Source organism: Chiloscyllium punctatum, chromosome 14 (genome assembly GCF_047496795.1).
Source record: "Chiloscyllium punctatum isolate Juve2018m chromosome 14, sChiPun1.3, whole genome shotgun sequence".
NCBI classification, from domain to species: domain Eukaryota; kingdom Metazoa; phylum Chordata; class Chondrichthyes; order Orectolobiformes; family Hemiscylliidae; genus Chiloscyllium; species Chiloscyllium punctatum.
Window position 1 is genome coordinate 1,533,524 of NC_092752.1, and position 113,745 is coordinate 1,647,268.

The 113,745-nt window shown below is 42.9% G+C and overlaps 1 protein-coding gene across 7 annotated transcripts; it reads right to left on the reverse strand.

Annotated features, from left to right (window-relative positions):
• Positions 1-17,035: 17,035 nt before the first annotated feature.
• bdh2 (3-hydroxybutyrate dehydrogenase, type 2) lies at positions 17,036-112,085 on the reverse strand. Of its 7 annotated transcripts, XM_072583720.1 has the most exons (12): positions 111,965-112,076; positions 111,609-111,858; positions 102,464-102,543; positions 101,733-101,811; positions 59,061-59,157; positions 52,489-52,597; positions 31,326-31,386; positions 29,369-29,482; positions 28,092-28,150; positions 21,860-21,952; positions 21,150-21,223; positions 17,036-18,639 (listed from the first exon to the last, which is right to left on the reverse strand). In XM_072583720.1, exons 2-11 carry the CDS (start codon positions 111,625-111,627, stop codon positions 21,170-21,172), a joined length of 765 nt encoding a protein of 254 aa, XP_072439821.1. In that variant the 5' UTR covers positions 111,628-111,858; positions 111,965-112,076; the 3' UTR covers positions 17,036-18,639; positions 21,150-21,169. The 7 variants fall into 7 exon arrangements, with proteins under 7 accessions (XP_072439821.1, XP_072439825.1, XP_072439822.1 ...); XM_072583724.1 differs by having other exon boundaries at positions 17,036-21,223; positions 111,678-111,858; XM_072583721.1 differs by having other exon boundaries at positions 17,036-21,223; positions 102,464-102,539; positions 111,613-111,858.
• Positions 112,086-113,745: the final 1,660 nt, after the last annotated feature.

The window sequence follows — 113,745 nt, forward strand, 5'->3', positions numbered from 1 at the left end:
AAGGCCTAACTGAGAGTACAGCAAGAGATAATAAGGCATAATGAGTCATAGCATCCTTTAGTATTTATTTGCTAACAGCTAAGTAGGAAGGGTAGTTAAGAACAGCTGGATACTGTAAACAAGGAGAAAGTGAGACTGGAGATGAGAGTCCAAATGTTTGATGTTGGTCAGGCAGTAGCTGAGGATCAGGTAAGTTGACATTCTAAGCTTAAGCTCTTCTTCATTCCAGTCACCATTTACCTTTTGACACTTTAACTGATCACCACATCTCCATTAGCAAGTCTAAGCACTTGTAACTATTGTACGTGATCAGTTAGTGCTAGTTGAGCGGTATTTGCCATTTTCATGTAATTTGCCTCTGTTTGTGAACACATTGCAGAAATAGATCAGGTTTGAACTAGGATTTAAACATGAATGGTGCAAGACGGATTTGCCCAACTCTAACTGAGGAGGAGGCAATTCAACCCCAGCAGTCTGCTTCACTATTTTACAATCATGGCTGATCTCAACTCCACTTTCCTGCCAGTTTGTCATAACCCTTTCCATGTTGCCAATTACAAATCTGTCTATTTCCTCCTCCAAATTATTCAATGTCCCTGCACCCACTGCTTTCTGGGGAAGTCAATTCTACAGTTCCCTGAGAGAAATAATTTCTCCTCATTTGTTTGAACTCTGCCACCTCTTATTCTAAGATTATGATATTTCATTATAGAGGAACTATCCTTTCTACGTTTACTTTGTCAATCCCTTTAGTATCTTGTATACCTCAACTAGATCTTTTTACATTCTTCTAAGCTCCAGAGAGTATAAGTACAAATTGAACAAATGGCTGTGGTTTTGGTGTTTAGACACATAACTCTCCCAAAGTTATTTCTATTTCTCCTACTCCTGATCTGCCACCTAATGTTAGCTTTGTTATGGAACTGGTTTTAATATTCATTCAAGAACACCAAATTGGCATGTAGGGCAATGGGGACTTGATAATGAAACATCAGTGGAGGAAAGGTTTAACTCTATCTCCAAACATTTAAATCATGGAGCAGCGTAACTTTAAAACCTCTGGTACATGGTTTCTGTGGTCATGAGTTTTACACTTTTCATTTAACGACAACTTGAGCTTTCTGAAGGAGGAGAGAGCAGGTAAGAGGGGAACAAGGAAAAGAACAACTGAGCACAAAAATTAATTGTAAGACTGTGGAATATGTAATGTAATGAATCAGTCTCTGTTTTTAACATAACTTACCCTACAGGAACTTGAATATTATAGAGTCCTACGGCATGGAGACAGGCCCTTTGGCCCAAACCAGTCAATACCAATCAAAATGTCTGTCCACACTCACCCTATTTCCCTGCACTTGGCCCATATCCTTCTAATCCTTTCCTGTCCATGTATTTGTCCAAAAGCCTATGAAGTGGTGTTAATGTACCAGCCTCAATACTTGTGCTGGCAGCTCATTCCATTGTATACCATTCTCTGTGTAAAATAGTTGCCCCTCAGGTTCCCTTTTATTCTTTCCCCTCTCACCTTAAGCAGATGCCCTCTAGTTCTCAATTCTCCAGCATTGGAAAAAAGACTGCATTCATCCGATCCATGCCTCTCATGACCTTATAGAAGGGTATAAGATTCCCCCTCAGTGTCCTATGATCTAAAAAAGAAAGTCCTAGCTTGTCCAACTTCTCCCTATAAACTCAGACTGTCATGTCATAGAGATGTTCAGCACGGAGACAGACCCTTCGGTCCAACTTGTCCATGCCACCCAGATAACCCAACCTGATCTAGTCCCAACTGCAAGCACCCAGCCCAAATCCCTCCAAACCCTTCCTATTCATATACCCATCTAGATGCCTTTTAAATGTTGCAATTGTACCAGCCTCCACCATTTCCTCTGGCAGCTCATGCCACACACGCACCATGCTCTGCGTGAAAAAGTTGCCCCTTAGGTCTCTTTTATATCTTTCCCCTCTCATCCTAAACCCTATGCCCTCTAGTTCTGGACTCGCCCTTCGCAGGGAAAAGACCTTCTCTAGTTACCCTATCCATGCCCCTCACAATTTTATAACCCTCTATAAGGTCACCCCTCAGCCTCCAACGCTCCAGGAAAAGCAGTCCCAGCCTGTTCAGCCTCTCCCTGTAGCTCAAATCCTCTAACCCTGGCAACATCCTTGTAAATCTTTTCTGGTCAGCCTTCCTGGTCATTTCATCAAAGAACTCCCAACAAATTTGTGAGGCATGATCTCTCATGCACAAAGCCATGTTGACTATTCCTAATCAAAACCTGTCTTTCCAAATGCATGTATATCTTACATCAGAATCTTCTCAAGTAACTTACCCACCACAGATGTTAGCCCAACTGGTCTATAGTTCTCAGGCTTTTCTTTGCAGCCCTTCTTTAACAAGGGCACAAATTTGCACTACTCTCCAGACTTCCAGGACCTCACCCAGAGCTAATAATGATGCAAAAATGTCAGCCAGGACCCTGGCAATTTCTTCTCTAGCCTCCTGCAGTGTTCTTCGATATATCTGGTCAGAACCAGGAGATATATCCACCGTCAGTCATTCCAATACATCCAAAACCTCTTCTACTGTGATATGGACTTTCCCCAAGATATCACCACTAACTTCCCCAAGTTCCCACGTCTTCCTCCATGGTAAACACAGAGGAAAAATATTCATTAAGGACCTCACCCATCTCCTGCAGTTCTACACATACATGTGCATTTTGGACCTTGAGGAGCCCTATTCCTCTCTAGTTCCTTTAATATATTTAAAGTACCTCTTTGGACTCACCCTAATCTTCTCAGCCAAGGCTATCTCGTTCCCCCTTTTCGCCCTTCTTCAGTAAACTCCTGTATCCCCCGTATAACTCCAGGAATTCCCTTGATCCCAGCTGCCTGTACCTGAGCCATGCCTCCTTTTATCTGGTCAAAGCCTCAATATCTCTTGTCATCCAGGGTTCCTTATTCCATTCAACCTTGCTTTTCAACCTCACAGGAACATATAGACCTTGAACTCTAGCTATCTCACATTGAAAGGGGTCCCTTTGCCTGCAAACAAACTACTCCAACCCCTCCAAGCTCCTGTCTAATTCCATTAAAATTCACCTTGCTCCAATTTAGAACTTGTTTGTCCGTCTTCTTAACTATTTAAAATTAATAGAACTATGGTCACTGGTCCCAAAGTGCTCCCCCACTGTCAACTCCGTTACCTGTCCTGCCCTATTTCCCAAGAGTAGATCGAGTTTTGTCCCGTCCCAAGTAGGACCCTCTATACATTGCTTGAGGAAACGTTCCTGTATGCACTTAACAAATGTTCATTTGAGAATTTCAATGATTCATCAGACTTTGAGTGAAGGCCTTTCTCCTTCTCTGCATTCTGATTTGAAAGAGTTCATTCTTGGGATGTTAACATCTCTGGTCAGGTCTGCATTTATTGTCTATCCCTAATTGACCTGTGGGCAGTTAAAAATAAGCCACATTGCTGTGGGTCTGGAGTCACATGTTGGCCAGACCAGGTAAGGATGGCAGTTTCCTTCCCTAAAGGACACTAAATGGCTTCCACCTCATTCTGAGACTCCCTAGCTTTCAGATAGTCTCCCAGCATCTGCACTGGGAGATGTAAGACCTTTATCCACTACTTAACAGTTTTACTGGTTGGATTTTTACTATTGATGCAAGTATGTCAAAATGGGAAATTTCTTGACTTGCCAGATGACTTTTGTTTTAAGCTTCCCCATTACATTTGCTCTGGCAATGCAGGGGTGGAGCATAGTCACTTACCCCAGAAGCATATTGTAGAGAGCCATGGAGGTGGACACGCGCCAAGATGGATGGTTAGAAAACACACCTCAGTTTTGTGGAACTGAGCCTAACAATCCCCATGTCCCTTCCTTTTCCTCAATGCACCCTATTGTTCCTAGAACATGCAGATAGTAGAAAATTACAGCACAGTACAGCCCCTTTGGCCCTCGATGTTGTGCCAACCTGTGAAACCAATCTGAAGCCCATCTAACCTACACCACTCCATTATTGTCCGTATGTCCATCCAATGACCATATAAATGCCCTTAAAGCTGGTGAGTGTACTACTGTTGCAGCCAGTGCATTCCACGTCCCTACTACTCTCTGAGTAAAGAAACTACCTCAGACATCTGTCCTATATCTGTCACCCCTCAGCTTAAAGCTATGTCCCCTCGTGCTAGCCATCACCATCTGAGGATAAAGGTTCTCACTGTCCACTCTATCTAACCCTCTGATTATCGTATATATCTCAATTAAGTCATCTCTCAACCTTCTTCTCTTGAACGAAAACAGCCTCAAGTCCCTCAGCCTTTCCTCGTAAGACCTTACCAGGCAACATCCTAGTAAATCTCCTCTGAACCTTTTCCAAAGCTTCCACATCCTTCCTATAATATGGTGACCAGAACTGTACACAATACTCCAAGTGCGGCCATACCAGAGTTTTGTACAACTGCAGCATGACCTCTGGCTCTGAAACGCAATCCCTCTACCAATAAAAGCTAACACACAGTATACCTTCTTACAACCATATCAACCTGGATGGCAAGTTTCAGGGATCTATGTACATGGACTTTGAGCTCTCTCTGCTCATCTACAAGAATCTTACCATTAGTTCAATACTCTGCGTTCCTGTTACTCCTTCCAAAGTGAATCGCCTCATACTTTTCTGCATTAAACTACATTTTCCACTTCTCAGCCCAGCTCTGCAGCTTATCTATTCCCTCTGTAACCTACAGCATCCTTCAGCACTATTCACAACTCTACCGACCTTAGTGTCATCTGCAAATTTACTAACCCATCCTTGTATGCTCATCTCCAGATCATTTATAAAAATGACAAACAGCAGTGGCGCCAAAATAGATCCTTATGACACATCACTGGTAACTGAGCTCCAGAATGAACATTTCCCATCAATCATCACCCTCTGTCTTGTTTCAGCCAGCCAATCTCTGATCCAAACCGCTAAATCACCTTCAATCCCGAAACTCCTTATTTTTTGCAATAGCCTATGTGGGGAACCTTATCAAACGCCTTACTGAAATGCATATACACCACATCCACCGCTTTACCCTCATCCACCTGTTTGGTCACATTCTCAAAGAACTCATTAAGGTTTGTGAGGCATGACCTACCCTTCACAAAACAGTGCTGACTATCCCTAATCAACTTATTCCTCTCTATGTGATTATAAATCCTATCTCTTATAACCTATCCATCACTTTACCTACAACCGAAGTAAGGCTCACTGGTCTATAATTACCAGGGTTGTCTCTAATCCCCTCCTTGAACGAGGGAGCAACCCTGCGTATCTTCCAGTCTTCCAGCATTATTCTTGTAGACAATGATGATATAAAGATCAAAGCCAAAGGCTCCGCAATCTCCTTCCTGGCTTCCCAGAGAATACTAGGATAGATCCTATCTGGGCCAGGGGACTTATCTATTTTCACACTTTTCAGAATTGCTAACACCTACTCCTTGCGAACCTCAATCCTATCTTAATTCCTGATGGAGGGCTTTTGCCCAAAATGTTGATTCCCGTGCTCCTTGGCTGCTGCCTGATCTGCTGTGTTTTTCCAGCATCATACTCCCGACTCTAATCTCCAGCATTTGCAGTCTTCACTTTCACTCAATCCCATCTAGTCTAGTAGCCTGCATCTCAGTATTCTCCTTGACAACATTGTCTTTTTCTAGTGTGAATACTGATGAAAAGTATTCATTTAACACTTCCCCTATCTCCTCTGACTCCACGCACAACTTCCCACTACTATGCTTGATTGGCCCTAATCTTACTCTCGTCGTTCTTATATTCCTGGTATAACTATAGAAAGGCTTAGAGTTTTCCTTGATCCTATCTGCCAACGACGTATCATGTCCCCTCCTGGCTCTTCTTAGCTCTCTCTTTAGTTCTTTCCTGAATAACTTGTAACTCTAACTGAGCTTTCACGTCTCATCCTTACATAAGTCTTCTTCTTCCTCTTGACAAGCGATTCAATTTCTTTAGTAAACCACGGCTCCATCACTCGACCACATCCTCTCTGCCTGACAGGTACATACTTATCGAGGACACACAGTAGCTGTTCCTTTAATAAGCTCCACATTTCTATTGTGCCCGTCCCCTGCCCATCCTTCCCCATCCTGTACATCATGAATCTTGCCTAATCGCATCATAATTGCCTTTCCCACAGCTGTAACTGTTACCCTGCGGTATACACCTATCCCTTTCATCATTAAAGTAAACATAACCGAATTGTGTTCACTATCACTAAAGTGCTCATCTACCTCCAAATCTAACAAATCAAATTCCTGTGCCTTTTCTGTAACCATCTACTGCATAGCCATCATGGGAAAATCTCAGGAACAGTGTGGAGATTGGGCTGGCAGAGGTATAAAACTTCTTACAGTCTAATACCCTTCTCCCACAAGATACAGGGATAAACAAATCCATGAAAACTCATTGAAAAAGATAATTTAAAATCTTTCAATTCTAAAAAGAAACAATTCAGTAAGCACATTAAATACAACTAATACATTTCACATCAAAATGTGAAAGCAGCATTCCCCTTGGTGTGGAGTGTTTTGAAGCTTTTGATACAAGCCAACAATTGATACTTATCGCCTTGGAAATATCAGCAATGAACTCTACTGAAACTGAGGAAATAGATTATAACTTTTAACAAAATTAATCTCCAGATGTCTAGCAGTCCAACTTTGACCATCAACTTCAGACTGTATATTAATTTTTTTTAAACAACTGGTGATGTAAAGAACTTCAGGGCATGACACTTGTACAGACTTTATCCACCTTTCATATGTATTTATGTTTAATCCATGAATTTGTGTCCTTCATGCTGGGTCAACAGTGAAATGGTCTGTTTGAACACAGCACTCTAAGGATTCTGGGTAACCCAAGATGGAGGATCCAAAAAATTGTGTCAGTAAGAGCTGCAACATTTTTGTGATTTTTTTTCAGCATAGGAGCTGATTTCCTCAAGTTCTAGGAGCAGTAATTGCTGTTTTATAAGCTGTTGCATTGTTTTGGAATTTTCGGGAAAAAAGATCAAAACAACAGCACTTTAAAAAGTAAGACAGACAAAGGGCAGTGACCATATGGGTAGTGATTTATATGGTGAAAGAAACATACACTGCTGTCTGACCCAGCAGTAATCTGCACAGCTGCTGCCTTTACTGTCTGGTTTCAAGTATATCTGGACATCGGAGTTTGTTCTAAGAAAAATAAACAAAATTCACCGTTGACCTTTGAGAAATGTGTGTGAGTGAACTATCAGTGGGGGAGCATCTAGTGGCTTTTTAAAGTATAACCTTACTTTTGGATGTAGGTTTGCTCGCTGAGCTGAAAGGTTCATTTTCAGACGTTTCGTTACCTTACTAGGTACTGGACCTCATGCAAAGCAATGCTGAAAATTTCTATTTATATGTTTGGGTTTCTTTGGGTTGGTGATGTCATTTCCTTTGGTGATGTTATTTCTTGTGATGAAGTCACTTCCTGTTTCTTTTCTCAGGGGGTGGTTTTTGGGGGTCTAACTCGATGTGTTTGTTGATAGAGTTCCAGTTGGAATGTCATGCTTATAGGAATTTTTTTGTGTATCTTTGTGTAGATAAATTAATGGGACAAATCATTGTGAATGATTATGATGTGGCTGGCATTACAGAGACATGGTTGCAGGGGGTTCAGGACTGGCAGATTAATATCCAAGGATTTACAATTTATCGAAAAGACAGGGAGGTGGGCAGAGGGGGCGTGGCTGACCTGTTAGTTAAGAATGAAATTAAATCTATGGCACTGAATGACATAGGGTCAGATGGTATGGAGTGTGTGTGTGTGGAGTTGAGGAACCACAAAGGCAATAAAACCATAATGGGAGTTATCTACAGACTTACTAACAGTGGGCAGGACCAGGGGCGCAAGATGTACTGGGAAAGAGATGTTTCATGTCAGAAAGGCAAGGTCATGGTGATCGTGGGGGACTTCAATATGCAGGTGTACTGGGTGAATAACGTTGCCAGTGGATCCAAAGTAAGGGAATTCATGGAATGCTAATAGGATGGCTTTTTGGAGCAGCTTATGATGGAGCCACAAGGGAGGGGCTATTCTGGACTTAGTGCTATGTAAGGACCCAAACTTTATAAAAGATCTTAAAGTAAGGGAACACTTAGGAGACAGCGATCATAATATGGTAGGGTTCAGTCTGCAGTTTGAAAGAGAGAAGGCAAAATCGGATGCAATGGTGTTGCAGTTAAATAAAAGTAATTACAGGGGCATGAGAGAGGAACTGATAAAAATCAACTGGAAGCAGAGCCAGGTGGGGAAGACAGTAGAGCAACAATGGCAGGAGTTTCTGGGTGTAATTGTGAACACAATGCAGAGGCTCATCCCAAAGAAAAGAAAGATTATCCAGAGAGGGGCATTAGACAGCCATGGCTGAGTAAGGAAGTCAGGAAATGTATCAAAGAAAAAGATTCAGCCGATAAAGTGGCCAAGAGCACTGGGAAATCAGAAGATTGGGAAGGCTACAAAAACAAACAGAGGATAACAAAGAGAGAAATAAGGAAGGAGAGAGTCAAATATGAACGTAGGCTAGCCAGTAACATTAGAAAGGATAGTAAAAGTTTCTTTCAATACATAAGAAACAAACAAGGGGCAAAAGTAGACATTGGGCCACTCCAAAATGATGCAGGAAGGCTAGTGATGGGAGATAAGGAAATAGCTGAAGAACTTAATAAATACTTTGTGTCAGTCTTCACAGTGGAAGACATGAGTCATAGCCCAACAATTAAGGAGAGTGGGGGGCAGAGAGATTGATAAATTCTTGATCTCACAAGAAATTAAGGGATACAGGGAGAGTGTGGCTAAGTGGAGTTGAAATGCCCATCAGACGTGATTGAAAGGCGGAGTGGACTTGATGGGCCGAATGGCCTTAGTTCTACCCCTATGTTTTATGGTCTTATTGTCTTTAAACAGATTGATGAAGGTAGAGCAGTAGATGTGATGTACATGGATATTAGCAAGGCATCTGATAAGGTTCCCCATGGTTGGCTCATTCAGAAAGTAAGAAGAAATTTGACTGTCTAGAATTGGCTGGCCCATTGAAGACAGGGGGTGGTGGTAGATGGAAAGTATTCAACCTGGAGCTCGGTGACCAGTGGTGTTCCCCAGGGATCAGTTCTGGGACCTCTGCTCTTTGTGATTTTTTATAAATAACTTGGATGAGGAAGTACAAGGGTGGGTCAGTAAGTTTGTCGATGACAAAACGATTGGTGGAGTTGTGGATAGTGTGGAGGGCTGGAGGGCTGTTGTAGGTTGCAACAAAACTCTAACAGGATGCAGAACTGAGGTGAACACAGTACAGCAGGTCATTGTAAACATTGGAAATAATGATTTAGGAAGTGAAAAGGATGAGATTCTGATGAGAGAATATAGGAAGTTAGACAGGAATTTAAAAAGGAAGTCCTCAAGAGTTGTGATATCTGGATTACCTCCCGGCGTTGCGAGCTCTTGAAGATAGGAATACCAGGATACAACAGATGAATGCGGGTTGAGGAGCTGGTGCAGGGGAGAAGGATTCACATTTTTGATCATTGGAATTTCTTCTGGGGTAGAAGTGACCTGTACAAGAAGGATGGATTGCACCTGAGTTGGAAGGGGTCTAATATACTGGCAGGGAGATTTGCTGAGCTGCTCAGGAGGATTTAAACTAGTAAGGAGTGGGGTGGGAGTGGGACCCAGAGAGATAGTGAGGAAAGAGATCAATCTAAGACTGGTACAGTTGGGAAAAGGAACAAGTTAGTCAGGGCAGGTAGGGACAAAGCAGAGAACAAGGTAGGACTGATAAATTAAACTGCATTAATTTCAATGCAAGAGGCCTAACAGGGAAGGCAGATGAACTCAGGGAATGTTTAGGAACATGGGACTGGGATATCATTGCAATTACAGAAACATGGCTCAGGGATGGACAGGACTGGCAGCTTAATGTTCCAGGGTATAGAGGCTATAGTAAGAATCGAAAGAGGAGCAAGAGAGGAGGGGGTGTTTTTGATTAAGGACAACATTATGACTGTACTGAGGGAGGATATTCCTGGGAATATGTCCAAGGAAGTTATTTGGGTGGAACTGAAAAATAAGAAAGGGATAATCACCTTATTGGGATTATATTATAGACCCCCTAATAGTCACCATGAAATTGAGAAACAATTGTAAGGAAATCTCAGTTATCTGTTAGAATATAAGGGTGGTTATGGTCGTGGATTTTAACTTTCCAAACATAGACTGGAACTGCCATAGTCTTAAGGGTTTAGATGAAGAGGAATTTGTTAAGTGTATACAAGAAAATTTTCTGATTCAATATATGGATGTACATACTAGAGAAGGTGCAAAACTTGACCTACTCTTGGGAAATAAGGCAGGGCAGGTGACTGAGGTGTCAGTGGGGGAGCACTTTGGGGCCAGCGACCATAATTCTATTAGATTTTAAATAGATATGGAAAAGGATAGACCGGATCTAAAAGTTAAAGTTCTAAACTGGAGGAATTTTGATGGTGTTAGGAAAGAACTCTCAACAGTTGATTGGGGACAGATGTTCACAGGTAAAGGGATGGCTGGAAAATGGGAAGCCTTCAGAAATGAGATAATGAGAATCCAGAGAAAGTATATTCTGTCAGGGTGAAAGGGAAAGGCTGGTAGATGTAGGAAATGCTGGATGGCTAAAGAAATTAAGGGTTTAGTTGAGAAAAAGGAGGAAGCTTATGTCAGGTATAGACAGGATAGATCGAGTGATTCTAGTATAAGGGCAGTAGGAGTATACTTAAGAGGGAAATCAGGAGGGCAAAAAGGGGATATGAGATATATTGGGCAAATCGGGTTAAGGAGAATCCAAAGCGTTTTTACAAATACATTAAGGACAACAGGATAAGCAGGGTGCAAGTAGGGTCCCTTAAAGATTAGCAAGGCAGCCTATGCTTGGAGCCGCAGAAAATGGGAGAGATACAAAATGAATATTTTGCATGAGTGTTTACTGTGGAGAAGGATATGGAAGACAGAAAAAATGGGGAAATAAATACTGACTTCTTGAAAAATGTCCATATTACAGAAAGGGAGGTGTTGGACATCTTAAAACACATAAAAGTGGATAAATCCCCAGGACCTGATCAGGTGTACCCAAGAACTCTATGGGAAGCTAGAGAAGTGATTGCTGGGCCTCTTGCTGAGATATTTGTATCATCGATAGTCACAGGTGAGATGCTGGAAGACTGGAGGTTGGCAAACGTGGTGCCACTGTTTAAGAAGGGTGGTAAGGACAAGCCAGGGAACTATACACCAGTGAGCCTGACTTCAGTGGTGGGCAAGTTGTTGGAGGGAATCCTGAGGGACAGGATGTACATGTATTTGGAAAGGCAAGAACTGATTAGGGATAGTCAACATGGTGTATATGGGAAATCATATCTCATAAACTTAACTGAGTTTTTTTGAAGAAGTAATGAATAGGATTGATGAGGGCAGAGCAGTGAATGTGATCAAAATGGACTTCAATAAGGCGTTCGACAAGGTTCCCCATGAGAGACTAGTTAGCAAGCTTAGATCTCATGGAATAAAGGGAGAAATACCCATTTGGATACAGAACTGGCTCAAGGGTAGAAGACAGAGGGTGATGGTTGAGCGTTGCTTTTCAGACTGGAGGCCTGTGACCAGTGGAGTGCCACAAGGATAGGTGCTAGGTCCACTATTTTTCATCATTTACATAAATGATTTGGATGTGAACATAAGAGGTACAGTTAGTAAGTTTTGAGATGACACCATTGGAGGTGTAGTGGATAGCGAAGAAGGTTACCTTAGTGTAAAATGGGATCTTGACCAGATGGGCCAATGAGCCAAGGAGTGGCAGATGGAGTTTAATTTAGATAAATGTGAAGTGCTGCATTTTGGAAAGGCAAATGAGGGCAGAATTAATACACTTAAAGTCCTGGGCAATGCTACTGAACAAAGAGATCTTCAAGTGCAGGTTCATATCTCCTTGAAAGTGAAGTCTCAGGTAGATAGGATAGTGAAGAAGATGTTTGGTATGTTTTCCTTTATTGGTCAGAGTATTGAGTACAGGAGTTGGGAGGTCATCTTGCGGCTGTACAGGACATTAGGCCACTTTTGGAACACTGTGTACAATTCTGGTCTCCTTCCTATCGGAAGGATGTTGTGAAACTTGAAAGGGTTCAGAAAAGATATTGCCAGCGTTGGAGGGTTTGAGCTATAGGGAGAGGCTGATTACTGTTTCCCTGGATACTGAGGGGTGGAGGCTGAGGGGTGACCTTACAGAAGTTCATAAAACCATGAGGAGCGTGGGTAGGGTAAATAGTCAAAGTATTTTCCCTGGGATGAGGAGTGCAGAACTGAGGGCATAGATTTAGGGTCAGAGGGGAAAAATTTAAAAGGGATCTGAGGGGCAACGTTTTTACGCAGAGCATGGTGTGTGTATGGAATGAGCTGCCAGAGGAAGTGGTGGAGCCTGGTACAATGACAACATTTAAAAGGCATCTGGATGGGTATATGAATAGGAAGGGTTTAGAGGAAAATGGGCCGGGTGCTGGCAAATACGACTAGATTTATTTCGGATATCTGGTCGGTGTGGATGAGTTGGGCTGAAGGGCCTGTTTCTGTGCTGTACATCTCTGTGACTAATTCCAAAAGCTGTATTAAGGTATATTTCCAGCCTGTGATTCATACCCTGCTCCCTTCTGGCTGTCAGCAAAAATGGGCTCAATAAAACCATAGAACGGCCACTCAGTCCATTTTGTCTACTCTGCCATTAAATGAGATCATGTCTGAACTGATAATTCTCAACTCCACTTTCCTGCCTTTTCCCATAAAACCTACATTTTGTTACTGATTAAAAATCTGTCTCTCTCAGCCTTTAATATACTTAATGACCCAGCCTCGGCAGCTGTCTGCAGTAAAGAATTCCACAGAGTCACTACCGTCTGAGAGGAGAAGGTCCTCCTCATCTTTATCTTAACTTGGCAATCCCTTACTTTGGAATCATGCCCTCTGGTCCAAGGGAAACATAGAAACTGGCAGCAAGCCTAGACCATACAGCCATTTAATACAACCAGGCCTGGACCATACAGTCATTTAATACACTCATGGCTGATCTCATCTTGATCTCAACTCCATTTTCCTGCCTGTTTTCCATAATCTAGTACTCATTTAAAATCTGTCTATCCCCTCCTGAAATGTGTTTAGTGTCCCAGTGTCTACCATACCACAGATTCATGACTATCTATCACTTCTGTTTTAAATCTTCCATCTGTTGTGGTTCTGTTCGCCGAGCTGGGAATTTGTGTTGCAGACGTTTTGTCCCCTGTCTAGGTGACATCCTCAGTGCTTGGGAGCCTCCTGTGAAGCGCTTCTGTGATGTTTCCTCCGGCATTTATAGTGATGTGTATCTGCCGCTTCTGGTTGTCAGTTCCAGCTGTCCGCTGTAGTGGCCGGTATATTGGGTCCAGGTTGATGTGCTTATTGATTGAATCTGTGGATGAGTGCCATGTCTCGAGGAATTCCCTGGCTGTTCTCTGTTTGGCTTGTCCTATAATAGTAGTGCTGTCCCAGTCGAACTCATGTTGCTTGTCATCTGCGTGTGTGGCTACTAAGGATAGCTGGTCGTGTCGTTTCGTGGCTAGTTGGTGTTCATGGATGCGGATCGTTAGCTGTCTTCCTGTTTGTCCTATGTAGTGTTTTGTGCAGTCCTTGCATGGGACTTTATACACTACGTTGGTTTTGCTCATGCTGGATATTGGGCCCTTTGTCCTGGTGAGTTGTTGTCTGAGAGTGGCTGTTGGTTTGTGTGCTGTTATGAGTCCTAGTGGTCGCAGTAGTCTGGCTGTCAGTTCAGATACACAGCATCAACAAAACCAATGTAGTGTACAAAATCCCATGCAAGGACTGCACAAAACACTACATAACGATCCGCATCCATGAACACCAACTAGCCACGAAACGACATGACCAGCTATCCTTAGTAGCCACACACGCCGATGACAAGCAACATGAGTTTGACTGGGACAACACTACTATTATAGGGCAAGGAGAATCGATGTTTCGGGCATGAGCCCTTCCCGAAACGTTGATTCTCCTGCTGCTTGAATGCTGCCTGACTTGCTAAGCTTTTCAAGCAACACATTTTCAGCTCTGATCTCCAGCATCTGCAGCCCTCACTTTCTCCTATTACAGGACAAGCCAAACAGAGAACAGCCAGGGAATTCCTAGAGGCATGGCACTGATCCACAGATTCAATCAATAAGCACATCAACCTGGACCTAATATACCGGCCACTGCAGCGGACAGCTGGAACTGACAACCGGAAGCGGCAGAGACAAATCACTATAAATGCCGGAGGAAAGATCACAGAAGCGCTTCACAGGAGGCTCCCAAACACTGAGGATGTCACCTAGACAGGGGACGAAATGTCTGCAACACTTTTATCTTAGCCTGCTTGGCACACCCTCCTCATTCCTGAAGAAGGGCTTATGCCCGAAACGTCGATTCTCCTTCTCCTTTGATGCTGCCTGACCTGCTGCGCTTTTCCAGCAACACATTTTTAAGCATCCTCTCAGGGTTCAATATTGACTTGAACTACTTTCTTCCGATTTATCCATTTGAATCAGAGTCCTGGCGAATCACACAACTAAAGCTATAAATAAGGCTTTATACTAAATAGTGGGGGGTTGGAGTAGGTTCGGTTACATGGAGCTGTAAGCAGCAGGTAGGAGTGCAGGTTAGTGATGACTGAATGTTACACCAAAATGAAACGAAGGGACAGGTGTGTGAACCAAGAAATCGGTACAAGAAATTGTACAAGGATACAGAAAATTGATAACAGGTTAAACTTAAATGTTTTGTTTCAGAATGGAATAAAATTAACGAGCTAACAGTGCAAATAGTGACCAATAGGTATGATTTGTGTACACTTCAGGTTAAGACAAAACTTTGATCAAGAGGGAAATCAGGATTTACAGGGCAAGGGCAGGAAAGTGGACATGAGGAACATCAGACCAGCCATGATCCCATTGAATGGTGGAGCAGGCTCATGAAGACAAACCTGTTTTGTTCCGATTTTGTTTTTTGTCCATGTTTGATCCAAGGCTGTAATGAGGTCTGGAGCTGAGTGGTCCTGGGCATCACTGAGCTGTTGCTGAGAAGATGCTGCTTGACAGCACGGTAGATGATACCTTCCATTACTTTACTGATGATCGAGAGTAGACTAAGAGGGTGGTAATTAGTCAGGTTGGATTTGTCCTGCTTTTTTGTGTGGAGGACTTACCTGGGCAATTTTCCACATTGTTGGGTAGAAGCCAGTGCTGCAATTGTAAATGGAACAGCTTGTCTTGGGGAGTGGCAACTTCTGGAGCAGAAATCATCAGTACTATTGCAAGAATGTTGTCAGGGTCCACAGCCTTTGCAGTATCCAGTGTCTCCAACAGTTTTTGATATTATATGGAGTGAATCAAATTGGCTGAAAACTGTAGCTGTGATGCTGGGGACCAGTGGAGGAGGACAAGATGGATCATCCACTCGGTATTTCTGTCTGAAGGTTACTGTGAAAGCGTCAGCCTTATCTTTTGCACTGATGTGCTGGGCTCTTCCATCATTACGGATGGAGATATTTGTGGAGCCTCCTCCAATGAGTTGTTTAATTGTCCACCACCATTCATGATTGGATGTGGCAGGACTGCAGGGCTTAGATCTGATCTGCTCGTTGTGGGATCGCTTAGCTCTATCACTTGGTGCTTATGCTGTTTGGTGGCTTCACCAGGTTGATACCCCATCATCAGGTATGCTTGTTCTGCTCCTGGCGAGCCCTCCTGTACTCTTCATTGAGCCAGGGTTGATCCCCTAGCTTGATAGTAAAGGGTGAGTAGGTGTTTCTGCTATTGACATTTCCAATGCCTAGGTCCATTCAGTTTAATTTCTTTGATACTTCATAGAGATTGATACATGGTGCTTGCTAGGCCCTTTCAGAGTTTAGACTCAAGCATGTTGTTGTTGGTCTGGTGTCACTTGTAGGACAGACTAGGTAACGATGGAAGATTTCCTCCCTGAAACACATGAGTGAACCAGATTGGGATGTAGGCATCACTGAAGAGCCATTTATCACCCATCCCTAAATGCCCACAGGGCAGTTAAGAGTCAACCATATTGCTGTGGGTCTGGAGTCACCTAAAGGCCAGAACAATAAGTCAGTGGATTTCCTTCCCCGAAGGGCATTAGTGAACCAGATGGGTTTCCATGATCATCAGTGGATCTTTAATTCTAGGTATTTTATTGAATTCAAATTTCACCATCTGTCCATGTCCCCAGAACATTAATTGAGTTTCTGAATTAATAGTGCCATTGGACCATCCTTCCCCCTATACAAAATAGATTTCATTCATTTTTATATCTTTTGAAATGCTAAATGGATGAAAATTTGTGTATACCTGCCTTATACTCAAGATATCTCAGAACCATATTGTTTGAAAAATAAATCTGAGATTGAGAGTATTCTGAATCCAGCAGAATGGCCAGTATATTACCAGTCTCTAACTATGTGACTGGTAAAACTGATTGTACTGGTAGTGGAGAAAAAACCTAATCATTTTGATAGATAATTAGTTTGTTATATATACATATGCATTCATATTTTTAAAAATAAATTCAAATACTAACTTTTAACCTGAACAATACATTTCTTTTTGGATAGACATTAATATGTAATGAGCAGACATTGCTATCTGCAGGAATAAACAAAGATATAACATCGCTGAGATGTGAATCAAGAGCTGGCCTGACTCTGGGAGCATAAGGAAGAAACTAAATGGAGGCCTGAACTTGAGGCCTGTCACTTACTTGACAGAGATGACTGGATTTGGGAAGCAGCAGTGGGCCGGAGCAGAATCAGGGTGTTATATAGAAAGAGGGATCTTGTAGTCAGAATTCAAGAAGCTTGAAGAGAAATTAACAAGCTGGAACACAAACGTAGAAGCAGTTTGCTTTTATTTACTCACTCTCTTCCATAATTTGCTCACACGCAGAAACAATTTCCACACATCTAATTTATCAAATCACTTTGTAATTTTAAAAGATTCATCAGTTTTCCTCTTGCCCTTTTCTTCTCCAGAAGTAAGTCCCAATTTGCTCAAATTATTTCAGTCACTGACATATTGCCAAGATGTTTACTTATATTTTACACAAAATTGCAAAAAGACACATCAACACCCAGCAGCTATGGTTAACATTCAACAAATGACCAAAAGTAAAACAGTTGCAGCTCCTGAATATGGGAACATACATTAAGGGAGATTGGTGGAAAATGCAGCACAATGGAAGATTTACGATTGTTTAGAACCAATCAGGATCAGTGGGAAAGTGTTGCATCTTGATAGGACTACATCAACATTTACAAAGGATGGTTAACTAACGCGGTGATAAAGACTTTAGGTAAAAAAATGGGGAAGGGGGCACTGGAATAAAGCATTAGGAAGGAGGTGTACAGAAGGTTGGAGGGGAGAACAGCAATAGAATAAGGTAGAAGGGATCAGCCAAAGGCAGGGGAGATCAAAATTGGGCAGCATGTATGTGTAGACATGGGGAATACAGTAACTAAAGATGCATCTTGTCACATGGGATTACAAACAGAGACCTAACTTAAACAGAAATCCCCTAACTATAATATATGCTGAAACGATATGGAAAGTAAAAGAGGAGGTTTGACAGTTTCAAACAAAGGTACAGTTGCTGTGCGAAAAATGACAATGCATCTGAGGGGTCAAAGATAGGATACATTGCTTTGAATTAGGAAACAATAGATGAGCTCTTATATTGCTGGTGTATACTACAGACCTACCAAAAGTGGGAAGTTAATCACAGAACTGCTCATCGCCTCTGCACTAGCTCCCTAGAGCTATGGAAAACCTTGAACCTGCCTCTTCCACAGTCTCAGCACCCATTCTAATTCCTAGCCACTCACTGTGTGAACAACTTGTTGCTTCACTTCCTTTGCCAATTACCTTTCAATCTGGTGCCTTTTGCTCCTGACTGATGCACAACTGGAAGCAGGTTCTTTATATTTACTCTATTCAGGTCTCTCCAACATATTGTCCCTCCCCCTTCACCAAGAAAAACTGTCTTAATGTTTCCAATACATCTTTGTAACTGATGTTCCTCAGTCTGAGAATGATGGTCATGGATCTTTCTATGTCCTTTCTAACATGCTTCCCAAAGTGTGGAACCTAGAAATGGACTGGAGAGGATTAGGTCACAGAAAGATGTAAAAACTTTACAGTAATGATATTCAGGGCTCCAATTATCAGAATATAGATTGAGAAACTGAGCAGAGTTTATTAGTACTGATTTGGCAGTTCAATTTAATAGTTTCCCAGGGTTAGAGTAGGTTCTTTAATTTTCTAACCTCTCTTGGCTCCGTTATACCAGAATCTTCCAAATTCTCCAACTTTGATGAGCTTTTTTGGTGAAATCCATATTCAGGGGAACTGCACATTGGAATTCTCAGTTTCCCAGCCAGTTTCGTTCGGGCTTTAGCTAGGTCAGGTTTTCTGCATGGTCCCTGTGTATAAATCCAGTCTATGAAGCAAAAATGACTATGGTCATTGGAATCTCTGAGCCACAGAGATTAAAGTGAAACAGAAAAAAGGCAAACTTACAATAAACATCAAAGAAGCAGGGTGAAAATGGAAAAGGAAATGACAGTCAAAGCGGATGAAGAGAATAGGTCAACAAATAATACCAAAGATAATTTAAAACTGTTTTATAAACATATAAATGTTTAGCTATAGGAAGCTTAGGGAAAGGCTGAACAGGCTGGGGCTGTTTTCCTTGGAACGTTGGAGGCTGAGGGGTGACCTTATAGAGGTTTATAAAATCATTAGGGGCATGGATAGGATAAATAGACAAGGTCTTTTCCTTGGGGTCAGGGAGTCCAGAACTAGAGGCCAGAGGTTTAGGGTGAGAGGGGAAAGATATAAAAGGGACCTAAGGGGCTACTTTTCATGTAGAGGGTGGTGCGTGTATGGCATGAGCTGCCAGAGGAAGTGGTGGAGGCTGGTACAATTTCAACATTTAAAAAGGCATCTGGATGGGTATAGGAATAGGAAGGGTTTAGAGGGATATGGGCTAAGTGCTGGCAAATGGGACTAGATTGGGTTGGGATATCTGGTCAGCATGGACGAGATGGACCGAAGGATCCGTTTCCGCGCTGTACATCTCTATGACTCTAAATAGTGGAAAGGATTATCAAAGGATGGGTCTAGTTAATTAGAGATGAAAAGGAAATAGTCTTGTGTGAAGAGTTAAATGATATAATATTTTCATTCACTAAAGAAGGGAATAGGTGTTTGACAGAATTAAGTATTGCTGAGAAAGGCACTTTTGGTAAAAGCTTTTCATGTTGCAATCATCAGGACAATTCAGAAAGAAATACCAAAAAAGGGGAAAACAAACATACTGTGTGAGAAGAGAGTGCTGATTGATTGGTAAATGCATTGCATGGAGAATGCACTAATTAATAACTGACAGTTAACTGCCAAGCTTTGTTTACATTTTAAACCAGGAAGGTTTCCTCTGATTGGTTTCTTTCTTGAGCAATGCTTTAACCAGTCACGTATTTTGTTGAGTATAAACAGGTGCAGTACATGGATGTGTTCTTTCTGTCTGTAAAGAGTAGGGTCCTGTGGTATTGATAGATATAGCTTCCAACATGTGTAGGTATGTCACACTGCCAACCTAACTAACAACCGATGTGCCTTTGATCAAATATGTCTTTTTAAGCAATATTACAGAAGGGGGTACTACCAAGGTCACAATACAAACCATCTGGTCTGGATGGAATGCATTCTTGGTTTTTTAAGGAATGTATAAGTGGAAACTGCGGAGGTTGTTGGCACAGTTTACAATCTGCCTTTAAAGTGTGAATTCCGGCTCAGTTAACAGCACTTTAAAGGTTCAACTTCCACTTTAAGATTGGAGCACAAAAAGCAAAGCTGTCAGCTCAGTGTAGTCCTGAAGGTGTGCTGTACGGTGTGGAGGTCAGCCCTTTGGGTAGGATACCAAACTGAGGCTCAGCTTGCTATCTCGGCTGGATTAATAAGATCTCATTATACTATTTGGAAAAAAACAGAGGGGGAATCTCCAAGGTGTCATGCTCAATAATTATCTGTCAAAAATCACAAAAAGATTCAATGGTTGTATTTACCCAGTCAATATCACATTGCTGTTTGCAGAATCTTGCTGTGAGCAAGTTGGTTGGTATATGTCCCACATTACACCAGCGACTACACTTCATTTAAGAAGTACTTAACTGGTTGGAACAAGCAATGTCCAGTGGTGAGGAAAGGTACTATATAAACGTAATTTTTTTTTGCTGAGGGGTGCATTTAGATCAATTCTAGACACCACAAGATATCAAGGCCTTAGAAATAGTATAAAGGGAATTGAATAGAATGCTTTCGGAGTAAACATTTTCAGTTATGTGGAAAACCAGGAGAAACCGGGGCTGCTGTCCTTAAAGCAGAGAAGGTTAAGGGAAGACTTGTTACAAAACAGTGAGGTAAATAAGTCTCGATCATCAGGACCTACAGTCTAAGGGCACTGGTAATGAATCAGAGACAAGATGAGAAACAAATATGTTTTATGCAGCAAGTTAGGATCTGAAATGAATTCTCCAAGAGGGTGATAGAAGTGGCTTCAACAACAATAACTTTGATAACTATTTGAAGGGAGGTGGGGGGAGGACAGGGGAGTGGCACCAACTGGATTGCTGTTTCAGAGCCAGCACAAACACATGGGCTGAATGGCCTCCTTCAGTGCTGTATTATTCCCAATTGGCTGTTTTTATAAATGCAAGTTTCCAATGCCACAATCTGATTTGGAAATTTCATCAGGGAGATATACTTTTGGCAAGAAGTAGACAATTGGTTAAGGTCCTATATGGGGAGTCATGTTGAAACAAAAAATCAATATCAAATTTACAGAACTGAAAATTACATTATCCATTCATAATTGAAAGAATACCACATCCGGTCTACGTCATCACCAAACACAATCTAGTTTTGATGATAGATCATTGCATTATTCACCATTCATGGCAATACAACGTTCATAAGCTCCATCCTCCATCGATGATAAATTCTTTTCCAGTCACATAGGCCGACTGCAAAGACAAATAAACAAAATTGTCTTATAATTTGGAACTGACATTCACCACCAGTCTTTAATCTGAGTGCAACCTAAATGCTGGACTTGCTTCTGACTCTATGTGACACTAAGATATTATTTAGTCCTAAGAATAATTCTGTTTGCATTGCTTTTATCAAGAGACCTCTAGCATGGGGTCCAGATACCAATCGAACACTCAAAGCTTAGGCTAATTGGTCCTTTCCATTGATCTGTTTGAATGTGTGGATTAAAGTTTTTGATAGGGCTCTTCCTAGTCCCTCATTGATTGGTAAATCCTAAAGATACAGTCATACTGACAACTCCTGGTTGTGTGCAAATGTCCGTGTGCGTTTGTCCTGGATGTCACAAAGTCTAAATGATTGCTGAATTCTGCTCTGAAGTTAATCATCTTAAACTAGAAATCTCTGGGTGGAATTTTCCACCAGGATAGCACCCAGAGATCTTGGGTCTTCCAGCCTAAGATTTTCTGAACTTTGGAATATGGAATTTTCACATTTATTCCAAAGGGACATTACAGCCACCATACTCATTCCAGAATCTACATTTTCAGGGTATGTTATACATCTGTACATGAACAGAACAATTTTTAAGTCACTGGTTTACTACATACTTCATCAGATGCCAGATATACACAAAGGTGAGCCACCTCCTCAGCAGTGGCCATTCGACCAGTCTTCTGCCTTCCCAGGAAATCTTTCAAAGCCTGAGTAGAAGGAAATAGCCAGTGTTAAACATACAACATTACATAAAAACCATAAAGAAATCTTGCTATCACAGTCTTGCTAAAGTCTCTAGATAGATTTTCTCAACATAGGAACAGATTTAGTGGCAATGAATATTCAAAGCTGATCAACAGTAAGAACCATGATCAGACTTTAATATATATTTAAAAACTTACTATAGGGCAAGAAAATATTGCCACAGAGATAGCTGAAGAGATTACTCATCTTTAAAGTGAAAATTAGATAAATCAAACATTGGAAGATATAGGACTATGGTAAGATCAGACAGTGTCCTCGTCTTCTCCAGTGGTCCCAACATTACAGAAACCTGTCTTCAGCCAATGTGATTCACTCCACGTGGCATCAAGAAATGGTTGGAGGCACTGGATACTACAAAGCCTGGCAATGACTTGTGCTCCAGAACTTGCCACTCCCCTTGCCAAGCTGTTCCAATACTGTTACAACACTGGCATCTACCTGACAATGTGGTTCAGCTATGTCTGTACACAAATTCAATCCAACCAATTACTGCCCCATCAGTCTACTCTCAATTGCCAGTGAAATGATGCAAAGTGTCATCAACAGTGTTATCAAGCAGCACCTGCTCAGCAATTAACTGCTCATTACTCCCCTGTAAGCACTGAGCCTGGTACTGAACTTGAGGTCTTGGTTATATGGTGATAATTCTGGATCAAAACTTCCAAGGCCAGGCTAATGCTCTAGGTACATGGATTCAAATCCCATTACAGCAGCTGGTGAATTTAAAATCAATTCATAAATCAAAATTAAGATCTTGTTCAGTGGTGATCATGAAAATCCACCTAGTTTATGAATGTCCATATACTTCCTGTCTCCTCAGCCAATGAATTAGGAGCTGAGGTAGGGCATTATGCCTGTCTGTGTGGTCCACCAGTCAATAAAATCATGGCTGACCTGTTTGTATTTCTACTTAAACCCAATAACCTTGATCACTATGCCTAATAAGAATCTATCCGTCTTTATCTTTCAGTTATTCAAGATCCCCACACTTCCACACCTTCTGAGGCAGAGAGTTCTGAAGTCACACATCCTTTGAGAGAAGAAGTTTCCCCGCATCTCTGTCATACACGGGTGACACCTAATTTTAAAGGTTTTTGTTGGGGTTGGGGGGAGTTGGTTTCCAGTCCAGTTCTGAAGGATGGTCACTGGATGCAAAATGTTGATACTGTTTCTCTCTTTACACAGACCTACTGAGTTTTTCCACCAATTTCTCTTGTTTATTAGTGATGAAGTAAACCTCCCCTGAGCCCCCTCCAATGCATTTACACCATTCTTTCGATAAAGAGATCAAAAACTGCACACAGTATTTGCGATGTGGTGCCACCAATGCCCTATGTAACTAAAACATAACATCTTTACTTTTGTGTTCAGTTGATTATGTAATAAAGTATAGCATCCATTAACCTTCTCGATTACATTCTGTATCAAAACACCTAAATCTTCTGCACTTTGAAATTCTGCAGTTGTTCTTTAAGTAAATATTTGCTTTCTCACTTTTCCTAATAAAGTGAACATCATCATGTTTTCCTTGCCCACTCACTCAACCTATCTGTATGAAGTTCTCAACTTCCTTTTGTCTTCTTTACAATATACTTTCCAACCCACTGACATATTAGCTGTGAATTTTGTCACCATGCTTTCACTCCCCTCATTTAAGAAACTGATTTAAATTGTAGAAACCTGAGGCCCAGCCCAAACACCCAACTAAATGATAGTGGGGAATTCAGTGATGGTAACACCATTGAATATCAAAGGGTGGTGATCAGATTGTCTCCTATTGGAGATAGCCATAGCCTGGCATTTGTGTGGCACAAATGTCACTTGCCATTTGTCAGCCCAAGCCTGGATATTATCCAGAACGTATTGTATTTGAATATGGACTGCTTCAGAATCTGAGGAGTCACAAACGGTGCTGAACATTGTGGAATCATCGGTGAACATCCGAACTTCTAACCTTATGATGGAGGGAAGGCCGTTGTTGAAGCAGCTGAAGATGGTTGAGCCTTGGACACTACCCTGAGGGACTCCTGCAGAGATGTCTTCAAGTTGAGATGACTGACCTCCAACAACCACAACCAGATTCCTATGCACCAGATATGACTCCAAACATCACAGTGTTTGTCCCTGATTCTCATTGACTCTAGTTTTGCCAGGGCTCCTTGATGCCACACTCGGTCAAATGCAGCCTTAATGTCAAGGGCTGTCCCTCTCCCCCTCCCTCTGGAATTCAGCTCTTTTGTCTATGTTTGACCCAAGGCTGTAATGAGGTCTGGAACTGAGTGGCCCTGGGGGAACCCAAACTGGGCATCACTGAGCAGTTGCTGCTTGATAGCACTGTTGATGACATCGTCCATTACTTTATTGATGATCAAGAGTAGACTAATAGAGGAGTAATTGGCTGGATTGGATTTGTCCTGCTTTTTACGCCCTCCAAGCCTGAGCCGATCCAAATGTACTGTCTAAACCTGTCAGTCAATTCCTAAGCATCTGTATTCCTCTGTTTCCCACCTACTCATGCATTTGTCCAGGCGCATCTTAAATGAATCTACCGTGCCTGCCTCTACCACCTCTGCTGGCAACGCGTTCCAAATGCCCACCACCCTCTGGGTGAAGTACTTGCCGCATGTATCCCCCTTAAACGTTCCACCTCTCACCTTGAAAACGTGACCTCTCGTTATTGAATCCTTCACCCTATACCCTTCATGATTTTGTAAACCTCAATCAGGTCCCCCCTCAATCTCCTTTGTTCTAATGAAAATAAACCTAACCAACTCAACCTCTCTTCATAGCTAGCACCTGCCATACCAGGCAACATCCTCGTAAACCTTCTCTGCAACCTCTCCAAAGCATCCACATCCTTTTGGTAATGTGGCGCCCAGAACTGTACACAGTATTCTTTCTTTATAGATATTTTAATTGAAAATTTAACATTTTTACAAGTTTACAAAAATAAAAAAAATCCCAAGTATGAACATTGATATACAATTAAATTTTAAATAAATAATAACCAAAATTTAACAAAAGAAAAATACCGAGAGAAAAATAACCAAAACTGAACTAACTACTAATCTAAGCTACAACTAACCAGAGTGTATAATTAAGTCTCTTACATTATTCAAATAAAAGAAAGAAAAAAAAATGACGGATAACACAGAAATTGGGTAGTGAGCTACATGCTCGGAATGTATTAACATCAAATCATAACAAAACCCGTATTCGTGTGGGATTCCTCTCCAAGGGGCCCTGGACCAGCCAGGTTTGTAATCTCAATTAAATAAAAGCCCTTGTTAGGATAGCCGAAATATCTGTATTTATGTAATTCAAGAAGGGCTGCCATATTTTATGGAATAATGTGGTCTTTTGGTGCACCATATTTGTAAGTCAAGGGGAATACATTCCATAATTAATCTGTGCCAATTTGAAAGTCCAGGGGGCCCTCAGCCACCCAGTTCACCAAAATATTTTTCCTTGCACAGAAACAGAGAATAGAAAATAATCTCTTCCCGTACATGTCCAGGGAGGGAAAGTTCAAAAAGCCCAAAAGGAGAGATACAGGGTCCACTTTAATTTCCGTTCCTAAAATTTCTGTCAGGGTACTTGCTACTTTAGTCCAATATCTACGGATCTAATGACAGGTCCATAGACAACATACAAGAGTGCCCACCTCTATTTTACATTTGGGACACATTGGAGATGCTCCTGCCTTAAATTTTGCCAATCGATCCGGTGCTATATGGGCCCTATGAAGTATCTTCAATTTTATGGCCCGAGTTCTGTTGCAGATGGTGATTCTTCTGGCGTTTTCCCAAATGTCATTCCACGTTTCTATAGAGATTTCTAGTCCCAAATCCTGATCCCATGTTTTAAGCAGATTGTCCATATCTCCCAATACTTCATCATGTAGTGAATGATAAATAGTACTGACGGAAGATACCCCCATTGGCCATAGAACTCTACATTCTCTGTCTGATTTATAAAGACTATCTAGTAACGTAGTCTTCTTCTGTATATAGTCTCGAATTTGGAAGTATCGAAAGAGGTCTCCAATGGGTAATCCGAATTTCTGACGCAGCTGTTCAAAAGACATCAGGACCCCATCTTTAAACAGATCCCCTAGACATGAGATACCCCTGGATCTCCAGAGTTTAAAAGTGGCATCTGTAAACCCCAGTTGGAATCCCCATGCTCCCACTATCGGTGCATAGGGGGATGTTTTATGTGAGTTGCCCCCATTTTGCTGCATTATATTCCAAGCTTTAATTGTGTTTAGTATTATAGGGTTTTTACAGTTATCTGTAATGATTTTCCTCTTGTCTGAAAAGAAAATGTTAATAAGTGGGCATTTTACTTCAGAAGCCTCGATGTCCAGCCAGATTGATTGCAGGTCAGACAAGACCCAATCGGCTATGTAACTTAATTGGGGAACTTAACTTAAAACCTGGGAAGTCCAATCTTCCCCTTGCCTGTGGAAGCTGTAGCTTCTTCAGCTTAATGAGGGGCCGTCTATGATTCTAGATAAAGGAACCTAACCAGCCATATAATTTATGTAGAGCCATCCTCGGCAGCATCACCGGAAGCATTCTCATAGGATATAGGAGACGGGGCAGAACATTCATTTTAATTAGGACTATTCTACCCAACCAGGAAATTGGAAGGTCTCCCCATCGCTGGAGGTCCTGCCTTATCCTTTCCAGTAAAGGCACAAAATTAGCCTTGTATAACTGACCAAATACTGGGGTAATAAAAATACCTAAATATAAGAAGCCCTCCAGGGACCAACGAAAGGGAAAAAGGGATCCGTCCACTAAGTGGGGTGTCATAGCAAGGCCACCCATTGGCATAGCCTCCGATTTTGAGAAATTAATTTTAAAGCCTGAGAATGTGCTAAATGTATTAATAACTTGGATTAAGCGAGGTATGGACATCAGGGGATTATTGAGGAATAGGAGAACATCATCTGCATACAGGGTAATTTTATGTTTACCTGTACCAATCCTCGGGGCCGTTATATTAGGATCAGCCTGTATAGCTTCTGCTAATGGCTCAGTTATTAGCGTAAATAGCAATGGCGAGAGAGGACATCCCTGACGGCAGCCCCTACCCACACTGAAGCTATCGGAGCCTAATCCATTGGTGTACACAGTATTCTAAATGTGGCCGAACCAACATCCTGTACAATTTTAACATGACTTGCTAGCTCTTATACTCAGTACCCCGTCCAATGAAGGCAAGCATACTATATGCCTTCTTGACTACTCTATCCACCTGTGCAGCAACCTTCAGGGTACAATGAACCTGCATTCCCAGATCTCCCTGCCCATCAACTTCTCCCAAGGCTCTTCCGTTCATTGTATAATTCGTTCTAGAATTAGTCTCGCCTAAATGCATCACCTCACATTTGTCTGGATTGAAAACCATCTGCCACTTTGCCCCCCCCAACTCTCCAGTCTATCTATATTCTCCTGTATTCTCTGACAGACCCTTATGTTTTCTGCTACTCCACCAATCTTCACGTCATCTGCAAACTTGCTGATCATACCAACAGTGCCCTCATCCAGATCATTTATGTATATTACAAACAACAGTGGCCCCAACACTCACCCCTGTGGAACACCACTGGTCACCCTTCTCCATGTGAGAAACTCCCTTCAACTACTACTCTCTGTCTCCTGTTGCTCAACCAGTTCTTTATCCACCTAGCTAGAATACCCTGCACACCATGTGACTTCACTTTCTCCATTAGTCTACCATGGGGAACCTTATCAAACGCCTTACTAAAGTCTGTGTATATGACATCAACAGCCCTTCCTTCATCTAACAACTTGGTCACTTCCTTGAAGAATTCTATTAAGTTGGTAAGGCACGATCTCCCCCGCACAAAACCTTTCTTATGCCTTCTATCACACGTGTTTATTAGTAAGCCAATGTTCACCATTTATTCTCTCACACTACTTCTGCAATCTTAATCTGTCAAAGGCTAAACCACCATTTAAAGCATCATGAATTGAAAATAGAGCTATCAAATTAGAGGTCACTAAAGGTGGAGGTGCGGTATAGTGGGAATAGCTCCTGTACATCTACCTGTTGAGGATTTGGCCTGGCTTGGATTCTGTCTCTCAGGGATGGCGTGTCCACAGTACCTTGGAAATAAAACAACATAAAATGTTGTGCAAAATCACCATGTGCTTGTAACATTTAATTTTGTAATAAGAAATACCTTGTGTAAGTGCTGAAAATGAAGCCTGTATTGACAGCTGGTAAACAGCATACCACTTAATAGAACTGCATAATTTACAAAGGGACAGGCCAGCAAGCCAACTGCCCTCCATTAGTCTTTATGTTCCACAGGAACCCTCCTCCCCTCAGCACCATACACACCTCACCCCATCCCATCAATATCTCTTTCTTCTCCTTTCTCCATTATACATTTGCGCATTTGCCTTTCAGAAATTAAATATATTACAATTATGGTACTGATTTACTTTTCCTGTCACTTTTAAAAATTATTTAAAAAGATTTGTCAAGCATGAGCAATAAAAACACACGTTTTATCATCTGGGCTGACTACTCTTTAGTATATTTTCAGTTCCTATATTTTTCAATCTTTAAATAACAATTCCATTATCATTTCTATTTCTGATTAAGTTAACTGTAGTTCCTGGGGCTTGTCCTTTTTTTAAATGGATCTTGGAATCACTCTATTACACGAGTGAGTGTGTGGGGTGGAATCAAAAGCAATTTCAGCCACTCATCTATGCACTTTCAACCACTTCCTCAAATCCTACTCCCTTCATCAAACTGAAGTTGCCTTCCTTTATTCTCATCCTGGCTCCTGCCAGGTCCTTCTCCGCCCTTGTGAAACGCTGTATTTTTCTACATTACAGATGCTTGAAAACATAGAAAATGTAGTGTAGGGAGGCAACCTGCATAGCTCCTTAAATCTAAAAAAATAATTTGGTTACTGTTAAGTTGCTTTCATGTATTCAAAGACATAAGGATTGATCGGTAACACAGGGTGACCTTGTATCCGTAGAATTGTTTTCCACGGTTTCACTCACTTGTGGTTTACCATGGCTGGAACATATAAAAGGGAATGTTCTGGAACCAGTGACTGGTTCCAGAGGAGGCTGCTGGGAAGATACATTTCCCATTTAAATCAATGGGTTCGGTCCTATCTGTAGTGTTGGCCTTCCGCAGTGGGTCCTGGAACATAACCCCCCACGGGTACAGGGGATTACTGTGTTGTACAAATGTGAGGGATAGGAATGTTATAATTATATCATGTGATACATGAAGGCAGGCAAGCTTTTACAACCAGGAGACATTTGACAGAATGCTAAAAAAAGCTTCATGATTACCTGGGCATACACAGTTGCATACGATGCCTTGTTCAATGAAGTCTGCAGCAACAGACTTGGTCAATCCAATTACAGCTGCCTTGGATGAGCTGTATGCACATCTGTTTACAACACCTGGACAAAATACACAAAGAGGTTTAACAAAATTTTTCTCTCAAAAAATCCACGTGACATTTTGTAGAGTTTAACCAATGAACATTAACTTTTGTCTATTCCTGGGACACGGCTAGGGAGCAGTGATCACAATGTGATCAAGTTTTATATTCAGTTTGAGGGAGAGAAGTGGGATTGAACCTCTATTTTAAAATTTAATTAAGGTCAATAGTGAGGACATGAAAGCAGACCTGACTAAAGTGGATTGTCAAACTAGGTTAAAGGGTAAATTAATAGAGATATAGTGGCAGATAATAAAGGGGCAATTACAGGGTACACAGACCAACTGTGGTTAACTAAAATAGTAAAGGTCATATAATTGTGATAGTTGGCACATCAGAAAATTGGTTAGAATGTAAAAAATAAAGCAAAGAACGAGTTTTTAAAAATCAGTAAGAAGGATACAAGAGAAAACTAGACAGAAATTTTAAAAATAGTTGGTGTTTCATGAAGTATTTAAAATAGAACTTTTAACAATGTGAGCCTCCAGTTTGGGATACAGACTGACTCTAACCTCACATCTTTAATTCTTTGTCTGAGCTGAGATGTCACTTTTTTATAAAACCTTAGGTTATCTCGGGACTGTGACTCAAAAGGATTTCAGGGATTTACATATTAATCAATCGAAACCTGCACCCTCATTCAAAGTGATTAAAGACTTGTTTGTTCAATACACCACAGTGGTGGATGACAATTTGACCTTTTACTTAAAATTCTGTGTCTGATGATCCTGCCCGACTCGCTATCTGACAAAGGAATAGTGCCCTGAAAGCTCGTACTGCCAAATAACCCTGTTGGACTATAACCTGGTGTCATGTGATTTTTGTCCACCCCAGTCTAACACCAGCACTTCCACATCATATATTGAAAAACATAACCTAGGCAGATTCACCAAAGTACGTCTATATTGAAAGATCCCTCAACCAATACTGGACATTCCAATATAAACAAACAGATATTGTTGGAGAAACTCAGCAAGTCTGGCAGCATTTACAGACAGAAAAACAAACTTAACATTTCATCTTGAAGCAACTCTGTTTTCTCTCCGTAAATGCTGTCAGACCTGCTGTGTTTCTTCAGCAATTTCTTTTTTGGTTTGTTTCAGATACCCAGGATCTTTATGAATATTCCAATGTGTCATGGCGGGGGTCTGAATTAAACATGAGAGATCGAAGGTGGAGAAACATCAGAGGACAATTATATGGCTTCTAAAGGCTGACAGAACAAGTCAGAATTACAAAAGTGGAGAGTTTTGGAGGACTGTAGATTACAGAGATAGGGAATGGGAGGAAGCATTAAGATATTTAAACACAGGAATTAGAATGTTAACTCTAAGTCAGTGGTTCCCAAACCTTCTCCCCGCTGTGACCTCAGTTTGAGGCTTAAAACCGGTTATGATTCTTCAGTGAGAGAGCAATGGGGAAGGGGAAGGAGGGGAAAGATGGGGTTCCCCCAATCACTACTGCCTTGGAGCCTGTGATATCAGATATCACCCCAGTTAAGGCTGTAACCCCCACTTTGGGAAACTCCGCCCGACAGGACTAGGACCCAATGTAGGTCAGCAATTGCAGTGAGACGGGTGACCTGGACTTGGTTGTAATCAGCTGAGGGGCAACAAAAAACTGAACTATTAATTGTGACAGTATTGCATGACAAAAAGCATCCAAATCAAAAGGTGAACATTAAAGTGATGCATTTGGAAAAAAAATCTTGAAGACAGAACTTCTCCAAAAGGCAGACTGTTCTGCATTCTGATCAGGTTTTGTCAACATGAGAGATCTAGTGATCGTGCTAAATCATTTACCTTTGATACTGGATGCCACTGAGCTCATGTTGATGATATGGCCAGATTTCTGAGTAAGCATCTGCATTTAAATAGAAAATCAATGACAGAAACACATTAATATGCTGATTCAAATAATAATTGGAACAGAGAGGGCCAGCAATTTATTTTATTTACTCATGGGATAGGAGTGTCACTGTCTGGACCAGCGTTTGTTGTCCTGTCCCTAGTTGCTCCTTGAGAAGGTGGGGGTGAGCTGCCTTCTTGAACAGCTGCAGTCCATGTGCTGTAGGTAGACCCACAATGCCCTGAGGGAGGGAATTCCAGGATTCTGACCCAGTGATACTGAAGGAACGTTGATATATTTCTAAGCCAGGATGATAAGTGGCTTAGGGGGAGCTTGCAGGGGGTGGTGTTCCCACGTATCTGCTGCCTTTGTCCATCTAGATGGAAGTGTTTATGTGTTTGGAAGTTGCTGTCTAACAATCTTTGAATTTTTGTGCTTCATCTTGTGGATAGTACACACCGCTGCTACTGAGTGTTGGTGATGGAGGGAGGGGAGGTTTGTGGATGTGGTGCCAATCAAGTGGCTGCTTTGTCCTGGATGGTGTCAAGCTTCTTGAGTGTTATTGGAGCTGCACCCATCCAGGCAAGTGGGGAGTATTCCATCACATTCTTGAGTTGTGTTTTGTGTTATGAACCAGACCAAACCATCTCAAAATATAATTATGAAGATAGCCTAGACCTTAACTTTTCTTACTTTAAAAGGCACGTGCAAGGCATTTCATTCCAGATGCAATTTCATTGCAATTTCAAACCACCAGTTTTGAAGCAAAACCCACTTTAAACATAAACTATCATTAAAATACAACAAAGGAAAGATTTGGAACAACAACTCTATCGGAAAACTTAATAAAATCTAGATTACTTAAATAATAAACAGTAATTGTTCCAATATAGCTAAAAATGCCAGATTCTACTCCAACAGGTTTACTTGGAAGTACAAGCTTTTGGAGAGTTGCTCCTTTGTCAGTTAGCAAAGGACAAAGGAACAGCGCTCTGAAAGCTTGTAATTCCAAATAAACCTGTCGGATTATAACCTGGTGTTGTGTGATTTTTAACTTTGTCCACTTCAGTCCAACACTGGCACTTCCACATCATGGTTCCAATATAGAACCATCCCATAAACTCACCCTTGGTAAAGGCAAATTCAGTAAGATAGATTGTCTCACATGCAATTGTTCAATCCAAGAAGAAAAAACATTAAGAGAGAACTCTGAGAGACAGTGTAACAGGGAGAGATTCTGCAGCTTCTAAACCCAGCTTCAAGGTGCCTGCAACAGCTGCCACTTAAAAAACTAAAACTAAAAACCCTGGTTCTGTAAGAGCTTAACCACACCCATTCAGGCTACTTCTATTGTTCAAACCTTTTTTTAAAAAACCCAAGGCCTCAAAAGCTGTTTACATTATTGGCTTTGGAGCAGACTGCTTGTCACATGTGTTTCAACTTTTTTCTCAAAAAAAAAGATAGAATACACCTCTTAAAGCCATAGTACCATCACACTTGAAGATGGTGGACAGGCTTTGGGGAGTGAGGAGGTGAGTTACTTGTTGCAGTATTCTTAGCTCTTGATCTGCTGTTGTAGTCACTGTATTTATATGGCTAATCTAGTTTAGTTTCTGGTCAATGGTCACCCCAAGAATGTTGATTCAGTGATGGTAATACCATTGAACATCAAGGGGCAGTGCTTAGATTGATTCTATTGGAGATGGTCATTGCCTGGTACTTGTGTAGCACAAACCACGTTAGGGAACTGGAGCTGGATGAACTTTGGATCATTCGGGAGGCGGAGGGGGTTATTGAGAGGAGTTATAGGGAAGTAGTCACACCTCAGGTACAAGAAGAAAGTAGATGGATTACAGTCAGGGGACGGAAAAGGAACTGTGTGGCCATTCCCCACAACGAGTATACTGTTTTGGATACTGTTGGGGTGGGGGGACTTAACAGAAGTAAACCATGGAGTATAGGTCTCTGGCACAGTCTTTCCTTGTTGCTCAGAAGACAAGGGGGAAGAGGAACAAAGCATTAGTCATTGGGAGTCCATAGTTAGGGGGACAGATAGGAGGTTCTATGGGAATGAGACAGACTCACAGTTGGTGTGTTGCCTCCCAAGTATCAGGGTTCATGATGTCTCGGATCATGTTTTCGGGATTCTTAAGGGGAAGGGGGAGCAGCCCAAGTCATGGTCCACATAGGCACTAACGACATAAGTAGGAAACAGGATGGTGATATAAGGCAGAAATTCAGGGAGCTAGGGTGAAAGCTTAGTGCTAGAAGAAACAGAGTTATCATCTCTGGTTTGTTACCCATGCAGTGTGAGGCGAGGAATAGGGAGGCAGAGGTGTTGAACTTGTAGCTACAGGGATAATGCAAAAGGGAAAGCTTTGGATACATGGATAATTGGAGCACATTCTGGGATAGTGGGTGGGACCTCTACAAACAGGATGGTCTACACCTGAAGCAGAGGGATACCAAAATCCTGGGGGGGGAGTTTGCTAATGCTAATTGGAAGGGTTTAAACTAATTCAGCAGGGGGAATGGGAATCTAAATTGTAGTTCCAATGTCAAGGAAGTTGAGAGTAGGGAGGTCAGAAATACAGTTTCAAGGTCACAAGAGTGCAATGGCAAGCAGGAAGGTGGTTTGAAGTGTGTCTACTTTAACACCAGGAGCATCGGGAATAAGGTGGGTGAACTCGCAGCATGGGTTGGTACCATAATTTCAGAGATAATTTCAGAGACATGGGTAGAGCAGGGACAGGAATGGTTGTTGCAGGATCTGGGATTTAGATGTTTCAGTAAGAACAGAGAAGCTGGTAAAAGAGGAGGTATGGCGTTGTTAGTCAAGGACAGTATTACAGTAGCAGAAAGGATGTTTGAGGACTCGTGTACTGAGGTAGTATGGGCTGAGGTTAGATGGGTCAGTTTTTGTCCAATGTGTGCAGGATGGTTTCCTGACACAGTATGTAGACAAACCAACAAGGGGGCAAGACCACATTGGATTTGGTACTGAGTAATGAACCAGACCAGGTGTTAGATTTGGAGGACTTTGATAATAGTGACCACAATTTGGTTATGTTTACTTTAGCGATGGAAAGGGATAGGTATATATTGCAGGGCAATGATGATACGATTAGGCAAGATTTAGGATGTAGAGGATGGCGGAGGAAACTGCAGGGGAATGGGCACAATTGAAAGGTGGAGCTTATTTAAGGAACAGCGACTGCGTGTCCTTGATAAGTATATACCTGTCAGGCAGGGAGGAAGTGTTCGCGCAAGAGAACCATGGTTTACTAAAGAAGTTGAATCTCTTGTCAAGAGGAAGAAGGCGGCTTATGTGAGGATGAGACATGGAAGCTCAGTTAGGGCACTTAAGAGTTATAAGTTAGCCAGGAAAGAACTAAAGAGAGAGCTCAGGAGAGCCAGGAGGGACATGAGAAGTCATTGGTGGGCAGGATCAAGGAAAACCCTAAAGCTTTCTATAGGTATATCAGGAATAAAAGAAGGATGAGAGTAAAATTAGGGCCAATCAAGGATAGTAGTGGGAAGTTGTGCATGGAGTCAGAGGAGATAGGAGAAGCACTAAATGAATACTTTTCATCAGTACTCACACTAGAAAAAGACAATGCTGTCGAGGACAATACTGAGATATAAGCTACTAGACTAGATGGGATTGATTAAATTAGATTAGATTAGATTACTTACAGTGTGGAAACAGGACCTTCGGCCCAACAAGTCCACACCGACCCGCCACCCACCCATTCTCCTACATTTACCCCTTTACCTAATACTACGGGCAATTTAGCATGGCCAATTCACCTGACCTGACCAGCACATCTTTGGACTGTGGGAGGAAACCGGAGCACCCGGAGGAAACCCACGCAGACACGGGGAGAATGTGCAAACTCCACACAGTCAGTCGCCTGAGTCGGGAATTGAACCCGGGTCCCTGGCGCTGTGAGGCAGCAGTGCTAACTACTGTGCCACCGTGCAAAGAGGAGGTGTTAGCAATTCTGGAAAGTGTGAAAATAGCTAAGTCCCCTGGGCTGGATGGGATTTGTCCTGGGATTCTCTGGGACAGCAGGGATGAGATTGCAGAACCTGTGGCTTCAATCTTTATGTCATCATTGTCTACAGGAATAGTGCCAGAAGACTGGAGGATAGCAAATGTTGTTCCCTTGTTCAAGAAGGGGAGTAGAGACAACCCTGGGAATTATAGATCAGTGAGCCTAAAAGTGTTGAATAGGTTATAAGAGATAGAATTTATAATCATCTAGAGAGGAATAAGTTGATTAGGATAGTCAACATGGTTTTGTGAAGGGTAGGTCGTGCCTCACAAACCTTATTGTGCTCTTTGAGATGGTGACCAAACAGGTGGATGAGGGTAAAGCAGTTGGTGTGGTGTATGTGGATTTCAGTAAGGTGTTTGATAAGGTTCCCCACTATAGGCTATTGCACTAAATATGGAGGCATGGGATTGAGGGTGATTTAACAGAGAGTGGTGGTTGATGGGAAATGTTCATCCTCGAGTTCAGTTAGAAGTAGTGTACCGCAAGGATCTGTTTTGGGGCCACTGCTGTTTGTGGTTTTTAAAAATAACCTGGATGTGGGTGTAGAAGGATGGTTTAGGAAATTTGTGGATGGCACGAAGGTCGGTGGAGTTGTGGATAGTGCTGAAGGATGTTGCAGGTGACACAGGGACATGGATAAGCTGCAGAGCTGGGCTGAGAGGTGGGAAATGGCATTTAATGTGGACAAGTGTGAGGTGATTCACTTTGGAAGGAGCAACAGGAATGCAGAGTACTGGGCTAATGGTAAGATTCTTGGTAGTATAGATGAGCAGAGAGATCTTGGTGTCCACGTACACAGATCCTTGAAAGTTGCCACCCAGGTTGATGGGGTTGTTAAGAAGGCATATGATGTGTTAGCTTTTATTAGTAGAGGGGTTGAGTTTCAGAGCCACGAGGTCATGCTGCAGCTGTACAAAACTCTGGTGCGGCCGCACTTGGGAGTATTGTGTCCAGTTCTGGTCATCGCATTATCAGAAGGATGTGGAAGCTCTGGAAAGGGTTCAGAGGAGATTTACTAGGATGTTGCCTGTTATGGAGAGAAGGTCTTATGAAGAAAGGCTGAAGGACTTGAGGCTGTTTTCGTTAGAGAGAGGAAGGTTGAGAGGTGACTTAATAGAGACATACAAGATAATCAGATGATTAGACAGGGTGGACAGTGAGAGCCTTTTTCCTCAGATGGCGATGGCTATCACGAGGGGACATAGCTTTAAATTGAGGGCTGATAGATATAGGACAGATGTCAGAGGTAGGTTCTTTACTCAGAGACTAGTAGGGGCATGGAATGCCCTGCCTGCAACAGTAGTAGACTCACCAACTTTAAGGGCATTTAAATGGTCATTGGATAAACATATGGATGAAAATGGAATAGTGCAAGTTGAATGGGCTTCAGATTGGTTCCACAGGTCAGCGCAAAATCGAGGGCTGAAAGGCCTGTACTGCGCTGTAATGTTCTATCTATCTATCTATCAGTCTGCACTGACCCACTGTAGTGCATCCCACCCTATCTCCATAATCCGACATCTACAAAAGTTAACCCTCACAGCTTACACTGTGTTAACATGGCAAGTTAACATGGTTAATCCAGCTAACCTGCAGATCTTCAGACCATAGGAGTAAATTTGAATATCATGAAGACTTCGATCAGATCACCCTTTAACCTTCTAAATTCTAGACAAAAAATAATCTGTACCCATAACTTCATGGCTTAAGTCCAGGTCTGATTCTTGTAAAGCTGCACTGCATTCCCTCCAAGGCCAATCTATCCTCCTGAGGTGTGGTGTATGGATCTGCTCACAGTCCTCCCAGGGTGTTGTACAGCTGCAGTATAACATCTGTATCCTTGTGCTCCAGTCCTTCAGATACTAAAGCTAGGATTTCATTTGCTTTCATGAATATTTTCTGCACCTGGTTGCGGCATTTTAAGGAACTGTGCACCTGAAACCTTAAGTCTCTTTGGACATCCATTGGATTTAACTTCAGACCTCGAGAAAGTACCTTGATCTATCCTTTTTCACTCCAAAATGGATAATCTCACTTTCTTACATTATACTTCATGGTTTTACCCATTTATTTAGTCTAGCTATATCCCTTTGGAATTTAATGCTATTATCCACACTGTCTACAATGTCACCTAACTTGTTGGTCACCAACAAATTTGGATGTATGACTTCCTCTGCCATTAATCAAGTTGTTAATAAATAACGTGATTAATTGAGGCCATAACACAGATCCTTGTGGGATACCACTGGCCACTTACTGTCAATTTCAGTTCCTACCCATTATCTCTACTTTCTATAACCAGCCACTCAGCCAATTTCCCATGTCAGTAATGTGCCCTAGTCTCTATATAGGATGTTATCAAATGCTTTCTAGAAGTGCATGTAAAAAATATCCAGAGATATTGTTATGACACAGTGGGGAACCTTTCCGTTAATTAAATTATAACACCCAGTGATAAAGATATGAGCCCTCTTTCTCTTAACTGCTTATTATCTGCCTCCAACTCTATAACAATATACTGTTCCAATAAAACACTTATTAAAATTATATCAACTTAATTTCAAACTCATACAGCGGCTGCCGTCGTTGGTGTCTCTCTTCTTCCGGCTGAACATCTCCCTGGACTGTCATCTTTCCATTTCTGCAAATATTTTTTATATGAAAAGGTACCCTTGACTGAGAGCATTTGGGTCTGTCTCAATGACAGTTACTTGATTTAAAGTGCTGTATGGCTAAGCTATTCATGACTTCCTTAAATAGCATAGCAATAAATTTGACCCTTGGTCTGACTGAATCTCTCTGGGTAGCTACTAACTCCTCCACCACCCTTTTTGCCTTGAATACTCCGTAATGGAATTGCCTCGGGAAATCTGGTATCGACACATCAAACATGGTTAACAGGCACTGGTTCCCCTTTCTAGTTTCAGGGAGGGGACCTACACAATCAATTATAACCCGTGTGAAAGATTCATCAAATGTGGGAATTGCCAACAAAGGTGCTGGTTTTATTTCTGCCTGTGGCTTCCCTACCATTTGGCATATATGACATGTACGGCAAAGGTTAACCACATCCTTTTGCATTCCAGGGCATTATAAATGCTTTTGTACCTTAGCTTGAGTCTTCCTTACACCTCAGTGACCTCCAACAGGTAGTTCATGTGCTGCCCAGGACACACCCTGTCTGTATGTTACCAGCAACATAATCTTCGGCCCATTTCTCCTCAGCACTAACCTGCCATGGTTTCCATTTTCATGTTAGGATTCTATCTTTAAGATAATAACCCTAGATAAATATCTTTTATTGTCTGGTCTTTCTGTTGCAAGTTCCTTAGCCTTTCAGGACAACACATTTCTGCCTGACCCTCTGCCTGTTCAGGTTTTTCCTGCACCATTACATCAAACAGGGTGTCCACTAACTGACCCTCAACTCCTTCATCTCTCTCTTTAGTTTTTGCTAAAGTAGGATCTTGTTACTACACAGTCTGGAAAAATTCCAGGGTATTTTTCTTTTAACTCCTCAGTTCCCTGCTTTTTCTTTGGCTTCTCCACAACAAGGGGTGTCACTCGGACCTTGGATCCTGCCAAATTGTTCCCAAGAACAAACTGTATTCTTGGAACTGACATTCTGTCAATCACTCCCACTGTTACTTCCCCAGTCTTGAGTTGGCACTCCAACCTGATCTTACACAGGGGAACACTAAATTTCTGTCCATTTATCCCACAAATTACACTCTCTCAGGTAACATGTCAGAAAGAGTGCAAATACCTCCATCTCCTGTTATTAGAAACTGATTAGCTCCCGTGTCTCTCAAAATTATAACATCTTTCCCTTCTCTCCCAGTTCTTTCTAAGTAAACTTTACCCACAGAGGCGAATTCTTTGTAGAGACCAGGTACTAACTCCATACCCAGCCCCTACCCAGGCTGTGAACTCTCCTGCAGTTCCTCGACTTTTCTTGGGGTTTCCTTTACTACTTTCACTAATGTTACTGGCTTAGCCTCTTTTACCACATTTTTTCCTGCAGTGCCTTCCTTTAACGACCAGCACTGAGTCTTTGCCTGTCCCACTTTATAACAGTGGAATTACCTGAGGCCTTTCACCTCCTTTCCACCCTCTTGGACTTCTTTTTCCACCTGTGGTAAACTATTCCCAGTGAGCTCTACTCTTTGTTTAGTAGTTTAGGATCTCCCCGCTCCCAATTTCAATTGCCCATAGGATGAAATTCGTGCCGGAAGCTAAACTTTGCCTTATGCACCAATGTATATTCACCTGCCACCTCTGCTGCTCTTCTCACTTAGTGAACTTTCTGTTCATCTACTTGAATTCTTACCATCTCTGGAAGTGGGTTTTTAAACTCCTCCAGCAGAATAATCTCTCTTAGAGCCTCATAGGTCTTACCTATTTTTAAGACCTGCACCCATCTATCAAAATTACTATGTTTAATTCTTTCGAAGTCAACATAAGTCTGACCTGATTCCTTCTTTATGTTTCTGAACCGCTGTCTATACGCTTCTGGTCCCAATTCATAAGCACTTAATTAGCCTATTTGACATCTGCATAATCTCTTAACCCTTCATCTGACAGCACTGCAAATACCTCACTAGTTCTACCTCCCAGCTCAGTCTGAACTAGCATAACCCACAACTTCTCTGACCACTCCATCTGCCGAGCCAATTTTTCAAATGAAATAAAGAAGGCTTCACCATCTTTCTCATCAAATATGGCAATCTCACTACCTTTTCTCTTCATCTCCATCCTATTAACTTGACTTTCCTGACTAATTCGCAACTTCTGAAGTTCAAATTTTCCCTCCCTTTCTTTCTTCTCTCTCCTTCTCTCATCTCTCTCTCTCTTTGCTCAGCTAAGAACCTTCTCTCCCTTTTTCCTCTCTCCCTCCTTTTTTCCTCTCTCTTCTCTCATTGCTCTTCTTTCCCTTTCTTTATCTTCTAACTCCATTTGCCTCAATTGTAATTTTCATTTTTCTAACTCTACTGCACTTATCTGTTTCTCTGACACACCTACGTGCTCGACTAACACCCTTACAATTTCAGCTTTACTTTTGTTCCCGGTTAAACTCAATTCTAATTGTCTTTGCTAATTCCAGAAGTATGGCCCTTCTCCGTCCTTCTAAACTTCCTTGGCAAATTTGGGAATTATCTTCAAACCCCAGAACCTCTTTAACAATTTTCAGAGCCATTTCTCTCACTTTCAATTTAACCAACCACAAGTAACCAAAATTAAACAAATTGCCTCACCTACGTTTTATTTAAAGATCTAAGACACTAATCTGCTGGGATATTTCATATCCCAAAATCTATCCAAATCTCAGACTGGATCTGTCTAAACCTGTTCAAATCACGGACCCGAGCCCCAAAACTGTTAAGACACAGCTTTGAACCCCTCCGTTAATTCACCCAACCACACCCAAAAAAGCTCATCTTGCCTCATAATCTCTTAAAATATGAGTGACAAGAGATCTCTCAAGTTTCACTCTTTCATGAAAATAATATAAATTTATTCCTTAACTCTAAAAGTTAATATTAAACAACAAATATTCAAAACTCTCAGCCCCCTTTCTCTTAACTGTTTATTATCTTCCTCCAACTCTAACAATATACTGTTCCAATAAAACACTTATTAAAATTTCATCAACTTAATTTCAAAACCATACAGCAGCTGTTGTCATTGGTGTCTCTCTTCTTCTGGCTGAACATCTCCCTGGATCGTCTTCTTTCTTTTACTGTGAATATTTTTTATATGAAAAGGTACCCTTGACAGAGAGTGTTTAAGTCTATCTCAATGGCAGTTACTCTGTCATTGTCAGTCATTCTCTCTGACTTTCAAAATGCCTGCTTTTGTAATACTCCTAACATTGGATTGTCTCATTGGTTTGATGTTGATAAGAACAATAAATTCAAACTCAATTAAGTTTTAGTATCTTGAGGCATAATTTAAACTGATTTGTTAAATTCGAATTGTTGTCAAAACAGCAGCCAACTCAGGTATCTATTTCACAGCCAAATGTTACATATTTTCAACTTTCCAGAACTCTCTGAGACTGCTAGCTAATCATAAGACAGGTGCTTGTAAGCTCTCAGCATAAAACAGCGTTCATTCTCTCTTAAAGGTACAGTACACACCTTCAACTTCATAACAGCATTCCCCGTCACCTCAGTCACCTCTTCAGAAAATTCAACAAAGTTTATCAGACATGCTTTGTCTGTCATAAATTCATGCTGGCTCTCCCTGATTAACTGAAGATTGTCCATCCTTGATTATAGACTCCAACAAAGTCCCCACCAGATGGGAGGCTAACTGGCCTGTAACTCTCTGATTTTTCTCTTTCGCCCTTCTTAAAGAGAGAAGTGATGTGGTCAATTTTCCAATCCAGACAGATGGTTGCTGGGAACTGAAAGATTATAGTCAGGGAGTCCACAACGTCTCCTCCTACATCCTTTAACATCCTCAGATGGAAACCATCAGGCCTTGGGGATTCAGCACTCTTCAATTTCACAAATTTCCCCGTTTCTAATGTTTAATTTGTGTTAATTTTATTCAGTCCCTGTTCTCAATCCACTGTTAATTTCCTTGGAACCTCTGGCAAGCTATCCTCCCTTTCTACTTTAGATACTGAAACAAAATAATTGAAGTCATCAAGTCATACAGCAGGGGATAGAAACCCTTCAGTCCAATTCATCCATGCCAACCAACGTTCCCCAAACGTTGAGGCACCTATGGACATGGACCCCAAGATCCCTCTGTTCCTTCACACTGCCATGAATCTTGTCTTTAACCCTCTATTCTACATTCAAATTTTATCTTCCAAAGTGAATCACTTGACATTTTTCCAGGTTGAACTCCATCTGCCACTTATCAGCCCAGCAACCTCCAACAGCCCTCCACACTATCCAGAACTCCACCAACCTTCATGTCATCAGCAAACTTACTAACCCACCTTTCCACTTCCTTATCCAAGTCATTTATAAAAATCACAAAGAGCAGAGACCCAAAAACCGATCCCTGCGGAACAGCACTAGTCATCGAACTCCAGGCTGAATAATTTCCATCTACTATCACCCTCTGCCTTCTATGGGACAGCCAATTCTATATCCAGACAGCCAGATTTCCCTGTATCCCATACCTCCTTATTTTCTGAATGAGCCTACCACGGGGAACCTTATCAAACACCTTACTAAAGTCCATGTACACCACATCCACTGCTCTACCTTCATCAATATGTTTGTCATGTCCTCAAAGAATTTAATAAGGTTTGTGAGGCATGACCTGCCCCTCACAAAGCCATGCTGATTATCTCTAATCAAATTACAGTTTTCCAAGTAATCAGAAATTGTGTCCCTCAGAATCCTCTCCAATACTTGCCCACCATAGACATGAGGCTGACTGGTCTGTAATTCCCAAGATTATCCCTATTTTCTTTCTTCAACAAGGGAATAACATTTGCTACCCGCCAAACATCTGACACTACTCCACTGGACAGTGAGGACGCTAAAGGCACAGCAATCTCATCCCTCGCTTCCTGTAGTAACCTTGAGTATATCCTGTCTAGCCCAGGGGACTAATCTATGCTCACATTTTTCAAAAGTTTCCATCATCCTCCTTCTTAACATCAACCTATTTGAGCACATCAGTCTGTTTCACGCTGTCGTCACAAAGATCAAGATCCCTCTCAGCAGTGAATACTGAGGCATAGTATTCATCAAGGACCTCCCTTACCTCCTCCGACTCCAGGCACAAGTTCCCTCCACTATCCCTGATCAGCCCTACCCTCACTCTCGGCATCCTCTTGTTCCTCACATACGTGTAGAATGCCTTAGGGTTTTCCTTAATCCTACCAGCCAAGGCTTTTTCATACCCCCTTCTAGCTCCATTCTTCAATTCCTTCCTGGCTACCTTGTAACCCTCTTGAACCCTGTCTGATCCTTACCTCCTCAACCTTAAGTAAGCTTCCTTCTTCCTCTTGACTAGGTGTTCCATATCCCTTGTCACCAAGGTTCCCTCACCCTACCATCCCTCCCTTGCCTCAGTGGGATGAACCTATCCAGCACTATCAGCAGGTGCTCCCTGAACAACCTCCGTATTTTTGTTCTGCATTTCCCTGAAAACACCGGTTCTCAATATAGGCACCCAGTTCCTGTCTAATAGCATTGTAATTCCCCCTCTCCCAATTAAATACTTTCCCATACCATCTGCTCCTATGCCTCTCCATGACTATAGTTAAGGTCATGGAGTTGTGATCACAATCACCGAAATGCCCTCCCACCGAGAGATCTGATACCTAACGTGGTTCATTGCCGAGCACCAAATCCAATATGGCCTCTCCTCTAGTCAGTTTATCTACATATTGAGTCAGGAATCCTTCCTGGACACACCTGACAAAAACTGCTCCATCCAAACTATTTGAACTATGGATGTTCCAATCTATATTAGGGAAGTTAAAGTCACCCGTACCAACAACGCTGTTGCTTCTGCACCTTTCCAAAATCTGCCTCCCAATCTGCTCCTCTGTGTCTGTTGCTACTGGGGGTAGGAGGGTGGGTGGGGGGGGGTGAGTTTTGGAAAGCCCTCAATAAAGTGATGGCTCCTTTCTGATTCCACCCATACTGACTCTGGAGACAAATCCTCCACAATGCCCTCCCTTTCTGTAGCTGTCATACTATCCCTGATGAGCAATACCACTCCCTCACCTCTTTCACCTCCCTCTGTATTCCTTTTGAAACATCTAAACCCTGAAGAGCTCTAGCAAACCTCCCACCCAGGATATCGGTGCCCCTCCAGTTCAGGTGCAACCTGTCCTCTTTGTACAGGACCCACCTTCCCCAGAAGGTATCCCAATGATCCACCTATCTGAAGCCCTCCCTCCTACACCAGCTCTGCAGCCACATGTTCATCCGCACCCGCTCTCTGTTTCTAGCCTCAATAGTCCATGGCACTGGTAGCAATCCTGAGATGACTACTCTGCTCATACTGCCTTTTAGCTTCCATCTTAATTCTCTATATTTACTTTTTAGGTCCTCATCCCTTTTCCGAGCTATGTCATTGGTACCGATCTGTACCACAACTTCTGGCTGCTCTCTCTTCCCCTGAAGAATCCTGTGGACTCGATCTGAGACATCCCTGACACTGGTACCTGGGAGACAACATACCATCTGGAAGTCCACAGAATCGCGACGACAGAATCTCCTGTCTGTTGCTCTCACCATCGAATCTCCGATCACGATTGCTCTTCTGTACTCCCCTTTCCCTTCTGAGCCACAGAGCCAGGCTCAGTGCAAGAGATCTGGCCACTGAGGCTTTCCCGTTAGGCTCCTCCTCCCACAAACAGTATCCAAACTGGTATATTTATTGTTGAGGGGGACGGCCACAGGGAGTCCCAGCACTGTCTGTCTAATCCCTTTCCCTCAGCTCCATTTATCCTGTAACTTAGGTGTGACTGCCTGCCCTATAACTCCTCTCTATCACCTCCACAGCCTCCCAAATGATCCCAAGTTCCTCCAGCTCCAGTTCCAATTCCCTAATGTGGCCTGTGAGGAGCTGGTGAAGTCAGCAGAGACACTAGTGGTGACCCTTATCTCCCATATTCTGCAAGTAGAGCATGCCACTGCCCTAGCCTCCATCCCATCTGCTCTAAATTGCCAAGAGAGATTGAATAAATACAAAAAAACCTTGACTTTGCCGCCTACTTGCGGAACGTTTCAGAGAACACCTCTGGGACATCCGCACCAGAACACTTTAACTCCCCCTCCCACCCCGCCAAGGACATGCAGGTCCTTGGCCTCCTCCATCGCCAGACCATGGCAACACGACGCCTGGAGGAAGAGTGCCTCATCTTCCGCCTAGGAACCCTCCAACCGCAAGGGATGAATGCAGATTTCTCCACCTTCCTCATTTCCCCTCCCCCCCACCTTATCTCAGTCCCAACCCTCAGACTCAGCACCGCCTTCTTGACCTGCAATCTTCTTCCCAACCTCTCCGTCCCCACCCCCTCTCCGGCCTATCACCCTCACCTTAACCTCCTTCCACCTATCGCATTCCCAACGCCCCTCCCAAGTCCCTCCTCCCTACCTTTTATCTTAGCCTGCTTGGCACACCTTCCTCATTCCTGAATAAGGGCTTATGCCCGAAATGTCGATTCTCCTGCTCCTTGGATGTTGCCTGACCTGCGGAGCTTTTCCAGCGACACATTTTTCAGCTCTGATCTCCAACATCTGCAGTCCTCACTTTCTCTTGGCAACCCTACACACAGGGTCATTTATTTTTGGTTGGAGGAGGAGGCACTATACGTGCAGTGTTTTGGGTACAGACACAGCCCCAATATATCAGTTCACATACCCAACAGGCCCCACGTCTGCTTGTGCTCCTGTTGAGCATTCGCTCCGCCTATTCACGAGCTAAGTCTTTAACAGGAAAAACTTGCTTTCCCGGCAGCCCCCTGGTCTGCGCTCTCACTGCTCCCATTGCTGCGGGAATCCTGAGACAACCCTGGACTAAAATTCCCAAGTTACTTGCGTGCGTTTGACCCATATTCCTTTAAGCCTTTCCTATTCCTGCACCGATCCAAATGACTTTCCAATGTTGGAACTGTACCTGCATCTACCACTTCCTCTGGCAGCTCATTCCACATACGAAGTCTGTGAAACCTCCACAGTCTCTGACAGTATCTTTCAGTCTTTAGTGAGCTGACATCGCTCCTGACCACCTGCCTTCCACTCAAATAACTAAACTGCAGTGAATGCAATTTTGATCAACTCAGTTGCTCCTCATAGGTCAGTCCTGCCTTCTCAGGAATCAATCTGTTAAACCTTCACTGCACTCCCCCAACAGCAAGAACATCATTCCTCACATAAGGAGACCAAGTGATGAAGTGGTATCCATCGTTGGCATTGTGCTGTATGAGAGTTCCTCACCACAGCAAACCTTGGTGAATGATAGATTCACTAATGTGCTGCCATCAGCCAGTAGGGGATTACTTTAGGAACAGTGATCACAATTCCCGTAGGTTTTAGAATACTCATGGACAAAGATGAGAGTGGTCCTAAAATAAGAGCGCTAAGTTGAGGGAAGGCCAACTATAGCAAAGTTCAGCAGGAGCTGGGGAATGTGATCAGGAGCAGCTGTTTGAAGGTAAATCCATGTTTGATATGTGGGAGGCTTTTAAAATGAGGTTGATTAGAGTTCAGGAGAGACATGTCCCTGTGAAAATAAGGGTTAGAAACAGCAAGATTAGGGAACCACAGATGACAGGTGAAACTGTGAGACTAGCTTAGAGAAAAAAGGAAGCTCCTCACCATAGCAAACCTTGGTGAATGGTAGAATAACTGATGTGCTGCCATCAGCCAACTCCCTGATAGGGACTGACAGAGCCTGGTTGGCCTGGTGTGGTCCAGGAAAACCACTTGACAATGAAACGAGAAGAGACCCTTGCATTATACAAGATGTTCCTAACCCTATCACATTAAATAAGATGGCATTTCCAGCCATGCGCCTGTAAGATACAAAAGTGAGCCAGCATAATCCATGAGGAAAACCTACATGGGGTATCTCTGGTGAAAACAGCTAAAAAGCACAAAAGAAATGATCTCTCATGTACTTATGAATTAAGTCACCATTAAATGTAACAAAGTTAATGGTGGACAGGAAGTTGGAAAATTATCCCGAAAACTATCAAGGAACAACATTTAGCATTTATGACCAATGAGTAATTTAATGGGTTAAACAACTTTTTTTTAAAGTCAGAATTGAGGAACCCATGATTGCTGGGACTGAGACTCTTCCTGCTGTTAGGGGAATGGACATGATCTGAAAAATGTGTTGCTGGAAAAGCGCAGCAGGTCAGGCAGCATCAAAGGAGCAGGAGAATCGACATTTCGGGCATAAGCCCTTCTTCCTGAAGAAGGGCTTATGCCCGAAATGTCGATTCTCCTGCTCCTTTGATGCTCCCTGACCTGCTGCGCTTTTCCAGCAACACATTTTTCAGCTCTGATCTCCAGCACCTGCAGAACTCACTTTCTCCGAATGGACATAATCATCAAGCATCACATCTTGTTTCCAATCCATCGATTACCTATGTTTGGTCATAGAGTTATAGAGTCATAGAGATGTACAACACGGAAACAGACACTTTGGTCCAACCCGTCCATGCCAACCAGATATCCCAAACAAATCTAGTCCCACCTGCCAGCACCTGGCCCAAATCCTTCCAAACCTTCCTATTCATATACCCATCCAGATGCCTTTTAAATGTTGCAATTGTACCAGCCTCCACCACTTCCTCTGACAGCTCATTCCATACATGTACCACCCACTGTGTGAAAACTTTGCCCCTTAGATCTCTTTTATATCTTTCTCCTCTCACCCTAAACTTATGCCCTCTTGTTCTGGACTCACTGTGCCCAGGGAAAAGACTTTTTCTATTTATCCTATCCATGCCCCTCATGATTTTATAAATCTCTGTAAGGTCATTCCTCAGCCTCCAATACTCCAGGGAAAACAGCCCCAGCCTGTTCAGCCTCTCCCTGTAGCTCAAATCCTCCAATCCTGGCAACATCCTTGTAAATTTTTTCTGAACCCTTTCAAGTTTCACAACATCCTTCCAATAGGAAGGAAACCAGAATTTCACACAATATTCCAACAGTGGCCTCACCAATGTCCTGTACAGCCGCAACATGACCTCCCAACTCCTGTACTCAATACTCTGACCAATAAAGGAAAGCATACCAAACGCCTTCTTCACTATCCTATCTACCTGAGACTCCACTTTCAAGGAGCTATGAACCTGCACTCCAAGGTCTCTTTGTTCAGCAACACTCCCCTGGACCTTACCATTAAGTGTATAAGTCCTGCTAAGATTTGCTTTCCCAAAATGCAGCACCTCGCATTTATCTAAATTAGACTCCATCTGCCACTTCTCAGCCCATTGGCCCATCTGATCAAGATCCTGTTGTAATCGGAGGTAACCTTCTTCGCTGTCCACTACACCTCCAATTTTACTGTCATCTGCAAACTTACTAACTGTATCTCTTATGCTCGCATCCAAACCATTTATATAAATGATGAAGAGTAGTGGACCCAGCACCGATCCTTGTGGCACTCCACTGGTCACAGGCCTCCAGTCTGAAAAACAACCCTCCACCACCACCCTCTGTCTTCTACCTTTGATCCAAATGGCGAGTTGTCCCTGTACTCAATGAGATCTAACCTTGCTCACCAGTCTCCCATGGGGAACCTTGTTGAACGCCTTACTGAAGTCCATATAGATCACATCCACCGCTCTGCCCTCATCAATCCTCTTTGTTACTTCTTCAAAAAACTCTTTCAAGTTTGTGAGACATGGCACAAAGCCATGTTGACTATCCCTAATCAATCCTTGCCTTTCCAAATACATGTACATCCTGTCCCTCAGGATTCCCTCCAACAACTTGTCCACCACCAATGTCAGGCTCACTGGTCTATAGTTCCCTGGCTTGTCTTTACCGCCAAACATGTGGCACCATGTTTGTCAACCTCCAGTCTTCCAGCACCTCACCTGTGACTATCGATGATACAAATATCTCAGCAAGAGGCCCAGCAATCACTTCCCTAGCTTCCCACAGAGTTCTTGGGTACACCTGATCAGGTCCTGGGGATTTAAGGATAATATTTGATTAGAACAAAGGTTAATTGAGGCCAGTGGGTGACTTATAACTAGATGGTAATACTTGGGATATAATCAGTTTTAAAGGTGCTGTAAAATATCTTGTTTATTTCCTTGTCTACTTTTATGGTCTATTTAGAAAAGACACAAGGTCGCAGAGACAGATAAGAAAGGTTGATAAGTAACTTTAACAAGATTGTGCCAACGAACGTCAAACTGTCGAATTGTAAACTATAAGGAAGTTAGTGCAAAATTTCTAACTTGTGAAAATTGAGAACAAGATGGTATCAATTTAAAGTAATTCGTAAAAGAAGTAAAAAGGTTGCATGAGGCAAAGCCTTTTCACACAGAGAATTCAAGGGTCAGGATTGCACTGCTTGTAACTGTGATGGAGGCAGGTTCAATTCGGGCATTCAAAAAGGAATTATATGGTTATTTGTAAACGAAGGACATGCAGGGTTATAGAGAGAAGTCAGGAGAAGGGCACTTATTGAAATGCTCATATCGAGACATGATAGGCTGAACCCCCCCCGCGCTGTATCCATTCTGTAAGATTCAGCAATGAGCACCTGGTCTGGAACTGGCCAACCTTTACCTCCATTCAGCGGCTGTAAAACTAGATCTCCTGTGACCTTTGTTCTGTGTTTATTTTGTTTGAATAAGGTTTGTTCTAATTAAATACAAGACATTAGCAAGAATGCTTAGCCATGGTGCACAGTTCCAGGCTTGTCACTTTCTAGTATTCCCCATCACTGCAGAGTTTATTGCCTACACCTGGTTATCCTTGAAAAGGTAGTGGTGCATGGTCTTCTCAAATGCCAGCTTGCTATGCCATTTCAGATGGCAATTAAGAGCTAACCATATTGTGTGGCTCTGGAGTGTACATAGGGCAGTGCAGCAGGATCTTCAGCTCATCGTGGAGGAATAGCAGATTTTCCAAAAGAATTAGTGAACTAGACTTGTTTTAATGACAGAACAATAGTTTTAGCATTATTAGTGATATCACTAAATTTACTGAAATGAATTTTAATTGCCAGGCTATTGTGGGGAGATGGGATTTGAACTGAAGTTCTAGATCATTAGCCCACAGCTCTGTAATACTGGCCTAGTTACATAATCAAAATGTCAGTGTAACCACAGAAACTGATTCCTACAACTGATAGGAAAAGGCACAAACTGATAAGGATCATTAAGAAAACTGGGCTCTTTGAAAGATGAGCTGCAGTGAGAGGTCTCTCATGTTTCATTACAACTATGTTTCTGAACTTAATCGCCTCTTCTGTGATTGTCACAGAGTCACAGAGATGTACAGCATGGAAACAGACCCTTTGGTCCAACCAGTCCATGCCAACCAGATATCCCAATACAATCTAGTCCCACCTGCCAGCACCTGGCCCATATCCCTCCAAACCCTTCCCATTCATATACCCATCCAGATGCCTTTTAAATGTTGCAATTGTACCAACCTCCACCACTTCTTCTGGCAGCTCATTCCATACACGTACCACCCTCTGCATGAAAACGTTGCCCCTTAGATCTCTTTTATATCTTTCTCCTCTCACCCTAAACCTATGCCCTCAAGTTCTGGACTCCCCACCCTAGTGAACAGACTTTGTCTATTTATCCTACCCATGCCCCTCATGCTTTTATAAATCTCTATAAGGTCACCCCTCAGCCTCCGACACTCCAGGGAAATAGTGAAGGAATTACTCCAAGATAATTCACAACTTACATTCATTGTGGGCATAACATATTCTCTAATTAAAGTAAAATACTGGAGACTTGAAATACAAATTGAAAGTACTGGAGAAACTCAGCAGGTCTAGCATAATCTCATTGGAAAGTCTCTCCACAGAGGCTGCCCAACCTAGAGAATTTCTCCAGCATTTTCTGTTTTTCTGACAGTGACCTTGTTTGTGTGGAGAACAAACACCAATGCAGACTGACTGAGACCAATCTCTGTTATAAGAACTGAAAACCTCTCTCATAAGACCCTTCTCTTCAAACTGTTATAACCCTATCCATTCTTTCTTATTTTTCCTCCAATAACTAACTTTGAACATTATTTTTTAAAAACAAATCAAAAACGTCTGGGATTCTAAAGTCCATGATTCAGCTTTGGAGTTCAGTGAGTTCCGTATCCCCCAACCTGGGAAGTCAGTCTTGGAGAGAGCATGGATAGTCCGCTGACTGATTGGTCAATGATCCCCCCTTCCCAAACATTACAGAAAGCTGAACAAAGCTAAAAGGACTCGAGTCAACAGCTAGTGCTGGAGCAGTGAGGTCTGAGGAAAGATTGCTTTTGGAGACATGTCGCTTGGTTGGGAACCATGGGGACACTCTTTAAGCAAATAACAGAAAACCAACTGGACCACTAAAAGTCAAGCTGGAAGATCATTTCCAGCGAGGAGCTGTATCATGAGTGTCCCGATTGATCAGGTACCAGGAGGGAACTGCCCAGAGGGAACTAACTCAACGCAGTAACTCCTTCAAAGGTTTCAGCTCTTTCCTCAAAAAACTGGCTTTCAGCTGCTTAGAGGGGTTTAGCATGTTTGGAAGTTGGAGCTGCTAGCCTGAGATTCAAGTCATATAGCTTATTATCTCCACTACTAACCTTTTGTCTGGTCCTGTCAGGTTTCAGTGCTGGCTTCAGGGAAAAAGGGGATCTTGTGGCTAATAGACGGAGTAGTTGGTTAGTGGTTTTAAGAGAAAGCAAGGACTGCAGATGTTGGAGATCAGAATCGGAGAGTGTGATGCTGGAAAAGCACTGTGGATCAGGCAGCATCTGAGCAGCAGGCATTCCTGATAAAGGGCTTATGCTCGAAACATTGATTCTCCTGCTCCTCGGATGCTGCCTGATCTACTGTGCTTTTCCAGCACCACAATCTTCGACTAGTGGTTTTAAGAGTTTGTATCATTGCCACTGCTAGAATTTGGTAAAGTACTTTTCATTGGTAATAAATAGTAATAATAAATAGTAATAAATAGTAATTCCTGTTTTATGTAAAACAAATGCTGCCAGACCTCTTCACCATGAGTATAACTCGAGGACAGTGAGTTGAAAGTCAGGTCAATTGGGAGGAGTTATTGTGATAGATAACTTCACAAACCTTTCATCACATATTACAGATCAAAGGTTCTCAACTTTGGGTTTGTCCATGTGGTTAATTCAGTGTCTGTGACAATACAGAGCTGTCACCTTGCTATCAATGATACTACTGCCAGCTGAGCTGCTTACTTGCCAGGTAAGCTATTGTAATCAAAATGAAAATGTCTCTGATTTCTCAGTAAAACACCTGAAAGTCAGGAACTTACATGAGTTTTTAAAAACAAATGACTAGCATCTCAATATATTGCCTATGGAATAATAAAGTCTATTATTCACTGGGATCCAGAGGGGCTTACCTTAGGTAGAAAGGCTTTGATCATCAAATACATACTGCGGACATTCAGATTCATAGTAAAGTCCCAGTCTTTGTCTTCACAATCCAGAATTGTGCCATGATGGACAAAACTAAGGTAAGTCAAGGATTAAAAAAAATAAAGGAAGTAAAAACAAACCAGGTTTAAGTGAATCTTTGCAGTGACAAAAGAACACCTGTACACTTATAAATAAATAAGCAGGCAGCGTAATCGACAAGTGAAACTGCCCCTCAGAAGAGTGCAGACATGAACAATCCTGTGGGAACACAATGTTATTACAACTTTGCTGTTCTTCCTGAGACCTCTCCTTGCCTGACTGATGCTCTGTAACCATAAAGTTGAAAATAAAAGAAATCTTTTTATTAAGAGGCTTCAGGCCAACCAAAGCTAACAAGCTATCTGCTCACATTTTAACCCCTGTGACAGTTCCACCACAGCAGCTGAGACAATCGAAAACAATCAACATCTGAAAAATGTCAGCTTGCGCAGACTCCCAATGTCACCGCATCTTTAAAACAATTCCAGACCTCGATACACACCTTCACCAAAACCTAGACAGTCTGGGTCCAACTGTACCAAAACCAGAAATTGCTGTTGAATTCAAACAGGTCTGGCAGCATGTGTGAGAAGGAAGCAGTGTCAAGATTTAGAGTTCAGTAACTCTTCATCAGAACTTTGGACTCAAAATGCTAACTCTGCTTTCTCCCCACAGATACTGCCAGACCTGGTGAGTTTTTGTCAGCAATTTCTGTTTTTTGTTGTGGTTCTGTTCGCCGAGCTGGGAATGTGTGTTGCAGACGTTTCGTCCCCTGTCTAGGTGACCTCCTCAGTGCTTGGGAACCTCCTGTAAAGTGCTTCTGCGATGTTTCCTCCGGCATTTATAGTGGTTTGTATCTGCCGCTTCCGGTTGTCAGTTCCAGTTGTCCGCTGTAGTGGCCGGTATATTGGGTCCAGGTCGATGTGCTTATTGATTGAATCTGTGGATGAGTGCCATGCCTCTAGGAATTCCCTGGCTGTTCTCTGTTTGGCTTGTCCTATAATAGTAGTGTTGTCCCAGTTGAACTCATGTTGCTTGTCGTCTGTGTGTGTGGCTACTAAGGATAGCTGGTCATGTCGTTTCGTGGCTAGTTGATGTTCATGGATGCGGATCGTTAGCTGTCTTCCTGTTTGTCCTATGTAGTGTTTTGTACAGTCCTTGCATGGGACTTTGTACACTACATTGGTTTTGCTCATGCTGGGTATCGGGTCCTTCGTCCTGGTGAGTTGTTGTCTGAGAGTGGCTGTTGGTTTGTGTGCTGTTATGAGTCCTAGTGGTCGCAGTAGTCTGGCTGTCAGTTCGGAAATGTTTTTGATGTATGGTAGTGTGGCTAGTCCTTTGGGTTGTGGCATGTCCTCATTCCGTTGTCTTTCCCTTAGGCATTTGTTGATTAAATTTCGGGGATATCCCTTTTTGGCAAATACATTGTATAGGTGTTCTTCTTCCTCTTTTTGCAGTTCTGGTGTGCTGCAGTGTGTTGTGGTCCTTTTGAATAGTGTCTTGATGCAACTTCTTTTGTGTGTGTTGGGGTGGTTGCTTTCGTAGTTTAGGACTTGGTCTGTGTGTGGCTTTCCTGTAAACCTTTGTGGTGAATTCTCCGTTCGGTGTTCTCTGTACCATCACGTCTAGGAATGGGAGTTGGTTGTCCTTTTCTTCCTCTCTAGTGAATTGGATTCCTGTGAGTGTGGCGTTGATGATCCAGTGTGTGTTCACTATTTCTGTGTTTTTAATGGTTACAAAGGTATCATCTACATACCTGACCCAGAGTTTGGGTTGAATTTGCGGTAAGACTGTTTGTTCTAACCTTTGCATTACCACTTCTGCTATGAGTTGGACTCAGTTTGACTGGGACAACACTATTATTATCGGCCAAGCCAAACAGAGAACAGCCAGGGAATTCCTCGAGGCATGGCACTCATCCACAGATTCAATCAATAAGCACATCGACCTGGACCCAATATACCGGCCACTGCAGCGGAAGCTGGAATTGACAACTGGAAGCGGCAGATACAAATCACTATAAATGCCGGAGGAAACATCACAGAAGTGCTTCACAGGAGGCTCCCAAGCACTGAGGATATCACCGAGACAGGGGACGAAACGTCTGCAACACAAATTCCCAGCTCGGCAAACAGAATCACAACAACGAGCTCCCGAGCTACAAATCTTCCTCCAAACTTTGAATTTCTGTTTTTGCTTCAGATCTTCAGCATTCAAGGTCCTGTATTTTATTTTTGGGTCCTACTGTACCTGAGTACTAAATGTATCAGCTTTTGAGACATATAGTTTAGAAACAGACTAAGAAACAAGTGCAAAACCATTACTTTGGCCCACCCTAAGGTAATGCAAGACTGAACCATCCCTTTCATTCCTAATGAAGGGCTTTTGACCGAAATGTTGACTCTCCTGCTCCTTGGATGCTGCCTGACTGGCTGTGTCTTTCCAGCACCACACTCTTCCCCCCCCACCCCTTAATGAACAAGTCCTTGAAAAATGGACAGACTGGCTTTACACAACTATAGATGTTCATGGAAGACACAGCATCTGTTCTCATTTAATACCAGTAAACCTTCGAAGCTAAGAAAGCTGAAGACATTAAACAGTAACGTAAGCAACAGAAAATTGATTCAATATTCAAAAGAGTTAATGCAGGTATTAGCTCCATGTATTTATCCAGGGTATCTCTTCCTGGCACACCTGCCAGTTATACCTGCAGCCAAACAATGGTTTCAACAATAGATGCTGAGCAACTGTGCATCATTTTCAGACGCTCAGTCCCCCAGAAACTAAAGAATGTTTTTGCTCTGTGGCCAACACTGAATGGCACATTTTAATTTTTCAATTCAGTGAAAACAGAATATTGTGTATACTTTGGGAGTTCACCTGTAGGACCTGAAATTGGCCCAGTGCCATAATCTGAAGTGAGATCACTTAACCTGGGAAAATCAACAATTTTAGCCATGCAGTTCAAGAAAAGGAGCCACTTTAAAAAAGCCAACAGGTTAGTGAACATCTCTTGCAACACCTGTTTGAAATAGATTCTGGATTTGAGTGTTGGTCTGCCAAACGTGGCACAATTCAGACTTTTTTCTCTTGTTAACAATGAATTCAGGTCCTTAATGTGTACTGCAAGTGCCAACTACTTGCCGTGAGAGACTAACTTTACATAATAGAACAAAGTTAATGTCATATCCTGTTGGTGTACATAGTGTGTGGTCAATGTTCCTAGATTATGCTGAGGAACAAAGAGCAGAGTATGAACATTGTTTGCGGAACATTGAGTTTGAATGCCTATTCCATTTATGGCCAAGGTCACACATTCACGGAGGGTGTTTATTCAAATAACCAACATCAATGATTTCATCACAGAATGAAATGCCAGATAATGTTAACCAATAAACAACTTTTCATTTGAATGCACTCGCTTTAATAAAATCCCAGCCTCGATCCTCCTGATTGTAATATCATCAGTGTTTTTGAAAAAAATAATAAGCATGAGAACTCATTGGAATGTAGGCCCACATGTCTGAGGTTTTTTAATTGTTCAACAGAACATGCATCACTGGGTGGGCCAGCATTTACTGTCAATCCCTAATCACACTTAAACTGCTGGGGTGTAGGAACACCCACAGTGTTGTCAGGAAGAGAGTTCTCGGAGATTAATCCAATGAACAAATGGTGATTTGGTTCCAAGTTAGGATGGTTTGTCAGAGTGGCCTGGAGGGATGGTGTTCCCATGTATCTGCTGCCCTTATACTTCAATGTGATAGACGCTGTGGGTTTAGAAGGTGCTGTTAAGGAGACTTAGTGAGTTTCTGCAGTGAATCTTGTGGACAGTATATACTGCTGCCATGGTGGCAAAGGGAGAGAGTGTTAAAAGTTGTGGATGGGGACACCCATCAAGCAGCTGCTTTGTCCTGGATGGTGTTGAGCTTCTTGAGTGTTGTTGGAGCTGTCCCTATCCAGGCAAATGGGGAATATTCCATCACACTCAACTTAGGAAGACAGGAGGTGAGGTACTCGGCAAGAATTCAAGTCCCTAACCTTCATTAACAGTTACAGCATTTATATGGCTAGTCCAGTTCAGTTCCTGATTAATGGTAACCCCCAGAATGTTGATAGTTAGGGATTCAGTCATGGTAACGCCATTGAACATCAAGGGGCAATGGTTAGATTGTGTACTGTTGGAGATGGTCATTGCCTGGCACTTGTGCAGTGCAAATATTACTTACAATTTACTGGCCTATGCCTGAATATTGAACACAGACTGTTTCAGTATCTGAAGAGTTGCAAATGATGAATATGCAATCATCAGCGAACATCCCATGACTGACCTTATGAAGGAGAGAAAGTCATTGATGAAGCAGCTGAAGATGGCTGAGTCGACATCACTCCCCCAAGAGAATCTTTGCAGAGATGTCCTGGAGCTGAGATGATTGGTCTCCCACTACAACAACCATTTTCTCTGTGCCACCTATGACTCTAACCAATGGAGAGTTTCTCCTGATTCTGACTGAGTCCAGTTTTGCTACAGCTCCTTTATGCCACACTTGGTCAAATGTGACCTTGACGTCAAAAGCTGCAACTCCACTTCACTTCTGGACTTTAACTCTTCTGTCTGTCTGAACTTGGACCAAAGCTGTAACAAGGTCAGGAGCTAATAGCCCTGACAGAAACTAAGTTGAGCATCAGTGAGCACTTTATCCAGTTCCCCAGTAAAAGAATAACGCTATCACCGACACTTTCCATCACGTTCCTGACAATGGAGAGTAGACTTATAGGTCTTTAGTTTTGTCTTGCTTTTAGTGCACAGGATAAAGCTGGGCAATTTCCACATTGTTGAGTAGATGCCAATATTGCAAAGCCTAGCTAGGGGAGTGGCTGGTTCTTTAACACTGTTAGTGGCACAAGTCTTTAATATCATTGTTAGAATACTGGCACAAGCCTTTGCTGTACCCAGTATCTTCAGCTATTTCTCGACATCACAGAGAGTGAACCAAATTCATTATCATCTGTGATGCTGTGATCCTCTAGGAGAGGCTGAAATGGATCAGCCACTTGTTCCTTTTGGCTCAACTTAGATGTACTTATATTAGCCTCGCCTTTCACACTGCTGCACTTGTCTTCTCATGATTGAGGGTGGGGATATTTGACAAGCCTGATCTGTCAGAGTTATTTAATTGTCCACCACAGTTCATGACCGGCTGTACAGGACCGCAGCACTCAAATCTTATCTGTTAGTTACTTGATCACTTAGTCCAGTCTACTGCATGCTGCTTATGCAGTGTGACATGCAGCCAATCCTGTTGTGCAGCTTCACAGGCTTCCTGCAGTCTGTTTTGAGACAAAATGATAGTTCTGTTCCAGTGCGATCCCACGTAAAAAGAAAATCATGTCACAGCTGCACCATTTAAACCGATGGGACCGGAAATGTATTATAGACAATACTGGTAAGGAAAATTTGCATTCTACAAGTTACGGTCTAAATTCTTCAATTGTGTTATAGCCAATTTGCGTTGAAGAAACGCGCGTTCTAGCAGAACTGACTGCTGCTACTGCTCCTCCTCTTCATTGAACCAGTGTTGTTGTTCTCGTGGTTTGAGGACAATAGGATATATGTTGGGCCAAGAGGTCACAAATTGTGGTCAAATACAATTCTGCTTCCCTTGATGGCACAAAGTGCCTCATGAATGCCCTGTTTTAAATTTAAAAATCACACAACACTATGTTATAGTCCAGCAGGCTTATTTGGAAGCACTAGCTTTCAAAGCACTGCTCCTTCATCAGGTGGTTGTTGCTCCAAAAGCTAGTGCTTCCAAACAAACCTGTTGGACTATAACCTGGTGTTGTGTGATTTTTAACTTTGTCCCCAGTCCAACACCGGCACCTCCAAGTCACAGTTTTAAATTGCCAGATCTGTTTTAAGCCCGTCCCACTTAGCAAAGTGATAGCACCATGCAGCACTACAGAGGGTATTCCTAATGCGAATATGGGACTTTGTCTCCATAAGGACTGTGTGCTGTTCATTCTCTTGAATGCTGTCACCAACAGATGCGCCTGTGGCAAGTAGATTGGTGAGGACAGGGTGAAATCAGTTTTGCTGGTTCCCTCATCTCTTGCTGCATGTCCTCAAAACATTAGCCTGGGATTCCAAATTACTCTTCCAGTGACATCACCACGGCACTGTGCACCCCCCCCCCCAAACATTGAAATTAAAACATGCCTGAGTAAATGGTAATCTACTTCCAAACATTAAATTATTTCATTCTATCCTTAACATCTTGATTATTGTTCTCATGAATAACGTTCCACATATTTATGTTCAATTTTTCATTAACAGGCTATCAACTTATTGTGTATGTTATTGACACCTAGTACATTTGAAAGTGAGTTCATGCACTCTCTAAAAGTAACAATGGTCTAAATATTGGCAATATAAAGGCAAAAGGCAAATATCCATTTCTTTGCCATGAAAAGATTTATCTTAAAATATATTTAATTTTAATATCAATATTACCCTGCACAGTTGAACAGGACATCAATATTTTCAATGTCCTTGGCCAGCATTTCTACTTGCACTTTCTGAGTCACATCCAGTACTTTCGTTTCAATACCTGTTAGGAAACAAAAATGTTGAACAGAAATTCAGGTTAGTTTATTGCTTAGCAATAAGGGGACAATAATAGAGAATTCACAAGACTTACAATGCATGTTGTTCAGAATTACACAGGATATATGACACACCCTTAAGCTCAATCAACCCACGAGTGTTATGGTCCAGTCAAATTTTGTCCTGTCCAACCTTAATCTCACCCTATCAGCACAATTCCTTCCACCTTTTCCCACACATCCCATTAAATGTATCAATACTATTCACCTCCACCACTCCCACGGTAGTAAATTCCATACTCTCACGCTCTGCTCAAAAACATTTCTTCAGAATTCTCTATTGCACCAGCATCTGTAGCATGGCTGAATTAACAATTCAGTTTGAGATTGAGTAACTCAGGTTGAAAACAACACTGGATTAGTGGTGCTGGAAGAGCACAGCAGTTCAGGCAGCATCCAACGAGCAGCGAAATCAACGTTTCGGGCAAAAACCCTTCATCAGGAATAGGATAAGTTTCTCCGTGTAACCCTTTATCCCCTTGACAATCAAGAGTCTATCTATCTCCGTCTTAAATATACTCAATGCCCTGGCCTCCACAGCCTTCTGTGGCAGTGAATTCCATAGATTCCCCACTCTCTGGCTGAAGGAGTTTCTCATTATCTCCATTCTAAAAGGTCTTCCCTTTACTCTACGGCTGTGCCCTCAGCTCCCAGTCTCTCCTACCAATGGAAACATCTTCCCAACATCAACTCTGTCTAGGCCATTTAGTATTCTATTGATTTCAATTAGATCCACCTCATCCTTCTAAACTTCCACAAGTATAGACTCAGATTCCTCAAACGTTCCTCATATGTTAAAACTTTTCATTCCTGGGACCATTCTCATGAACCTCTTCTGAACATCCAGGGCCAGTACATCCTTCCTAAAAGATGGGGCCCAAAACTGTGCAAAATATTCCAAATGTGGTCTGACCAGAGCCTTACAGCGTCTCAGAAGTACATCCCTGTTTTTATATTCAAGTCCTCTCAAAATAAATACCATAATTGCATTTCCTTTTCTAACAACTGACTCAATTTGCAAGTTTACCATGAGAGAATCCTGGACTAGAATTCCCAAGTCTCTTTGCACTTCAGACTTCTGAATTTTCTCCCCATTTAGAAAGTAGTCCATGCTTCTATTCTTCCTACCAAATTGCATTACCTCACACTTTCCCATGTTGTACTCCATCTGCCACTTCTCTGCCCACTCTCCTAACCTGTCCAAATCCTTCTGCACTGAAAATGTGTTGCTGGAAAAGTGCTTTTCCAGCAACACATTTTCAGCTCTGATCTCCAGCATCTGCAGTCCTCACTTTCTCCTCAAATCCTTTTGCAGCCTCCCTGCCTCCTCAATGCTACCTGACCCTCTACCTATCTTTGTATCATCTGCAAACCGAGCCAGAATGCCCTCAGTTCCTTCATCGAGATCATTAACATATAAAAAGTGAAAAGCTGTGGTTTCAACACTGACTCTTGCGGATCACCACTTGTCACTGACTGCCACACTGAGAAGGACTCTTTTATCCCCACTCTCTGCCAATGCCAGACAGCCAATCTTCTATCTTGCCTCTAATACCATGGGCCCTTGTCTTACTCAGCATTCTCCTGTGTGACATCTTGTCAAAGACCTTCTTGAAGTCCAGGTGGACAACATCCCTTGGCTCTCCTTGGTCTAACCTGCTTGTTACCTCCTCAAATAATTCTCACAGATTTATTATGCATGACCTCCCCTTGATGAAACCATGTTGACTTTGCCCTATTTTACTGTATACTTCCAAGTATTCAGAAATCTCATCCTTCACAATGGACTCCAAAATCTAACGCAATGTAGATTAGGCTAAGCGGCCATTTGCCTTACTCCCTTTTTAAACAGGGGTGTCATGTTAGTGATTTTCCAGTCCTCTGGGACCATTCCTAACTCTAGTGATTCCTGAAAGACCACCACTAACTAACACCTCCGCTATGGGGAAATAATAATGGGGAACAAATGAAAATAAGGGAGTTGAATAAATACTTTGCATCAGTCTTCACAGTGGAAGGCACTAACAGGATTCCAAAATACCAAATCAAGGGGCAAGAGAAACAAACACAATAACTACCACTAGGGAAAAGTACCAGGAGGGTGTATAAGGCTAAATGTTGACATGTCCTTGGGACCTGATTGGCTGCACCTGAATATATTAAAGGAAATTGCCACAGCGATAATGGATGCACTCTAGAAGCCAAAACTATGAATGTAACCCCCTTGTTCAATAGGGGAAGGAGAAAGAAAAGCAGGTAACTGTAGGCTACTTTAGCTTAACATTTCTCATTGGGAAAATGTTAGAATCTATGATAAAGGATGTAATATCCAAGCATTTAAAAAAACATGTAACTAACCAGAGTTGGCTAAGCCTCACAAAGGGGGAATTATGTCTAACAAATTTATTAGAATTCTTTGAACAGTTAACAAGCAGGATAGAGTAATGATAAGTAGCTGTAATTTATTTGCGTTTCTAGAAGGTGTTTGACAAGGGGTCACACATTAGACTACTTAATGAGATAAATGCCCATGGTGTCAGCGGTGGGGGGGTTGGGTTGGGAAGTGGATTACCATGGGTAGATAACCGGTGACTAATAGAACAGGATTGGGATAAGGAAGGCATTTTCAAGATGGTGACGTGTAACTAGTAGAGTATTATGTAGATCAGTATAGGGCCACAATTATTTCCAATAGACATTAATGATGTGGATGAGCAAAGCGATTGTACTGTCATAAAATGTGCGGATGATACATAAAGAGGTGGGAGGGCAAGTGATGAGGATGGCACACAGAGTCTGCAGCAACATGATACCAATGGACACAAATCTGGCAGATCAAACACAATGTGGGAAAATATTAGTTTACACTCTTTGGCAGGATAAGGGGGAGCTACAACAGGGTCCTAGAGCATAAATCAGAAATAGGGTGATAGGGCCTTGGTTTCAAAGGGAAGGGAGTAGAAAAATGGGAAAGTCTTGCTAAAACTGTACAAGGTATTAGTCAGGCCATTACTAGAATTTGTGTCCCCTTATCTAAGAAATAGAGTGACATTGGAGGTAAGATTAGAGTGATGCTGGAAAGGTACAGCAGGTCAGACAGCATCTGAGGAGCAGGAGAGTCTATGTTTCAGAAAAAAGCCCTTCACGTCGATTTTCCTGCACCTCGGATATTGCCTGACCTGCTGCGCTTTTCCAGCACCACTCTGACCTTGATTCCAATCTCCAGCATCTGCAGTACCCACTTCTGCCTCGTTGACATTGGAGGTAATCGAGAGAAGGTTCGCAAGCTGACCCTGGGGATGAGGAGAGATCCAGCAGGTTCTGCCTTTCTAATTAGAGTTTAGAAGAATAAGAGGAAATCTTAATGAAACATGAGATTCTTCAGGGACTTGACAGGGAAGATGCAGAAAGGTTGTTTCTCCTGTGGGAGAGTCTAGGACCAGAGGGTATAATCTCAAACTAAGGGGTCACACATTTAACAGAGATGGGGAGAAACTTCTTCGATCAGAGGTTAGTGAATCTGTGGGATTGTTTACTACACAGGGCTGTAGAGACTGGGCTGTTAAGTATATTTAAGGCTGAGACAGACAGGTATTTAATCATTAAGAGAATCTAAGGTTTTATAGGGAAAAGGAACATGGAGGGGAGGATTATCAGATCAACCATGATATAATTGAATGGCAAAGTAGACAGACAGGAGGCTGGAAGAACACAGCAAGCCAGGCAGGTGAGAAGTCAATGTTTCGGGTGTAACCCTATGTCTCTAACTATTATTGAATGGCAAAGTGGAATTGATGAGCTGATTGATCAACATCATTTCCAATGTCTCATAGTCCTAGGATCAATTTTCTGTGCCTTCATAAATTCAATTACCTCTTTTCAAATTATGCTTTAGGAGCATCTGTTCCCTTGATGAAGCGAGACATAACATATTCAGTTAGTATCTCAGCCATGACAGTGGCCTTCACACATAAACACCGTTCTTACTTCCTAATCAATCCCATGCCTCCTTTTATCACAAGGTGTGGAGAGAATGCATCGGCCTCCAAACAGCCTGTCTACTGGTCCTTTAATCACCGCCTGACCCACACACAGCAGAGTCTGAAACTTGCACATTGAACTGATAAACCATCTCACCATCCCATCGAATCGCAAGGGAAGGAAAACATCCTGGATCCTGAGAGTGTGTCTATGAAGGAGAAAAGACTGCTTATAATTGTATAGAAGATTTTTGGACTGCCTTTCTTTTTCCATCCTCTCACATTGCTTCGTTTATTTTCATAGAATCCCTACAGTGTGGAAACAGGCCATTTGGCCTAACAAGTCCACACCACCAAAGAGTATTCCCCCCTCCAGACCCATTCCCCTACCCTTTTACTCTACATTTACCCCTGACTAATGCACCTAACCTACTCATCCCTGAACATACCATGGGGTAATGTAGTATGGCCAATTCACCTGACCTTTTTGGACTGTGGGAGAAAACCGGAGCACCCTGAAGAAACTAACACAGACAGTCACCCGGGGCTGGAATTGAACCTGGATCCCTGGGGCTGCGAGGCAGCAGTGCTAACCACTGAGTCTCCCTGCCGCCCCAACATGTGGTGCCAATCAAGTTGGCTGCTTTGTCCTGGATGGTGTCAAGCTTCTTGAATGTTGTTGGAGCTGCTCCCATCCAGGCAAATGGGGAGTATTCCATCCCACTCCTGACTGTGCCTTGTAGATGGTGGACGGGCTATGGAGAGTCAGGAGGGGAGTTACCAGCCACAGTATCCCTAGCCTCTGACCTGCTCTTGTAGCTATTATTTTCACATGGTGAGTGCATTTGAGTTTCTGTTGAGAGGCGTTTTGATTGGTTGAAAAGGAGACTTTAATTGCTAGAGGTTTTACCATGGAAGATGTAACAGTTTGATTGATATTTAATAGTTAAGCTTTGTCTAGATTTTATGCCAGAAGGTTTGATTCTGATCGATTCTGGCTTCGCCCTGGGAAATGAACAGTGAATGACTGTGGACAGATGCAGTGTATGTGTGTGTTCATTCTGTCTGCCTGATACATTGATGTTGAAAATGTGGTGCTGGAAAAGCGCAGCAGGTCAGGCAGCATCCAAGGAGCAAGAGAATCGACGTTTCGGGCATGAGCCCTTCTTCAGGAAAGAAACGTCGATTCTCCTGCTCCTTGGATGCTGCCTGACCTGCTGCGCTTTTCCAGCAACACATTTTCAGCTCTGATCTCCAGCATCTGCAGTCCTCACTTTCTCCTGATACATTGATGTATCAGGAGACGGTTCTCTCACTTGGCTGGATGGCTGGTTTCTGATGAAGAGTGATGCCTCCAGCACAGGTTTAGTTCTTGCACTGCCTGAGACTACCATCAAGGTCCCATCTTGTCCACCTCCCCCCTCGACTGAGGGGTAATGATCTCCAGATTAAACTCAGCACACAGTTGTCTCTCTCTATTGAGAGCAGCTCAATGATCCTTTGGGACAATAGGGACTCGACCTATTGATAAATGCTGCTTCCAGTACATGCCACTCTGCAAGTCCAATTTACAACTGGTAATTCTTCACACAGTCACGATTATCCAGCAACCATTGTCCAAGTGTAGAACCTGATGTGCCTTTGGAGCCAGTGCTGAAAATATTCCAAATGCAGCCTGGACAGGAATGGCCAGTTACCCTGTTTGCTGCAAACAGCCAAAGGGAAATGTGAAACAAAAACCAAAATTGCTGGAAAAGCTCAGCAAGTCTAGCAGCATCTGTGGAGAGAAATTAGAGTTAACATTTTGGGTCAAGTGACCCTTCCTCAGAAAAGGAAATGTTGCTTGATATGTGCTGATCAATGCTTCCAGGACAGGGATAGCATGGGGTTAGATACACAGTAAAGATCCCTATATTCTACTTCCAACAAAACTTCTTAATTCAACTTCTGGTAGAATTACAACATTTTGAAGGCATCTAGGTGGACACATGAATAGGAGGGGTTAAGAGAGATATGAGTCAAATGCTGGCAAATGGGACTAGCTTAAGTTAGGATACCTGGTCAGCATGGATGAGTTGGACTGAAGGGCCTGTTTCCATGCTGTACATCTCTATGACTCTATGATCTGCCAGTCCTAGGGATGTACAATCCAAGTACTGGAACCACATCACAACAAAATAGGGACAAAGAGAGCAGGATGAAAAGCATCATCAAATTATCTTTTGTCAGCAATATTAAACTTTTATACTCAGCCAGGCATTGTGGTTCAGGATTCCAATACATCTCTCATCTGCACTGTTGAGTGATTATAACACAACAACATCACCTAGTGCTGGTCTTGTCTTACTATATGTTCGATCAAAACATAAACCTATCCACCATATCAGCAGCAAGATGCACTTCAATAGCACGCTTATTATAAAACATCACAAGGCTCTTCATTATGGGAAAGTCAGACAGTATAGAGCTCAAAATAAACACTGTCAGCACTGTTCAAAGGTTTGGAAGCTCGGTAAAATGGGATGATAACAGTCTATTTAAATGTTTTTCAGAATAAATCAAACAGGATTCAATCAAAACTGATTCAGTTGCTAAGTTAGAATCATTTAGTCAAAGAGTTTTGCAGCATAGATAGAGACTCTTTGACCCATCATGTCCACACTGATTATTGTAATCTCATTTTCTGGCACTTAGCCCATAGCCTTATACACTAAAGCACTGTAAGGGTTCATCCAAACAGTTCTTAAATACCTTGAGGTTTCCTGTTTCTGCCCTCCTTCCAGGCAATGAGCTCCAAGTACCCACACCACTCTGCGTGAAAATAAAACATGTTCCTGACCTTTACTTAATCCATTTGATATGATCCCACTTCAACTTTTCCAGTTCTAGAAATCAAATACTCAGACTTAATCTAAGCTTGTAATTGCCATGATGATCATCATTGTCTCATTGCCATTTTGGAATGGTGGCTGCATGGTGACCGAGACTAACAACTGAATATTCAAGGATACTCAACATTTAGGAAGGAGAGACTAAAAGTAAAGGAGGTGCTGATAATTACAGATGGAGTTAATTCTTTAGTGAGAGAGAGGATATTGGATCAGAAAAAACAAGATGCAGAATGTGTCTGGATAGAGCTAAGAAATAGTAGGGGTGATAAATGTTGGCTGGAGCTATGTATAGGAATACAACACAGTCCAGTAATGTGGGATACTGAGTACACCAGGAAATTGGATGTGCATGTAAGAAGGCTGATGCAGTAATCATAGATATTTCAATCTACATATAGACTGGGGAAATCTCATGAGCACTATTGCTGGTGGAGGATAAGTTCCTCATATGTACATGATTTTCTCAAGCAGTATGTTTAGGAAACAATTAGAAACAGACTGCTTTTGATTTTTTTTTAGGAAAAGAACCCACTTGCCCCAAACATCTAACAAAAACACAAACTGCGAGAAAAGCTCAACAGGTCTGACAGCATTCGTGGAGAGAAATCAGAGTTAACATTTCAGGTCGAGAGACCCTTCCTCGAAAGAGGGGGTTTCTCTGATTTCTCTCCACAGATGCTGCCAGATTTGCTAAGCTTTTCCGGCAATTTCTGTTTTTGTTTCTGATTTACAGCTTCTGTAGTTCTTTCAGTTTTTAGTCCCAAATATCTGTTTTCCGTGTGTTAACTGATCCTCAATCCACACGAATACATTACCCCAGGACTGGGACTCTATCATTTACAATAATCTTTCATGTGACACTTCATCTAATGCCTTCAGGAAGCCTGAATAAACTGCATCTATCCTTCATCAACTCTGCTTATTCTATCCTCAAATTACCACAGCAAATTAATCAAACATGATTTCCTTTCCACAAAACCATGAAGACTCTGTCTGACTACTTTAAGCTTTCTAAATGTCTTGTTATTTCTTCCTTAATAGCATTTTCCCAATGACAAATAACAGGTCTCCAGTATCTTGCATTCTGTCGCTCTCCCTTCTTGAAGAGGGGAGTCACATTCGCATTTTTTTCACATCGCTGGAACCCTCCTGGAATCTAGTGAATTCTGAATACTTTCAGCAATGCCTCCTATCCCAGCAGCCACTTCCTTTAAACCCCTTGAATGCAGGCCATCACATCCTGGTGCCTTGTCTGCCTTTAGTCCTATTGTTCTGTCAAATACTTTGTTCGTCATGATACAGACTATTACAAGATCTTTCCTGCTGTTAGTACCTGGTGTACTGGATATCCTTGGGATGTTTATTGTAACCTCCACCATGAAGACAATGCAAAATATTGGTTTAAGTGACCAGCCAATGTCCTGTACCTCATGATCAATTCCCCAATCACATCCTCAATCACATCCACATTCACTTTAGCTACTTTCTCCTTTTCTAAAAACAGTTAGAAGCTTTTGCTGTTTGTTTTTATATTACTTGGCAATATACTTGCATGTTGTGGTTCTGTTCGCCGAGCTGGGAATTTGTCTTGCAAAGGTTTCGTCCCCTGTCTAGGTGACATCCTCAGTGCTTGGGAGCCTCCTGTGAAGCCAGAAGCCAATTATACTTGCATATAATTTTTCTCCCTTTTTATTAGTTTTATAGCCCTCTGATGCTGGTTTCTAAATTAATCCTAACCTCTGGCCAGCCACTGGTAATCACCACTTGATTTGCTTTAGCTTTTAATTGGACAGCCTTCTTGAACAGTTCAGGAAATCACGTGTGGTTCATCTTTCTCATCAAATCCTTCTTTTTGACAGGAATAATTTTTTTTCTGAGCATTATGAAACATTTGCCTTATTGTCGACAGGTCTTCCACTTTGTCTAATTACCCAGCTCGCTTTAGACAACTCTTTCTTTATACCTCTGCAATTACTCTTCTTTCGGTTAAGGACACTGAACCAAGACCCCTGTTGCTCTCTCCTTCAAACCAGATTTGAGAGTGTAACATATTGTGGTCACTACTCTCTAGACGATCATTAACTCTGAAATCAGGACTGAGATGAGGAAGAATGTCTTCACTCTGAGAGTTGTGAACCTGTGGAATTCTCTCCCACAGGAAGCTGCTGGGGCCAGTTCATTAGGTAGATTCAAGAGGGAACTGGACATGGCCCTTGCACCTAAAGGGATCAAGGGGGATGGGGAGAGGGGGCAGGAGTGGGATAGTGAGATTGCATGATCAGCCATGATCATATTGAATGGTGGGGCAGGCTGAAGGGACCCACTCCTGCACCTATTTTCTATGTTTCTATCTCTTATCAATTCTATCTCAAAGTAGTCTGTTTCCAGGTACATTCTACAACTTACTATCCCAAGGAACACTCTCTAATGCACCCTACTTCCATGTCTACTTTGATGATCTGATTTGTCCAGCCAATATGCAGATTGAAGTCATCCATGATAATTGCAGTACCTGCTTACATACATCCTTTATTTCCAGATTTATACATTGCCCTTCATTGAGACAACTCCCATCTGTAACGTCTTTCCCTTGCTATTCCATACTTGCACCCAAACACATCATTGTCTATTACACTTGTATCACTATTCATCACCTTATTGATACCTACTGAAAGTTTCCTACATTAACAAACATGATTTGGAGATGCCGGTGTTGGACTGGGGTGTACAAAGTTAAAAATCACACACCAGGTTATAGTCCAACAGGTTTAATTGGAAGCACACTAGCTTTCGGAGCGACGCTCCTTCATCAGGTGATAGTGGAGGGCTCAATCGTAACGATCGAGCCCTCCACAATCACCTGATGAAGGAGCGTCGCTCCGAAAGCTAGTGTGCTTCCAATTAAACCTGTTGGACTATAACCTGGTATGTGATTTTTAACTTAATTAACAAAGCTACTCTTTCTCCATTTCCTCAGAGTGTAAATTACTCTTGGGAAGTGAATTGCTGGTCCCGGTATCACTGCAGCACGAGGGGTATGTCTCTGTAATTGCTTCATTCATTCATTTACTTCTATTTGTGACATTTGCTATGAATGCTGCCTGAAGAGCCTTATCACAGCACTGCCACTGTATAAAAGGTGGCCATTTGGCCCACAGTGCCTGCACCAGCTCTTCAGGCAAGCATCATTACCTGCTGCCAACCTCCTGTCTTTCCCCCAATTCCCTGCACACTATTCCTTTCTAAATCATCAACAAATGCCTTTTTGAATACACCAAGCTTTACTTTTTCCCATTATTATTTACTTTGATTCTAATTCCTGCTCCACTATTCGTATATATTTTCTACACTTTCCTGTTGCACTTTGATTATTGTTCACCTCTTCACTGCCCTGCACCTCTGTTCTTTCATTTCTTTTAAATGAAAGCTCTATCTATAATGACAGTTAAATGTTTCACCAGGACTCTGGCCTCAGCATGGTTGAAATGAAGGCCCTCCCATTAGGACAGCTCTCTTTTCCCCATACTGAACCTATGCTCCATGCTTTGAAACCCTTTTCTTCTTCAATCTTCTTCCTCAATTCCTCTCTAACCTTATTTACTAACACAGTCTGCACGTGGCTCAGGCAATAGTCTGGAGATTTATTACTTCTGTGATTCTACTTAATTTAGTCCCAGACTGCTCATAAGCCCTCAGCAGAACCTCTTTCCTAGTCCTACATATGCCATTGTTACCCAGGTGAACTCAACAATGAGATCTTTCCACTTCCACTCCAGCCAAGAAGAGATGTCCTCAAACTTGGCCACCAGGTCAGTGACACTGCCTTCAGGGCTTTGCTGCAGATAGCAGTACAGGGGAACTGCAATTATCTGAACGTGATGGGCGGGCACTGTTTCATTCGGATAATCGATTATTCGGTTCATCGATTAAATGCCTTTCCTCTGGGGCTCGGAGTTTTTAAAAAGTCTGCTCCCCGTTCAGGAGACTGCAGCAGCACACAGCGCACGAGGACCCCCCCCCCCGCCCCCAACTCCACACAATATGCCCCCCCACCCCTCTGCCCTAGCCCCATCCAACTCTGCTCCCTACACCCCCCGCCTCCAACACTACCCACCCAACCCCGAACACACACACACACACACCCCTTCCCCCCGACCCCCTCTCCAGGGCAGTCGGACTGGACACCAACAAGACTGCTGCTGCAGTTGCCTTTGTTGGGTAAGTGTCCAAACAGGGGGCAGACACACACGGGCAGAGACACACACACACACACACACGCATGCACGCACGCACACACACACACACACACACACAACCTACCTATAACTGCAACTTTTTGACAGGTTCCACATTTGCCCTGTACAGGACAATGTTGGAGAGATTATCTGGGGAAGGGGGGTCTAGGGTACACCCCTGTGTAGAACTCCAGGGAAAGTTTGGGGAGAGAGAGGGTGGGAGGTCAGTCAGTTGGAGACTGTGCCTGTTTAATCACTGTAAACAAAAGACGCGATCAGTGTTGGAAACAAGTCTTTGGTGTAATGTTTCTATCGGGACCTCGAGATCTCCTTCAGTTAATCAGATTTTCGGATAATTGGTATTCGGATAATCGAGGTTCCTCTGTATATATTCCATTGACCCTGGCATCTCCATATTACTGCTCCATTTCTCTGCTCTTTCTCTTTCTCTCCTTGAATGGTTATCTGTACCAATGCTGTGGTCAGTTTGCTCAATCTCTCTGCAGGCTTGTCCACAGTTGGAGTAAGAACCTCAATCCTACTTGTCTCAGACAATGTCTAAGCCTCCTACAAATTCTGGATCCCAATACCTGCCTCATTCATAGTCACACCCTCCTGTTCCTGACCCCAGACTAAACTGGATGAAATTAATCGGAGGGGCCTGACTGTTTCCTGAAACAGCGTGTGGATACCTCTCCCCTGTCCTGATGTGTTGCAGTGTCTGTAGTTCAGATTCCAACTCATCAACTCAGAGCTGTAGCTCCTCAAGCAGCCAAGGCTGTTGTAGCTGTGATCACCATGGTTCACACTAGTGACCACCAGCTCCCACATACTACAGCTGTAACACATCGCCTGCCCAGCCACCTTGGCTCAGTTCAATGTTATGTACTTTAAAAGGGAATTTTCTGAGTGCACCCTTCAGAGGTAATAATGGTTCCTGTTTGAAACCAATTGGTCAATGGAAACAGACATGGGAGAAATATCCACCAATGACTTACCTGATTTCCTGTGTTTTTTACTGCAAAATATACTTTATTCACAGAAGATTATCTATAAATACATACAAAGGGTACTATAACAGTTCTGTACAATATTTACAGAAAAAAACAAACATCGCACTGGAATTGGACAGTCCTCAGACCTTCCTGTGGTTGCAAGCCAAAGGCATTTTCAACTCACAGCGGAACCCTGTTTACACTCATTACCGTTTACACTCATAAATGTTTAACACATTACCGTTAACACTCATAACTATTTAACACTCATTACCGTTTAACACTCATTACCGTTTTACACTCATTAGTGCAGGACCCTGTTTACACTCATTACTGGATTACACTCATTACTGGTTTACACTCATTACTGTTTACACTCATTAGTGCAGGACCCTGTTTACACTCATTACTGGATTACACTCATTACTGGTTTACACTCATTACTGTTTACACTCATTAGTGCAGGACCCTGTTTCCACTCATTACCGTTTACATTCATGCAGGACATTATTTACATTCATTTGAGGCAATAGGAGAGTCTGACAACTGAACAGACCATCTTTATTCTGTGCCTTCTCCATCATCACGCCCTAACCACGTGACGCCTGGAGGAATACCTCATCTTCTGCCTTGGGACCCTCCAACCCCATGACATCAACATGGACTTCACCAGTTTCCTCATTTCCCCTTCCCCTCAACCTTACCCCAATTCCAACTTTCCAGCTCAGCATGTCCTCATGACCTGTCCTACTTGTCCATCTTCCTTCCCACCTATCCACTCCACTCTCCTCTCAGACCTCTCCCCTTTACCCCCATCTTCACCCACCTATTGTACTCTCAGCTACCTTCTCCCCTGCCCCAACCCTCCCATTTATCTCTCCACCCCCGAGGCTTCCAGCCTCATTCCTGATGAAGGGCTTATGCCTGAAACATCGATTTTTCCTGCTCCTCGGATGCTGCCTGACCTGCTATGCTTTTCCAGCATCTGCAGACCTCACTTTTGCCGTCTTTATTGTTTGGAGAGGGACCTTACACGGTGGTCTTTCCCCACCGCGCCTTGGCAGCAGCTACCCCAAGCTTCAGCGCATCCCTCAACACATTGTCCTGGACCTTGGAATGTACCAGTCTGCAACACTCAGTTGGGGGTCAACTCCTTCAACTGGAAAAAGTGAGGACTGCAGATGCTGGAAACTACAGTTTAGATCAGAGTGGTGCTGGAAAAGCACAGCAGGTCAGGCAGCATCCTTCAACTGGAAAACCAGCAAGTTTTGGGCAGACCAATAAGTGTCTTTCACTGAGTTGATGGTCCTCCAGACAGTTGATGTTTGTTTCCGTGTGCGTCCTGAGGACCAGACTGGAGAACACAGAGTCCCACGTCATGGAGCTGCTCGGGGTAAACCTTAATAAAAACCATGGCTTCTCTCTCCAGCTTTCCCTTGCAAAGGCACATTCCAGCAGGAGATGTGTGACAGTCTCTTTACCAGTGTAGCCACTTTGAGGGCAGCATTGGTGATGTACAGAGACCAGGTGTGCACTTCTCACCACCAGCCAAATGATGTCTTGGTTACTTGTTGGAAAGCTCTGGTGATGAGGCATTTTACCAAGTGACTGGCAGTCTGCTCAGGTAACAACCTGACAAGATCCACCCTCTCCTTTTCCCTCTGGGTCTCGAGGATGCCACGTGCTGACCTCTACCTGAAGGGTGCATCGTAGCTTGTTTGCAGGTTTCTTCACAAGCGTCAACTGATACAGAACAGTCCAACTATTCGGAGCATTCTGCAGCAATGAAACCAGACCCACCCTTCCCAATGTGCACAGCCTGATGCAGCCAATAAGTTTCAATATAGTTCTGGCAGATAGGAAGAGGGGCCTCTCTGCTCCTCACCCAGGGCTGCTCCCAGTCTGCCTCACAGCAACACTGACTGATGCACACTCCTCCCAATAACATGGCTCGGAACAAAATTAGAACTCATAGAATACGGGTGATCTACAGGCATGGACTGAGGATGGGTTAATGGAAAGGAAACAGAGTAGGATAAATCAGTGATTCTGTGATCAGCAGATTGTGATGAGAGGGCACTGCAAGGATCAGTGTTTCCACTTCAGCGGTTCGCAATAAATCCTGATGCTTTGAATATAGGGAAAACCATAATCGTTCCAAGTTTGTGGAATGATGAAATTAGAAACGTGTGCTGTGAGAGATGCAGAGAACCTTCAAGGGGAATTGGCCAAGTGTGTGACAGATGGAATATAAAGTGGGTAAGTGTGAGTTGATGCACTTTGGAAGGAGGAGTAGTGTAAGTGCAGAATATGTCAGAAATGTTGACAGTTTGGGAAGTGTGATGTCCAAAGGGACCTGGGTGTCCTTATCCATAAATCGCTGAAAGCTAACACCCAAGCACAGCAAGCAGTTAGGAAGACAGATGGCACACTGGCCTACATTACAACAGGGTTTAAGAACCCTGGGTGATATGGTGGTTCAGTGGTTAGCACTGCTGCCTTCCAGCGGCAGGGACTCAGGCTCAATTCCAACCTTAGGCAATGTGGAATTTGCACATTGTCCCCGTGTCTGTGTGGGTGTGCTCCAGTATCCTCCCACAATCCAAAGATGTGCAGGTCAGGTGAACTGGCTGTGCTGAATTGCCCGTAGTGTTAGGGGCATTAGTCAGGGGTAAATATAGGGTAGGGGAATGGGTCTGGGTGAGTTATTCCTTGGTGGGTCATTGTAGACTTGTTGGGCTGAAGGGCCTGTTTTCATACTGTAGAGAAGTTAATCTAAGAACAAGAGTAACAATGTTGTGCTTCAGTTCTACAGAAGCTTGCTGGGAGCACACATTAACTATTATGTACATTGTTAAGGGCCACATCCTTACATTCTCTTTATTCTGGACTGTGGACAAAATCAGATGGCTGACAATTGCGTGCGGAATGCAGCATTTGACCCATTGCAGTTTAGTAATTAAAGATAAATAATCCGATTACAGGATACTAAATACACAGAAGCCTCCATCTAAACTTCATTCAGGTTCCCGCATAGTGGCTGCAGCTGCTTGGATACAGGATGGGAACCAGCCAGCACTCTGAGCTTCCTGCTACTAACACACCTGCTTCGAATGCTCAATCTTTATCCTGGCTTTCCGCCCAAGCCAATTTCCTCTAGGTTACACAATCACACATGCAGATTCTGATATGCTGAGACAATGCAATGAGGTGAGCTGCCCCTACCATCCCCAGCCCTTGTGCAATGGGGTGTGTATGCGTTTGTGTCTCTCCATGGTCCCTCTGAATACACAGTACCCGGAGGACTCCAGGAAATACAAACTTACTGTTACTCAGAAATGGAACCATTCATTCCCCTGAGGATGTTTCCATTCCAAAGCTCAATCATAAGTAATGGGGAGAAAGGATCAATTGCCCCAGAGAGGACAAGGGCAGGAATACGCGCAAGGGAAATTGGAAAGTTGCTGGGGGTGTGGCGGGGGGAGGAATATTGCTGGGGAGAAGAAATGGGAATGGAATTTGAGGGGTCAGACAACAGAAGGTGCACAAATACGTTTGGGCAGGGTATGGAAGTGATTAGCATCTGCTGAAGTGGAGACAATATACAGGACGGTGTATGTGAGTATGTGAGTGAGTGAGAGAGAGAAAGAGCGAGACAGAGAGAGAGAGAGATAGAGCGAGAGCAAAGAGAAACAGACAGTTAGAGCAAGAGAGGAGTGATAGAGTGAGAGAGAGAGAGAGATAGAGCGAGGGAGAGAGAGAAATAGAGCAAAACAGAAAGAGAGAGATAAAACGAGAGCGAGAGAGAGAGAGCGCGAGAGAGAGAGACAGACAGATAGAGCAAGAGAGGAAAGTGATAGTGAGAGAGCGAGAGAAGGGTAGAGAGAGGAGAGTGATAGAATGAGAGAGATATAGAGCGAGAGAGAGGGAGAGTGAGGGAGAGGGAGAGAGAGAGATAGAGCAAACAAGAGAGAGAGAGAGAGAGATAAAGCAAGAGAGGAGATAGAGCAAGAGAAAGAGCGAGAGGGAGAGAGCATGAGATAGAGCAAGAGAGAGAGAGACAGATAGAGCAAGAGAGGTGAGAGATAGAGTGAGAGACAGTGAGAGAGATAGATCGAGAGAGAAAGAGAGCGAGAGAGAGAGATCGAGAGAGAGATATATAGAGATATAACAAGAGAGAGAGAGCGCAAGTGAGAGATAAAGCTAGAGAGAGAGGTAGAGCAAACAAGAGAGAGATAGAGAGAGAGATAAAGCAAGAGAGGAGATAGAGTGAGAGAGCCAGAGAGCGAGAGAGAGATAGAGTGAGAGGAAGAGAGCATGAGATAGAGCAAGAGAGAGAGAGACAGATAGATAGAGCAAGAGAGGTGAGAGATAGAGTGAGAGACAGTGAGAGAGAGATAGATCGAGAGAGAGAAAGAGAGCGAGAGATCAAGAGAAAGAGAGATAGATAGAGATATAACAAGAGAGAGAGCAACAGAGAGAGCAAGAGAGAGATAAAGCTAGAGAGAGAGGTAGAGCGAATGAGAGAGAGATAGAGTGAGAGAGATAGAGAAAGGGAGTGGGGGACAGAGTGAGGTAGAACGAGAGAGAGAGACCTAAAGCAAAATGGAGAGGTAGAGCGAGAGAGAGAGCACGAGTTAGAGCGAGAGAGAGAGACAGACAGATAAATAGAGCAAGAGAAAGATAGAGCGAGAGAGAGCAAGAGAGAGACAGAACAAGAGAGAGAAAGAGTGAGAGAGATAGAGAGAGAGACAGAGCAAGAGATAGAGCGGGAGAGAGAATGAGAGAGAGAACAAGAGAGAGAGAGACAGACAGATAAATAGAGCAAGAGAAAGATAGAGCGAGACAGAGCAAAAGAGAGAGAGAGACAGAGATAGAGAGATAGAGCGAGTGAGAGAGAGAGATAGAGACAGAGAGAGAGAGAGAGAGAGACCGAGAGAGAGAGACCGAGAGAGAGAGAGAGAGTGAGAGAGAGCAAGAGAGATAGAGCAAGAGAGAGAGAGATAGAGAGAGCGAGACAGAGCGCAAGAGACAGAGAGAGCGAGCGAGTGAGTGAGAGAGAGAGATAAAGTGAGAGAGGGAGAAAGAGATAGAGACACAGAGATAGAGCGAGAGAGAGAGAGGGCAAGAGACAGAGAGAGATAGAGACAGAGAGAGAGAGAGTGTGAGAGAGAGTGAGAGAGGTAGTGAGAGAGAGTGAGGGAGAGAGAGATAGAGCAAGAGAAAGATAGTGACAGAGAGAGAGAGATAGATAGAGTGAGAGAGAGAGAGAGAAAGAGAGAACGACAGAGTGAGAGTGAGAGAGAGCGACCTAGAGAGACAGAGAGAGAGAGATTGAGCGAGAGTGTGACATAGAGAGAGATAGAGCGAGCGAGACAGAGAGAGAGCGTGAGAGAGTGAGTGTGGGTAAGTGAGACAGACATAGTAGAGAGAGTGTGTGTGACAGTGATAGAGACAGTATGTGAGACACAGAGTGTGTGAGAGAGTAAGTGTGCAAGACAGAGTGCACGTGCAAGGAGGTACATACTACAGACAGTGTGGAATTGAAAAGCAGTGTGAGACATGTGTGTGTGTGTGAAAAACAGAGTGTGTGAGAGGGAGTGCAAAGGAGTGTGAGGGACAGAGAGCATGAGGGGCAGAGAGCGTTGGGGCCAAAAGAGCATAATTAGTCCATTCAGCCCATCGAGCCTGCTCTATCATTTGATCAGGGCTGAGATGTTTCTCACTCCCATTATCTGCCTTCTCCCCACTATTCTGATTCTTGATTATTAAGAATCTATCTGTCTATCTCTGTCTTAAATTCACTCAATGACTTGGCCTCTGTGGCAAATAGTTCCACAGATTCACCATCCTCCAGCTGAACAAATTTCTCTTCTTCCCCATAGGGAGGAGATAACCTCATGGCATTATCACTGGAACTGTTAATCCAGAGACCCAGGTAATATTCTGGAGATCTGGGTTCAAATCCTACCATGGCAGATAGTGAAACTTGAATTCAGTAAAACAAAACATCTGGAATGAAGAGTCTAATGATAACTGTGAATTGTCAAAAGAAACCCTCTGGTTCACTAATGTCCTTTAGGTAAGGAAACTGCCATCCTTACCTGCAGTTCAGGCAGCATCCAAGGAGCAGGAAAATCAATGTTTCGGGCAAAAGCCCTTCATCAGGAATAGAGGCAGGGAACCTGCAGGGTGGAGAGATGAATAAGAGGGGGGTGGGGGGTGGGGGTGGGGAGAAAGTAGCATAGAGTACAACTGGTGAATGGGGGAGGGGATGAAGGTGATTGGCCAGAGAGGAGGGTGCAGTGGATAGGAAGATAGGCAGGTAGGACAGGTCATGGGGACAGTGCTGAGCTGGAAGGTTGGAGCTGGGGTGAGGTGGGGGAAGGGGAAATGAGGAAACTAGTGAAGTCCACATTGATGCCCTGGGGTTGAAGTGTTCCGAGGTGGAAGATGAGGCGTTCTTCCTCCAGGCGTCAGGTGATGAGGGAGCGGCGGTGAAGGAGGCCCAGGACCTCCATGTCCTCGGCAGAGTGGGAGGGGGAGTTGAAATGTTGGGGCACAGGGTGGTTTGGTTGATTGGTGCGGGTGTCCCGGAGATGTTCCCTAAAGTGCTCTGCTTGGAGCAACGGATACAATAAGTGATATTGGTGGATGTGCAGGTAAGACTCTGATGGATGTGGAAGGCTCCTTTAGGGCCTTGGATGGAGGTGAGGGAGGATGTGTGGGCGCAGGTTTTACAATTCCTGCGGTGGCAGGGGAAGGTGCCAGGATGGGAAAGTGGGTTGTAGGGGGGCGTGGACCTGACCAAGTAGTCACGGAGGGAACAGTCTTTGCGGAAGGCGGAAAGGGGTGGGAAGAGAAATATATCCCTAGTGGGGGTCTTTTTGGAGATAGCAGAAATGTCGATGGATGATTTGGTTTATGCGAAGGTTGGTAGGGTGGAAGGTGAGCACCAGGGGCGTTCTGTCCTTGTTATGGTTGGAGGGGTGGGGTCTGAGGGCGGAGGTGCAGGATGTAGACGAAGTGCGTTGGAGGGCATCTTTAAGGGAAGGGAAATTGCGGTCTCTAAAGGAGGCGGCCATCTGGTGTGTTCTGTGGTGGAACTGGTCCTCCTGGGAGCAGATCCGGCGGAGGTGGAGGAATTGGGAATATGGGATGGCATTTTTGCAAGAGGTAGGGTGGGAAGAGGTGTAATCCAGGTAGCTGTGGGAGTCAGTGTCAAGTCGGTTGTCATTAATGGAGATGGAGGGGTCTAGGAAGGGGAGGGAGGTGTCAGAGATGGTCCAGGTAAATTTAAGGTCAGGGTGGAATGTGTTGGTGAAGTTGATGAATTGCTCAACCTCCTCGCGGGAGCCTGGAAGAAGAACGCCTCATCTTCCGCCTCGGAACACTTCAACCCCGGGACATCAATGTAGACTTCACTAGTTTCCTCATTTCCCCTTCCCCCACCTCACCCCAGCTCCAAACTTCCAGCTCCGCACTGTCCCCATGACTTGTCCTACCTGTCTGTCTTCCTTTCTACCTATCCACTCCACCCTCCTCTCTGACTTATCACCTCCATCCCCACCCCCATTCACCTATTGTATTCTATGCTACTTTCTCCCCACCCCCACCCCCCTCTCATTTATCTCTCCACCCCGCAGGCACCCTGCCTGTATTCCTGATGAAGGGCTTTTGCCCAAAATGTCGATTTTCCTGCTCCTTGGATGCTGCCTGAACTGCTGTGCTTTTCCAGCACCACTCTAATCTAGACTCTGGTTTCCAGCATCTGCAGCCCTTGTTTTTACCTGCCTTTGCCCACCATACCTGGTCTGGCCTCCACGTGACTACAGACCCACAGCAATGTGGTTGACCCGTAACAATTAGGGATGGGCAATAAACGCTGGCCAAGCCAGGGATGCCCTCAATTCATGAATGAATAATCAAAAACCTCAGTTCTAAAGTGTTGCCCGCTCACTCTGAGGCTGTGCCCTTGGGTCCTAGTTTCTCCTACTGGATGTCACTCTATCTAGGCCTCTTGAAACTCTAAGTTTCAGCAGAAAGCCCCCCATATCTTTCTAAACTCCATGGAGCACCAAATCCAGAGTCCTCCAGTGTTCCTCATATGACAAGCCCTTCAACCCCAGCATCATTCTTGTAAAACTATCCCCTCTAACGTCATCGTGTCCTTCCTTAGATACAGGGCTCAAAACTGCTCACAATATTCCACAGTCTGACCACAGCCTTATACAGCCTCAGCAGTACATCTCTTCCCTTTTTTCTAGTCCTCTCAAAATGAATATAAACATTACATTTGCCTTCCTGACTGCCAACTGAACCTGCACGTTAACCTGAAGGGATTCTTGAATTAGGACTTCCTTGTCCCTTTGTGCCTCAGATTTCAGAAGCCTTTCCCCATTTAGAAAATAGTCCACGTCTCTATTCTTCTTACCAAAGGGCACAACCTCACACCTTCTCACAGTGTACTCTAACTGCCACTTCTTTGCCCACTCTCCTAGCCTGTCCAAATCCTTCTACTGCCTCCCCACTTCCTCAACAGTACCCTCAGTTCATCTGGATTGTTAATGTATAACATGAATAGATGTGGTCCCAATTCTGATCCCTGTGGAACCCCACCAGTCACCAGCTGCCACCCTTAAAAAGACCACTTTATGCCCACTCTCTGCCTTCTGCCAGTCAGCCAATCCTCTCTCCATGCCAGTACCTTGCCCTAACACCATGGACTCTTATCTTGTTGAGCAACCTCCTGTGCGGCACCTTGTCAAAAGCCTTCTGGAAATCCAAATAGATCATACCTCCCTCCTACAGGAAGGATGTTGTGAAACTTGAAAGGGTTCAGAAAAGATTTACAAGGATGTTGCCAGGGTTGGAGGATTTGGGCTATAGGGAGAGGCTGAACAGGCTGGGGCTGTTTCCCTGGAGCGTCGGAGGCTGAGGGGTAACCTTATAAAAATCATAAGGGACATGGATAGGATAAACAGACAAGGTTTTTCCCCTGGGTTGGTGAGTCCAGAACTAGAGGGGCATAGGGTTAGGGTGAGAGGGGAAAGATTTAAAACAGACCTAAGGAACAACATTTTCATGCAGAGGGTGGTATGTGTGTAGAATGAGCTGCCAGAGGAAGTGGTGGAGGCTGATACAATTACAGCATTTAAAAGGCATCTGGATGGGTATATGAATAGGAAGGGTTTAGAGGGATATGGGCTAAGTGCTGGCAAATGGGACTAGATTAGGTTAGGATATCTGGTTGGCATGGACGAGTTAGATTAAAGGGTCTGTTTCTGTGCTGTATATCTCTACGACTCCATGTCCACTGGCTCTCTTTTGTCTAACTTGCTCGTTACCACCTCAAAAGAATTCTAACAAATCTGTCAGACATAACCTCCCCTTGACAAAGCAATGCTGTCTCAGCAATATTTTACCATGCACTTCCAAGTACTCTACAATATCTTTCAATTTAATTGGCCTATACTTTCTGGTATTCTGCCTCCCTCCCTTCTTACATTAGTTATTTTCCAGTCCTCTGTGACATTTCCTGACTCTAGTGATTCCTGAAAGATCACATGGTGGCTCAGTGGTTAGCACTGCTGCCGCACGCTGCCAGCGACCCAGGTTCGATACCTGCCTCTTGCGACTGTCTGTGTGGAGTTTGCACGTTCTCCCAGTGTCTGTGTAGGTTTCCTCTGGGTGCTCCAGTTTCCTCCCACAGTCCAAAAATGTGCAGGTCAGATGAATTGGCCATGCTAAATTGCCTGTAGTGTTAGGTGCATTAGGCAGGGGTAAATACAGGGTAAGGGAATGGATCTGGGTGGGTTACTCTTCAGAAGGTCGGTGTGGACTTGTTGGGCCGAAGGGCCTTTTCCATACTGTAGGGAATCTAATCTAATCTAATCACCATCAATGCCTCTACAATCTCCTCAGCTATCTCGTTCAGAACTCTGGGGTGCGGTCCATCCAGTCTGGATGATTAATCCACCTTCAGACCTTTCAGCTTTCCCTCCACCTTCTCCTCAGTGATGACCACTACACTCACCTCTGCTCCCGAATTTCTCAAAATTCTGGTATGCCACTGGTGTCTTCAACAGTGAAGGATGATGCAAAGTACCTCTTCAGCAACTCACTGATGTCTTTGTTCCCAATTACTATTTCAAAATTAATGTATAATGTCAATAATTGCAGTCCCAACACTGACCCCTGCAGGACCCTCCACCCCTGCACCTCCCCTTGCCACTGCGTGAGGTGTAAAAATTGTGCCCACACTTCCCCCTCACCTCCATCCAAGGCCCCAAAGGATCCTTCCACATCTGACAGAGATTTTCTTGCACATCCAAACACCTCATCCACTGTGTCCATTGCTCTCAAAATGGTCTCCTCTACACTGGGGAGACAGGAGGCCAACTCATGGAACATTTCGGGGAACATCTCTGGGACACACACACCCAACAACCACATCGCCCCATGGCTGGGCACTTCAACTCCCCCTCCCATTCCACCAAGAATTTGCAAGTCCTGGGCCTCCTCCACCGCCTGATTCTAGCCTCCTAACACCTGGAGGAAGAACACCTCATCTTCCACCTTGGGACCCTCCAGCCACATGGGATCAATGTGGATTTCACTAGTTTCCTCATTTCTCCTCCCCCCACCTTATCCCAGATCCAACCCTCCAACTTGACAGCGCCTATTGAACTGTCCTACCTGTCCATCTTCCTTCACACCTCTCCACTCCACCCTCCTCTCTGACCTATCACCATCTTCCCACCTTCATCCACCTATCACATTTCCAGCTACCTTCTCCACACACCCCCCACTCATTTATTGCTCAGTCCTCTTGGGGCCACCCATTCCTGATGAAGATCTTATGCTCGAAACGTTGGTTCTCCTGCTCCTTGGATGCTGCCTGACCGGCTGTGCTTTTCCAGTATCACACTTTTTGACTTCAATCTGAAAGTAACCTATAACCCTGTAACCTACAACCTATAACCCCGTAACCTATAAAAATTATAACTCTGTGGTCATGATTTGGAGGTACCGGTGTTGGACTGGGGTGTACAAAGTTAAAAATCACACAAACACCAGGTTATAGTCCCAACAGGTTTATTTGGAAGCACTAGCTTTTGGGACCACCTGATGAAGGAGCAGCGCTATGAAAGCTAGTGCTTCCAAATAAACCTGTTGGACTATAACCTGGTGTTTGTGTGATTTTTAACTTTATAACACTGTAGACAGCCAAGTTAGTAGCAATCACCAAAGAATTTATGGTTTGCAAGTGATGTCACTCTTGTGCTGGACCCCTAATCCTGGGCTGCAATTTATCCTGTTTTTAAAACAAATTATGAGCCAAAACAAAAGCAAGCAAAAAGTACCTCGTTCCCCTCTGCTTTCACGTTGCCACCAAATTCCCTGAATATATCCTCACTCAAGTTGTGCATCACTCTGGAAGGGATCTCCCTTCCTGATCATGCGAAGCTTACTGAGCCAAGTTCTTTCAATAGTCTTGACATTTCCATATTAATGTCATTATCTTCCCTCTCCGCATACTGCACTGGCCTGCCCTTGGAGCAGGGGGACTTGACCCTTGGTTGGTAAGTTTTCAGGCAAAGGACACAGCTACTTCAGACCTGGCAATCAAATGCTCCATCTAGTGGCAGAGTTTGATCAGTGCGGATCACTGAGCACAGACCAACTTCTGCCACTTGATGGAGTCCTGTCATTCTAAACAACACAAAATTGGGAAAATTTGGCCCCAATGAAAACAAACTGATTCCTGAGAGTGAGACAACAATTTCCAATTTTCCCTTCAAGGTTCAGGAGGAGAATACAAAATATCGCCATTGAGAGGCAACTACCTCTTAGGGAGTCTATGATCCATACAGGTGAAAAACGCACCATTTGCTTGCAACTCAATTTTAGCATTAAAATCACACAAAAATGGAGTAAAAGTGCAGAAATTGACTTTATAAAAGGGGCAGCATGTGGCTCAGTGGTTGAATATGAGTTTTGTTAAGAGTATTCGATATAAACCAGAAATTTAGTTACCCGGAATCCTACTTTGAAAAATGCACGCCTCCAACCTCTGGCGTGAGAAGGAAGTACTGCCACACATTCCACAAGTGAACAAATGTTATCACCTTATTTACACCAATCCAGACTACTCTGCTAAAGGGTTTAGAACCTTAACTCAGTCCATTGGTAAATAAAGGTAATAATTTAAACTAAATTGTCTGTAAGAGTTTTATATTCCAGACTACCAGAGAGTACGATCTCTGGGATGAACTAAGAGAGACTTACAGGTTGAGTCCATCAGGGATTCCCTGACCGGTCTCAAATAGGTCCTTTAACAACTTGGAGCTGCGAGCAGGGTTCCAACAAGGGATAAGTTTGAGCGAAACTGGAAACAAGGGAGATTCATTTAAAGGTCAGACTTGAGACCAATGGCCCACAAGGTAAGGTTGTACTTGGTTGCTCTCTGTCTGCATTTTTGTGTGCCGCTTCCCCCATTTCACTCTCACATACCCTGACGGAACCCCGAATGAGATTGTTTAAATAGGCACTAAAAATAGGGACCTTGCGAAGGTAAGTGACAACAGTAAGAATTTTGTGAAGGTATACAATAAATAGGATAAATATGGGTGTGACCCTAGATAAATTCGAGGGCAAATGTCCCTTAACCGAGATAGTGAGTACGTATCCTAATTATGGGAACCAATTAAGGGGAATGTTGGGTTAAAGCTGCCCAACAGAATAAGGACTGACGTCTGGGAGGCACACAGGAAAGTTGAACAGGAGATATGGAAAAAAGGTTGCAGGAATAAAAAGAAACAACCCATATCCGTGTTGAAAAAATGCAGCTAAAGAAAAATGGGAAAAATCCAAGCAATCATCATGGAGACAAAGTTGTATTAAAAGGGGTATCAATCCATTAACTGAGGAAGGATTTGAATTAGATAGGACAGAACTAAAATGCAAATGTGAAGCGCATGTTTTAGAAACAGAATTGGAGATAGCTAGAGAAAAAAAATAGCAAAAGATAAAGAAGGCAGGGAACCACAACCTAATCTGAGATTTCAGGGGCCTCAAAGAAAATGGAAACTGGTAAATAAAAACCAGACTGCAGCTACAGCCGCGCAGGACCAGACAGACAACAAGGACAACTCGTTATATCCGACCTTGTCCCAAAAACCCATTATTTGAGGACAGGGATTCTCCTGCGGGTTAAGAATTTGAATCAGATTTGGAAGAGATCTTTTATTATGCCTCCCCCTCCTGTTAACTGACCTCTTCCAGTTCCCCAACAGGGACTTCCTCAAAACCCACCCATAGTACGACCAAAGTGAACATGCATTACGAAATGAAAGCACCTGAAACCCTCCCCCCTTCTTATTCAGAGGAGGAACGTGACAAGACCCATATCCTTTCTTCCTCACTTTTCTCTCCTGTCCAGCATAATGAGAATTCAGATGATCAAGGTTACCATAATCCCATTGCCACCCGCACTAGGGATCAACTAAGATTAAGACAGAAGGAAACCCTGAGAAGGCACCATTGGGTGCCACTGCCCCACCACAACTGAGTCCTGAAGACATTGATGAATTGCAATTAGAGTTTAGGGACCTTAATGTTAGTCCTCGCACTCACCATGATATGAAATGGTCAAGGGGAAATTTCCCGATGAGCAGCGTCTCTAACCCACTTGTCCAGAATCAGGGACAAAATCCATTTGTTAATCTTTATCAACTTTGGAAGCTTTGTAACCTCTCTAGCATCAATAATAAGACTCTAGACTATGAAAAGAATCCCGAAGAATTTGTTAATTATATTATTAGGATTAGGACCATTTACAATGCGGCCTCCCAAGACTTCCTTAACTTCATAGAATGCGCTCTTTCCCCTGAAAAATGGACTAAGTTCTTAGAAATTTTACAATGTAATCATCATACCCAACTCGTGCTTATGCATCCTGGTGAATCGAATAGGTCAGATTGGAGTATTACCTGCCTCTGTCAAACAGTGCACTGTGCAGTCCACGGGAGTAAGGTCCTCACATGTAAACCTTGCTCAAGCGAAGGAGCTGAGGATTTCCTTGTCTGCTTTAAGGACTGCTACAGTGCTTACTCTGGTGACATCAGTACCCACAAGGACAAACACCCCAATTTATGTACAACTGTCCTTCCTGACTATTAAAACACATTAAACGCACTATCAACATGCCGATGTTGAACACTTCAGCCGAGAAGTATGTTACTTCTGAGAACTAAAGGACCTCCGACAGTAAGGCCTGAATGGTTAAGCTCAAGACCGAATTTGCCCAAACTGCAGGGGCTAGACCTAAAATCGGAACTCCAAATAGACCTTTGGAGCACAGCTATCAAATGGAAGCCCCATAATGTCATCCATTATGGCAAGACAATAGGACTGATATTGTATATCAACAACATCCCTATGGACCTTGGGGTCCTCCTATGTACCCTTCTATGTCCATGATGCCCTTTACCCCCTATACATCCTCTTACTATTCCTCTCTGCCTCTCCCACCTCTTAGAGCCCCCAAGTGACCAGACATTTGCTTCAACTGTAATCAACCAGGACACTGGTCCAAAAACTGCCCTTTCCCAAAGGCAGCCCCCTATCGATGGAAGGAGCCAGCAATCTTTGGATCCCCCTCCCTAGGGACCCCAGCAGTTTGTCCCTTTTACTGCACAGAACCCTTTCTGAAGCTGACTCCCTGACGTAGGTCATCATCCTCCTTTGAATCTTCCTGTGGTTACCGTTAGCCCTGAGAATGAACTCCAATTCTCCCATGACTGTGTTGCTATAAATGACTTTGTTACTAAGCCATGTCCAGATCTTAGGGATCAGCCTCTTGTTAACCCAGATTTTACACTTTTTGGTGATGGCTCTTCTTCTACCTCTCCAGAGGGCAAACACATATCAGGATATGTGATTGTCACTTTGTCTCAAACGATAGAAGCTTATTCCATCAATCCACCCTGTTCTGCCCAACAAGCCAAGCTCCTTGTTTTCATCCATGCCTGCATACCTGCTGAAGGGAAGTCAGCTAATATCTACACTGACTCCTGCTACGCCTTTGGATTGGCCAATGATTTTGGTCAACTCAGGCAACAGGGCAGCTTTCTTACCTAATCAGGAACCCATATCCTCAATACTGCCTACGTTGCTAATCTCCTTCACACTATTCAACATCCCTCTCAATTGGCAATTCCCAAATGTTCTGCTCACTTCTCCGATACTCCTGATGTCATGAAAGGTAACCATGCCGCTGATGCAGCTGCTCAGAAGGAAGCTTTTGAATTTAGAGCTATGGTCACTCAAATGACCAACAGGAAACCAAAGGAACATCCTCTTTTTTCCTCTTCTTATACCCCGATCATGCCTGACCAAGAGCAAATATGGACCCATCAGGGGTCTCCTCTGATGAGGAAAACCAAAGATGGATGAACCAGGGTTTTTCTGTAAATAGTTATACTGAACTTTGGGTTACGCCGTTAGGACAGACATGTCTGCTCAACTTGTTTTTGCCTATTCGAGCTGATTATGTTCATACACATACGCATGTAGATAAGGAGGGAATTGTGGACAGAATTCTCCAAAATTGGTGGAATCCTCACCTGCAAGAAAAAGCAAAACAAGCAGCTGCAAATTGCCTAATTTATCGAAATTCCCTCACCATCCAATGCCTGGAGGAAAAACGCCTCATCTTCCGCCTCGAAACACTTCAACCCCAGGGCATCAAGGTGGACTTCACCAGTTTCCTCATTTCCCCTTCCCCCACCTCACCCCAGTTCCAAACTTCCAGCTCAGCACTGTCCTCATGACTTGTCCTACCTGCCTATCTTCCTTTCCACCTATCCACTCCACCCTTCTCCCCCTGACCTCTCACCTTCATCCCCTCCCCCATTCACCTATTGTACTCTATGCTACTTTCTCCCCACCCTCCTCTTATCTTATCACCCTTCAGGCACTCTGCCTGTATTCCTGATGAAGGGCTTTTGCCCAAAATGTTGATTTCACTGCTCCTCAGATGCTGCATGACCTGCTGCGCTTTTCCAGCACCACTCTAATCTAAATTCTGGTTTTCAGCATCTGCAGTCATTGTTTTTACCTAACTTATCAAAAGCATAATCCCGGGAAAGGAATAAACTGTCCACCAGGTGAAACTACCCTGCCAAGTGCATCTTTTGATACTATCCAGTTGGATTTTAAAGAATTATCTAGATGCCATTGTTATAAGTATTGCTTAGTGATAATCGATGTATTTAGTAAATGGATTGAAGCTTATCTGTGTAGTGACTGCACAGCAACAATTACTTGTAAAATTCTACTAAGGGAAATAGTTCCCAAATTTGGAATACCAGTAACGGTCCAATAATGGACCTAAACAAGGAACTGTGTGAGAGCCTGAATATGAATCAGTGGTTCCATTGTGCCAACTGTCCCCAAGCAGCGAGAATTGTAGAAAGAGCCAATGGTATTTTAAAAGGCCAGCTAAGCAAGTTGGTTGAGGAAAACGGGCCTTAATTGGCTGCAAATGCCTCCAACTGCCCTTTTTAATATGAAAACCATGATCCAGAAGAAAACAGGATTCTTGGCGGCTGAACTGACATATGGAATGCCCCTGAGGATTCCCTGATCTGCACCATTCACTGCCCAACACTCTGTTGATGTGCATGTCATAGCAGAAGAGATGCACAGGTACCTGATTAAGCTAACCAAAGCATGGCAGTCTTATCATCAATAGGTCAAAGAAGCCTATCGGATACCAGGGAAGGAAGAAGAAAGAGCTCCAACGTTTAAAGACATCAACCCCGGTGACTACGTACTACTGAAAAACTTTAATCGGGAGAAATTGGACCCTCGCTGTAACAGTCCCTATCAAGTTCTTCAGACAACTGAAACTGAAGTAAAAGTAGAAGGACATTCAACCTGGGTCTACAAAGGACATCGCAAACTTTTATCACCCTCACAATCCCAGTATTAATATGAGAGCAATCATCCGATGAAAACCCAACCCAAGTGCATGTGTCCAGATGTAATCTGCCCATCTGTAATATCTCCAACGGGCTAAACCTCCAACATGACTGTCCAAACAGAATGTGTGTCAATGCTGATGAGTCAAACAGAGAAGTGACTAAGGTGATATTCATTGGCATGAACGTCACAGGAATTAATTTTATCAATCTAAAAGGAGGCAGCACAGTGGCTCAATGGTTAACACTGCTGCCTCACAGCACCAGGGTCCCAGATTCGATTCTGGCCTCGGGTGACTGTGTGGAATTTATACATTCGCCCCGCGTCTGCGTGGGTTTCCTCCGGGTGCTCCGGTTTCCTCCCACAATCCAAAGATGTGCTGGCAGGTGAATTGGCCATGCTAAATTGCCCATAGTGATAGGTGCATTAGTCAGAAGGAAAATGAGTCTGGGTGGGTTACTCTTCAGAGGGTCAGTGTGGACTGGTTGGGCTGAAGGGCCTGTTTCCACACCCTAGGTAATCTAATCTAATCGATACCTTGGAGGATGCCACATGCTGAAACAATGAGACTGTTAGATGCCCATCAGTGACTCTTCCCCCTACACTGATGACCAAATCATCACCTACCACCATCACTATCACTGACGGCGTTACTACCACTCACGACAAGACAACCCCGTTGACCAGGAAACAGCAGAAATTAACCACACTCACTCTGCTAACCACTACTCTTGATACTGTGAGAACACTAACGTGTCCCACTTGTCTCCCCAATGCCACTTGTAGAAATAAAACCAACAATTTAGGTGTAGAATGCTGATGTAATCATGGATGCACTGGCTGCACTGGCAGTGGAATTGGTGTTTGGGCATGCTCCAATGATGACGAATGTATTACTTTCCCCACTGCTCTCCCTCAAGATTGAATTTGTCAGCTCCATGAAACTTGTACCAACTGTTGGAAGCTATGAATGCAGCAGCCCAGCTGAAACTCATTTAAGCTATTCATATTGCACCCCCAAACATCACTTTTGACATTATTGTCACCTTCACAACCCATCTATACCAGTTGTCAGGAGATTCTATAACTTCATCCACTCTATTAGCTGAAAACTGTTACTTTGAAATGTTTGTCTGTTCCTCTCCCAAAGGAACCATACAAATTGCAGTATTGAACACCCAAAATCACAGAACCCTGAGGCATCTATTGCTCTGAGACTGTCAACCTATACCTCCTCGAAGGAACCTTCTCTTATCCAACCTACTGCTACTAGCAGAAATACCTTTATACAGCTTCTGCAATCAATAGCTACTGCAGTTAATAAGACAAACTGGAAAGGTGAAGACAGACCAAAAATCTTATGCATCCCAATCCCCCTTCTATTGCTAATAGTTTCCATATTCAAGCTAAACACTCCGAACCATGTGCTGTCTGCTCACTCTTCCACCATTCTGATGTACAATGCAACCCCTCAGCTGTGATGACAAAACCCATTTGGTAGAAGATGGGTGTCACTGTGTGAAGTGCACTAACAAACCTAAAGGATTCAACATTAACGTTGTTCCCACTGTTAGAATGGTGCATTAAAAGAACATCTGGTATCCACGACATGGGGCAAGTGAAGCAAGTACTGTGTAACAATGTTATAAAAGACACTGGTCGTACTCCTCCTCTCCATTCACTAATACACTTGGATAACTGAACTTTTGATAACACCCACTGTTTACAAGATTCAGCCCTCACTCTGATTGCACTCGTCATTCACACAGAGAAGTGTTCCCTCGGAACTCTGTGTTACCCTCACTGGCTAATCAAAAACAAGGCCCACCCATGTTTACCCTGTACTGGTATGGATGTTGTGCTTTAGTGCACACAAAGAACAAAGAACTAAGAAAATTTACAGCCCAGGAACTGGCCTTTTGGCCCTTCAAGCCTGAGCCAAACCAAATCTACTGTCCAAACCTATCGCCCAATTCCTAAGCATCTGTATCCCTCTGCTCCCCACCTATTCATGCATCAGTCCAGACGTACCTTAAATGAATCTACCGTGCCTGCTTCCACTAACTCTGCTGGCAACGTGTTCCAGGCACCTACCACCCTCTGTGTAAAGTACTTGCCGCATGTATCCCCCTACAAAAACAATCCTAACCTACTCAACTTCTCTTCATAGCTAGCACCTTCCATACCAGGCAACATCCTCGTAAACCTTCTTTGCACCCTCTCCAAAGCGTCCACATTCTTTTGGTAATGTGGCACCCATATCTGTACAAAATATTCTAAATGTGGCTGAACCAATATCTTGTATAATTTTTTAACATGACTTGCCAGCTCTTCTACTCAATACCCTGACCAATGAAGGCAAGCATACCGTATGCTTTCTTGACTACTCTATCCACCTTCAGGGTACAATGGACCTGCACTCCCAGATCTCTCTGCTCATCAACTTTTCCCAAGGCTCTTCCATTTACAATATAGTTCGCTCTAGAATTAACTTCCCAAAATGCATCACCTCACATTTGTCTGGAATGAGACCCATCTGCCACTTTTCCGCCCAACTCTCCAGTGTATCTATATCATCCTGTATTCTCTGACAGTCCCTTATGCTTTCTGCTACTCCACCAATCTTCGTGTCATCTGCAAACTTGCTGATCATACCAACAGTGCCCTCTTCCAGATCATTTATGTATATTACAAACAACAGTGGTCCCAACACTGACCCCTGTGGAACACCAATGGTCACCTTTCTCCATTTCAAGAAACTTCCTTCAACTATTCCTCTCTGTCTCCTGTTGCTCAACCAGTCCTTTATTCACTTAGCTAGAACACCCTGCACACCATATGACTCTACTTTCTCCATTAGTTTACCATGGGGAACCTTATCAAATGCCTTACTAAAGTCCATGTATGTGACATCTACAGCACTTCCTTCATCTATGAACTTGGACACTTCCTCAAAGAACCCAATTAAGTTGGAAAGTTGTCGATCACTGATAAGCCCATTCTTTTCCAAATATAAATAGATTTTATCCCTCAGTGCCTTACCACATTTTACCGTCCACCATAAAATACCTAAGTTAGATGACAAACAGAAAGCCCACCAATATGTGAATTGCTACGGAACAAATATTAGAGGAAAAACAAAACAAGACTTGCATGACTTCTTCCATCAACAAACCTGGTGGTCTAGGTTGATGGGAGGCCTTAGTCCTGGGGTGTTGAGAAGGCCATAGATCAGATAGGTGACCTTACGTACAAAATCAAGAAACTTGCCAACTCAACTCTCCATGGGTTGAAACGAATGAACAAAGAGTTACAGGAGACTCAGATGATGATGCTTCAGAATCGAATAGTATTAGACATTGTCCTTGCTAAAGAAGGAGGCATTTATTCTGTCACTGGCCCACAATGTTACGCCTTCATAGACAACTTCTCTAAAGACATTGTATATGACACAGATGTCATCAACAAAACAGGTCAAATGCAAGGAAGATACCTGCCCCACCATTGTCTGACTCATGTTGATGGAGTCCTACCTGCTGGCTATGGTCACTGTGTGGATGGTTCGTGTGGGAATCACTGATAATCGTTAGTCTCATCCTAGGAATATACATTGTCATCTGCTTACGCATGAAACCTAAGCCAAAGAAGAATCTTGTTAATTGACCTTTGTTCACTCCTGTACCTCCATGTATGAGTGTCTTTGCCGAAATCAGGTATCTTTTCGACTCTGATTCTCCAGACAAAGACTCGCCAGAAGAGGCGCTCGATTTGTTGAAAATGCAAATGGACTGAATGGATGAATTGTATTGTTATCATGAAATGATAAAGGGAGGGAATGAGAAAGCATGTAGCCTTAGATGTGACATACTCACTGCAGAGAATGCGGGGAAGTGCTTGTTTAGAAGAATTGGGGGCATCTGTTCTTAGTGTCAATGGATCAGTGTAAATAAGGTGATAACATTTGTTCACTTGTGGAATGTGTGGCAGTACGTCCTTCTCACCTCAGGGCTGAAGGCTGTGCATATTTCACAGTAGGATGTTGGATAACTAAATTTCTGTTTTTATTAACATAGAACATTCCAGCGCAGTACAGGCCCTTCGGCCCCCGATGTTGCGCCGACCTGTCATACCAATCTGAAGCCCATCTAACCTACACTATTCCATGTACGTCCGTATGCTTGTCCAATGACGACTTAAATGCATTAAAGTTGGTGAATCTACTACCGTTGCAGGCAAAGCATTCCATACCCTTACTACTCTCTGAGTAAAGAAACTACCTCTGACATCTGTCCTATATCTATCATCCCTCAATTTAAAGCTATGCCCCCTCGTGTTCGCCGTCACCATTCTTGGAAAAAGGCTCTCCCTGTCCACCCTATCTAACCCTCTGATTATCTTATATATCTTTATTAAGCCACCTTTCAACCTTCTTCTCTCTAACGAAAACAGCCTCAAGTCCCTCAGCCTTTCTTCCATACCAGGCAACATCCTAGTAAATCTCCTCTGCACCCTTTCCAAAGCTTCCACATCCTTCGTATAATTAGGTGACCTGAACTGTACACAATACTCCAAGTGCGGCCACACTAGAGTTTTGTACAACTGTAGCATAACCTCATGGTTCTGGAACTCGATCCCTCTATTAATAAAAGCTAAAACACTGTATGCCCTCTTAACAACCCTGTCAACCTGGGTGGCAACTTTCAAGGATCTGTGTACCTGGACACCAAGATCTCTCTGCTCATCTACACTACCAAGAATCCTACCATTAGCCCAGTACTTTGCATTCTGGTTACTCCGACCAAAGTGAATCACCTCACACTTGTCCGCATTAAACTCCATTTGCCACCTCTCAGCCCAGCTCTGCAGCTTATCTATGTCTCTCTGTAACCTACAACATCCTTTGTCACTATCCACAACTCCACCAACCTTAGTGTTGTATGCAAATTTACTAACTTACCCTTCTACGCCCTCATCCAGGTCGTTTATAAAAATGACGAACAGCAGTGGACCCAACACTGACCCTTGCGGTAAACTACTGGTAACTGAACTCCAGGATGAACATTTCCCATCAACCACCACCCTCTGTCTTCTTTCAGCAAGCCAATTACTGATCCAAACTGCTATATCTCCCATGATCCCGCATTTTGTACATTTCCTCCGCATTTTGTACAATATTGAAGACTCTTAACAAAACTCACACCCAATAGGAAAAGAACTTGTAATTTAATAAGCTAAGTGGAATATGCATGAACAACCCTGATATATTTTCATGTTTACCACACTGAGCAGATTTTAATTTATGAAGCTTAGTCCTTTCATCTTGACTGTGCTGGAATGTGAATGTCTCATTACCCTTACAGGCTAGGAAAAAACTGGCATAGTAAGGAAGTTGGAAGATGTTTATGTGTGAGTGAGAGAGAGGAAACCTTCTTCTCTACATTACATTCACAGGCTGAAGGGTTGGAGAGAGCGAGAGAGAGAGCAAGAGAGAGAGCTGGTGCTACTACTCTGCGAATGGTTTTAAAACCTAAGCTCAAGCCTGGTTTGTAGGTATCTATGTTACAGTGTAACATTGATGCCATCGTTAATTAAGGGAATAATTTAAACTAAATTGTCTGTAAGAGTTTTATATTCCAGACTACCACAGAGTACGATCTCCGGGATGAACTAAGAGAGGCTCACAGGTCGAGTCCATCAGGGGTTCCCTGAGCCGTCTCGAATAGGTCCTTTAACAATAGCTCGTTGAAAGTGGAGTCGCAGGTAGATAGGATAGTGAAGGCGGCGTTTGGTATGCTTTCCTTTATTGGTCAGAGTATTGAGTACAGGAGTTGGGAGGTCATGTTGCAGCTGTACAGGATGTTGGTTAGGCCACTTTTGGAATATTGTGTGTAATTCTGGTCTCCTTCCTATCGGAAGGATGTTGTGAAACTTGAAAGGGTTCAGAAAAGATTTACAAGGATGTCCCCAGGGTCAGAGGGTTTGAGCTATAGGGAGAAGCTGAATAGGTTGGGGCTGTTTTCCTTGGAGCATCGGAGGCTGAGGGGTGACTTTATGGAGGTTTATAAAATCATGAGAGGTATGGATAGGGTAAATAGGCAAAGTCTTTTCCCTGGGGTGGGGGAGTTCAGAACTAGAGGGCATAGGTTTAGGTGAGAGGGGAAAGATATAAAAGAGACCTAAGGGGCAACTTTCGCACAGCAGGTGGTGGGTGTATGGAATGAGCTGCCAGAGGAAGTGGTGGAGGCTGGTACATTTAAAAGGCATCTAGATGGGTATATGAATAGGAAAGGTTTAGACGGATATGGGCCAAGGGCTGGCAAATGGGACTGGATTAGATTGGCATATCTGGACGGCATGGAGGAGTTGGACTGAAGGTTCTGTTTCCATGTTGTACATCTCTATGAGAGATCAAACCTGATCTTACCTCATACAAAGTAGGGTGGCTCTGACTGTAGCTCTAGAGTGAAACTCAAGGGATTATAGAATTAATACCAGCTATAGATTGGGAGTAATAAGCATAACATTGTGTGTGTAATTATATTACCATTGGTCATGAGATAAATTATTAGCTAGCTCTGTAGGGTAACTCACAGTTATGAATGTAGTTGCTGTGAATTACTATTACTTATTGGTGGAACCAAAGCTCACCCCTCCTCCAGTTTCTACTCCCTATTCATTCCTCCTGCACCTACCGTCTCTTTTTTTAAAATCTGCCCATGAGTGGCTTCCTAGCTATTTCTTGCACAATGACTGCAGGTGTAAAACTACAGGCAAAGATATGAGAATGTGAGGACTGCAAATGCTGGAGATCAGAGTCGAAGAGTGTGGTGCTGGAAAAGCACATCCGGTCAGGCAGCATCCAAGGAGCAGGAGAATCACGTTTCAAGCATGAGCTCTTCATCAGGGATCCTGAAAGACCACAAACTCGAAACGTTGATTCTCCTGCTCCTCAGATACTACCTGACCGGCTGTGCTTTTCCAGCACCACACTCTTTGACTACAGACAAAGATATTCAGCTCCTTTCTAAAGTAAATGTGGGTCAAACTTTATCCCAAACAGCATCGTGGGTGTACCTACAGCAGGTGGACTTGCAAGAATTCAAGAAGGTGAACTGGCCATGCTAAATTGCCCGTAGTCTTAGGTGCATTTGTCAGAGGGATCCAGGTCTGGGTGGGTTACTCTTTGGAGGGTCGGTGTGGACTGGTTGGGCTAAAGGGTGTGTTTCCACACTGTAGGGAATCTAATCTAAGGTGGCTCATGCCCACCTTAACACAAACAATTAGGGATGGGTAACCGAGAATGACCTTGACAACACAAAATAATTTTAAACTGCAGTAACATTTCCATGTGTTGTGTGACCAGACATTACATGATCAGACCTCACCTTGAACCTTCATCTAGGAATGAAGATTAACTATAAAATTATAGTGCCTGCACAAAACTAATTATTCCCCTCACTCACACATTCTTTTGGCACCTTGTTCAGCCATGTACAAATTTTACTTTTATTCAGGAGTCAGGGACTTGAAAGTGAATGCAGTCCTGCAACTATGGCATTATTTGAAAACAAGCGAGAGAATTTTCAGTGTGTCTTGACTCACGTGTATCAGCAAAACACCACGAAAAACAAATTAACTAAGCTTCATCTCTTGCTATTTGTGACAACTTGCATCGGCAAATTGGCCAACATGTTTTCCTACAGAGCTGTCACTTAATTTCAGAAAGAATTAATTGGCTTGCTACAATTTTGAGATTTAAAGGATTGTTATGGCTTGGATTTTGTTTTCTTTACTGATGGGAAGTGAACAGTCCTTGGGTAGCTCGGCTGCAGTCATTGGAAAGTTTTCTTTCCACTTCCCGTTGAGTCCAGTTTCGCTGGGAGTCCCTGATGTCACACTTAGTGTTAAAGGCAGCCATTCGTATCTCCCCTTTGGAGTTTAGCTCCTTTTGGTTTCACTAAGGTCAGAAGTCAAGTGGGCCTGACAGGATCCAAAGTGAGGTAAAAATAAAAACTGCAGATGCTGGAAACCAGAGTCTAGATTAGAGTGGTGCTGGAAAAGCACAGCAGGTCAGGCAGCATCTGAGGAGCAGGAAAAATCGACGTTTCGGGCAAAAGTCCTTCCTGATGAAGGGCTTTTGCCAGAAACGTTGATTTTACTGCTCCTCGGATATTGCCTGAACTGCTGTGCTTTTCCAGTACCACTCTAATCTAGAATCCAAAGTGAGCATTATGAACTGCTTACAAGTGACAGCTTAATTGATAGTTCTTTTAGTCACTTTACTAATGACTAAGAATAAACTAATGCGGTGGTATTTGACATGGGCTAACTCTGTTTTGGTTTTGTGTACAAAACATATCTGGGCAATTTTCTAACATGTTGTCAGAGCCCTTAGTCTTCAGCCACTTCTGGGTCTCGCATGCAGTAAACAAAATTGGCTAAAGACTGGCAACTGTGAAGCTTGGGTCCTTAGGAGGAGGCTGTGATGGATCACCCACCTGGCATTTCTGCCTGAGGATGAATCCAAAAGGACTCAACTTCAATTTTTGTTGCATCAAATTTAAGGATATTTGTGTAGCTTCCTCCTCCAGTGAGTTCTTTAATTATTCACTATCATTCACAACTGGATGTGGCCATATAGTGGTGCTTAGATCTCATCCACTGGTAGTGGGATCACTTACCCTGTCTGTATGAGATTGCTTATTATGCAGTTTGCATGCAAGTAGTCATGATTTAGAGATGCCGGTGTTGGACTTGGGTGTACGAAGTTAAAAATCACACAACACCAGGTTATAGTCCAACAGGTTTAATTGGAAACACACTAGCTTTTGGAGCAACACTCCTTCATCAGGTGATAGTGGAGGGCTCGATCGTAACACAGAATTTATAGCAAAAATTTACAGTGTGATGTAACCGAAATTACACATTGAAAAATTGATTGTCTGTTAAGCTTTTCATCTGTTAGAATACAGTGATAGTTTCACTTCTTTCATATGTAAATCACAAAACCTTTTTTTTAAAAGTTGCATTCTCGGGTTAGCTGTTAACAATGGTGATAGCTAGACAATATGTTGAAGGTGTTGGCCCCCTGTGTTCTCTGTCTATGCCATGATGTTTAGATTGATTCTAATCTAAAAAGTGAGATTACAGAGTTTTACATAAATTCATGCAGTTTTTGAGCTCAGAGTTCTACATGAATGTATGCAGTTTTTGAGCAAAGTACAATGTAACTCTGCAAGTACAAATTCACCCCACAAAATATATGTGTGCATGTGGGTCTTTATCTGTCTGTGTGTCTGTCTGGGGTGGGGGTTGTAAATGTGAGAAAGTGTGTGTGTGTGTGTGTGTGTGTGTGTGTGTGTGTGTGTGTGTGTGTGTAGTGAGTGTGTGTGTGTGTGTGTGTGTAGTGAGTGCAGAGTGCTTTAAGTCTGTGAGGGAGTGCATGTGTGAGTGTGGGAGTGTGTGTGTCTATAAGGGCATGTGTGGGTGTCTGTGTGCGCGTCTGTGTGTACCTGTGTCCGTGTGTATGTGAGAGTGTGTGTGTGTGTAGGAATATCTGTGTGTGTGTAGTGCAATGGTGATCACCTGTAATGTGACATGAACCCAAGGTCCCGGTTGAGGCCCTCCCTATGGGTACCAAACTTAGCTATCAGTCTCTGCTCGGCCACTTTTCTCTGCTGCCTGTCCCGAAGTCCACCTTGGAGGATGATCACCCGAAGGTCCGAGGTCGAATGTCCTGGACCACTGAAGTGTTCCCCAACAAACCTGTTGGACTATAACCTGGTGTTGTGTGATTTTTAACTTTGCATGCAAGTAGTTTTCCTTTAGTTCCAACAGGTTGACATCTCATTTTTGGGTGTGTCTGATGTTGTTCCTAGCATGCTGTTCTGTATTTGTCATTGAAACAAGGTTGTTCCCTGGTTGGAATGTAATGGTAGAATGGGGGATGCGCCAAGTCATGAAGTTATGGAGTGTGTTAAGTACAAATCTGCTGCTGATGAGGGCCCAAAGCACTCCGTAGATTCCCAATCTTCTGATGTTTTATCTTCATGAGTTCAGTCTCATACAGAGTGATAACAGTGCCACAGAACACAACAAAGAGTAACCACGACTGAAGCTGGGATTTTGCCTCCACGAACACTACAAGATAGTCAGCCCGACCAGTATTGTCCCAGACACATGCACCTACAAGAAGACTGGGGAGGAGGTCAAATAGGATGTGTCCCTTTGTTGATTCCCTCACACTGCCTATTGCTGACTCAGTCCAGCAGTCTTGAATTGAAGAGACACATCTTGCAGAAATCTCAGGATTCCAGGAGATCCATCCTGGAATCTCGAGGATTTGGGAACCTGTCTGGAAACTAACAGGAGCATCCAACAGCAGTCACTTCAGGTTACCACTTAGAATAACGGGGCATAAACCATTTGGAGACTGGAACGAATATGGATTGTTTGCCAATAAGGACTGTAATTTCTGTAGAGAATACAATGGGAGGAAAGCATAAAAGAGGATGTTGCTTTCTGTGATTTAAAGTTGCCATGCAAGTGGTATTTAGCTGATGGCTCTTTTTGGCCATTTATTATAATAAAAGTTGTCGTGTTATCCTTTTCAACTATTAACTGAAGTTCAAATTCAATTTGTTTTAAAATTATCAGTTTCTACAGATTGTAATAGGCTCTACTGCATTCTAGGAATGTTCTAAGGTTTTGGAAGATATTGTATAAATGTAGCTCTTCAGATTTTCCTGCCCACATACATACCTTTCAAGAATCTCAGTGACTGTTCAGCTCAAGTATCATGGAATGGTAAATGACTCGGCACAGACTATAATGTCTCAATCTTTCAAAAGTAAAAAAGAGTAACATTACTCAACTCATTTTTTTATTCCATCACAAAAACTCACACTGAATATCTCTCCCATACCTTCCAGTGGCAACTCACTGCAGACATTGGTATTGAGAAGTGTAAAATTTGTCTTTAAACATTTAGACTAAAATGTAATGTTGAATTATAGAACACAATTGCTGCACACTAGAAAATAGATGGGACAGACAGGGAGGCTCAGAAAAAGGGGGGCTCCCAAGGTACACAGAAGATAAAAACATCTGTGTTCACTAAGTGATAACAGGATGCTGTAAGGTAATTAAGAACATTTGCCTTAACATCAGTGAATCTGTGTAAACAGGACACCAAATGATAACATTCATGGCTGTTCCCTTGTGAAATTAATGAGTGTTTGATTCTGACCCTGAAACGAAACTCGGTATGATTAAAAGCCTTGTAATTGACGGTCAGGTCCTATCAATTATAATGGATTCTTATTACCCCTTGCAAGCTAGGCAAACACAGAGGGAAAACATCTTTGCTGTTACAAGTCCCTGACTTGAGAGTTCAAAAGGACGCGAGAGAGAGAGAGAGACAGAGACCATTTTAGTGCTGAGGCTGTTGAAGCCAGTAGAAAATTAACTCTTAGTGCTTACCCGTTATGGACTGAATTTAATTGCATTTTGGGACTTTATGATGATATTGAGTAGCCATTACTGGTTATTAAATACAAACTCTGTAAAAGGCAATATTGATGAAGCCTGAACTTACTTGCTGTTCTTGCAGACCGCTCTACAGACCTTACAGACTGCCCCACTGTCAATTCTAACTAATCAGATCTTATGTCTTATTTGAATTTGAATTTGAACCACAACTCTGAAAAGAAAGCATGTTAATTCAAAGATAATGAGTCAGTTTAAATGCAACCTTATGGTAACATCTCAGCCTCAGGTACAGAATGATTCAGTGCTTAAAAAGCAGGAGTCTGCTCCTAGCTTCGAAATTATTTGAGGCCTAATATTGAAGGAAATTCTGGCACAACATGTCAGGATGCCATTTTATGGTCAAAGATTTTCCGTCCTTGCTAAGAAGCCATTTTGTAAAACAATTGTATCTGACATGTGAGCTGTTACAAGGTTACCTTATGAACTCTCCAATTAGCTCAGCTTAGTACCTTTTTATGATGGGTGTTTATCTCACTAGCAAGAACCTAACTCAGCTGGCTATGTTTTTCCCACCTGATGAATGGCTTAGGGCCTGTAGGAGTGATTAGTCAAGCATACACAGACCTGTCAATTAACTTTTCTTCCTTACAAATTATTGTCTTTCACTGTTAACTGTCTAATTAAGAACATGCAACGTTTTCAGAAATTTTTGTATAAAAGGAAACCACTTTGTATCAGTTAATCAGAGTAGCCTGGTAGAGCACTTGAAGAGCTGGTACCCTACTCTCCTAGGTTACTAGAGCCTAGGTATTTTAGCTTATAGTATCAGTGTTATGTTGTAACAGTGATGCTATTGGTAAATAAAGGGATAACTAAAATTAAACTAAACAGTCTGTAAGAGGTTTTTTTTATTCCAGAATTCCAAAGAGTACGATCTCTAGGACGGACCGTGAGAGACTTACAGGTCTGAGTCCACAAGGGATTCCCTGGGCCATCTCAAATCAGTACTTTAACAGTATAGCTCCAATAGTGGCCAACTCACTGCAGACATTGGTATAGCTCCAAAAGCAGATCATCTGCCTACTCTCCCAACTGGTGAGAATTTTAAAAAACATGAAAACAGACAATAAAAATAAATAAATCTGATCCATTTGGAGTCAAGCAGTTTAAGTAGAACTATGACATCATCCTAGTGTCTAGAATTTATTTTGCAGGTTCAACTTGGGAAAGTAACTACAAAGTCAGTAAATATTATGGTGCAACATTTTAATTAGACACTTATGCAAGGACGTGAAACAAATTTATCATCCCAAAATATACATTTAATTGGAAAAGTTCAGGCATGGAACAATATTTGTTTATTTGGTGCAGTTTAACTGTATTAATATCAATTACATGTAAATGTCCAAAATATTGTCCAATTGCAGATCTGTGCAATTGCAACAACACTCCAGATATTCCACACCATGTAGAACAAAGCAACCTGCTTGATCAGCATCCATCGTCAAATTAAACATTCGCTCTCTTCTTCCAAAACACTGTGACAACAGTATGGACCATATACAAACTGCAATGTTGTAAGTCACAAAAACTCCTTCATTCGCATTTTCCAAACTCATGATCACTGCCATATAGGAGATCAAGAGATGGAAATACCATCACCCACAAGTTCTCCTTTAAGACACAAACCATCTGGAAATATGATGCTGTGCTGTCATTGTTGCTGGGTTGTAGCTCGAACTCCCTGCCTCACAGCACTGTGGCCATACCTACACTAAATGGACTGCAGTGACATAGGCAACTAATAGTGGTCATGCCAGCAACACCACAGCCCCAAACAAAAATAAAAATCACAGTTTGTCTCAGGAAAAAGCCTTTCAAATTCAAGAAGATATTTATAGATAAATTACATGTAAAGATAATGTAAGCAGATCGATTACCAGAATATTGCTCCAATTCCTTTAGTTTCTCTTCATTTATATCAGTAGCAATAACCCTGGCACCTTCCTTTCCAAATGCCTTAAAATTGAAAAGAGAAAGGGGAAAATCATTCTGACAGTTTTGTCTGGATTATAGATTATCTTTTTTTTTGTGTTGCTCTAAATTCAAAAGCATGTAAAAAAATAAACTAATGCAATTTCTCAAGTAGGGAGCTTTACAGATCGATCAATGTGTGGCCTGGATTTTATTTAATGAACATTATATGTCACTAATGGTTTACCTGAGAAGATAATGACTTTTAAGGAAAGTCTAAGTCCACACTTTTAGGGACAGCTTAATTTCAGTTGGCCAAACATCATATAATTTTCAGCCCACTAATGATAAGCTCCCTGTATGCACTTGCAATTAACCCATAATTAATCCCAGCAGCTCCAGAGATGTATAAGAACATCTTTGAACAGGTTGTTAAGAATGTTATAAATGTATATCACCTGTAATCGTGTTCCATTAGGTCTCAATCATCTTTTCAAACCTTATTAGATGATAATTACTAACAGTATACTATATGAATCTCAATATTAAAATGTGAAATCAACAGAAACTTCCAACATATGAGTAGACAAATTAGGCGCTACTGAAATGTTTCGACCCTCGAGCCTAATGTTCCAATCTGTGGGATCATGGCTGATTGGAGTACTCCATATCGTACACATTAAAACAGAAAACTTACAATTGCACATGCTCGCCCAATGCCTTGTGCTGCTGCAGAGAGTACAATCACTTTTCCATCAAGTCGACCCATCTCCCTAGCTGAAGAAAACAAGAAATTACGCTCAGATGAAGATTTTCTTCTTGTCAACAGAACAGTGATACTTTTATACAACAGCAGTGGTGGTGTTGAGCTGCTTTTGAGCAACTGCAGTCTCATTAAAATTGGGAATGCTCTGAAGGCTGGAATTAAACCTGCATAGATATTTAAGGGTCATGGGGTTGGAGGAGATCACAGTGATGAGGAGGAGGAGGAGCAAGGCCACGGAGGGATTTAAACTAAAATAACATTTTAAAATTGAGACATTGTTTAAGCAGGATCTAATGGAGGTCAGGGAGAAGGGTGATAAAGGGAACAAGATGGGTGTTCCAACTTTCCAAATATTCAAAAATCCAAAATTCACTTTTCCTTGCAAGTGTACACTATGCTGACAGTTTTCAGAATGTTTCCACTATAACTGTTCTCCCACAAACACAAACTTTATGACTGCACAACTGAGCTTTTCTCAGTTCAGATATTGTTGTCAATTCTGTGCTCACCCTGAAGCTATGGATAGGAATTTTTCAAAACATTGAGATTTTTTTTTCAGTAAATGTTTTCAGCAAATTTATTTTCCAAGCTGAGAAATCAGCCTTGAACAAAAATGGGTGTACTGCTGCCTGTGCATGAAGCTTTACACCAAGTAAGATTTGTGAAAATGTGGATCAGTGATACGATAGCTTTATCCAATTGGGAAGGTATACTTCAGATCTGTAACTGTTATCCCATGCAGCAATCAGCAGGTTCTCCGATCTAAATAACGATGTTGAAATCAGAGGTCCACAGGTGGCATATATGAGTTTACATAGGCTGGACAAGCCTCAGCTGGCAGTATTTATAAATATGGGGTTTGCTGAAGAACAGCCCAGCTTTCTACAATTTCACTCTGGGTGTCCTGATCAAGAAAACCCTGATGCCTGTTATTCAACAAACTAAGGTATCATTACAGAAACCTATCGCTATCATTACTGACAGTGAGCCAAAGTTGGGATCAGAAATGAAATTAAATGGATTATATAAAGCTGATGACAACTTTCTGGAATTCTGGAAAATTGATTGCTTCAATCAGCTGTTCAGCTGCTCCAGAAACTGTAAAAAAGCATTCTAGACTGAAATCTCTTGTTTAGCGAGCAATCTGCTGGAAAAACACTTTTTTTTTAAAAAAAGCAAAAGCTCATGTATCAAAATATTAGTGGAAGTGAATGATAGTCTCAACTCACATACCTTGGGCTAGTTTTGGAATTTGGCCATTCTCGCAGAAATGTTGCTGCAGCTAAACAATTCTGAACTGTAACCAAGCTGGATATAATGTCCGTAAGTCAGACTGCTCTTTATAAACCAACTGTCGCAACAACATATCATGACCCTGCATTACTTAAGAAATCATTGGACTTTTAATTACGACGTGGATTTTTTTAGAAAGAGGATATATAGCCAAAAGAAGACCATAGATATAAATTCAGTGGCTGCCCAGAGAGGTATACTGGAACGTCATGGCTGAAGGTACCAAGGGCAATTCAAACAGCAATCCTTCAGCAGATAGAAAGGCAACACAAAACACAATAGACTGTGATCCCCAACAGCTCCAGAGATATCACGAGGCTGACTAATACCCTCCACCTCCACAAAATTCCCATCATTGTTTTAGTCACTTGTGTGATATGGGTTCACTGATTGGGCCAACATTTTTTGCGTGTCCCTAGTTGCCCCCTTGAGAAGGTGGGGGTGAGCTGCCTTCTTGAACCAGTGCAGTCCATGTGCTGTAAGTTGAACCACAATGCCAATAGGAAGGGAATTCTAGTATTTTGACACAATGACAGTGAAGGAACAGCGATATATTATGGTGAGTGGCTTGGAAGGTAACTTGCAAGGGGTGGTGATCCCATGTATCTGCTGCCCTTGTCCTTCTAGATGGAAGTGATTGTTGGTTTGGAAGGTGCTGTCTAAGGATCTTTGCTGAATTTCAATAGTGCATTTGTAGATAGCATCACACAGCTGCTACTGAGCGTCAGTGGTGGAGGGAGTGGATGCTTGTGGATGTGGTACCAATCAAGTTAGCTGCTTTTTCCTGGATGGTATCAAACTTCTTGCGTTGTTGGAGCTGCTCCCATCCAGGGCAAGTAGGGAATATTCCATCACACTCCTGACTTGTGCCTTGCAGATGGTGGAAAGTTTGGGGGGTGTTAGGAGGTGAGGTACCCACCACAGTACTCCTAGCCTCTCACCTATTCTTGTAGCCCTTGCATTTATATAGCTTATCAAGTTCAGTTTCTGGTCAATGATAATTCCAAGGATGTTGATAATGGGGGAAATCAATGATGGTAACATGAATTAATGTCAAGGGGTGGTGGTTAGATTGTCTCTTATTGGAGATGGCCATTGCCTGGCAATTGTGTTGTACAAATGTTTCTTGTCACTTGTCAGCCCAAACCTGGATATTATTGCACATCTTACTGCATTTGTACACAGACTGCTTCAGTTACTGAGGAATTGTGAATGGTCCATTGCCCAGTAATCGGTAAACATTCCCACTTTTAACCTTATGATGGAGAGAAGGCAGCTTGGTCCAGGACACCACCCTGAGGAGCTCCTGCAGAAATGTCCTGGAACTGGGATGACTGACCTCCAACAATAACCACAACCATCTTCCAATGTGCCAGGTATGACTCCAAACAGTGAAGAGTTTGCTCCCTGATACCCAATGACTCCAGTTTTGCTAGGGCTCCTTGATGCCACACCCAGTTAAATGTCAAGGGCTGTCCCTCTCCCCTCCCCTCTGGAATTTAGCTTTTTTGTCCATGTTTGAACCAAGGCTGTAATGGGGCCTGGAACTGAGTGGCCCTGGGGGAACCCAAAGTGGACGTCACTGAGCAGGTTATTGCTGAGCGGTTGCTGCTTGATAGCTCTGTTGATGACACCTTCCATCACTTTACAGTTGATCGCAAGTGGACTGATGGGGCAGTAATTGGCTGGATTGGATTTGTCCTGCTTTTTGTACGTAGGACATACCTGGGCAATTTTCAATATTGTCAAATAGATAGAATTTTTATAATATGGTAGCAGGCTATTCTGCCCATCGGATCCACACCAACCCTCTGAACAGCATCCTGCCCAGACCCTATTCTATCCTCCTATCCTATCCCTGTAACCCTACATTTCCCATGACTAATCCACCTAATCTGCAAACCTTTGGACTGTGGGAGGAAACTGGAGCACCCGGAGGAAACCAGTGCAGACATGGTAGAATGTGCAAACTCCACACAGATGGATGTTCTTCCAGAACGCTTTTGACAAAGTTCCATACAAGCTACTGTACTGGAAGAGTTGACAAGAGGATGCAAATGCTTCAGCCTTATCTTTTGTATGATATGTTGGGCATTCCATCATTAAGAATGGGGATATTTGTGGATACTTCTCCCTCTGCTGAATTATTTAACTGTCCACCACCATTCACAACTGGATGTGGCAGGAATGCAGAGCTTAGATCTCATCTGTTAGTTGTGGGATCACTTTGCTCTATCACTTGCTGCAGATGCTATTTGACATGCAAATAGTCCTGTTTTGTAGCTTCACCAGGTTGACATCTCATTTTCAGGTATGCCTAATTCTGTTCCTGGCATGCCCTCCTGCATTCTCCAATTAACCAGGGTTGATCCTCAAGCTTGATGGTAATGGTTGAGTGGGAGATATGCTGGGCCAAGAGTCTCCAAATTTTGCTGGAGTACAATTCTGCTGATGATGATCACACAAAACAGCTCTTTGATGCCCAGAGTTGAGTTCCGAGATCTGTTTGAAGTCTATGCTATTTAGCACGGTGATAGTACCAAACAACACGATGGAGGGTATTCTCAATGTGAAGCTCTTCACAAGGGCTGTGTGGTGGTCACTCTTATTGATACTGTCGTGGACAGATGAACCTGGAGCTGGCAGATTGGTAAGGATGAGGTCAAGTAAGCTTTTCCCTCTTGTTGGTTCCCCCGCCGCCTGCCATACCAGTCTAGCAGCTATATCTTTTAGGACCCGACCAGCTCGATCGGTAGTACTGCTGCTGGTGATGGACGTTGAAATCCCCCACCCAGAGAACATTCTGTGCCCTTGGCATCCTCAGTTGGCATCCTCATCAAGGGCTCAGTTGTTCAACATGGAGGATTACTGATTCATCAGCTGAGGTAGGATGGTATGTGACAACGCGACCAAGAGAGTATGAATGGTAATATGCTAGTGTGGACGAGTGTGCTGCAGAGGGCTTGAAGACAGTCTTTTGACACCCCTGTGCTGCAGATAAAACAAATTCCTTTACTCACTGAGCACTGGAAGCCAACAGACTGTTGATGCTGCTATTAAGAAGGAAATGGGGCAAAAGCCTGTCAGCCAACTGCAGAACCAAGAATCTTGAGATTCAGAGCCAAGACTGTGGAAGGGATTGCTGCATTTTCTTTTTAAAAAGCAGGTTAGTGACTATCATCGTATGTGCAGTTTATACTGCTGCTTGTTCAAGCAATGGGGAATGGTTACTGCAGATCAGCTGGTACCAGGGCTATGTACAGAACGGGATTCAGCCAGTAACAGTTAGCTGGTTGGTCTGTGGAGATGTGGGGAGCTGTTAATGACAATGGCTTTCTGCCTGCCAATAACCATGTGACTGGTTCTCAGACAGCCAAACGGCCTGTGGTTGTGAATGACATGTGTGTGTTGTAGGAGCACAAGACATATGTTTAAAATGCACCAATTACCCTGAAACATGTTTTGCTGCCCATTAGCAGAATACATTGGAAGTGGTCAAACAGGATCAGAGTGAAGTTCAGTCAGGTGAATTTTAGGTCTCCATAGCAATGTCTGTAGAAGCACAAACCTCTTATGGCACAGAAGGAGGCTATTTAGCTCATCATTCCTGCACCAGTTCATGACAAGCAAAAATCTAAGCTGGAGATGTTTATTGCTCAAGGCACCATTTGGACCATGGTTCAATTTCAGGCTGTTTCATGTTTATAAGTATGCCTATGTGTCACTTTTGTCAAGTTAAAATAGTAATTTTCATTCGTACAGCAGTTGTAGAAAATATCCTAAAGAGTAATCAGAATAAAATCAAAGGAAGATTATTTTGCAAGGTGATCAAAAGTTTGGACAAAAATATGCATTTTGAGAAGATGTTAAAAGCCAGAATTTAAGAGCATGGGGTCCTGACACTGAAAGCTTGAAATGGTGACGTGAATGGATAAGGCAAATGTAGAAAATGCCTAAAACAAGGGCAAAGGGTCTATAGGATTGGAAGGTGATAGGTGGGGCAAGGCCATAATAGAGATTTGAATACAAGAATGAGACCTGAAATATTAATATGTCTATACAGAAGTTGCCAGATCTGAGTCCTTACAGCATTTTCTCTTTTCAATTCAATAATTCCAGCATCCAAAACATTTTGTGTCCGTTCCTGTAGCAGAAACCAGGTTTAGTAGTCCTTGAGAATAAAAGCACATCTAATTGAGCAATTTAAACACGATAAAATGATTGATAGAATTAGTGCGGAGAAATAATTTCCTCTGTTGAAGTAAAATCAGAAGTTTTTAAGACTGAGATCACAATGTGACTTTTGCTTGGTAAAGGTAATGAGTACCAGTTAAAGGTGGGTAAATGGCATTGAGGTACAAATCTAATGGACCATGAGAAAAGGAAGCATCATGGCAAGTTATTATCATACAAGTGTATCCTAATTTTGCGAATGAAATAAATTGCTCCCTAAAACCTCTCTCTTTGTCCAAGCCCATCTAACCTACACCACTCCATTATTGTCCGTATGTCCATCCAATGACCATATAAATGCCCTTAAAGCTGGTGAGTGTACTACTGTTGCAGCCAGTGTATTTCACGTCCCTACTACTCTCTGAATAAATAAACTACCTCAGACATCCGTCCTATTTCTATCACCCCTCAATTTAAAGCTATGCCCCCTCGTGATAGACATCACCATCCAAGGAAAAAAGCTCTCACTGTCCACCCTATCTAACCCTCTGATTATCTTACATGTCTCAAATAAGTCACCTCTCAACCTTCTTCTCTCTAAAGAAAACAGCCTCAAGTTCCGCAGCCTTTACCCATAGGATCTCCCCTCCATACCAGGCAACATCTTCGCTAATCTCCTCTGAACCTTTTCCAAAGCTTCCATATCCTTCCTATAATGCAGCGACAAGAACTGTACACAATACTTCAAATGCAGCCACACCAGAGTTTTGTACAGCTGCAGCATGACCTCATGGCTCCAAAACTCAATCCCTCTACCAATAAAAGCTAACACACCGTATGCCTTCTTAACAACCCTATCAACCTGGATGGCAACTTCCAGGGATCTATGTACACGGACACAGAGATCTCTTTGTTCATCTACTCTACCAAGAATCTTACCATTAGCCCACTATACTGCATTCTCGTTACTCCTTCCAAAGTGAATCACCTAACACTTTTTCACATTAAACTCCATTTGCCACCTCTCAGCCTTGCAGCTTATCTATATCTCCCTGTAACCTGTAAAATCCTTCAGCACTGTCTACAACTCCAACGACTTTAGTGTCATCCGCAAATTTATTAACCCGTCCTTCTACGACCTCATCCAGGTCATTTATATAAATGACAAACAGCAGTGGTCCCAAAACAGATCCCTGCAGTACACCACTAGTAAATGAACTCCAGGATAAACATTTCCCATCAACCATCACCCTCTGTCTTCTTTGAGCTAGCCAATTTTTGATCCAAACTGCTAAATCACCCTCAATCCCATTTTCTGCAATAGCCCACCATGGGAAACTTTATGAAAATCCTGACTGAAATCCATATACACCACCTCAACTGCTTTACCCTCATCCACCTGTTTGGTCATTATCTTAAAGAACCCAAAAGTTGGGAGATTATAAACTATAAATAAACTATGATATAGCTTTAGCGCAAATATAGAATAAAGTCATCATGGTTAAAGCACAGGAAGAAGCTGCTTGACCTGTCACATTGTGTCAGTTCAATGTAGGAGCAACTTCCAATCCCTCACCTTTTCCCCAAACACCTGCTAATTTTTTTTCTTTACAGATAATTATCTATTCTGTTTTGGGAGCTTCTCTATTGACCACCTTCCACTCCACATTCAGGCAGTATGCTCCAGACCAGCCCTGTGACAAGTATTTTTCCTCACGTCATCATTGCTTCATTTGTCAATTATCACAATTCTGTACCATCTGGTTCCTAATCCTCAGTGGGATCTGTTTCTCATGAGAACAGTCCCAGCTTCTCCAATCTATCCAATAACTTAAAGATTCTCATCTTTGGAGCTGTTGTCATGACTACTTTTCATCCTCAAATTCTTCCAGAACTAGACACAATAGTCCAGGCTGTCCCCTTAGTCCCTGAATCGGTGTAACTTGACACTCCATCTGAAGTATTGTATCACCTTCCTCCAATCTATTTCAGTCTCATTTTAAATCTTTAATGGAACATGCCTCAGTATTTAACAATCCATTGTCGCTTGAATTTTTGTTCAGATTAATCATAAATAAAATTCAAATCATGTGATGATTACTGAAAGTAACTAATTTTACAATAAAGTTACACTGCTCATACCCCTTTCTAAATACAATATGACACAATCACCATCAGTAGATTTTCTACAAATCTCTGTTTTAATGAATGACAGTACAGTATAGGAAAAATGCAAAGGGTCAAATGATAAAAAGTAAAAGTTCAGCAGTTAATATGAAATCAGCAACAGGACAACAGATTGCCACATCCCTGGAATCTCCTCCTAGTTTAAGACATAACTGAATGTTTTTGTCAGTGCCAGTGTCCCTGAAAAATTCAATACCTAAACCTCACCCATATTCTCCATTTCAGTTTAACATTAAGAGCCTGATTTTGTTCCCAGATCAGGAGCACAGAGATGGGACATTCCCCAGTCCTGCTAATGTGATCCAGGAGAAACTCAATTGAAGTGGTAATTTTCTTTGTGTTGGGGTAGTGGGATTGCCTGGGAGACCCTCTGGCAAAAATGGATGGAGGCTACACCCTGTGGATGTGGGCTTAGTGTAATGTCTGCCTCTCTACGCTCAGAGACTGCTGCAGTTTAATAAGAACCGAAACAACTCTCCAGCTTCGCTCCTCCCACTATCCCACATAGTCCCCACGTCACACTCATGCCACCTCATAACCTCCTTGGGTGGCACGGTGGCACAGTGGTTAGCACTGCTGCCTCACAGCGTCAGAGACCTGGGTTCAATTCCCACCTCAGGCGACTGTCTGCATGGAGTTTGCACATTCTCCCAGTGCCTGCGTGGGTTTCCTCCGGGTGCTCCAGTTTCCTCCCACAGTCCAGGTTAGGTGAGTTGCCCATAGAGGTGCTAAATTGCCCATAGTGTTAGGTGAAGGGGTAAATGCAGGGGAATGGGTCTGGGTGGGTTGTGCTTCGGTGGGTTGGTATGGACTTGTTGGGCTGAAGGGCCTGTTTCCACACTGTAAGTAAGTAATCTAATCCTTTCCCCCATGGCCCCCTTATCCACCCATAGCTCCTTATAACCCTAACCACACTGGCATTTTATAGTCTCCATGCTAACCTATGCCCTTGTATCCATTTCCCTTGTCTTTTCATAGCTCCTGTAATACCAACTCCTGCCAATCTATATCTGTAACCAACCGCCTCTTATATCCAGCCACCAACTACATTACAAATGCTGCTCCCTCCATACTTCATGTCAGCTCTGATGAAGAGTCATCTAGACTTGAAACGTTATCTTCCTCTCTCTCTCTCTCTCTCTGGATGCTGCCTGAGCCTCTTTGATCTCCAGCATTTGTTGTTTTCAGTACAGATTCCGTAGTAATTCGCTCCTATCCTTTACACTGTCCCCTCCAAGCAAGTTTATCCACCATTCACCACAGGAAAACCTCAGGATTTCCATACTGAAATAAAGTTATTCTGCTGATGAGGGTCATTGTTTTAAGAAGGAGGCTTTAAAAAAAAGTTAAAAATGCATTCGATAATCTCTTACAGAAACAAACATTTATATTTTACATTGTTTGATTATTCCAATGAACTTACGCACTTTAGGTACATTCATGTGTAATTTTCTCAACGTTAAAAGCCACTTGAATGTCAGTCGGGAGGTACCTGGCGGAGTTTCTGCCGTGCTGAATACCTGGGCCTTAAGTCTTGGAAAGAGACATATGCATGACCATGTTGGCGTCCACAGTAATTCACTTGGCCAAAGGGTACAGCGCTAAATACTGCACTCTGCTCTCAACACTCCCCAGACTTTGCAATCATCACGATGGCGCTAGAAAACAAAAGGCTGGAAAGCCGGCATTTGCTATAATTTAATTTATAATTAAGGGTGGTTACTCTTTTCAACAGAACCCGAGGTTTCCAGAGCAGTGAATAATTTTCCCATTCCTTACCGTACGCTCTGAGAGGTAATTCAATTTTCCAACTTTCTTCCCTCAAGAACTACGGCGCTAACGTGGAATTTGTACGTGGGTTTGATGAGGGAGCAGATTTCTATAAACTACAGAACCCACCAATCCTTGCGCCTACATCCGCTCTCAGACATTCTGTATGTTTTACATAGACTCATTCTACAGCATCTGTGCTGTCAAGTGAGCTGCTTCCGCAGAAAGCGCTGGCTGGAGACAGAACCACAACAGCCACTAAATGAAAATTCGTTTCAGTTCCAGACCAATAAGACCGACGCCATTTAAAAATCGGAAGGTCATGTTATATCCTTTTGCCTTTCCCAAATAACTTTCACATTCATCGTACAATATAAACCGGGGCCATTCTGCCTCAACCTGATCATTGAATCATTCAATTCCCCTAGACACTTAAACAAAATAATCTGTGTATGCATTCAATTTTGACAAACCTGCTGGTGTTTTGAGGATGTCACTAGCCAAACAGATAAAGGATACCAGCCGGTTTGGTGTATTTAGATCTTCAGGCTTTTGTTCAGGTCTTTTAAAATTAAACAACTTTGGAGCATAAGGGATATGGAATGATATACTGGGATATGGAATTATGTATATGGGATATGGAATGATATATGGGATATGGAATGATATATGGGATATGGAATGATGTTCTGGCATGAACTGAGGCAGAAAGCAGAGAAAAGAATAAACAGATCATTCTCAGATTGGTAGACTGAGTCAGTGGGCGAGATACAACTGTTGGAATAAATTGTATTTCCAAAAAGTCTTTGAAAAAGAACACTTTAGGATATAACTAAAAATATTTGATTAGTACCATGTGGTAGATTTTGGACAAAAGACAGAAATGGGGAAATTGGGCCAAATAGCAGAATGTATGATTAGCAGGCGACAGAACAGAAAACAGGATTATAGGTTTTGATATTAGTTATTCAGTTTGATAAACTGTGTTCCACAGATCTTACTAACAATTTGGATTCTGGAATTGGTAATGTTATTTCAAAATGTGTGGACATGTGAAATAAATTGGGGCCTGTAGCTGATGCATAGAATAACACTGATACAGGAAGGCAATAATAGAATAGATATGTAATTGCCAAATGAACTTCAACATCAATAAATATCAGCTGGTACAATTTGGTGGCTCGAGGGCACATACAAAATGTATACATCTCAATAAGATAGAGAAACAGAGACCTGGGTTTACACGTCATTAAATCTAGTAATGCAAGTTAATTAGGCCATTTTAAGAAAAATACAACATAGCACCAGTATTCATTTCTATGGGGTGGTAAAGCAGAAAAGCAAACCCAGAGGGATACTAGGATCAAGTGTGGAAGTGGGACTAACTGGATTGCTCTGTGACAGCCTTGTTGGATTTGAAAGGCTGAATGGCCTCCCTCAGACTTGTAAATAACTCTTTGACTGTATGACTCAAGTTCACCTTAACCACCTCCGACACCTCCCTCCCCTTCCTCGACCTCTCCATCTCCATTTCTGGTGACTGACTCAACACAGGTATCTACTGCAAATCCACCAACTCTCACAATTACCTGGACTACACCACCTCCCACCTCCCCTCTAAAAATACAATACCTTCCTCCCAATTCCTCTGTCTCTGCTGCATCTGCTTCCAGGAGGACCAATTCCACACCAGAACATCCCAGATGGTCTTCTTCTTCAAGGACTGCAATTTCCCCTCCCATGTGGTTCCCCCCCCCCAGCACATTTCCTCCACTAGCTGCATCTCTGCC

Coding starts and splice junctions, on each gene's coding strand:
- bdh2 (XM_072583720.1), bottom strand. Junction 101,812..102,463: donor TTGGGCGAGCATGTGCAATT/GTAAGTTTTCTG, acceptor TTCAATTTTAAG/GCATTTGGAAAGGAAGGTGC. Junction 52,598..59,060: donor GTCCTGTTCAACTGTGCAGG/GTAATATTGATA, acceptor GACTTACCTTAG/TTTTGTCCATCATGGCACAA.